This window comes from Boleophthalmus pectinirostris, unplaced genomic scaffold (assembly GCF_026225935.1).
Source record: "Boleophthalmus pectinirostris isolate CB_2022bp ecotype Guang Dong unplaced genomic scaffold, ASM2622593v1 HiC_scaffold_1, whole genome shotgun sequence".
Lineage (NCBI taxonomy): Eukaryota > Metazoa > Chordata > Actinopteri > Gobiiformes > Gobiidae > Boleophthalmus > Boleophthalmus pectinirostris.
Genome location: NW_026570970.1, coordinates 11,490,034 through 11,618,716, shown reverse-complemented (window position 1 = coordinate 11,618,716; position 128,683 = coordinate 11,490,034). Strand labels below are relative to the sequence as shown.

At 38.4% G+C, this 128,683-nt stretch overlaps 3 protein-coding genes across 3 annotated transcripts; all 3 read left to right on the top strand.

Moving 5' to 3' along the window:
• Positions 1 to 7,588: 7,588 nt before the first annotated feature.
• On the top strand, positions 7,589 to 54,774 carry scn1laa (sodium channel, voltage-gated, type I-like, alpha). Its single transcript, XM_055151168.1, has 26 exons — positions 7,589 to 7,852; positions 9,454 to 9,572; positions 10,909 to 10,998; positions 11,909 to 12,037; positions 13,719 to 13,810; positions 13,887 to 14,087; positions 17,064 to 17,127; positions 17,196 to 17,337; positions 25,319 to 25,525; positions 27,269 to 27,535; positions 29,107 to 29,478; positions 30,317 to 30,437; positions 31,649 to 31,887; positions 32,112 to 32,273; positions 33,769 to 34,125; positions 35,791 to 36,258; positions 42,219 to 42,354; positions 42,446 to 42,600; positions 43,009 to 43,182; positions 43,326 to 43,448; positions 44,545 to 44,817; positions 47,499 to 47,552; positions 47,620 to 47,757; positions 49,017 to 49,121; positions 49,971 to 50,241; positions 53,600 to 54,774. The coding sequence occupies exons 1-26, from the start codon at positions 7,589 to 7,591 to the stop codon at positions 54,772 to 54,774; spliced, it is 5,898 nt and encodes a 1,965-aa protein (XP_055007143.1).
• A 4,659-nt stretch (positions 54,775 to 59,433) lies between these two features.
• Positions 59,434 to 80,104, top strand: ttc21b (tetratricopeptide repeat domain 21B). The gene is made up of 28 exons (XM_020928962.2): positions 59,434 to 59,551; positions 60,397 to 60,507; positions 60,587 to 60,753; positions 60,841 to 60,963; positions 61,545 to 61,702; positions 62,222 to 62,306; positions 62,389 to 62,487; positions 62,722 to 62,914; positions 63,232 to 63,329; positions 63,405 to 63,605; positions 63,927 to 64,056; positions 64,132 to 64,289; positions 64,798 to 65,022; positions 65,820 to 66,058; positions 66,934 to 67,006; positions 67,316 to 67,426; positions 67,513 to 67,651; positions 69,242 to 69,348; positions 71,634 to 71,822; positions 73,770 to 73,880; positions 73,964 to 74,045; positions 74,888 to 75,038; positions 75,120 to 75,281; positions 76,961 to 77,156; positions 77,711 to 77,935; positions 79,444 to 79,564; positions 79,649 to 79,716; positions 79,787 to 80,104. Exons 1-28 carry the CDS (start codon positions 59,545 to 59,547, stop codon positions 79,862 to 79,864), a joined length of 3,807 nt encoding a protein of 1,268 aa, XP_020784621.2. The 5' UTR covers positions 59,434 to 59,544; the 3' UTR covers positions 79,865 to 80,104.
• Positions 80,105 to 82,446: 2,342 nt separating this feature from the next.
• Positions 82,447 to 125,853, top strand: galnt3 (UDP-N-acetyl-alpha-D-galactosamine:polypeptide N-acetylgalactosaminyltransferase 3 (GalNAc-T3)). The gene is given in 12 exon segments (XM_020928929.2): positions 82,447 to 82,651; positions 85,754 to 85,905; positions 85,908 to 86,295; positions 93,538 to 93,710; positions 101,916 to 102,065; positions 106,074 to 106,308; positions 108,693 to 108,810; positions 112,015 to 112,215; positions 116,057 to 116,188; positions 116,785 to 116,886; positions 120,440 to 120,595; positions 124,759 to 125,853. Coding segments are annotated over 11 exon segments (1,878 nt in total). The 5' UTR covers positions 82,447 to 82,651; positions 85,754 to 85,796; the 3' UTR covers positions 124,873 to 125,853.
• Positions 125,854 to 128,683: the final 2,830 nt, after the last annotated feature.

Here is a 128,683-nt window from a genome sequence, read left to right as displayed (position 1 = left end):
CTTATGTGCATTATCAGTGCCGGGAAGTGTCTGAATACATGTACTGAGAATATGTATACTGAGAATAAGTAGTACTTTTGGGTACACTGCTTTGTCCTTTGGTGGTATTCAAAATATTTGCGCTTTTCTAAAACCAAAGGAATACACTGCAGTACTTGCTTTCACAATTTACCCGACAAACTGCACATTAGGGCTGCTCGATTATGGAAAAAAAATCATTATCACGATTATTTTTTAGTTACACGATTCATTAATTCTGCATTTCTCTCTTTAAAAAAACACCTTGTTATTGATAATTTACACAAAATGTTCAAATTGAAAATAAATTCAGGCTACAAATCTGTATCTTAGAACATGAAATAAATAAAAAATACACTTTGAACATGAAATAAGGCACAGAAAAACATAAATGTATCCAAAATAAACTATGTATCCAGCTGTTCTACAATCTCTATATTAAAAAATTAAATAAATACACTTATTTATATAAAAAAACATCCCAAAATAAACTTTGTTAAGTTTTAATCATTTCAACTTGATTATATGAGTTTGGAGATTTGACACACAAATCGAAATCACAATTAAAACTCAATTAATTGCACAGCTTTACTGCGCATTATCAGTGACAAAAATACAAAACAGAGCTTATAGTGAGTGCATGTGTGATTTTTCCTTCACCAATTAGTGATAGAAAATGCCTAACAAACAGTGAAACAAATATAAAACTGTTTTTAATACCATGTTGCATCTTTACACTATAATTAATTGCAACTTTGCTTGACAGTATTTTAAGTATTCAGATATATTTGGTACTCTGATGGGCCCATGTATCAGAATATGTTACAAAATATGAATAATTTTAATGCAGGTATTCAGTAATCTGTAAATTTTCTTCCCATCACTGGTTATGGTTGAAAGGAATATTAGATGTATTAGGGTAAACACATAATACTAATACTACTACTCTAAAAAAGTTTAGATGCTTGGTCCTGATACAGTGCTTTATAACATTTATAACTGTCTTTAAATCATCAAAAATACAGATTTCACTTAAGAAAAATCCTGAACAAGTAAAAAACATCAGGCTCCGATACTTTAAAAAACACATTGCTGGTGCTGGTGCTGAACACGCAGGAAAGGAACCAAACTGTAGAGACAAAACAAATTGATTCATCGCAGTTTAAAATAATAATTGAATAAAGGTTAACTCTCTCACACATATGAATTTATATATTAACCTGTCATGTGCTGAGAGAAAAAACTTTCATGAGCAGTAATTACATCAAAATGACAGTATTTTTTGTTTACATTTTCAGTTTTTGATTTTAAAAGTATGTTTATTTTGTCTTTAAATATACTTTATCAAGATGACTTCAAGATGCATTACTTTAACTTGATCTGGATGAAATTCAATACAAATTACATATTTTTTTCACAGTGTAAACTATTTAGCGATTAATCAAAAGAATAATAGCTGGTTTATTTTTAGAATGATTGTTATTTACAGCTTTTGTATCCAGCCTTTCACTGGACAGAGGCAAAAGTACAAATAAATGCCTTCATGTTTTTACAATAGAGATGCCACAAGTTTGTTTTTCTTTTTTGTGAGGATAAAGGGTCTAGGAAATATTTTCTCTGCTACAAAAGATTATTGTGTAATAACATCCATTAATTGTTATGGTCAATTTCCCCATGATCAAAGTTAACTTCATAAAACTATATTATAATTCCAATATTTATTTTCTATGTACTTGATTATTGTGCACACGTCTATTTAAAGCTCCCATATTACGCTATTTTCCGATTTATAATGTTGTTTCCTCGTCACAAACAGACCTGGAGTTGTGTTTTGTTTCATTCACACATGTTTAACACACAACACTCTGTTCCAGTTTGTGATGTGGTGTCATGTGGTAATACAGGAAGTGCTCCACTGTGTTTTTAAACTCCACACACCTTCACTAGAATCATTTGGATCATTTTAACCCTGGAATTGCCAAATCTCTAGTGAATAAGATCTAAAAGGAGCTGTTAACTTAACCCTGTGGCATCATTTTTTGTAAAATACCTTTAAAGAAAGACCAACTTTAAGCACAGTTATTATCAATAGCCAGTGTTGGGAGTAATGCATTATAAAAGTAATGTATTACAGTAATGCGTTGATTTTTGCTGTAACGCAGTAATGTAAGGCATTACAGGGGAAAAAATTTTAATATTTTACTCGGTACAAATGTGAGTAACGCGCGTTACAATGCTTTTTTAACCTGGATTGAAGTGGTGGGTTTTTCTTCATAGAAATTCGCTAAAATCAGCAGCGGTGAAACGCCGGGGACGCGGCCGGATAGACCTTCAGTTAACCGCGGGCGAAAGGACCGACCCAGAACTCTACGCTGTTTAGACCTGGTTTAGACCTGGGTCAATTCTTGTTTAGACCTGGTTTAGACCTGGGTCAATTCTTGTTTAGACCTGGTTTACAGTCGTCCCTCGCTCTAGCGCGGTTCACTTTTCGCGGTCTCGCTGTTTTGCTGATTTTTTATTTTTTATTTTTTTGTGCAATTTTGCATGCCTTTTGTTTTTACAGTGTATGAACACGTATTGCGTTCCTCCTGCTGCGTCCTGATTGGCTGAGGGACTCCTGTCTCCTCTACAGTACAGAATGTGCTCAGCTGCCAAATTTAAATACATGTTCAATCTGTATCAGTGTGCTTCTGAAGTGCTGTATGTCTGCAAGTTTTCTCTCCGACAAAATCCACAACGTCGACGAAACGTTCTGCACTGACAAAGTCTCCTGCGCTCACACCCAAAAGGCAGAGGAAGATGCAACCATCACACAAAAAGTTGGACTTCTGGACATGTTGAAGGAAGGTAGAAGTTACGCGCTGTAGCAGAGTTTTGCACCGGGTCTTGTACCCGCAAATATTTGCTGAAATCAGGACCGTGAGCCCGAGCAGCAGGGTCCATAAAGAGCAAATGGGGCGACAGCCGCTCTTACCTCCATGAGGTGCGGAGCAAAGCCGGTCCTTTCTCCTGCGGTCACCTTCGAGCCGGTCCCGACAGTGAGTCCTGTTTTAGTCCAAGTTCAGTTCTGGTTTAGTCCTCCTCTTCAGTCCTGGAATCAGTCTGAGGTTAGTCCTGTTATAGTCCTGGTTTAGTCCTGGTTCAGCTCTGGTTTAGTCCTGGTTTAGACGTTGTTTAGTCCTGGTTTAGTCCATATCCGACTCAAAAGTTCAGCTTTTTCGCAGTTATTTTGGTGACAGTAACTTAAAGTAATGCAATAGTAATGTAATGCCTTACATTTTAAATACATTAATATTGTAATGTAACGAATTACTTTGAAATGACAGTAATAAGTAATAAATAACACATTACAGTTTTAAAGTAACTTGCCCAACAGTGTCAATAGCAAAGTGTACGACCACCCCAGTGTATTTTGTTTTGTGTATGATGACATGACCCGCTCTTCTGTACTGTAATCCCAGGCTGTGTGAGGCCAGCGCCGCCGGCTGTTGACAAGCATGTTCCCCATTGATTTCTTATACGTCACTGTTCACAATATGGAAGTCCAGTCACAGTATTCAGATGTTATACTTTGTGCGTATTAGTCGCAGCTGAATATGAAAACGTCCCACTCTATAGGCCTGTGTTTCACGATTTCGCAAATTTCGATAATACTGACACCAAACTATAAAGCAGAATTATACACAGAAGTATTCTAAATGTAAGATACTGTTAAGTGTTGTTAAACTTACTCAACTTAAAGGCGCACTGTGCAACTTTTCTGGTAGAGGGCTGTTATTGCTTTGCCTGGAATGTTTCACAGTGTGGCATTAAACCTTTCTATCTTCACGGAGACCAAACCAGTTCAAGTTACAGGTCAGATCTGTGGAGAGACGACCCCGCTCACACTCAGAATGCCTGTTTTTCTTGGTATTTGTGAGCTATAAAATCACCTGTAATTGAATAAATTTTTATTTTATTATTTTATTTTTTTATTTATTCAATATTTTACCAGGTAAGTCAGTTGAGAACACCTTCTTATTTGCACTGACGACCTGGCCAAGAGGCAGTATAAAAAACAAACAGAAAACACTTACACATCAACCATAACATGAAACAGTGAACAGAGATATAAGACAGTGAAACATTTGCACATTAAAGATATAAAAGTGTTAAAAACATGTGCAATTATCCTGTAAAATACTCTGGATGGAGTTTTTAAAAATCAACAGAGGTAAAAACAAACTAAGTTTTAAAGTCTGTTGAAGGTTTTTCCAGTCACTTGCTACAGAAAACTGAAAATTTAAGGTTGATCTGTTTAATGCCATAATGTGGAACATTCTAAACCCGAATGATAACAATATAACAATAATAACAATAACATAACCATAAATTGAAAAATGATTCTTTCTTTTGTAATATACTGAAGGAAAGTCGATATAGTAATTATCATGACAAGCCTGCCACTAAAGAATACTAAGAGTCAGTGTCGATTACTTTATTTATTTATTTATTTATTTATTTAGTTGATTGGGACAGAGCATGTTCATGGACAAACATGACACAACATGAATGTAAACACTCCGGATTGTAGCCCAGAATACAAATATTCATTATATAACACTAGCAATAAATACACTAGACCCAAACACATCTGTTTCAATTCTGCCTGACAAAAAAAAAAAAAAAAAAGAACTAAAACTGAAAATTGCCTTTTAAACTTTGGATTCTGGGACAACAAGGAATCGTAAAAACAACATGAGACCATCACGTGTGCAAAATGTGGTGCAGATAAAACAAAATATGTAAATTTTAGGCTGTTTTTAGTAGGAAATCCTGTACCAATCTGGATCCCATGTGCCTTCCATGTGCCATTTGGCATCATGAGATTTTGTCAGAATTCCTCAGTCGTCCAGTAGGTTCCACAGGGGTCCATGGGCGCATACTAGTCTTTGTGCTCTTCTTGTTCTGATACAGCTCAAGATCTTAAAAATGTTTGTTCTATAACATTAGCAATAAATACACTAGACTCAAACACAACCCTTTCGAGTCCGCCTGACACAAAATATAAAATTAAAACTAAAAATTGCCTTTTAAACTATGGCTATATCTTCTGTGAAAACAAGGAATTGTATAAACAACATGAGGCCATCACTTGTGCAAAATGTGGTGCAGATAAAACAAAATATGTACATTTTAGACTCATTTTAGTTGGAAAAAGTTCAGGTGTCCTGTGCCAGTCAATTTTGTCAGAATCCCTCAATCATCCAGTAGTTTCCAAAGTGGTCCATTGGTGTTTTCTAGTCCATGTGCTCTGATACTTGTTCTGATACAGCTCAAGATCTTAAAACGATTCAGGGAAGGTTAATTTCTGTCTTGTGAATGTGACTTTTTTGCATATCGATACCTGCTCGAATCAGTCTGTAGTTTCGATACTAGTTTTAACATCGATTCGTGTCTGATTTTCGATACTTTTGACCACCTTGGTGCATAAGCAGGGAGAGTGCAGTGCAGTCTGTAGTCCATTCATATTTAATAGGCCATAGTTCAGGCTAACACATCCTCATAGCAGTCAGGCCTATTAGCAGGATAGATCTTTTCCACCCACAAAGGCTCTAGCTTCGAGGGGAAAAAATCAGTTTTGAAAGATGAACCAATAGGAAGGAGGATTTTTACCTGGAATACATCATTGTCATGTCAGTTTTTAATTTTATCTAAAGAAAGGGGGAAGTAATTGGATCTAATTTTGCCATAGCCGTCTGAAATTTATGTGCACAGCAGTCCTGGAGCTGGTTTCATTATCTCACCCACTTCCGGAGACTTCACCACCACACCCTCCTCTGGCCTCTCTCTTTGAATTAGCTCATTTGACAGTGAACAGGTCTTCTCACATTACAATGCTCTGTGCTTGATAAAAGACAAAGGCATGTATAGATTCGTGGAACTTGGAAATTATCTTAGAAAAACTCCTCAGATTATGAAACAACAATGAACAAATATTTAATTTATTTGTTTGGGTAATTTTGCTGTATGCATTTTATTGTTTTTATGAGAAATATCTAAAGAAAAAGAAATTATGAGAGAGCACATACTGAAGGGCCCATGTTATGCTATTTTTTTTTTCTTTTTTATCTTTGTTATAATGTTGTTTCCTCATCACAACAACAACAAACAAACCTGGAGTTGTGTTTTGTTTCATTCACAGGTGTTTAACCTGTTAAGCCCTAAGGAAAGGAAAAGTACTTATAAACTGAGGGTTTCCTCGTCCTGTACATGGCCCACATGGATGATCTTAGTGTCTAAGTGAAGCTAAGACTTAGTCAAGTGTTAAATAATGACATTATTTAACATTTGCAATAAATACACTACACTCAAACACAACCCTTTCAGTTCCACCTGACAAAAAATACAAAATTAAAGCTGAGAATTGCCTTTTAAACTTTGGCTGTACCTTCTGTGAGCAAAGAAATTGTAAAAACAACATGAAACCATCATTTGTATAAAATGTGGTGCAGCTAAAACAAAATATGTAAATTTTACTCTGTTTTTAGTAGGAAAAAGTGTGCCATTGTCATCATCAGATTTTGTCAGAATAAATAATTTATTGAGATAAAAGAAAATTTTGACACACAAAGACAGTAAATTAAACATTTTCAAACAATTAATGTCATAATTTGACCCACAGTAAAGCTGGTTTGAGTTGTGTAAATCAATTAAATAAAAATATATAAAAAGTTACATTATAATAATGTTAATGATCAAATTTTCCTTATTTCCATATTTCTGGGGCCACAGGGGCTGGGCGGGGCCATAAGATGAAAACAATATCAGAGTATCTCAAACTGTGGTCAATATTATTTATATACCTGATTTAAACAAAACAATGAGTTTTAAGTCTGGGGAAGCAACTTTCAATGGAATAACAGCAAAGGGGAAACATTTTTTTTAAAGTTATAATTAAATTTTGTGCCTATTTTGACTGTATATGTTGACTTCTGCACAGTGCACCTTTAATGCTCTTGGATGTGTTTAAATTGTGCCATGTGAGAGGAAAGAGTGCAGATGCTTCAGAACAGTATTATTCAAGTAGAAACATAAAGCAGTGGGCCAAGAAATTTGTCAAGTATTTGGTTAGAGGTGCACTATGTAACTTTCCGGTTGAAGGTCTGTCACCTGCTTGTTTCTATGGATACGTCATTGTTTTATAATATGATGTTAAGCAGCTCAAAGCAGCTTTTTAATAGCTCAAAAATACTTAGTAAAACATATTCTGACTGTGAGCAGAGTCCTATACCTTGCTTGATCTAATTTGGTCTCCATGAAGATAGAAAAGTTTAATGTCATACGGTGAAATATTCCAGACAAAGCAATAACATCTCCACCAGAAACGTTACCCAATGCACCTTTAAGTGTCATTGTGTCAGTCTATATTTTTATATTTTTAAGCTCTTCATTGGACTTGCACGACTTGAATTGCAATAAATAAATGTGTTGATGATGACAGGTCTAAAAGGTCTAATCATTTTGTTCTTCCACAGGGGATTCTCATGCTGGAGGTCAGCTGTCCACTCTGAAGGTGCAGGATGAAAAGATGGACCAGCTGCTTGTGCCACCAGGACCAGATAGCTTCCGCCCATTCACCCGGGAGTCCCTCAAAGCCATCGAGAACCGGATCGCCGAGGAGAGAGCCAAGAGGCCAAAGGGTGAGAAGAAGAAGGACGATGAGGAGAACCGCCTTGAGCCCAACAGGGACCTGGAGGCGGGGAAACCTCTGCCTATGCTCTATGGAGACACCCCCAAGGGCATGGTGTCCACTCCGCTGGAAGATCTGGACCCGTACTACAGCAATCAGAAAGTATGTTTGATCTTTTATCATATGTTTTGTGTCTTTCTTTTGTTTTTTGGTGCTGAAGCTACCCAAAACCAGACTTGTCAAACATTTCTGCACATTTAAAGCTCATGTATTATGCAAAAATTGACTTCAGTGAGATTTAAGTCATGTTATAATGTTGTTACTCCATCAGAAAAACACTTTGAATTCTGTTTCGTTTCATTCACACATGCTTGAGTAACCCTTTATTATTAGTCTATCCACATCTCCAAATCTCAAAATGCTCTGTTCCACCTTGTGATGTCACGAAGCTCTAGTTTTCAGCTACATTTTACCTTTTGTTCAGTAGAGATTGGCAATTCCATGACTGAAATCATCCAAATGATTCCAGTAAAGTTGTATGGAGTTTTCAGACTGTAGCCTGAAGTGACCCAAATCTGATTTTTTTTGGCCACTATGCGACCAATATCTGGATATGTGCTCCTAAAACCAATACATATCCAATCTTTTGACATGTGAGTTCCAATCCAATCCAGTTTATTTCTATGGCACATTTTACAAACAAACAGTTTCCAAAGTGCTGCACAAATACAGAATAATAACAACAATTAGATGATAAAATAAACTACTAAAATAATACTAGTCTTAAAATAATAAAACCAGTAAAATAAAATAAAACCAGCAAATTAAAATAAAAACTAAATCATAGAATAGAAATAAATAAACCAATAAATAAAATAAATCAATAAAAACACATAAAAATAAATAAAAAACACAGAGGACCACACAACTCGCGCGGTGTTAAAAGCCAGAGAATAAAAGTGGGTCTCAAGACTTGAGTCTGAACGGCCAGGTCACATTCATCCCACCAACACGTCAGGCTCGGAGTCTAGTCAATGGAGGGAAAGCGAGGTTAATGAGTTTATTACTATTTGGGGGGATTGTTGTATTCAGGCCAAACTGGAGGAGTCTTATCAGAACCAGGCGGTTTCTGAAAGGATTACCAAAGAAATGTCTGAGCGCGGCTACAGTCGGTCCTGGCTCCAATGTTAACGAAAAATAAAGAGCCTGCGAAACAAAAACAAGGAGGCTAAAAACTCAAACAAACGAAGCAGCCGTGGACGTTTAACCTGTCCATTTTACGAAGAACTGGACCGTATTTTGGGAGACAAGCCCAGCATTTAGGCAAACCGTAAACACTGAGCACTATCGCTGTATGTGTGGAACACTTTTGGGGCATTTAAAGTTCACACTGGAGATCACAAACAAGTTGCATTTAATTGGAAATATGAACGACCTCGCGAAAAAATCGGATTTCACCAAAAAATCCGAATTGAGCATTAAGCCCTGCAGTCTGAACGTAGCCTAAAAATCTTGTATTACACATGACATAACAAGGTAGAATAAAGTGTGTTTTGTTTGTGAAAATAACTCAGCTTATGTATGTTTTTGAAGAGGAAACAACATTATAACATCGATTAGAAAATAGAGTAATACAGGCCCTTTAATCTATTACGCAAAATAAATGGGTGCAGCTCCTTTTAGTTTCAATACACCATTCTTTTTTTGGGTCTCTCTCTGTCATTTTAAGCACTAACTTTGTAATTTCCTGTCTTTTATTTCAGACCTTTATGGTGTTAAACAAAGGAAAGGTAATTTTTCGCTTCAATGCCACTCCTGCCTTGTACCTGCTGAGCCCCTTTAACCCCCTCAGAAGAATATCGATCTGGATTTTAGTTCATTCATATCCTTTTTACAAGATACATACGTTATTTTGTTTTATCGAACTCTTGCTAAACAGTGTGTGTGTGATCGAGGCCTGTCACGATAATTACTATACAGACTTATCGTTCAATATAAACTAGATGGAGAGAAAGAGAATGGGAGGGCAGGGGAGAGAGGGGAATGAGGTATACCACGGCTACAAACTGAAATCACTCAACTATGAATCTGAAAAACTTGTCCACAGTCTGTAAACGTGTCAAATATCATGTTATTTCAGTGTTTTAAATGAATCTAGTCCCTGCATGCTACTCAGAGCAGTTGAGGATGTGGTTACCCGTTGCTACAGTGATGTCATGGCGATGGCCTCGGAGCAGTGATATAGAGCAGTGATTTGGTTGTGGCCGGAACTACTTGTGTGTTGTGCAATATTAGTGATCACATTATTTTGTTAATTTTTAATCTATGTTTGTGTATCTGTCTCTATCCAAATGAACAATAAATACTACTACTACTACTACTACAATAACTACTACTACTAATACTACTACTACTACTAGCAACTACTACTAGTACAACTACTACTGCACCTACTACTAACAACTACTACTTCTACAGCTACTACTACAGCAACTACAACTACTACTATTACTACAACAACTACTAATACAACTACAACTACTACTACTACTACTACCACTGCTACTACTACTACAGTACTACAAGTACTACTACCACTACTACAACTACTACTACTACTCCTACTACTATGACTACAACAACGCCAACAACTACTACTACTACAACTACAACTACTACTACTACAAGTACTACTACCACTACTACAACTACTACTACTACTCCTGCTACTACTACTACAACTACAACTACTACTACAGCAACTACTACTGCTACTACAACTCCAGCTACTACTACTACAACTACAACTACTATTACTACAAAAACAACTATTACTACTACGACTACAACTACTTTGGAGTGCATTATGTATCGTGGGTACATTTTCTTTGCAAAAGAGGGGAGATTTTTGTTATTTTAATTGTAATATGATCAGATCTGAGATGTCAAGTGTTAAGTAAGTCACTTCTAAGGCCAATTATTGCTTTATTCTGCTATTTATTTGTTGCAGCTCAAGCCTTTTATGATACTGTCTATTTAAAAATGGTTTACTGGGACAATCCTGCTTTATTTTAATTGAGTGAATGGTATAAATGTAGTCTCAATATTATCACTTATCTCAATATTTATCTGTATAGCAATATATCGTGCTTCGAAATATCTTATTGTGACAGGTCCAGTTCTATCTTTGTGATTTTTTTCCTTAACTCAGACTGCACATTGTTCAGCATTGTAATCATGTGCACTATCATCACCAACTGTGCATTTATGACCCTGAATAAGGTCCCGGAATGGGCCAAAAATGTAGAGTAAGTTTCTATTGAATTAATATGATAAAAATATATATATATAATGTTGGCTTTAAAGGTTCACTATGTATTTTCGTTGTCATGAATGCTCCACAATAATGTTTCCATCGAGACATACCTTACATGCATCTTTAAATAACTGTATTATGTCACAATTCCAATTATTTCATGTTGATCGAAAAGTTTGGGGTCCATGATGTACTTGTTTCTGTGGATATGCCGTTGCTCTGCCTGGAATGTTCCACAATATGACATTAAACAGCTCTACACTGCAAAAAACAATATCTAGCCAAGTTAAGATGACTTGAATTAAGAAAGTTTTATCTTGATTTGAGTAAATTTCACTTGACAAGTAAAATGATCTGCCAGTAGAACAAGACTTTTTGTACTTAAAATATGAAAATACATCTTGCTACACTTAAAAAAAAAAGAAAAATAACAACTTTTTGCACTTAAAATACGAAACAAAATCAAATGTTGCTTGAATTAAGAAAAACACACTTATTCCATTGGCAGATCATTTTAATTACTCAAGTTAAATCTGCTCAAATAAAGTCAAATGTTCTTAATTTAAGTCATTTTAACTTACCTAGATATTGTTTTTTTCCAGTGTACCTTACATTTTGTGGTTTTATCGCTCAAAAATACCTAGAATAACAGGCATTCTGACTGTGAGTGGGGTTGCCTCTCCACAGATCTGACCTGTTACTTGGTCTGGTTTGGTCTCCAAGATAGAAAAGTTTAATGCCATCTTGTGAAACATTCCAGGCAAAGCAATAACACATCTATGAAGAAAAAAATCATTTGACAGACGGAAGTTACACAATGCACCTTTAAAGCCAACATACTCTTGTAGTTGAGTGTATTTTTCAATATAAATGTTTTTATTATGTCCCTTGTACACATACAGGTACACATTTACTGCAATCTACACTTTTGAATCTCTGGTGAAGATTCTGGCTCGAGGATTCTGTATAGGAAAGTTTACATTCCTACGAGATCCATGGAACTGGCTGGACTTCTGTGTCATTGTCATGGCGTGAGTAGAACTTTGACTTTTGGAAAACAGCATTAAAAATATTTTCACAAACTAGCCCTTAAACCTTCAAAGCTCTAAAAGAATGAAATCTTGTGTGGTGAAGCAAGAGAAAAATGTGCCATCTTTGTCACAATCAGGCAAAATAAAACCCACAAAATCCCCCCATAGTCTAAAATTCTCCGCCATAATCTAAAAACAACCCATATAGGCATAATGAAATTATACTTTCTTTCTCATTATATTACCATAAACTTATTAAAGAGACCACACTGGCCAAAAATGACTTCTACATTTCAGAAAATTTACTCTTGTGAGCTTAAAGTCATGTTATAATGATGTAACCTCCTCAAAAACAGACCTGAAATTGTGTTTTGTTGAGTATTGTATTGTTATTGTATGAGTAATCCTTTATTATTAGTCTCTCTATATCTCCAAAGCTCAAAATGTCCCACTTTGTGATGTCATGTAGTGGTAGTTAACAGTGACCTTTTATATTTAGTTTAGTAGAGGTTGGAAATTCCAGGGCTGAAATTATCCAAATGATTCAAGTGGAGGTGTGTGGCGTTTAAAAACACAGTGGAGTCTTCGTGTATCACCACATGACATCACAAGGTGGAACTGAGTGTTTTCTGTTTGAGAAAAGAACTCAGCTAAAATATGCAGGGTTTGTGTGTTAAACATGTGAATGAAACAAAACACAACTCCAGGTCTGTTTTTGATAAGGAAACAACATTATAACACAGATCAGAAAATACTGTAACATGGGCCTTTTAAAGATTTAATATTGGCAGTGCGTGACATTTATACTTTTATATATACAGACATTAAAATTAAAATAATTTGTGCACCCATGATCTTTGGGAAACACTGCATAGGCTGAACCTGAATTTCTGTAGTTTTATTGAGTCACTAGTCTGGGATGGCTCTCACTGAAAACAAACAGAACCAATGATCAGAACGTTCAAACAAAAATGTGTTTATGCTGATTGGTGGGGGGTCTGTCACCTGCTTCTTTCTATGGATATGTCACTGCTTTGTTTGGAATGTTCCACAGTGTGACATTAAACAGCTCTACTTTACATTTATTCAATTACAAGTGGTTTTATAGCTCAAATATACCTAAAAAACAAAACAAAACAGGCATTCTGAGTTGGGTCACCTCTCCACAGATCTGACCTGTAACTTGGTTTGGTTTGGTCTCCATGATGCTAGAAAGATTTAATGCCATACTGTGAAACATTCCGGACAAAGTAATAACAACTCCATGAAGAAAAGCATTTGACAGGCCTTCCACCAGAAAAGTTTTTTGTTTTGTTTTTCGGGTTTTGAGATCTCCAAGGGTAAATGTTAGTTTTTCATTATTATAATTGAAAAACATCATAAAAAATATTCTAAAAAATGTATATAGATTTTCTCTCAATTCTTTGGATTATATTTTTCAATAATGAACAGACCAATGAATATTTACCCCCGTAGATCTCAGCAAAAAAAAGGAAAAAGCACAGAAAACTTCAGCTTTTTTATCTTTGTATTTGAGATTGATCCCTACACTGAAGAGCACCAAAAGGACAATTTTTAACAATCTCTACACATCCAAAGAAGCACTCCATCCCCCTAAAGTTTTACATCATTTGTCATGTTTTGTTTGCCATACAATATAAATAATAAAACTCTTTTTCAGTTATGTTACAGAGTTCGCAAAATTAGGAAACTTCTCAGCACTTCGCACATTCAGGGTGTTGAGAGCTTTCAAAGCAATTTCAGTAATTCCAGGTAAGCCTTTTTTTATTCATACAACAGTTTTGTACAATGGTTCTTTTTCATTGAATGTTATATTTGTGATCCCCAGGACTAAAAACCATTGTGGGTGCCTTGTTCCAGTCCGTAAAGAGACTGTCAGATGTGATGATTCTCACTGTGTTCTGCCTCAGTGTCTTTGCGTTGATTGGCTTACAGCTGTTCAGAGGAAACCTGAAGCAAAAGTGCATCATCACTCCGCCCAACGGAACCATCGGCTCACCGGAGTGGGCCAACTACTCCAGCAACACAAGTGAGAAAAATATCAAAATGCTTTTTGTGTTTTTGTGTTTATTTGTTTTATTTTATTTTATTTTTTTTGTGTGTCTTTGTTTGTTTTATGTTTTTTTATTTGTTTGTTTTTTGTATCTTTGTTTTTTATTTATTTGTTAGTTTGTTTTATTTATTTATTTTTTTGTATCTTTGTTTGTTTTATGTTTTTTTATTTGTTTATTTTTTGTAGCTTTGTTTTTTATTTATTTGTTAGTTAGTTTCTCTGTTTGTTTTTTTTTGTATCTTTGGTTGTTTTTGTTTGTTTTATTTTTTGTGTCTTTGTTGTTTTTAAAAAAAAAAAACTTTTTATTTAATTGTATCTTTGTTTTTTTGTTTGTGTTTTTATTTGTTTATTTGTTTTATTTTTTGTATCTTTGTTACACAGTGCACCTTTAATATTTAAAGGTGCACTGTGTAACTTTTCTGATGAACGGGGTTGCCTCCACACAGATCTGACCTGTAACTCGGTCTGGTTTGGTCTCCATGAAGCTAGAAAGGTTTAATAGCATACTGTGAAACATTCCAGGTGAAGCAATAACATCTCCATGGAGAAAAGCATTTGACGGCCCCTCCACAATGCACCTTTAATAATATTCTGTTCAAAGTTCACCTTTTCAACTCATACCAAATGATACAGAATTGACAAAATGACTAAAATAAGAACTGACTAATGCAAGAAACACATTTCAAAACATGCAAAACTACAGTGTTAGCAGTTTTTATATTTCAAAAGTTGTAGTCTTTGCTGATTGAAGATTTCAATCGCAATTAATCTTGTAGTCCTACTTACTACACTCACACTTCCTGGTTTGGTGCTTGTCTGATACTGCTTTAGTCCTTATGTAGATTTCCTGTTTTTTAATCCCAATTTGCATGTGTTGTGTCGGTGCCAGATTTGTACTTGGATTTGCTCAAAAAAGCAATTCCAATCAAACTCCAGATCACTTAAACACACTCTTTTCTGATCTATGTTATAATGTTGTTTCTTCATCACAAACAGACCTGGAGTTATGCTGTGTTATTTTCATTCACACATGTTTAACACATAAATCCGGCATGTTAAGAATGAGTTCTTCTCTCAAACAGAAAACACTGCTGCACCTTGTGATGTCGTGGTGATAAAGGAAGTGCTCCACTGTGTTTTTAAACCCCATACACCTTCACTTGAATCATTTGGATAATTTCAAGTAATGTCATTGTCCATTTCTACGAGGGCTCACTATCATTAAGAACTAGTCGATTCGAAACATACCTCGATACACAGGCCACAATACGATACATAGCTTTCAATTTTATACGATATATTTAAAATCGATTTTATACGGTAATATAAAACAATCCATCCTCAAAATTGTGAAAATGTCAAATGTGTTGCATAAATGAGTTTCCATCCTCTGAACAAGCAACAAAACTGTAGCGCTGTAACAAAATACTTTGGTAAAATGTACAAAAAAATATACAAAAAATGGCCTGTGGAGTCGCCTCTCCACAGATCTGACCTGTAACTTCACTTGCATCACTTGCTTAAATGGATATGTTTAATGCTGTGCTGTAGAAAATTCTAGACGAAACGAAGACATCTCCATGGAAACAAGCAAAAAGCAGAAAGTTACACAAAATTTGGTAAAATGTACCAAAAAATAAATAAAAAAATGGCAGTCCATGATATCAATACTGTATCATCACATTAAACAAAACGATATATCGATATTTAGATATTTTTGCACATCCTTAATCTCTACTGAACTAAAGATAAACGGAGCTGTAACAATGAAAACTTCCCAGGTGGAACAGAGCATTTTGAGTTTTGGAGATGTAGACAGTAGGGATGGGCATTCGATGAAATTTTCTTAATCGATCGTCGGAAGAATTAACGATCGATTATCGATTAGTCATTAAGGTTTTTATATTAAAATGATCATCATTATTATTACTATCTGCACTACTAATCTGCATATATAAATTAAACTTTACGACATATAAACCGTAACGACTCTAGAGCCACATCAATCCGTTTGACATTATAATGTGTTTAATTCAGTTTTGCGCAACTCTCACAAAAACGAAACTTAAAACCACATCGCTAATTTGCATAAACTCAGTGAAGATAAAACTACAGCTCTTGTGTCGCTGATGCGGTCAACTTCTGTCGGATTAAAAGACATGATTCAGTGGAATACAGGTTAGTGTGACCATATTTGCGTTTGTCAAAACCAGGACACCGTACGGGGGGTGGGGAGGTTGGGACTCGTGATCGACATTGCGCGACTCTCACCTGGTAAAAGCTTTTTCCCAATGGAAACTGAAACATATGTTCCTGTTTTGTACACTGTGCACATGGACTCACACTTGTTCCGAACGTAACGGAAAGCGTGGAATTTCTTGTTACAAATCATCGTTAAATACACATTTGTGCTTCGGTACGCTGCAGACTGACCGAATGTTTGTGTCTCGCTCCTTCTGAGTGCAGAGAGACACATGTACAGACCCCCATTTGGTCACGCTACACACAGCAACCTACATTCGGTTTGTCGATTAAAATTAACGTAATCGATGAAATTCTTAATGATCAATTATCGATTAATCATGCCCATCCCTAGTAGACAGACTAAACCAGGTTCACTCAAACATGTGTAAATAAAACAAAACACAACTCTGGGTATGTTTTTGATGACTGAGATGATGTCAGATGGCAGGCAAGAGCCAGATTTCCCTATTGATTACATTGTACTTTGCCAAGAAACATCCAAAAAATAAACTCAGAAATGTTGAACCTGGTATTTTCAATTAGTGAGTAAACCGTAGAACCCACTGCATTACAATATAATTTTGCATTTTAACAATTTAAATTTTAGCTGCCCCCATCTATATTAATTTATATTGACTTAAAGAATGCTCTTGTGAACATCTTGTGAAAACCACCAACTCTAATGTCTAAATGTCTTCTCTCCTCCAGGTAATTATTACTATCTCCCTGAAAAAAAAGACCCTTTGCTGTGCGGAAATGGCAGTGATGCAGGGTAAGTAATCGCTACATCATGCTCAGGTTTAATGTTCCCAGATTGAATGTCCACTCCGTGTGATGCAGGCACTGTCCGGAGGGGTACACCTGCCACCAGGTGGGCAACAATCCAGACTACGGCTACACCAGCTTCGACAACTTTGGATGGGCCTTCCTCGCCTTGTTCAGGCTCATGACACAAGATTGCTGGGAGAACCTTTATCAGCAGGTACGGGGCTTAAAGGTGCACTGTGTATCTTTTGAGGTAGGGAGATACTTTTGCCTTGCCTGTAATGTTCCACACTATGGCATTAAACTCATATAAGATGCATTTATTCAATTTCGGGTGTTTTTTATTGTTCAAGTACTTTTAAAATATTCTTACTGGGAGTGGGGTCACTTTTTCACAGATCTCACCTGTAAATTGGCATCTCTTGATTGTTTCTATGGAGAATGAAAAGTTTAATGTCATACTCTAGAGCCCTGCACTCGCGGGACCCGACACAAAACAGTGAGGCGCGGGGCACATTTTGAAAGCTCATTGCGGACGTGGGCAGTCCCGCAAACTAAATATGAGTGTCAAGTAAAATATACAAATGATTAATGTTTGCCTATCATACGTCATTTGTGCTGGATAATTTATTTGGCATTAATAAAAACATTTTAAGCAGCCTAAACTTGCAGATAAGGTCTAATCTCACGCACATTTTAGACAATTCCTTTCCTCTTCTTCGTTTTTGATGGAGTTTGATGGAGGATTTGCAGGCGGGAGTGGGACAAAATATCGCAGATGCAGGCGGAAGCGGGAAGGAAAATTACAATTCTTTGCAGGCGGGAGTGGGACTGAAAATTCTGTCCTGCACAGACCTCTACCTTACTATGCAATATTGGAGGTAAAGCAATAGAATCCCCATGGAGAGAAGTAACTGGAGGGCACTCTACCAGAAAAGATACACAATGCATCTTTAACTGCGGCTTTTACTGATTTTGGGTGGGCAATATGGACAAAGACTTCGGATCTTGTTTTTAAGACTTTTTTTAGCTTTATGTTGAAGTTGCTTTTTAGCTTCCAGTGTTGGAAAGTAACTGAATACATGTACAGAGAAAACATATTCCTTATACAGATTTTGAGTTAGTGTATTCCAGTACAGTCACAGATGTAGTGGGTGTGGTACACAGGGGTACGCCGTCCACCCACTTCTCCCAACATGAGATATAAAAAAATAACAAATATAAAATAGCTACAACTTAAATGTCAAACCGGAGATACTGGCAATGGTGAAAAAACCTGCATAGGCTCATGATATCTGCAGTACTGTCCTATAGTGACCTGAAAGACCAGGACTGATACTAGGACTGAATCAGGAGGACTAAACCAGGACTAAAACAGGACTAAACTAGGTCTAAAACAGGAATATACCAGAACTGAACCAGGACTGAGTGTCTGGGACGGGCCCGGAAGTGCTCTCGCGTAGACCACTGGGTGACTGCAGGACAAAAGGACCGGCACAGATTAGTCCTGGTTTAGACATGGTTTAGTCCTGGTTTAGTCCTGGTTCAGTCCTGGTTCAGTCCTGGTTTAGTCCTGGTTTAGTCCTGTTTTAGTCCTGTTTTTAGTCCTGCTTTTAGTCCTGGTTTAGTCCTGTTTTAGTCCTGTTTTTAATCCTGCTTTTAGTCCTGGTTTAGTCCTGTTTTAGTCCTGCTTTTAGTCCTGTTTTAGTCCTGGTTTAGTCCTGTTTTAGTCCTGCTTTTAGTCTTGGTTTTAGTCCTGTTTTAGTCCTGCTTTTTGTCCTGCTTTTAGTCCTGTTTTAGTCCTGGTTTAGTCCTGTTTTAGTCCTGGTTTAGTTCTGGTTTAGTCCTAGTTCATATGTTGTGGCCTATAATCATTTTGAGTGAAAAAACATCAAATATTACAGATTTTTACTGGGCTGCCACCTTTACGTTTCTTTGGTGGGGACGGGATTCATCACATCAATGATGTCACGAATCACGTAGCCCCACTACACCACTGAGTACAGTTACGTACTCATTTGGTGGTATTTAGAGTACAGTTACTTTTCTAAATTCAAAGGAATACATGGAGGTACTTGATCTCACAATTTAGGCTTCATACTACACATAACTAGTGTAAAAAATATGAAAACAGCATTCTTATGAGTGCTTGTGTGATTAACAAACAGTAAAACAAATATAAAGCTGTTGTCAATCTGATATTGCATTCTCATTGTCAGCATAGTCGCCTCTCCACAGATCTGACCTGTAACTTGGCCTTGTGGCATCACTTGTTTGCTTCTTTGGAAATGGATATGTTTAATGCCGTGCTATAGAAAAATCCAGACAAAACAAAAACATCTCCATTGAAACAAGCAAGAAGAAGAAAGTTACACATTTAAAGTTGCACCTTTAATGAATGGTGATTTTAAAGAGTTGGGTTTTCGGGGCTTAAATGGTCGTGAATCTTGCATCTTTACACTATAATTTAAATGCAACTCAATGTGAAAGTATTCTAAGTATTCCGAATACAATACTCTGATTGGACCATGTAACAAAATACATTACAAAACACATTTTAATGCAGGTATTCATTATTCTGTAAACATGGATTTGCAAAGTATTCTTCCCGTCGATAGCAGCTCAGTGTTGCATTTAAAAGGCATCTAAAGCTATGTGCTTCTTTTGAGAGTCAACCCCGTGTCGCCCATTCACTCTGAACAATGAGACTGAAAGAACAGGAGTGTGAGTACAGAGATAAACAGAAAAACTCTGGGTTGCATGACTATCCCTGCAGACTGGCTGCTCCTTACAGAGGGAGACCTAAATGTGATATAATAATGATACATTTGCCCACCATTACTTGTTTAGTGTACAAGATATTATTTTAACCTCTTCATGCTTATAATTTAGGGTGTCCAGGCATTCCTATTTACTCCAGACTAGGGATGGGCATGATTAGTCGATTAATCGATAATTGATCATCAAGAATTTCATCGGTTACGTTCATTTTAATCGACAAACCGAATCTAGGTTGCTGTGCGTTGCGTGACCAAACGGGGTCCGTACATGTAGTTCTCTGCACTCAGAAGGAGCGAGACACAAACAGTTGGTCAGCCTGCAAGTGCCGAAGCACAAATACGTATTTAACGATGACTTGTACAAGAAATTCCACACTTTCCGTTGTGTTCGGGACAAGTGTGAGGCCATGTGCACAGTGTACAAAGCAGCACATATGTTTCGGTGTCCAGTGGGAAAAAGTTTTGCCAGGTGAGAGTCGCGTAATGTCGATGACGAGTCCCAACCTCCCTCCCCCCGTACGGTGTCCTGGTTTTGACAAACGCAAATATGGTCACACTAGCCTGTATTCCACTGAGTCGTGTCACATCAGTGCACAAGAGCAGTTTTTTTTTTCTTTGCTTAATTTTTGCAAATGAGCCATGCGGTTTTAAGTTTCGTTTCTGTGAGAGCTGCGCAAAGCTGCATTAAACACATTATAATCTCTAACGGGCTGATGTGGCTCTAGAGTGGTTACGGTTTATATGTCATAAAGTTGAGTTTATTTATGCAGATTAGTAGTGCAGATAGTAATAATAATGATGATAAATGTTAGTATAAAAAACGTTAATGATTAATTGATAATCAATCGTTAACAATTGATTAAGAAAATGTAATCGAATGCCCATCCCTACTCCAGACAGTCCCCATTTTGACTCTCATGTCTCCTGGTCCTGCAGATTTATACAAAACCTCTGATATGTCCCAGTTTTATACAAGAAATTACCCTATTTTTTGACAAATCTGAAGTAAAGTGGAGCATATATTGTCATTTGCTGTGCCAAAATACAGATATGATATACGAATAAGTTATGAATGGACCGAGTGTGTAATAATATTCTTAATTATGTGTGTTGTTTACAATTTTATTATTAGTTTTTGATTTTGAAAAGCTGCTTACCCTATTATAATCAGAGAAATATCTCTTGAATCTGTTGGATTTCTACTGTTCCATCAGTCAAACATTTCTCGTTACTGTCTCAGATGACAACTTGACAACTTAACATTTATCAAACTGAATTAATTGCTCTTCGTGATAAAGTGACATGTTTGGATATCTGTGAATGACTCTTACCGGGCTGGTCATGGAGCAGTATGTATTCTCGTATGAATAAATAAAGAGGCTGCTACAGGGTGGGGCTGCGTCAAGCCATCCTCCCTCACAGAAGAGAGAGCAATAATGAAAAGTTATAGGACACGGTGTTCAAACAGGCCAGTGCGCAAACAGCAGCTCCTATATTTCCATGTGGGACAAAGATGATATGAGTAAACAGTATATGAATGGGCCACAGCTCCGTGAATGAGTGTCTAATAAAAAACGGGCTGGATCATTATGTGGTGAGCAAACAAAGAAACAATGAAGCAAGGACAGAACTGGAATTAAAAATCTCACAGTTGATTACATTTAAACTGGATGACGAATTAATGCACTTCCACCTTTTGCACTTTTTATTTTGTAGGTTGAAAAAAATATTTATTTACTATTTTATTAAAATGTTCTTTTTGGCATTGGATTAGTATTTCAGTTCAAGTTATTATGTAGGTAAGCTTTAAACAACGAGGAGCCATGTGTTATGCAGTTATAACGTGGACTTGTTCTGGTGTCATGGTGTTCCTTTGCAAAGTGCGTTAAAAGTACAGAACACACAGCTTCAAATTGTTTGATATGCTTATACCACAGCTACAAACTGAAATGTCTCACCTGTGAATCTGAAAAGCCTGTTCACTGTCAGGCAGGACTAAACCAGGACTGATCCCAGGACTGAACCAGGACTAAAACGGGACTAAAACAGCACTATACAGAACTGAACCAGAACTTAGTGTCGTGATGGGCCTGGAGGTGCACCAGATCGTCAGGTGACTGCAGGAGAAAGGACAGCCGTTCCCCGATTACGCTTTTGCAGGCACCCTGCTCCACGGGCTCAGGGTTCTCTCTCTCGCTTTCAAGTCCAAGACTAGTCCTGGTTTAGTCCTGGTTCAGTCCTGTTTCAGTTCTGGTTTAGACCTGGTTTAGACCTGGTTTAGTTTTGGTTTAGTCCTGGTTTAGATCTGGTTTAGTCCTAGTTTAGACCTGGTTTATTCCTGGTTTAGTCCTGGTCTAGTTCTGGTTCATGTGTTGTAGCCTATGATTTATGTTCTGTAGGTGATTATGAATGACGTTAATGTTAATAACATGGTTCATTAAAAAAAAAAACATTAAATATTACAGATTTTTACTGGGCTGGCGCATATATGCTTGTACTGAAAATTAGGTTTCTTTTTTTTGTTAATAAACATAAAATCTATATCAGTGATTCTTAACCATAGGGCCGAGGCCCAAAGTAGGGCCTGGACCACCTCCTTGGGGGCCCCACAATCAGTACAATATAATGCATTTAATATGAGATAGGGCCCCAAGTTACTTTGTTTGGAAAAGGTTGGGCCCCAAGACTGAAAAGGTTAAGAATCCCTGATCTATATGACACCTGTGTGTATTTTGCCATGTCGAGTATATGGCTTTTGGGTGGCGTGGATGGGGGATATCACATCGATGACGTCACAAATCGCATATCCTCACTTAAAAAATTCCCACTACACCACTGTCAAAAACTGATTTTAAAATGTCATTGCTGATTACATTTAAACAGGCTGATGACAGATTAATGCTTTTCTACATTTTTTACTTTTTATTAGTTAGAAAAAAAAGCACATACAGATTTGAGATAACTCTTAAACTCTTAACTCTTCTTGTTTGTTTTTTTCTTTCTACTTTCTACATTTAGATACACACAGAAGACATGAAATATATGAAGTAAGATATATGGAATTATTTAGTAAAGAAAAACCTAAATAAAACTAAATATTTTTCAACAAAGGAAAAGGTGAGTAATTTGAGAAATTTAGTATAAAATATATTTCTAAAAAATAGTAGTTGTTTTCTATTTGCTACATAATTACATCTTCTGTTTGTATACCAAATGTAGAAAGTAGTAAATATATAGACCAAAACATTAAATGAGTGGGTGCTCTAAACTTTTGGCTGTTTTATTGGGTTTGGGAGAGTTAAATAAACAAAGGATTTCATAATGTGTTATAATTGTAATTTTAATTATTATTTGTTTATTATTAAAATTATAAATCTCTTGGCTGTCATAATCCCTTACATTAATTTATTAGATTACTTTATTCTCTGCCATGTTCCACCAAGAGAAATCACCATATAAAACAACACAGCCAATCCAATGGACCTGTGGGATGGAAAAATAAACTTGGGATGGTGCAAATAATCTTGTTTATTATGGCGATAAAAACACAGTAATTACTTGTGGTAGATTTTGTATAATCGTGATAATTGGCAACAGAAATAATCACGTCAAGTAGTATTGACAAGTATTTGAGTTCAAGCTATTATAAAAGCACATACAGACTTGAGATAACTCAAGTTAAAGTCAAAAGTTTGGACTCACCCTCTCATTCAATGTTTTTTGATACATACAGAATAGACTGATATTTACAGGCTGATTTTGGCCAAGAACATCTCATAAGATTTGAGTTTTTATTCATACAAAGCTGTTCATTAGTGCTGTAAAGGATAAATAACGGTTATATAACACTATTGGATAGCTGCGTGTATAATATATTGAAATATTGATATATCGTAACATCTCATTCAGGGCTCTCCAACCTGTGGCTCGGGAGCTTCCAGTAGATCTCCACCCCCTTCCAAGGAGCTCGCCAAAGGATTTCTGAATAATAATATTTAGCTGAATAAGTAACATTTGATTAATTTAATGCCTTTTACCATTGTACATGTGTCATTACCTAAACAAATGACAATTTATGTCTGTTGACAGGGATGAGATTAGTGAAAAATGCGGACACCAGGGACATTTCTTGTATAAAACTGGGAAAAATCACTGGATAAATTTGCAGGGACAGGGGACACAGGACTCAAACCTGGGACTGTCCCGAGTAAATAGGGACATTTGGTCACACTAACCTAACTACTTCATCTAAGGTTTGCTGTGGCTCTGTTATATACTAAATTTCTTATGAATGCTAAAACTAGTCACTCTCTGGCATTTTTGTTTTGTAAAGGTAACTCACCGGATGATCTAATTTAATGGTATAGTGGGCTGCTGTTTCAGTATATTGCTAAGAGTTTTTTTTTTTACTTATATATTTATTTTTTTTATATATTTTACTAAATTACTTTGTGATAGAGCTACAGTTGTGTTGCTTGGTTGGAGAAAGGAAACTTATTTATGCAGTACATTTGACATGTTCACTGTTTTGATGAGTAAAATGGTATTTGTCATATTAACTTTGCACAATCTAGACTTACTTAAAGACTTTTAGTATCACAGCCATGATTTAACCTTTGTTTTTTACAGTGCAAAAAAACAAAATCTAGAAGTCAGTTTCACTTGACAAGTAAAATGATCTGCCAGTAGAATAAGACTTTTTGTACTTAAAATACGAAAATACATCTTGCTACACTTAAAATGCGAAAAACAACAACTTTTTGTACTTAAAATAAGAAACAAAATCAAATGTTGCTTGAATTAAGAAAAACACACTTGTTCCATTGGTAGATCATTTTACTCAAGTTGAATCTACTCAAATAAAGTAAAATGTTACTTAGATATTGTTTTTTTGTCCAGTGTACTGAACCGTATAAAATCGAAAAATCTATTGTATCGTATTGTGGCCTGTGTATCGAGGTATGAATCGAATTGGCAACTTCTTAATGATACACAGCCCTACTATTGGATCTCTTGTGCAATAATTAACTGTATTTTAAGGAAACAAGTCATGTCCTTACACTGGCAGCGGGTAATATCGAGTATCGGCAGATACATAATGACAAAGTATCGATTGGTATCGGTATCAGAACTGAAACTAGATAGGTGCATCCCTAATTGAATCACCAAAAAAAATTTTCTCTTTTAGATCAGTGTTGTTTTCACTTATAACAAATTACTTTTCTGTATTAGTTGTTTAAACAGGGACATTATTGACAATATTAAAATTATAATTCAATATGTATTTGTTTATTTTTCTTTCAGCTATTTGAATACTGTGATAATTATGACACAGAATTTCAATACTGTCCCATTCTGATCAGAAACTTCTTTGCCAAATGACAGAAAATTAACCTTTATGTATTTGTGTTTTTCCAGACTTTGAGAGCTGCGGGGAAAACCTACATGGTGTTCTTTGTGCTGGTGATCTTCCTGGGCTCCTTCTACCTGATTAACCTGATTCTGGCTGTGGTGGCCATGGCCTACGAGGAGCAGAGCCAGGCCACCATAAACGAGGCCATCGAGAAAGAGGAGAAGTTCCAGGCCATGCTGGAGCAGATGAAAAAGCAACAAGAAGAGAGTGAGGTATCAAATCTTTCAACATTTATAAACATATGTACATGCACTAGTACTCAGTAATAGGGATGTAACAATTTCCAAATCTCACGGTACAGTATTGTCATGATATGCAGCTCACAGTACGATATTTATTGCGATATTTTGAAGAGGCTAATATAATTGTAGATAGGACACTTTTTTAGCTTTTAAAATACCTTGACAAGATCTTGGTGTGAATTATTTCTGTCATAATCCCAAGAATTAAAGTAAAAAAAATAGTTTCTTCATGTTGTTTGCACGGAAATTAATCATGGGATATGTAGTTCCCGATGTTTATAAGCTGTTGCTACTATAAAACCATGCATTTAAGCAAATAAACTTGTAATTCGATATGACTGTGAGACTCTTGATGATACAATATCACAATATTTCGGTTATTGTCCCTACTCAGTTACTTGGAGACATATTATGCGCTTATATCATGAATGGTTTTCCTTCATTGTTAGCTCACTTGCTTACATTTTATTCTACATTCAATGCTGTTTTACTTTGGTTTATTTTGTTCTGTGCTTAATAAAAGAAAATAAAACACATAAATGTTATGTATTACCTAATGAGCAGGTCCCTCCTACTTTCTGTTTGAATATATGAGGGTCTCGTTGTTAGCTGGAGACTGATCCATGTCACACGTTTTTTGTGTGTGTTATTGTAAGTCCATGTATCATTCGTTCATTCATTTTTCAAAATAAAGCCAAAAATAAGAAAAGGAAAAAGCAACTGTTTTGTCATTATTTGTCTCCAAAACCAGAATGAAAAAACAGATAACGATTAGTTTTTTCAGTTTTTGATTTTGTGTTTAAAATGAATAATGGAAAAAACGGATAATGGTCGTTTCCCTTTTCCATGACTTAAACTGCGATGTTGGACATTTGCACCGCATATGAACTAAAGCAGGCCTAAACCAGGCCTAAGCCAGGCCTAACCGGTCTCAGCCCTGGTATGTTCCTGGTCTGTTCCTGGTCTCAGTCCCGCTCTGGTCCCATTCTGGTCCCAGTCTCAGTCTCGGTCTGGTCCCAGTCTCAATCCTGGTCTGGTCCTGGTCCCTGGCTCAGTCCCAGTATCAGTCCCAGTTTGGTCCCAGTCTCGGTCCTGGTCTGGTCCCGGTCTCAGTGCCGGTCTCAGTCCTGGTCTCAGTCCTGGTCTGGTCCCGGTCTCAGTCCTGTCACCCGACAGTCTACAGGGGTGCACCTCCAAGCCCTTCCCGACACTCAATACTGGTTCAGTCCTGGTTCAGTCCAGGTTTAGTCCTGGTTTAGACCTTTAAGTATCGCAGTTTAAGTCATGGAAATGGGAAACAGCTATTATACGTTTTTTTCCTATATTAATTTAAACACACAAATGAACAAATCGTTATCTGTTTTTTTCATTTTGGTTTTGGAGACAAATAATGATGAAAATAGTTGTTTTTTCATTTTCTTATGTTTGATTTTATTTTGAGAAATGAATGAACGAATGATACACAGATCATTGTAAAGTGTGTGGTCTTGGCTGGCTAAGCAATGAAATCTGCTGCTTGATACGGTGAAATTTTGCAACGGGAGGGGGAAAGCAACATTAGTTTTAATCTGGAACTCAATTAACCTGTTTCTACTATTAAGTATTTTAGATAATTATTGCAGTTTACAGTGAAGTTGATCAGTTGCAGAGCCTTGTTGAATGTCTTGTGGAACAATCAATAGAAATGTTTGTTTGTTTTTGTGCACGTCCCAGGCAGCAGCAGCAGCCGCAGCCGAGAATGGAGAGAGCGGTGAGAAGCTCAGTGTGAGAGAGAGCTCCTCAGACGCCTCCAAACTCAGCTCCAAAAGTGCCAAAGAACGACGCAACAGGAGGTGGAAAAGGAAAGAGGAGGAGGGCAAAGGGACGGACGAGAAGATCCCCAAGTCTGAGTCCCAAAATAGTCTGAGGAAAATGTGCTGCCACTTCTCTGAAGGAGACAACCTGCTGACCTATGAACGCAAGTGCTCCTCTGCTCACCAGGTACGACACTGTTGGGCAAGTTACTTCAAAACTGTAATGTGTTATTTAATATTTGTTACTGTCATTTCAAAGTAATTTGTTACATTACAATATTACTGCATTTAAAATATAAGATATTACATGAGTACTGCATTACTTTTAAGTTATTCTCATCAAAATAACTGTGCGAAGATGCTGAAATTTTGCACCGTATATGGACTGAACCAGGACTAAACCAGTACCAAACCAGGACTAATCTTGGACTAGGACTTGGAAACTAGGACTGCCCCTGAGAGAACCCCAAGCCCATGGAACAGGGCATCCGCAAAGCGCGATCGGGCGTCGGCTGCGATGAGCCCCGTGCAGGACTGAACCAGGACTAAAACGGGTCTAAACCAGGACTAAACCACATCTAAACCAGAACTGAACCAGGACTAAACCAGAACTGAACTAGGACTAAACCAGTTCTAAACTAGGACTAAACCAGTACCAAACCAGAACTAATCTTGGACTAGGACTTAGAAAGTAGGACCACCCCAAGCCTGTGGACAGGGTATTTGCAAAGCACCGGTCCTTTAGCCCGTGGTTACCCGATGGTCTACACAGGCACACCTCCGGGTCTGTCCCGACACTCAGAACCATAACGATGGCGTTTCACCGCTGCTGATATCGCAGTGATTTTTTCGAATTTGTATGAAGAAAAGTGAAAAACCCACCACTTAAATCCAAGTTAAAAATGCACAGTGATACGCGTTACTGACATTTGTACCGAGTAAAATATTACTTTTTTTCCCCCTGTAATGCCACATTACTTCATTACATTAAAAAGCAAAGCATTACAGTAACTCGTTACTTTTATAACGTGCTGCTCCCAACACTGGGTATCACACTGGCTTATCTTTCATGACAATTTTTCATATATTCAAACTGCCCTAAACCACATTGCGTTGGACCTAAGAATTTAATCCCTTTTTGTGTGTGTGTGTGGCTTGAAAATATTTTCGGACTTTGAAAATTTGCAAGTCATATTGTATTTGCCCAATTTGTAAAACTGGTGGACTAAAGAAATTCCTGTGGCAGTAAAATGTTAGTGACAGACTTCTGGTGTAAACTGGAAGAGTAGTTTTGTTATGCCTTAATTTTTTCAGACATTTGCCATTGATGATTAACTTAATGAATAAAAAAATGATCGTCTTTCCTTTAAAGAAGCACTGTGTAACTTTTCTGGTAGAGGTTTCACCGCTTGTTTCCATGGAGCTTGTACGTGACACAGAACAGCAGGTGTTGTCGCTGGGCCAAGTTACAGGTCAGATCTGTGGTGAAACAAACATGGTTACAGTAATAATGCGTGTTTTTTGGAACAAACAAGCACTTTTTTCGCAATTGTTGAATAATCAAGATAGATAAGTGGTAATGTCATAAATTGGAACATTCCAGGTAAACGAAAAGTAGGTGGGGGACTATCAGAAAAGTTACATAGTGCTCTTACCTACCACTGTCACTTTTTCTTCCCTAATGTCCATTTTTCTCTGTGGTCTTGTCTCCTTGTGTATATCTGTGTCCATCCACTCAAGCCTATCTCTCTCTCTCAGTCCTTTCTGAGTTTTCGCGGACCGCTCTTCTCATCGCGTCATAACAGCAGAAATAGCATGTACAGCGTGCAGAGCCATGTGCTGGACAATGGCTCTGAGAACGAATTCGCGGATGATGAGCACAGCATTTTTGAGGACGCCCTGAGTATGAGGGGCTCAGTGTTTCTCCCACAAAGACGAGAGCGTCAGAGCAGCAGTATCAGCCAGTGCAGCTACTGTCCACATATCTTTCTCCCTCCCAACGACATCAAACTCACCTCAATGGGCTGCAACGGCCTAGTCACTCGTGTGGGTGGAGACTCCCTCCCACCCTCGCCTTTGGATTTACTCATGTCTTCATTGACAGCGTACGACGCTCCCCCTGGTGGCAACGTAAGGAAGTGTCTGGCCGATCCATACTGGGTGTTCTGTGTTCATTATCGCTTCTTTTCTTTTGCTGGATTTCACGTGGTTGTGCAGTGTCCAGTGTCTTGTGAGGTTTTATTGAGTTTTAGATACCACCATAGTCTGGCCAGTCACTCTCAGCTTTGTCCATTAATGAAACAGTTGGTTTGGTTGGGAGAGTACAAAATGATGAACATACATGACATTTCTATTCTATTCAACACTGTAAGCAAGGTGGGTGAATTGTCTTGCCCAAGGACACAACAACAGTGTACACCGCTGCCCCACTGTAGCATTTGGTATTCCCAATGTTTCTATCCAGGCCCAAACATATGTATTCTCAGGGAGATTTGGCTATTTTGAGTTTGAATTTTATTTCAGAAATAATTTTCTCACAGTAATACATACGCCCACAAATATGAATTCATTTAAAGACTAGGCCCCTAATCTTTTAAACTGTAAACCTCCAGGTAACTTAAGTTTTTTCACACACATGCTGTACATTTAATTCAATGTTTATAAAACTATAATGGCTGGCCAGACCAAAACTTTGTCATTTTTTGCCATAAATCTTGGTTTTCCACTGCAGCTCACCATTGTCTCACCTGTGTGCACTGTATGTGCTTGTTGTTGTTTGTCAAATTCATAATATTATAAGTTATGTCACACAGTTGTGAAGTAAATAACATATACCTCAACATAACATCATGCCATTATGACATGGGGTTAATTGCCTTTATGCTAAAAAGCTGATTGGACATTTTCATGATGTTCTTTATGACTGTACAAATTATTCCAGCTCTAATGGAGTCTTCTTTCCCTTCAGCCTGACACAGCTGATACAGAAGTGGGAGGAGAACAGTGTCCACACATGGACCTCCTCAACGGGGTTCAGACCAGAGACCGGACCTGCAGTGTGGCCAGTGTCATCACAAGCACAATAGAAGGTCTGTATCAAAAATCATATTATAGGCTGTGTTTACATGACGGGAGAGTGATTGTTTTTACAAAAAATATCCAAACTTATGAATTAGGGGTGTAACGATATCCAAGTCTCACAATACGATATTGTCACAGTATAGACCTCACGGTATGATATTTATTGCGATATCGTGGGAAAGCTCATGATACGGTTGGGAGGCTCACGATATTACAATATTATACATAATAACAAGACTGATATAAAATGCTTTGACCAGTCATTTGGTACATTTATTGTCATATTTCAGGGATGTAACTATATCCAAATCTCTCAGTACGATATTATCACGATATGCATCTCACAGTACTATATTTATTGTGATAATTTGAAGAGGCTGATAATTGAAGATGGGACAACGTTTGCTTTTAAAATACCTTGACAAGATTTTGGTGTGATTATTTCCATCATAATTCCAAGAATTCAAGTAAAAACCATATCTCTTCCTGTTGTCTGCACTGAAATGAATCATGGGATATGTAGTTCCTGATGTTTATTAGTTGTTGCTACTGTAAAATCATGCATTTAAGCAAAGAAACGTAATTTCGATATCACAATATTTTGGTGGTTGTTACATCCCTAGTATGAAATAAATATTATATCCTTATTCATCAGAGACTGGCTCCACAAACTTGGAAAAAATATTAAAGGTGCACTACTTAACATTTAGGTTCAGAGACTGTCACCTGTGTGTTTCTATGGAAATGCCATTGCTCTGCCTGGAATGTTCCATAGTATGACATTAAACAGCTCTTCCTTACATTTATTCAATTACAGGTGGTTTTATAGCTCAAAAATACCTAGAAAAACAGGCATTCTGACTGTAATTGGGGTCACCTCTCCACAGATCTGACCTGTAGCTTGGTCTGGTTTGGTCTCCATGAAGATAGAAAGGTTTAATACCATACTGGGAAACAATTATAGACAAAGCAGTAACATCTCCATGGAGAAGCATCTGACGGATCCTCCACCATAAAAGTTACACAATGCAACATTTTTTCCCCATGTATTTCAGCAAAATCTGTCTTGCCCCAGCACATATATATTGTATATGCAGTTGGTGTTGGCATTAACCATAAACCAAGACAAGATCATATCGTAATGTCATGTGAACGCACCCTGTTATCCATCAAAGGTTCTGTAGTATTAAATATACCTATTCATGTTTTTTTGTTTCAGAACTGGAGGAATCGAGGCAGAAGTGTCCTCCCTGCTGGTCCCATTTTGCACAGTCTTTTCTCATCTGGGAGTGCTGCCCAATTTGGCTAAAGATCAAGAAGGTAGTTCATCTGATCGTCATGGATCCTTTCACAGACCTGGCCATCACTGTCTGTATCGTCCTCAACACCCTGTTTATGGCCATGGAGCACTACCCCATGTCTAAAAGCTTCAACACTGTCCTGACTGTGGGCAATTATGTGAGTAGATTCAGTATTGTGTATATAATAGATAAGATCCTGTTTTATGCAAAATTGACTCTTGTAAGCTCTAAGCCATGTTAAAATATTCTTACCTCATCAAAAACACAACTCCAGTTATGTTATGTACATTATAACAGATCAGAAAATAGTGTAATATGGGCCCGTTAATGGTTTGATTTTTTAAAATGAATAATGAATAATAATACCATATGTTTTTGTAGGTGTTCACGAGCATCTTCACAGCTGAGATGGTTCTCAAAATTATCGCACTAGACCCATACTTTTATTTTCAACAAGGATGGAACATTTTTGACGGGGTTATTGTCACCTTGAGTTTGTTGGAGCTTGGACTTGGGATAAGTATCTTGAGAGCTTTCCGACTGGTAAGATATCAACCAAAGTTTAGATGTATTTATTTGTTTATCTGATTTTATTCTTTCATTTATTGCTGAAAAGTGAAACTGAAACAAAAAAAAATCCAAATACATTGCTATAACAATCCAGATTTCATTTTTTTTAAGTAAGCAATAGGCACCATTAATTCAGAGATGCTAAAGGTCTTACATTAATAGGGGTGTGCATTGCCTTGAATACAATCACAACAAAAATATTAAATAAAATATAGCAAAAATTATGATGCCAAAATTGGGAACTGGATTGCACAATTTATTTATTATTAAGAATGTCAAAATCTCATTTTGTCTCATTCTCATAGATCCAATCTCAATCCAAACTCAAAAGCTTTAAAGCTGCCTGCAATCTGTGACTGGAATTTGAACGCTGAAATTATGATTATTAATAACTAAGGGTGGAACGAGATTTCATTTCCACAAGACAATTCGTGACACGAGATTGGGTCTACGAGAGTGAGACAAGTGAGATTTTGACATTATTCAGACTAGTTTAGACTTGTGCAATTCATTTCCCAATTTTAAACTCACCATTTTTGATTTACTTTATTTAATATTTCAGCTGTCATTGTATTTCTGCTTTTTGGGACTACACACTCTCAAAAAATGTACTTTAGTTTTTTAATCCAAACGTAAAAACATCTCACAATCTCACAAGATAATTTTTAGTATGTGTGCACAACCTTGTGGCAATTTTGTCTCTAGAGATCTTGTGGCACAAGATTTTCTCCCATCCCTACTAATAACTCATGTGATAGTGTTTACTTATTCATATAAAACAAAAAATGCACACCGCAGATCTTATAGAAGTGCAGATGCTAGGAACAGCAGTTTAAAAGTAAAAAAAAAATGCATTTCACACTCAGATGGCAGATGTTCAAAACCTTTTTTATGGTAACACTGTAGTTACACCTTAATTAACCTTAATACAGCAAGAATAGAGACTTAAATCAAAATAAACTAACAATTTATTAAGAATTATTCTATATGATTCAGGCTCTCTAACCGCTTAAAGAAGGGTAAGAGTTTGGGGGTAGTTAGTAAACCTGAATCATTTTTTAAAATGTACTCGTTATAAATTAAGACTTTCTTCATACTTTATTAAGGTATGAATAAGTGTAATTATTGTAGTGTTACCTTTTTATTTTTAGATAAATGTTTCAACAAAAAGCCTTAATCCAATCATTTTATTTTTACTTTGGACCACAGTACACAAAATAGTTTCTAACCCAGGTCCTCATATTCCCCCACACTGAAAAGCACTTCCCGGGTTGCTTCCTGTTTTAAGCTCTGGTCAGGGATTATTACACGTGTGAATGTGAGAAGAGCATTATAACAAACGTTCCAAGCATAGATTTTGCAGGATATTTTAAGAATCCAAAGAATACACTGACATCAGCTTTCCAATTCAGGCTGTGAATCAAGATGTATGTGCATTTTAACACCTATCTCCTCCATCTTTTCACAGTTGCGAGTTTTTAAACTGGCTAAATCGTGGCCCACTCTCAACGCTCTCATCAAAATCATTGCAAACTCATTTGGAGCCTTGGGCAACCTGACTCTGGTGCTGGCCATTATCGTGTTTATCTTTGCGGTGGTGGGGATGCAGTTGTTTGGGAAGAGTTATAAAGACTGTGTGTGTAAGATCTCCAGTGACTGCACTCTGCCCCGATGGCACATGAACGACTTCTTCCACTCGTTCCTGATCGTTTTCCGGGTTCTGTGTGGGGAGTGGATAGAGACCATGTGGGACTGCATGGAGGTGGCGGGTCAGCACATGTGCATCATCGTCTACATGATGGTGATGGTCATCGGGAATCTCGTGGTAAGACGTTATCTTCAAATTATGAAATTGTGTCACGAAATGATGTGACTTATGAAAAAGGAGGCAGAAATGAGTGTCGCAAAGTTTATTAAGTTTACTAGAGCAGGTTTTGTGTTTTAGCTGCTTGTCACTATCAGTGCAGGAGTTAGCAATTCGGAGGCCCTGAGTGAACTTGAGTTTGGGGCCCTCACTATAATGCACAGTTTTGGCGGGGGATTTTTTTGTTTTTTTGCATTTCTTGAATATGTATTATCTGTTTTTTCCCATTGTTCATGAGACATGCACATCTTTATTTGAATTAGGGTTGATTGGAAACTTTTCTTATTAGTTTGGTCACCTACTAGATAACCAGCGCTGAAAGTAGTTTTTTTTTTTTGCTAGTACAATAAAATTTTTATTTACATCCATTGCATCATTACATATGATAATGATTATTATAATGCTATGATTATGTTAAAAGGGTCAAGCTCACTCGCCCATTCTAACGTGAAAAGGGGGAACTCTTTGACAGTTAAAATACATTTAACAATCAGATTTTATTTTGAAGGTGTTTTTATGTTTAAAAGTAAACTACTTTCATTTGTCACACTGAGAGAAAATCAAATTGCTCTTGGCCATTAGTTGCACTGAGGGCAATTGGTTGGGGCCCCTCCAGGTTTGGGGCCCTAGGCAGCCGCCTACTGTTGCCTAATGGTAGCACTGCTTCTGGTCACCACAGAGATTATTGTTTCATCTAAAATGCTACACAGTATGCCTTTAAACATATTATTCCATCACTTCCATACACATGTGGCCATTTTAGGCAACACAACACCATCTCCATTATACAATTCAATACGATATATTTCAAATCAGTTACATATGGTTCAATAAAAATAAAGGCTTATAACACTAAAAGTGTTTGTTTAACCACTTTTTGTGCAATGTTAATGTGAAACACACTCATTTTACTCATCAAAACAGTGAAAATGTCAAATGTGTTGCATAAATGAGTTTCCTTCCTCTGAACAAACAACAAAACTGTAGCTCTGTATTAAAATAATTTTGTAAAATATACCAAAAAATACTTTTGGCGATATATCGATACAGCAGCCCACAATATTGATACTGTGTCATCACATTAAAGATGCGATATATTGACATTTCAATATTTTTGCACACCTCTAATCTCTATAGAGACAAGCTGGTAGCAGACCCTACACTGTTACACAGTGTATTGTTAAATAAAAGTAAAATTAATTATTTTTATATATTCTATCTCATCTCAACACTTTATTAAGTTTTGGCACACTGGATTTCACTAAATGAAGGTCAGGTGCAGTTTGGGGTTCCAAAAGAATTCCTCTATACAAGTCCAAAAAGTCAATGCGTTCTGTCACAGTTGCTTTGGAGCACTGTATGTGGTCTGTTATTGCGTAAACCCATGTGAACTTGTGCTGTGTTGGTCAAATACCCACTGCAGAGCACTGTGTGACAGGCAGTCTGATGAAGTATGTGGCTATAAGTGACAAAAACGTTTAGTAGACATTTTACCTTTTTAATTAATTATTAAATTGTAGTACTCCTCTGGCTGCTCTAACCACTTCTGCTCAATTGTCAAGTCTTTGTGTATATAATCTTTATTGATCATGCATCTGTCACTGAGTTCTATCTTTTTTCTGATAGGTCCTAAACCTGTTCCTGGCTCTGCTGCTGAGCTCCTTCAGTGCTGATAACCTCGCCGCCACAGAGGAGGACACCGACAACAACCTCCAGATTGCCATCGCGCGCATCCACAGCGCCGTCACCTATGTGAAGTCTCTGCTCCACAGCCTGTGCACCTGTCAGGGCAACAAGAAGAAAAGAGAGGAGGAGAAGTCTCTAGAAGATCTCCCCAAAGGTCTGGGGCCAAACGGAGTCCCCAACCACACCATCAAAGACTTCTCCAAGAGTGGAAACGGGGAGGTGACAGGAGTGGACAAGGAGGGGGACAAGTACATCGTGTGCAGCAGAAGTGACGACTCCATCATGTCCTTCATAAATAACCCCAGTCTGACTGTGAGCGTGCCCATCGCCGCCGGAGAGTCCGACTTTGAGAACCAAATCACAGATGAGTTCACCAGCTCCTCCACGGACTTAGCAGGCTATCATATGGTGAGATGCCACACGTGTATAGAAATGTTTTACAATAATTACTATATTGACTTATCATTCATTATATGAAAGCTGCAGACGAAGGAATAACATCTCCATGGAGAAAAGTATTTGGGTCCTCCATCAGAAAAGTTACATGGTGCATCTTTATTAGTAGAGTCTTGCGATATATACAGTCTTTGCTAAAAACATAGTTACACCCCAACTCATTAACAAAGTAGTAAAGTACGGTACTTAAGTAAAAACTGTAGGTATCTGTACTTTTCAAAATGGATACTTTTTACTTTATGTTTTCTTCAATATTTTGGGGGGGTCAGTGTTTATCGTGTACATTTTCTTTGCACCACTGGGAAATTTTGGGTTATTTTTTGGTATAGGAAAAAATTTAGGCTGTAAAAAACAAGCTTCTATGATTCATTATAGATGCTAAATAATTTGCATTTCATTGCAGCTTTTTAACGATTTTGTAGATTTAGAATAGTAAGTGTCGTTTTCACACCGCTAGTTCGATTATTTGGTCCGCACCAGGCAATAAAATTGTTATTATGTAGGAAATACTCTCCAGTGTGGTCCGCGTTCACACCGGCAAACGAACCAAAACTGGTTCGATTGACGTGTCTCTGTTTCCCTGGTAAAACAGCGATACCTCCAGTTATCAACACCGATGTTCCTGTTAATACCGCGGGCCGTCCTCATCTCAAATTATCACCATGAACTCATAAAACAGCAACATGTAGAACTTTGTACAAACTCACCGCATCAGCCCAGAGCTCGGGTAACAGCAGCAGCCAACAGTGCTCAAAGTAGCGCGCAGCTCCTCAGGACGGGGCTGGGGTCTGGTCCTTGGTCTTCTGTTACAAGCGCGTTGGTCAGATGGTCCGGAGGCTCTGTCCTCCATGTGCTGGTTCCAAACGGTGGCGAGCAAGACCAGTGCTTGATGGACTGAGTCCGAGCGGGTACGTTCAGTCGTCTGCGCGCTGTTTCCGTGCGGGAAAAGCAAGAATGCGCTGTGGACTACAGGTCCGGGCGCTGCTCTGGTTCTCCGCACTCAAGAACCGCGGCTGGTTCCGAGGTGGTACAGCATCCGGACAGAAGCGTGAGTCCAGTTTGGTTTGTTATATGTTGTTCTGAGCGTCCGTCCTCCGTGCATTTGGTTCTTCCCGGGGAAAGCGCTTCCTCAGGTCGAGGCTCCCCGCTCCAGCTCCTCTGAGCCCGGCCTGAACCGGAGCTGCCCCCGCTGGTTCGGGACTCTGGTTTGGATCTAGTCCGACTGTATTTCTCACACTAGGCTAAAAACAGGGACTTTTTTAAGTTGTATCAATTGAATGGGCGATTGCCTATTGCCATGAAATTATTTGGTTAATTAAAGCCTAAAATAACAAATGTTGGTTGCTGTGTGATCACGGGGAACACCGGGTCGTCTCTGTGCGTGTAGGTCCCGAACAGGGGTGCGCACCCCCAATTTTGACTCACTCTGGAGCCACACGTTCGCACACTGGTTCTTGCTCTGATCTTCGTGTGTTACATTCTCTGTATTGGCCATTGTTGGTAAAATAATTCGAAAATGAATCGCGGCTGCGTCTGGACAACAATCTGTTACTGCGCTGGAGTCGTACAGCGTCATTTCAGGCAGAGGACACGTGTCCCTCCCATGATGCATTTCGAATAGTCCGTTTGTCCATACTGTCTATGGTTTGGACCTGGGTTCGCGTTCACACCAGAGGAACCGCACCAAAGTTGGTCATTTGGTGCGGATTCAAGCGAACCGAGACCACCTCTTTTTTGCGGTCTCGGTCCGCTTGATTTGGTTCGGGTCCGAGTCCGATTGACGCTTTCACACCAACGCAAACGAACCGAACTAACCACTTTTGGTTCGAATGGACCGTTTGGTGCGCACCAAATACTGTCGGTGTGAAAACACCCTAAGAAGTTGCCGATACGATACATACCTTGATACATAGGCAACGATATGATACATATCTCAATACAGTGCACTTTCAGTTCAATACGATATATTTCAAATCAATTTGATAAGGTTCAGTTAAAAATAAAGGCTAAATCATGGCTGTGATACTAAAAGTCTTTGTTAAGCCACTTTTTGTGCAAAGTGAAAATGAAACACAAACATTTTATTCCTCAAAACAGTGAAAATGTCAATTGTGTTGCATAAACAAATTTCTTTCCCCTGGACAAGCAACAAAACTGTAGTGCTGTAACAAAATAATTTTGTAAAATATACCAAAAAAATACTCTCTGCGATATATCGATTCAGAAGCCCACGATAACGATACTGTGTCATCACATTAAACAATACAATATTTCAATATTTTTGCATACCCCTAGTGATAGTGGTATAAATTAGTTGCAGTATTATCGTTTATCATCTATATTTACTTCAGCCTGATAGTAACTATTTGAAATACATAGATTTTCGTAGTTGATGTGTTTAAGTCAAGTTTTTTTGGTCATTTAGAAGCAGTGTAATGCAAAAATGTGACAGCGTGCACAGTGCGAGCATCATAATGTGGAACTCGCACTTAAAAGTGCACTATGTAACTTTTAGGTTGGGGAGGGGTCCGTCACCTGCTTATTTCTATGCATATGTCATTGCTCTGCCTGGAATGTTCCACAATATGACATTAAACAGCTCTACCTTACATTTATTCAATTACAGGTGCTTTTATAGCTCAAAAATACCTTGAAAAACATGCATTCTTGTTACGGCGCAACAATGGAGGGACCCAAAAAATGGACTTCAGACCGGTTCACAAAATGAAAAAAGGAGAATTTATTTTACAATGAGCAGAATGTGGGCTGAAGCAGGGCTTTGAGCAGGGCAGGAGCAGAGCTTGGAGCAGGGCAGAGGCAGAGCAGAAGCAGGGCTGGAGCAGGGCTGGAGACGGCAGGGATCACTGAAGGGCAGAGAACGCAGGTAAGTAAAATGTTTAGGCAAAAGGCAAGTAGCAAAAACATAGAATCGAGGAGCCAAGAGGTTCACCGTGTGTAGGTAGGAAACCATCTGGCGGAGTCTCGCAGGTGAGCAGGTCTCAAGTAGTTGGCTCTTGATTGCAGGTGAGGCGAATCAGAGGACCAGGAGACTCCGCCTCCACACACACACACACACACACACCGGGGGAGGGAGGAGAGCACCAGCCATGACACATTCTGACTGTAAGCGGGGTCTCCTGTCCAGAGATCGGACCTGTAATTTGGTCTAGTTTGGTCTCCATGTTGATAGAAAGGTTTAATACCATACAGTGAAACATTCCAGACAAAGCAATAACATCTCCACGGACCCTCTGCCAGAAAAGTTACACAATGCACCCTTAGGTTTTATAACAGAGGCATGAGTCTATTGATTCTATTGTCTCCATGTTTATAATTGGATTAGATGCACTAAAAATATAGATCCTGCTTTGTGCATCAAACCAAATTGTGATCGTGCAATATTGTTACACCACTATGCTTAAGACTAGTTTATCTCTAGTTTCCTCCATTTTAGCTTTAAGTAATGTTTTAATGTTTATTAGATTGGGGTGAGTTTGAGTGCTGGTCCTTGCTATTAATGTTACAAGTTGTCAGATTAAAGCACTTAGCCCAAAGTTCAGGCCACTATGGCTTTTGTGTTATATCCCCCAATCTGTTCATGAGAAGCCATATAAACAGGAAAACTATCAATGGGACAATTACATTATGTCTGAGTGCTGCTGCTGTATCCTTTTAACGGGCTCACACAGACTGAGGGATGTAACAATAACCGAAATATCGTGATGTCAGATGGTCAAAGGTCTCACCACAATGGGGCTGAACGATCTATCGCTTTGGACCAAAAATCGCAATCTCAGACAACACGATTTCGAGAGCGTCAAAGCCAAGTTTTTTTGCAATGCTCCTGGATTTATGGATCTGTGTCAAGGTCTACGCAGCACGAAGTAATTCACTGCCACAACGCGAGGAGGCGAGGATTTAAACCTGGTGTTCGTGTAAAGTTTAACATGAACCATCTCCAACGCAATAGAAGCACAGAACAGACTCACCATCATCAGCACATCCTCTGTCTTAGAAACAACGCTCATATTCCACTGAGTCGTGTTCCTTAGTACAACAGAAGCTGACCACATCAGCAGCACAAGGAGCAGCTGTTTTTTTCAGTGCTAATAGTTTATGCAAATTAGCCATGTGGTTTTAAGTTTTGTTTCTGTAAAATGTAAACTCATTGAAAGAAAGGAAAGCGGAGTACAGGAAATGTATGTAGAGCAGCGGTCGAGAGGACCAATCACAGCTCTTATTTTCTCCGACGCTTCCTCTGCTGTCCGTCATTAGAAAAAGGCAAAAATACTAGAAACATAACCTGGGCAAACAGTACATACCACTGAGGATAAACTGGTGCTAAAAAAAAACAAAAAACAGAGGGAACTACATAGACCATGATCCTTTGCTCCATTTCAGTGCAGACTACAAGAGATGTAACTATATGCTCTATTTACACTTACGCCATAAACCAGTAAGACATCTAGAAACTTCCGGTGTGTTTGATGCTTGAGTGTTGAGTGTTTTAGTATTGATTTTAAGATTGTACTGATCACTTTTAAAGCTCGTTTAGGTTTTGCACCAAGTTACATTTCAGAACTTTTAACCCCGTATGAGCCTCCCACAGCGTTAGATCCTCATTTATGTCCCTGTGGTTCTTCCAATGTCCAGACTCCGGACGAAGGGCGATGGAGCCTTTTCAGTCCGGGCACCTCGGCTTTGGAACGACCTGCCTGAGGAGATAAGACTCGCACCATCAGTATCATCTTTCAAATCACTTCTTAAAACCCATTTTTATCGGTTGGCCTTTCTGAACTGATTTTAGCTTGATTTATTTCTTATTTATTTTTGTTCTATCTTTTTATTTCTTTCTTTTTATTTATTTATTATAAATATATGTATTATAAATAATTATTTATTTGTTATATTTTATTTATTATAACTTATATAATAACAGACTACATTATGAAGAACTGTTCTAAGCACTTTTAAATCTTAGTTCTTGGGTTAAGTCTTGTCAAGCCAGTTTAAGAGGAAAAAGTAGCATATTCAGTTTTGTTAGCCTCCACAAAATATTGTAATAAATATCATGGCGTGAGATGCATGTCGTGAAAAAATACCCAGAGATTTGGATATCATTACGTCCCTACACAGACCTCAAAGAGAAGCACTAATTTTCACTTATTGGATAAATATTTAAATAAATCAAACTTTTACTTTTTCTGTCTAGATTTAAATTTTGGATTTAGAAATGTGAAACGGAGCATACAGTCTTAGTTAGAGGAGGTTGAAATTGTAAGTGTTTGGCAGTAACATGCTTCTATCATTATGAGCACTGCATTAGTGGCTCCCAGGACAGACAAGTGCTCTCACATTCTCCAGGAAAGACATTCAGGCTGTGCTCATCTGTGGCTATTAGGAGACACACCCTGCAGAAAGCTCCACAACAACTTGGACTAGAGCGGACACAGCGGACGCTTTCACTGCATTATTCTTCTGAAATCTATTGTGTATTGTTTATTTTGTTTACAGTGTTAGTAAAATACATGATAAATACTAGTGTATGTAACAACAATGATCACAGTTTAAATATTTAAGGTCCTCTGAAGTTTTGCCTGGTTGTAAAAAGTGATTATCAGAAAGCTGGAGCCTAGAGGAATAGATTTTTGTTAGTTTGTTAGTAGTTATTGTGAATCTTCTTCTTTTTTAGACTTTTTTGTAAACTACTCACAGAAATGAAATTGTTTTGCATTTCTGTTGTATTGTAGAGAGCCACCTTGTCCAAAATCTCAAAGTTGTACAAGATTACCTGTTGTGTATCTGTATAAATACCATCTTCTTTTAGCTTTGCCATTGAACATCATTTTTGTGGCATGAAACCTTTATTAGATAGTATTTAACTGTTTGAATGTGTATTGATTGTTTTTCAGAATGTGGAAGATGAAGATGGTGAAGTCAGTTCCTCTGAGGGGAGCACAGTGGACAATGGTTCAGCTGGAGACAGAGGAGAGTCCATTGACTTTGAACTGGAGGAGTTTATGGATCCAGACCCATGCTTTAATGAATGTAATTACACATGATACTCACACAATAAACTCTTTATATATTCATTTAAGACATAAGTAATAATTAAGAGCTTTGTTTGTGTGTTGAGCAGGTCTGGTTCAGAAGTTCAAGTGCTGCCAGGTGAATGTGGAGTTGGGCTGGTGTAAGATGTGGTGGACTCTGAGGAAAACCTGTTTCCGGATCGTGGAGCACACCTGGTTTGAGAGCTTCATCATCCTGATGATCCTCCTCAGCAGCGGAGCTCTGGTATATTATATTCACTAGCAAAGACCTGGCCGGCAGATAGATGCGATGACTGGGGGGAGACTCAGGGTGGGGACTCCGTCTCACAATCCAAAATAGTTACCCAGCTGATTTGAAACCCTCCCTCCTTAAAGATGATGTCTTCAGACAGAAGGATGGACAAAAGACACAGGTGGGAGGGAGGGGGTCAAGAGAGCTGACACAGTCGGTGATGTCGAGATGGCCAGATAAATGGGGGTAGTTGAAGGCGTGGTTGAGATAAGCCGTGGTTGGCTGGAGAGAAAGTTGGGGCCTGGTCCAGCTCCTGAATCTCAGTTACTCATCTTAACTCCACTTATAGCATTATATGCTTTTAATGATAGTTTGATAGTGTTCTGATATGTTTAAGTCACTGATCATATTGTCTCCCAGGCTTTTGAGGATGTCTACATTGAGAAGAGGAAGACCATTAAAACTATTCTGGAGTTCACTGACAAGATCTTCACATACATCTTTATCCTGGAGATGCTGCTCAAGTGGACTGCTTATGGATTTGTCAAGTACTTCACAAACGCCTGGTGCTGGCTGGACTTCCTCATAGTGGATGTGAGGAGATTTACATAGATTTGGGAAGGGGGCATATTTACACACAAAGAGTATATATAAAACCATAAGTAAAACAGCATTATAAATAAAACAGCATTTTAAATAAGTTTATCTTTGTTGTTGTTGTTTTTTTTTTGCTGTAGGTGTCTCTGGTCAGTCTGGTGGCCAATGCCATGGGCTATTCTGAGCTGGGTGCCATTAAGTCTCTGAGGACTCTTCGAGCTCTGAGGCCCCTGAGGGCCCTGTCGCGCTTTGAGGGCATGCGGGTAAGAGACACTTTACATCCACACTCCTCTCTCTAACGCTCTCTCACACAAACCCTGATCTGAGCCCACAGCTATAAGAACACGACTGTGTTGCATGTAGGAGGCATTCCTTCTTTTCCCTCTTCCTCTTTGTCCAGCTCTTTTGTTTCCACGTGCTACAACACATAAGCAGAAAAGGGGCTGTACCATAGTGGTCAGTCACATGTCTGCTAATTGATCTTTATTACATCCTCTCCAGAGGTTAGAGGTTGTTACTGCTGATGTATCTGATAGTTTGATGGCCAGGCCCCGTACATATGAGTATGTATGAGTAAAGATAGATGCATTACCTTGGTATTGTACGATATGATTTCAAACTTATGACATCAATTTTCATAAGTTTTTAGGCATGTAAATGTTTTATTTTACCCATCCATTGATACCGATTGCAACCACGTTCAAGACAGAAAAGTATATTTATCAGATAAACAGCATGGGGTCTAGATTTGTACATTTAAAAAAAATGACAGAAATCAAATTCTGGTCTAAACTGGTCTAACCTTATGTAAGCATTAGGGAGGATCTGTCTGCAGATTAAATCAATGCAGCATGTATTGATTCGCTTTTTCATATTGTGGTCTACACATTCATGGCACTAACACAGTGGTGGATTATTCTCATTCAAAAGAAGCAGTGAGGTTTATTTTATACATGCTGAGTATGTACGAAAACTATTCCAGCCTCTACATAACAGGAAACTACATTTTTGTTCTGTTTGGATTTCTTCTCCGTTCTTTAACATGACTTATTTATGTTTTTGTTTACAGTAAGCACATTTTGTTGAGTCCTCCTGCCTCTACAAGGTGTTTTATCATTTCTGTTTTTACATATAATATAGATGTCTAAATGCACCACCCATAACAGAGTAAAATTATGTACAAGTCTTTTCCCTGTCCCCATTCATTCCTCATTTTCACCACACACCTGTCAGTGTCCTTTAATCTTTTGTATGTCGGTTTGCTGAACATTCATTTGTGTGTTTTCCTGATTTTTACCGTTTATATTTTTCGGTTCTTAGCGTCTTGCATAGAGTAAAAGAAGATCTGTGTCTGTGCAGGTGGTGGTCAATGCTTTGCTGGGGGCCATTCCTTCCATCTTCAACGTGCTGCTGGTGTGTCTGATCTTCTGGCTCATCTTCAGCATCATGGGGGTGAACCTGTTGGCGGGGAAGTACTACTACTGCGTGAACCAGACCACAGACAAACCCTTCCTGTACACTGAGGTCAACAATGAAACCGAATGTCGCAGTATGGGGAATGCATCACGCTGGAAACTTTCGAAAATTAACTTTGACAACGTTGGATTGGGATACCTCGCACTGTTGCAAGTGGTGAGTTTCTGTTTATTTCATTACGCAGGAAAAAAAACATGTAGTTAGAAGCAGGTTTTATGTGTTAAATGGAAATTCATTTCAGAGGTTCAGGAAAGTAAAATATTCATAATTTAACCTTTGTATTAATTAATCACTATGAGGAAGTATTTTTTTGTCATATAGTCTCATTGTACTAGCAAGTTTATTTACTTTAATACTACTACTACTACTCCTATTACTACTACTAATAATAATAATACCAGTTTTATAGTGCTTTTTAGGCAAACTCAAAGATGTTTTACTCTACATAGAATTCCATTGATTAAAAAAAAAAAAAGTGAATACACATTTATTTTGAGATATTATCATAGTCTGACATTCTCCTAAACTATTTTCTGTATGAGCAGTTTCAGCTTGATTTTAGTGAACTAACCTTTTAAGTTTGTCTTTTGCCAGGTTATGTAAATCTCCAAATAAGACTAAACACATTTTTGAGAGATTTGTGCTCAGAGACCATGTAAAAGGACTAATCTGTGAAATGTAAAGTACTAGAGCCCGACCGATATATCGACTGGCCGATATTATCAGCCGATATGGGCACATAGAGACATATCGGCTATCGGCCGATATGCTTGCTGATATGGGCCGATATTTCACGTGGGCATGTTATACCTCATAATAAAGCTTAGACTCTCTACATTATGTTCATTTAATCCAATTTACAGACAGATAAATGTCCTAATATGTGGCTCCGCATCAGTATTTATCTGCGGTGTAATTTGTCTGTGTCAGTACTGTCCCTGAACACACCCCCAGAGTGACGTCACTTCACTCACGTGTTCTTGTTTACACCCGCAGCGGTGCGCAACACTGAGATTATTTTCTTTTTACGGACAATCGGTTTGAGTCTGGATTAAAAGGACATTTATTATTGCAGACTTGTGATGTGAGGAGGAGCCTGTGTGAGCGGTGAGTGTTGGAATACATGGACTTTGAAGCTAGTTTTGGCTATTTGTTATTAGCGATTAGCTGCTGTAGCTCCCGCACATAAACAGTCTGTTTTCTATTGGTCTATTGTAAAGTGACTATATTGGCCGTATATTTACTACTGGACCAGCATTGATATGTAAATGAGCTGTGAATAGACGTGTGAATGATCCACATTTATGCATATAATTAATTACCGCGGCGCGCACGTTTTTACGGCTAAAGGCTAATAGCGGTAGTTTATTTACTAGCTAGGAGTTATGGGTCGGTCGCGATCGAAGCGGCTCTTAGATCCGGCTCTTTGAAGTGAACGACAGGAGCCTGCTTCTTATTGGGAGCCGTGTTTTCTCTTTTTCTCACTTTTTCTCTTCAAGCCGCTTGTAGACCCATAGTTTGACAGCAGCAGCGGCTGAAAACGAAACTTTCAGAAATATGCGTGTGCATAGGATAAAAAAGTGCATATTTGGCTGCAGTTGAGCATAAAATGAATAAACCAGGACTAATCTTGGGCTCGAGTGAAGGAGAGGGATAGAAACCGAGTCCCGACACTCTGGTTCTGGTTTAGTCCTCTTTTACACATGGTTTAAATCTGTTTTTGTCCTGGTTTAGTCCTTTTTCAGTCCTGGTTTAGTCCTGCTTGCAACAAAACAATCTCAAGAGTCGCTTGGGAGCCGAAAGAGCCAGCTGCTTTAGTGAGCCGAGCCAAAAGAGCCGGTTCTCCAAAAAAAAAACTAGAATACCCATCACTAGTATATAGAATGTGATGCAAAAATGCCATTAGGCCAATCTACTGTATGTAAATATGATGTAAAGAGTCAGAATAACAATAAATGTTGCCTAAATAAACCCAATTTAGAATCCACCAGAGCCAAACTTAAGTTTTTTAAACAATTCAAGATTTACAGTGAATTTTTACATCACTAAATATATCGGTGATTATATCGGCTATCGGCAGCTCCAACTACATCATATCGGTTTCATATCGGCCACAACAAAATCCATATCGGTCGGGCTCTATAAAGTACTAAAATATATCACACTACATGTCAAAAGTTTTAGAACACCCAAATTTTTTCCAGTTATTTATTGCAATTCAAGTTGTGCAAGTCCAATGAAGAACTTGAAATGGTACAAAGGTAAAAACTGAACAGACAGAGAGACAAAAAAAGATACAAAACACAAGTTCAAGCTCTGCCAAAACTACCTCAGGAAAAAAGAACAAGATGGTAAACTTGAAAACATGGAGTGCTTTGGGATGAACTGGACAGAAGAGTGAAAACCAAGAAACCTAAAAGTGTCACACATTTATGGGAACTTCTGCAACAAACTTGGGAAGAACTTTCTGAAGAATATTTGATTTCTATTGTAAAAAGAATGTGCCACGAGTGTGTTCAGCTGTTATATCTGCCAAAGGTGGACACTTTCATGAACGTTTTGGTTAACAGTAAACAGTAAAAAGCTTGAAGAAGTGTGGTGTTCTAAAACTTTTGACCTGTAGTGTATATATAATAATTATGCCTTATTTGACATCAATTTTTTACTAATTTTGCTACTTATTTAGAATTTATTATACCATTTGTCTTTGTTATTATAATATGCCGTGAGCTACTGTGTCCTTGTTGATCTTTTTTGTTTGTCTAAGTCTAAAAATGATTGTATAAAATGTATATTATGTATGTATTAATACATTTTAATTATTTTGTGTTTTACAGGCAACGTTTAAGGGTTGGATGCCCATAATGTACGCTGCAGTTGATTCTCGGAAGGTATTTCACACTGTTACATAATATTTGTCTAATCCATGTTTGTGTAACGTTGTGTTCTGTTCTCCAGCAAGGGGAACAGCCGAAGTATGAGGAGAACCTGAAGATGTACCTGTATTTTGTTGTCTTCATCATTTGTGGGGCCTTCTTCACCCTCAACCTGTTCATCGGTGTGATCATAGACAATTTCAACCAACAGAAGAAAAAGATACGTATCCACACTGCGTCAGAGTTGAATTTAATACTAGGGATGTAACAATATCCAAAATATTTACTGCAATATGTTGCTTAGGATAACTAAAACTGAATTAGCTATTTTTCCTCTTAAAATGCCTCGACAAGACAACCCAAAGTGCTTAGACCAATTATTTCTTCATGTAGTCTGCGCTGAAATGGAGCAAAGGATCATGGTCAATGTACCATATTTTCCCGACTATAAGTCGCTCCAGAGTATAAGTCACACCAGCCAAAAAATGTGCAATGAAGAAGAAAAATATATATATAAGTCGCACCGGACTATACATCACACTTTTTGGGGAAATGCATTTCTCAAATCAGAGACCAGGAACCGACATTTCATCTTTAAACTCAAGTTACAGTAAAAACAATAGAACAGAGAACAACAGGCTGAATAGGTGTTAATATGTAAACGTAACATATTAACAGTTATTCAGATAATTATAGGATAAACAAAATAACATAAGTTTACCAAACTCACAATCTCACACCAAATCACTAAATCCATTGAATTCTTCATCCTCTGTGTCACTTCTGCGTGACAAAAACCATAGATCCATGAAGTAAACGGAGCGCCACTTCCTTTTCTGCGTAGCTGTCGTCAGACTCAGCATCAGTTCCAGTTAGAATCATTTTGGCCTTTCTGAATCATGACAGGATGGTTTTGGTTGTTACTGAAGTCCAGGCTTTGCCAATTCATCCATTGACTTCAGGAAAGTTGCACGGTGCACCCGCCCGGCTCCCGTGAAGCTGTGTTCTCCATCCCTGCTTTCCACCAATCCCTCACAAGTTTCTCTCTTACTCCAAACTTTCTTTCTGCTGCTTGATTACTGTTTTTGGCTGCATATTTCAGAGGGTGAAATGACAGTGGTACAGGAGTAATAGTAGTACTAGATACTGACACATAAGCCTAGAGCGCCCTCTCGCGGCTCTCAGTCTGAAAATTTTAATAAATAAGTCGCACTGGAGTATAAGTTGCAGGACCACCCAAACCATAAAAAAGTGTGACTTGTAGTCCGAAAAATACGGTAGTCCCCTCTGTCTTTATCCATTACATCCATCACCATAACTATTCATTTAAGCGTTAAGAGTCTTATAATTCGATATATTGTGATGGTCCACGACATTGCTGAGACCTTTGACGATATGATATCACAATATTTCGGTTATTCTTACATCCCTATTATATACTTACAATACAATTATTGTAAAATATTGTTCTGTCTGCACTTTGGAGGTCAGGACATTTTTATGACTGAAGAACAGAAAAAATATTACAACGCTATGAAAAAGCTGGGCTCAAAGAAACCACAAAAACCCATTCCAAGGCCATCGGTAAGCCACCTAAAAGTTATGAATTTAAAGATGCACTGTGTTACATTTCTGCTGTGAGGTCTGCCACCTGCTTGTCTCCATGGAGATGTTGTTGCTTTGCCTCTGCTTTAGAAAGCTCCACTATACACCGTTAGCTGAAAATATCTAGCATTTATTTAATTATAGGTGTTCTTGCTCAAAAATACCTTGACAAACATGCATCAAATTACTGTGAGCGGGGTCGCTTCTCCACAGATCCGACCTGGTGGTGTCACATGCTTGTCTCAATGGGAACAGATAAATTTAATGTCATACTGTGGACTAGTGCTCCCCAATTATGGAAAAAATAATTATCACAATTATTCAAATGATTATTTTTTAGTTACACAATGCATTTATTCAGCATTTCTCTCACTTTTTTATTGAAAATTTACGCAAAACTTTCAAACTGAAAATAAATATGGGCTACAACTATGTAACTTAGAGCAGTTTTGCGATTCATATCACATAAAATGAATAAAATACACTTTGAACATGAAATAAGGCATAGAAAAAAAAATAAATGTATCCAAAATAAATTATATATCCACCTGTTCTACAATCTCTATATTTTAAAAAAATATATAGATATACTTCTTTGTATAAAAATATCCCAAAATAAACTTTGTTAAGCTTTAAATTATTTCATCTCGATTATATGAGTTTGGAAACTGTTTGACACACAAATCAAAATCGTGATCAAAATTCAATTAATTGCACAACCTTAATGTAGAGCAAAAACATCTCCATGGAAACAAGCAAAACAACTAGAAATTTTCCATAGCACATTTTTGAGTAGCCTGCTATATAAATGTTTTCTTATTTCCCCAGAACAAATTCCAAGGATACATCTTTGACCTAACAACAAACCAAGCTTTCGATATTGCTGTCATGGTTCTGATCTGGCTCAATATGGTGGCCATGATGGTGGAGACAGCAGAACAATCCAAGAAGAAGACCGAGGTTCTCCAAGTGATCAATGGCATCTTCATCTGTATCTTCACCGGGGAGTGTCTGCTCAAGATGATCGCCCTGCGCCAGTACTACTTCACCAATGGATGGAATGTTTTTGACTTCATCGTGGTTATCTTGTCCATCATTGGTAAGACTGCTGGCATTCTTTCTAAGAGGTTTGGGTGTTAAAGGTTTTATATTACACAAAATTGACTATTGTGAGCTGTAAGCCATGTTATAATGTTGTTACCTCATCAAAAGCAGACCTGGAGTTGTGTTTTGTTTAATTAATTTAGTCTGTCTACATCTTAAAAGCTCAAAACGCTCTGGTCAACCTTGTGATGTCATGTAGTGGTAGTTTTCACTGCTCCACTTAAACCAGGGGTGTCCAAACTTTTTTCATCAAGGGCCGCATGTAAACACAGATGAAGCAGAGGGCCGATCGAGGGCTGTAGACTGATGCACAATACAGTGAATAATTGAAATATGTGCATGTTTAACACGTTAGAATGAGCCCTCAGTCTTTATTCATGCTAAGATCCTCAAAATCACACACTAAATATTCAATATTAGCTTTATAAGGCAGATTTTCAAAAAACTTGCAGTAAAAAAATATTTCTTAAATTGATGCAAGGTAATTTGGGCCAATTCACTTGGAAGTCTGAGGGCCAAGAAAAATTTGTCTGAGGGCCGCATTTGGCCCCCGGGCTATAGTTTGGACATGCCTGGCTTAAACAGTGAGAGATACAGGACTACATTTATACCATATTCCATACAACTGTGTAACAACTCAACCTTATGCAACAGATAATACTCCCTACAACTTACCCTTATGCAACAGATAACCACATGTCCTGCCAATCATCATTTAATTTTTGCACTGCTTTCCTTATGACCTCTTATATATAGCTGAGATAGTTTTATTACTTATTTTCTATACTATTTTGACTTATGCATATACATTTATACAGTTAAGCCTTATCTGTCTAGAACTATAGTGTTTGTTTTATATTTTTACTCTTTGTTATATATTGTGATGTGTGAGCTACTGTGTCTAAGTAATTTCCCTTGTGGACTGATAAAGTTTGTTTAAGTTTTCAAGTTACAGCTACATGTATGGGGCCCTTTTTGCATTACCACATGACATCACTAGGTGGAGCAGCGTGTTTCTGTTTGCATGAAGTACTCATAAAAGTGAAAAAATACATAGCACACTCAGATGGCCGATGTCCAAAAGCTTTTTTTATTTTTTATTTTTAAATAACGTTTTGGAAAAAAAAAAAAAAAAACTTCTTTAGATAATTTTTCTTGCTTTGGACTACAGTATAGGATGAGTGAGTGAAGTACTCAGCCTAAATATGCAGGGTTTGTGTTAAACATGTGTGAATAGAGTTAGACTTAAACTTAGACAAACTTTATTGATCCACAAGGGAAATTACTTGGACAGCTCACACATCACAATATGATATAATAATTATGTTACATAAGGGTGAGTTGTTGTACAGTTGTAGGGAGTATTATCTGTTACATAAGGGTGAGTTGTTGTACAGTTGTAGGGAGTATTATCTGTTACATAAGGGTGAGTTGTTGTACAGTTGTAGGGAGTATTATTTGTTACATAAGGGTGAGTTGTTGTACAGTTGTAGGGAGTATTATATGTTACGTAAGGGTGAGTTGTTGTACAGTTGTAGGGAGTATTATATGTTACGTAAGGGTGAGCTGTTGTACAGTTGTAGGGAGTATTATTTGTTACATAAGGATGAGTTGTTGTACAGTTGTAGGGAGTATTATATGTTACGTAAGGGTGAGTTGTTGCACAGTTGTAGGGAGTATTATTTGTTACATAAGGGTGAGTTGTTGTATAGTTGTAGGGAGTATTATTTGTTACATAAGGGTGAGTTGTTGTACAGTTGTAGGGAGTATTATCTGTTACATAAGGGTGAGTTGTTGTACAGTTGTAGGGAGTATTATCTGTTACATAAGGGTGAGTTGTTGTACAGTTGTAGGGAGTATTATTTGTTACATAAGGGTGAGTTGTTGTACAGTTGTAGGGAGTATTATCTGTTACATAAGGGTGAGTTTGTTACAGTTGTAGGGAGTATTATCTGTTACATAAGGGTGAGTTGTTGTACAGTTGTAGGGAGTATTATCTGTTACATAAGGGTGAGTTGTTGTACAGTTGTAGGGAGTATTATTTGTTACATAAGGGTGAGTTGTTGTACAGTTTTAGGGAGTATTATTTCTGTTACATAAGGGTGAGTTGTACAGTTGTTAGGGAGTATTATCTGCTACATAAGTGAGTTATTGTACAGTTGTAGGGAGTATTATCTGTTACATAAGGGTGAGTTGTTGTACAGTTGTAGGGAGTATATTTGTTACATAAGGGTGAGTTGTTGTGTACAGTTGTAGGGAGTATTATATGTTACATAAGGGTGAGTTGTTGTACAGTTGTAGGGAGTATTAATGTTACGTAAGGGTGAGCTGTTGTACAGTTGTAGGGAGTATTATTTGTTACATAAGGATGAGTTGTTGTACAGTTGTAGGGAGTATTATATGTTACGTAAGGGTGAGTTGTTGCACAGTTGTAGGGAGTATTATTTGTTACATAAGGGTGAGTTGTTGTATAGTTGTAGGGAGTATTATATGTTACATAAGGGTGAGTTGTACAGTTGTAGGAAGTATTATTTGTTACATAAGGGTGAGTTGTTGTACAGTTGTAGGGAGTATTATATGTTACGTAAGGGTGAGTTGTTGCACAGTTGTAGGGAGTATTATTTGTTACATAAGGGTGAGTTGTTGTATAGTTGTAGGGAGTATTATTTGTTACATAAGGGTGAGTTATTGTATAGTTGCAGGGAGTGTTATCTGTTACATAAGGGTGAGTTGTTGTACAGTTGTAGGGAGTATTATTTGTTACATAAGGGTGAGTTGTTGTACAGTTGTAGGGAGTATTATTTGTTACATAAGGGTGAGTTGTTGTATAGTTTTAGGGAGTATTATTTCTTACATAAGGGTGAGTTGTACAGTTGTAGGGAGTATTATCTGCTACATAAGTGAGTTATTGTACAGTTGTAGGGAGTATTATCTGTTACATAAGGGTGAGTTGTTGTATAGTTGTAGGAAGTATTATTTCTTACATAAGGGTGAGTTGTACAGTTGTAGGGAGTACTATCTGCTACATAAGTGAGTTATTGTACAGTTGTAGGGAGTATTATCTGTTACATAAGGGTGAGTTGTTGTACAGTTGTAGGGAGTATTATTTGTTACATAAGGGTGAGTTGTTGTATAGTTGTAGGGAGTATTATTTCTTACATAAGGGTGAGTTGTACAGTTGTAGGGAGTACTATCTGCTACATAAGTGAGTTATTGTACAGTTGTAGGGAGTATTATCTGTTGCATAAGGGTGAGTTGTTGTACTGTTGTAGCAAACAACATTATAACATGGATCAGAAAATAGCGTAATATGGTCCATTGACTGGTACTAAAGATGATGTTTTCTTCTTTAGGGATGTTCCTGTCAGAGCTGATTCAGAAATACTTTGTGTCGCCCACGTTGTTCCGAGTGATCCGTCTGGCTCGAATTGGCCGGATCCTGCGTCTCATCAAGAGCGCCAAGGGAATCCGCACGCTTCTCTTCGCCTTGATGATGTCGCTCCCTGCCTTGTTCAACATTGGCCTCTTGCTCTTCCTGGTCATGTTCATCTACGCCATCTTCGGCATGTCCAACTTCGCATACGTCAAAAAAGAAGGAGGGATCGATGACCTTTTTAACTTTGAGACATTTGGCAACAGCATGCTTTGCTTATTCCAGATCACCACATCGGCTGGCTGGGACGGTTTACTAGACCCAATACTCAATAAAAACGAAGAGGACTGCGATCCACTTGCAGAGAATCCTGGAAGTCAGGTGAAAGGAAACTGTGGAAGTCCTTCAGTGGGAATTGCCTTCTTTGTCAGCTACATTATCATCTGCTTCCTGATTGTGGTGAACATGTACATAGCCGTGATCTTGGAGAACTTTGGCGTGGCTACGGAGGAGAGCGCTGAACCGCTGAACGAGGATGACTTCGAGATGTTTTATGAAGTCTGGGAGAAGTTCGATTCTAACGCAACACAGTTTATGGAGTACAACAAACTGTCAGACTTTGCTGATGCCTTGGCGTCCCCTTTGCGCATCCCCAAACCCAACAAATTAGAGCTGATGGCGATGGATTTACCAATGGTGAGCGGTGAGCGCATCCACTGCTTAGACATCCTCTTCGCGTTCACTAAAAGAGTGTTGGGAGAAGGGGGAGAGATGGACATGTTGAGAGGGCAAATGGAAGAGCGTTTTATGACTTCCAATCCTTCCAAAGTGTCTTACGAGCCGATTACAACAACTCTGAGACGCAAACTGGAAGATTCCTCTGCTTCAGTTATCCAGAGAGCCTACAGACACTACGTACAGAGACAGCTGGAGGACATGCCAGAGAGAGACAATGGACAAGACGAAACTGTCACGGATCCCGACACTAATCACACTACGGACAAAACAACGGTGAATCCGGAGAAAAATGGCATTGCACCAACTTCCCCTTCTCTAACTTCTCCAACGTCTGGGAATTGCGCAAACGTAGACGGGAATAAATACGATAAAGACAATAGCGAGAAGGAGGTGACGTCCAAAGAGGATGACACTTAAATGAATGCAACTTAAAAAAAAAAACTTTGGCAAAAATGTTTACAGCCTTTAAAAGCACCATACAGGACTCTTTTTGCCAAATGGACGCTTGAACCAAAACAAAAAACTGATAGACTGTTTTGGCTGTTTGCGAAACCTTGGAGAGCCTCTGTTATATCAATTATTACTGTATTATTTGATTCATTTTTTTATATTTTTTTTACACTAAAGGTTCCTCTGGTTGCTTTTTGTTGAGCTGGTGAGCACACTACAGGACCTGCATGAACCTCACTATGCATGTCCTACTGTTTTCTATGGGTCCATAACGCTAGAGTTAGAACGGAAGGAAGTACTGTCCAATCAGATGACCCGTACGTTTATGTTAGCGAGCTCTTCAAAAGTTTAACCTTATATACAGCTTCAGACATTGGTTTAAGGTGCTGTACCTGATTTTAAAAACATGAAAAACAGAACTAGTTCATTTTTTAAAAGCTTGCAGTGGTCCAAAGTTATTGCTTATTACCTTGATTTTGAAATTGAAATTAAACTTTGCTCATATAGACAGAATAAAATCAGGTACAGGTCCTTTAAGTGATCTTACCACTAACCTTGTTTTGGTAAGATATCAACAAAATATCAGTTCCAAATTGAGCTGTAATGAACCTTTCCCTACAGACAAACCTGTGCTTCCTTTGGCAAAAAAGAAATTCAATTTGTCAACAAAGTTTATTTTGTTGAATACATTTCGCAGCTCATCCACACTGCTTCTTCAGTTCTGGTCAGAATGCTGGTGGACACTTTCTTATATCTGCCTGAAGGAAGGAATGCTGGCAGACACTTCCTTATATCTGCCTGAAGGAAGGAGGTAACTACGCTGAAACTACTCTGAAATTAATACACCTTGTTTACAGTTTCTGTTAGTTAGCTAGGCCTATTGAACTGCACTGACTTTGGGGTCATATTAGCATAACCATTCAGGGTCATAAGGGGAGCTTTCACACCTCTGGGCCTAACCTACCTCCAGCTATTGTTCTCTTGTTTGTTTTGGTTTAAGTTTGAGGATGGAGTTGTAAATAGGAGATAAATGGTGTCTGAGTCCCTCATTTCTGTTTAGAGAAGGATTCTCTGTCTTAACAAAAATAGCTTCTTTAACTCCCCTTTCAAACCAATTCTTTTCTCTAGCTAAGATCTGAACCTCATTATTCTCAAAGGAGTGGCCTGAGGCTTTTAGGTGGAGATGTATGGTAGACTGAGGTCCTGTGTTGCTCTCTTGTCTGTGTTTGTACATCCTTTTGTGAAGTGGCATCCTCAAACCTAAGTCAAAACCAACAAGAGAACAATAGCTAGAGCCAGGTCAGGTCCAGAGAAGTGAAAGAACCCATTATGGACATGAATGGCAATTATGCTAATAGGACCCCACGCTCAGTACGGTTCAATAGCCCTAACTAACTAACAGAAACTGTAAACAAGATGTGTTAGTTTCAGAGTAGTTTCACTATAGTTACCTCCTTCCTTCAGGCAGATATAAGAAGTGTCCACCAGCATCTGACCAGAACTGAAGAAGCAGCTTGGATGAGCTGCGAAACGTATTCGACCAAATAAACTTTGTCCAGGTTATACATTTAATTTCTCCTTTGCCAAGGATTCTACCTGGACGACTGAGGGATTTTTCACACTGTGCTTCCTTTGTTCATGTATGTGACTCCAGTACACTGGCTAACTCCTCACACTGCTGTACTGTGCTGGTCCCTGGTTGTAGAGGACAGACTGGTGTAAAGTGTGGCCAGTGCTACAGACAGTACCTCACTCTTATCATGTCATATATCTGAGATGTGACTGAAGGCTCCGGATGCTGCTCTCTGTTTACATTTCTTCAGTTCTGGATTTGGTTTGGCTCATTCTTCTCATGTTTGGAGTCTGCTGATGTGTTTCCATACTACGGCCCAGTTTATGTGATGTCAAGCATGTCATGGTTTAGAACGTTGAGACTTTAACATAAAACTGAATGCTTGGATGACATCATTCACATGGGAAATGCTTTCAGTCTATGCATGCAGGACTCTGTAATAACACATTTCAATGGAAGTCAGAAGAATAAAGATGTCGTTAATAACCAAGTATACTAGTGGTATACCAATCTTAATAACTGAAAAATTACAACTTTGGTTGAATTAGAAATCCACTGTGGTGGTTTCTGTGAACGCTTAGTGGTTTCCTAAATAGGTTTAAAGGCAGTGGACTATTTAAATTATTAAGTAGAGTCCAAATGTGACAGCCCAGGTTTAGACAGATGATTTAAGGGATAAGGGAGGGTAGGAGAGGGCTTGGAGTTTCACAGGGAATACTCTGCATGGAGGCATAATAATACAGTGTTGTGGTCTATTTGGAGTGGGGCTTTTCCAGTCGTGTCGAGAAGCAAAGGGGAGAAAAAAATTCAGTCCGAAATCTGAGAATGCTGCCCATAACTGCTGTAATTGTATTTGCTGAAGATGGCGAGAAAATCCCATTACAGGTAGTGGTGAGTTCCACCTTCCTCGTGTCTAATAGACCTACACACTAACAATGAGTCCAGACATGAGCACAAACACATCACATGTTACACACTCTACTCACTGCAAATGCAGTCAGATAAAGTGCTAGTTCACCAATGTAGCTTATCTAAGGACCATTTTAGCAACAGATGGCATTAAGGTGAACATTTCTTTGTTAAACTATTTTTCTGCTGTTCAACGTATAGCCGATGGAAAGAGGAATAGAGGAATGAGAGAGTTCATTAGTCAGAGTATAGCTCTTTGATCAATAATGGTCGGTACAAACCGCAATGGATACAGCCATTACAACACTAGAGCCGAGCATCCCAGAGGGTACATATTCCACAATCTTTGCTCTAATAGGTTTTCAACATGCCTTCTTTGTAAGTGCTACAACACATGCAGTATTCATCACTCTTGGAGGAGATGATAATACCAAAATTCATTCTTCAGGTTCACTGAAAATGCCTTTTGTATTTTGTATGTATTTTTATTGCTTTTCATTCAGAAAGCGACAATGACTTTTATTAATTACAATATGATTAACCTTTAGGCCTTCTAATAGGCTTTAAAACTGTGAGCTCACAGCAGACATTTCCCATGGCTGCACATGCCCAGAGCTCAATAGGAACCTGATTTACTCTTCCATTGATGGCTGCTGCACAGTAATGATTATGTGCCACAGTTGGTGCTTAATAGTATCTGACGAGCTGTGGAAAGGTCTCTCATGGAACAGTGGGACTCGTGCTCCAAGCTGCACACACCAGCACCTCTGTGGACAGTAGACACATTAGGCTTCATGTTTAATAGTCAATGCGTTCTTACATAAGAGCCAGCCTGCGACCCCAGCCTGCCCCTCCCCCTGACCTCCCCATGTCACAGAACCAGGGCCATGTGTATTGACTGCAATTGACCCTTTGCATGAATATATTTGTTGAATTGAACATAATAACATAGATGGCAGCATGTATAAACCTCTCCTTTCCATCCATGTGTAGTCAAGTGTTGCATAGATTTTTCCACAACATTATAGACCTACCTGTAAAGCGTACATTTGAAAAGTAGATAAAGACTATACCAGCAGCAGGGCAAGCCTAGAAAGAGCTTTAATCTTGGTTCTGCAAATGAAATCCAAACCTCAGTTCATCATTTTCATATATTCAAAGTAGGCTGGTAACATTGGTTTGCAGCTTTATTTAGACGATTTCTTTTTTTATTTTTGTGTTTTGGTATATATGTAATTGTTTTATTTATCTTGGTAGGACTAGACAAGTTCATTATTAGGCAATTTATTGTTTTGATATATTGTCAAAAACATATAATTGGCATAGTTTATAGGCATTACATTGCATCTCCAGATCAAATATGTCGTCCTGTTGGTAATTTATTTAAAACTAGATTCCAGATGTTTTCTATCATAATTTTATTTGATAAATAACCATATTTATAATTTAATAGTGAAGAGCTCGTTGAACACATAAATTCTGAACTGTGGTCTGAGTGCGCCCTCTAGAGACGCTAACGGGAAACTACAACTAAATGGATAAATAAATCCTCATATTTGCCTGCAAGGCGGAATCTTTCTATTTTACGTAGTAATAACAGCGCAAGATAACTGATAACTGAGTTAATGTGTTATTGTGATAATTTGATTAGATGTTATCTCTTTAAAACTAATTGTGTTGGATGGTAATATGCCTCATAAGGGAAACTCATGAGAAAATTATACGCGGTGGTTACCAAGTTACCAGGCAACGCTACGGAGCAGCAAGATGGCGAGGAGTTCACCGCAAAAACAGCATTCTTCTTCTGAATAAACACCCTGTAAACAGAACACGAGAGCTTTTCAAGCATTGTTTTTGGAATTATCTAATGAAAAAGAATCCTTTGATCCAACATGGAGGAAGAAGAGACAACACTGGTAAACTAGCATGTTTGCTAACGACGCACCAATGAAGTTAGCTCTGGTCTTTTCTTTAGCCTGCAGCTGCAAGGACTGACTTAACGTTATGTTGTTTTTGCCCATGCTATAAATTTTTCTTTTTCTAACTTTTTAGTATAGTTTAATCGGTGATACTGACACTGCTGTCGGCAGGAAACCCGAAACGTCGTCTAACATTTTCTTTCTTTCCCCTTTATAGTCTTAATTCGACATTACAGCTATGAAAAATACTTCAATCACGCTGCAAACGCCGCGGCAGCAGCTCAGAGGAAATACGGTGATCCCATTTACACCTTCTTCTATGCATATGCTATTCTAATGCAAGGTAAGCATTCAACAAGTGTGAAGCATCCTACTTCTTATATTTCCAGATAAAAGTAAGCCCATATCATTCCCTGGTATAAAAGGTGCACTTTGTAACTTTCTCCATGGGGATACTATGGCTTTACGTGAAAGGCCTAAACTGTTTTATGTATGCATTTATTCAAATACATGTGATTTTATTGCTCAAAAACATGTATTCTTACTGTGAGTGGGGTCCCCTCTCCACAGACCTTACCTGTAAGTTGAAGCGCCACCTGTCTGTCCCCATGGATATGCCTTTAATCACTTTAATGTCAAACTGTGGAACATTCTAGTCAAAGCTGAAAGCTGACAGTTTTTTACAGTCATATGTTTAATCAGTACAAATATAATTGTATTATTGAAGAAATAATTCATCATCATCATCATCATCTTTATTCCGGACTCATGGTCCATTTAAAAAACAGACAAGGACAGTGACAATTCAAAACAATAAACATTCATGTTTTTAAAAGACAACCATACCACTGTCTCCACATGTTGGACTGATGCCTTATTGCACTGAATCTCAAATTTGTGAGTGGCATTATTATTTCATTGTCTGATTTGTTCAGTCTGCAGATAAAACTGTACATTAAAATTCTTCGTGCAGCTTGCAAAGTGTTCACTCGAGCAGTAACAAACATTTCAGTCATACTCCTCCATCGTGGCCTCCTCAAAAGCACCCATAACTCATAACCCATAATTCATCATATTTCTGATAATTGGATAATAACATCATGAAATAATCTTTATAATTAAATGTATCTTATAAAACTGCGCCCCAGTGTTTGTGAACTCAATTTAATCTAACAACAATTTTCCCAGATCAAATTCATGATGCTATGATAAAACTGGACACAATCCGAGACAGTGGGGATGTGTCTCTCTGTTCTCTCATGGCTCTTGTCTATGCTGAGAAAAAGAAGACTAACCCAGGTATTACAACATATGTAAAATCTTATAACTTGATATTTCACTAATGGTTTTCTAATGGTGAATATTCCTTTAATTACAGACCGAGAAGTCATTCAAGAACTGGACACCAAAGTGAAAGAAGATCGTAAAAGTGCCTCCCCTAAAAGCCTGTATTATGCTGGCATGTTCTTATGGCTGTTGGGCCGAAACGACAAAGCGCGGGAGTATGTTGAGAGGATGATCAAGATTTCTAATGGATCCAAAGAGGTCAGACTAATCACAGGAATAAAAATGAACTATTATACTTGCATATATTTTGCAAGTAATTGTAATATATTTTGTGTATTTTTGCAGGGGGTAATCCTAAAAGGGTGGATCGAACTGACGTCTGGAAGAGATGCATATGCTAGAAAGGCTGGGAAGTATTTTGATGAGGGACTGAAGGAGAAGCCAGATATTTTTGGGTTAATGGGAAAAGTAAGAATGTTTAATAAGCTAAACAACAATTAATTGAAAGAGATTAAATGAAGCCTTTTGTTATTGATTTTGGGATGTCAGTTCCTCAACTTGCATACAGAGGACACATTCAAGTTTTTATCATTCTCAGTATATGAACAGACCTTCCAAAATTCTCTCACTGAGCTGCATAAGCTGCACTAGCATTGAGTAATGACTGTCTATGGGTGCCAGGGTTTAGGATGTGAGGATTCAGATCAGAGAGAATCCTTTCAGGTTTAAACCAACTGGATTTAATAATGGAAACGGGCAGCCCTAAATAGAGGCTCATTCCCTTGTCGGATTGGATAAAACGCCAAATTATATCACAAACAAAGTGGTCATCATGTCCAATGTTTTTGTAAATGAGAATAAATTAATGTTATGATTGTTGTAAAAGCCATATTTGCTGAACATGTAAACCTTGAATCTGAGGATGCAGATTGGTCCTAAACACTACTGACCAAATTATAACATTTAGCTTCATATTTATGTGCATGGATAGGATATAACAGATATTATAGTGATTATAAAATATTAAAATTGTCTACATTGTATTGCAGGCACAGTACTACGAATACCGCCAGAACTACTCCGGAGCATTAGAGATGGTCAACCAAGTTATTGTCAGCTATCCAGCGTTCCTACCTGCACTAACCAAGAAGATGAAACTACTGCTAAGCCTACAGGACTGGGAGCAGACTGTTGATGCAGCACACCGGTAAACTTCCTAATTTGACTGTTTAGATTTAGTTCCACTTAAGAATTCCTTAGAAGTTTTTTTTTTTAAGAACTGAAAATTAAAGTTGCCCAAATATCTTGTAGCTTTTCAATGCATCACCATGGTTGTGCTAAGCCATGCTCAGCAAATCTAGCCAGCTAACACCAGAGCCTAGCAACTAATCTTTTGTTTATGTTAACTCACCCAGTATTATCCCACATCTAAACACCATCCAAACAAAAGCTTCTACAATTTAAGGATTCCCAGCTCCCAAGTTTCCTAAGCCTTCCTGAGACCGATTATTCCAGTTGTCCAAACACGGCAGTTGTTGGCCTGACCACACGAGGATTTTGAAATGTCAAAAGATAATTCATTTTGGTTGGTAATGTTATTAGACTAGAAGCTTAACGCACTAGTGCAGCTGTATTAAGGATTCCATTACTACCAATCAAAGAAATCCAAGCTTATTGAACAGTAACAAGATGGACTACTTTAACAGGAACCTGTGTCATGTTTCAGGCTTTTACAGCGGGATAAAAATAACCCAGAGGCGCTACGGATGCTGGCCTTACATTCTCTGTGCAGGGATGGGGATATTTCTGAGGTAAAATTGGTAAAAATCTTGAAAAACATTGTTCATATTGTTGAGAATTTGTAAATTTAATTTTCTGTGTTGCTGTGCTCAGTCTTTGAAGCTTCTGTCCAACCTCACCACCAGTCTGGATATTCTGGAGCCACGGAACTCTGAGCTCTTCTACAGGATGTCGCTCGCCTTTGCGCGGCTTGTAAGTGACTCAGTATTAGTTCAATGAGAACTTTTTTAAAGTTAGCATTACAATGTACATTTCATAAGCCATGGAGTATTTCATTCATTTGGCTGGTGGTTTTGGACATCTTTGGTCCAATTTTCTATATGAACAAATTTTCCCATATCCACTGACTTGATGTTACTTAACTAAAACTAAGTGAAATACATTCTAAGCATTCATCACTTAGTACTTTAACTTTGTCTGTTTCAGTGTGGGCGTAATGAAAAGGTGCTGGAGCACACGTTTAGGATGGTGGAGAAGGCCTTCTCTGTGGGCTCGGGAGATGCAGACTTTGCCACAGAGATGGGATACCAAATGTTACTCCAGGGAAAGACCAAGGAGGCCAGCAAGTGGTACAAGAACGCCATGAGTCTGGATGAGACCAGTGTGGCCGCTCTGACAGGTACCTCAACATGTTAAGGCTCAGGATCTTAAAGCTATCATCTGTAAATTTGTTTATTTTTGCCAGTAGATGGGCAGAACCTGCTCTCCTCTCTTCCCCCTCCCCTCACCTGTGCTCTCGTGCTCTTTGGTCTTCTTCAGGCCAAGGCTGACTAATAGACAACAGTAATGTAGATAGCATCTGTTGGTGATATGTGAGAATATAATAGAGGCAGGTCAGCTAATCTAATTACAGATGGTTATCCATAAAGCAGTGCAATGTGACTGAATTGAAATATTTCCTTTTAAAATAAATGTGCTTTTTGTTTTATACTATAGGTCTAATCCATTGCCAGCTTGTTGAGGGACACCTTCAGGATGCAGAGCAGCAGTTGGAATTTCTGACTGAGATTCAACAGTCCATCGGGAAAACAGGGGTAAATTCTTACTTGTGTATCTATTTCACCTCATGCAATTGAGTTAATCAAACACCCTCTTGTCCGCTCTTGTAGGAGCTGTTGTACCTGCGCGCTGTGCTAGCAGTGAAGAAACGGCGCCCCCCAGAGGAAGTGCTGTCTCTGCTGAACGAGGCTGTGGACACTCACCTGTCCACTCTGCAGGGCTTGCCTTTGGGCGTGGACTACTTTGAGAAGCTCAACCCTGATTTCCTCCTGGACATTGTCAAAGAGTATCTTGCACTGTGTCCTGCTAAGGTACTAACTATCAGTATCGATTTACTGACATATAGTTGGGCCATAGTTAGACAGTTTATACATATTTTTTTCCTTTCCTTAAAAATTTGACTAGATCACTTTTTCCCTTTACCTACATTCTGGGCCCATTTTTGTCCGTGAACATGACATTATGCAAGTTTATGCCATGTTTGGTTGATTAAATGGTTTCGCAATACGTGATTCCTTTATAAAGGGGCCAGCTTGTGTAAATAGTCCCAAATGCTGCAGTGTTTTTCATATCACGGTTGTCATACAGTTTTCAGCAGCAGACCTGTAAAAAGTGCTTTCTTGTTATTTCAGCCCCCTGCCCTCGGCCAGCCCCCCTGTCCTCAGCTGCAGCGCTGTGCCACTCTCCTGGACACTGTAGTGAAGATCGTGCCTGGGCTGCTCCAGGGACTCTACCTCATGGCCAAAGTCAAATATCAATCTGGTTAGTCCAACATACAAAACATACAGTATATTTGCCTTTCTGAGTTGAAACATGATATTTTCCACGTCTGCGTAGGAGACTTTGAGGCGGCTCAGAGCAGCCTGAGCCTCTGTTTGCAGCAGTGCCCGTCCTTCGCTGATGCTCATTTGCTGATGGCTCAAATTCACCTGGTGCAGGGGAACTCCACCTTGTCTTCACAATCTCTGGAACTCTGTTTAAGCCACAACTTTGAGGCAAGTTACAAAAACATGTCTTTACAAAATAAGTCCTGGAATTGGCTGCAGTTACAAGTGAGCATTTACAATTAGGGTATTCAAAAGTATGAAATCAGTCTCAGAATGATTTTGAGCACAGTATAAGTATAAGAGCACACAGGCTACTTTACACCCATGGACTACTGTGGAACTTACCTGGACCAGTGAGGGACAGATATAAGGCCACATGGTAATATAAAAGAAAGTATTGTGATTTAATGTTGAAAATCATCCTATTGTAGAAATTGTGTTGTTTATTATCATTATGGTATCAGAATCTATATCAAGACTTGAGTGTAGTCCCAAGTAACATTATTTTGTTTTTTTTTTGTTTTTTTTTCGTTTTTCTCATCATTCATTAACATGTTTGCCCCCCCACTACAACCATCTGAAGGTGGTACTGATAAGGCTCCTATTAGAAACATTTGTGCATTATGGTTAATTCTTTGGTTATGTCTTATATTCCATCTCTTCTCTTTGCCGTCAGATCAGAGAAAACCCTCTGTTCCACCTGATCAGGGCTCAAGCGCAGAAGAAGATGGGTGAGCTGACCGAGGCTATCCAGACCTTACAGATGGCCATGAGTCTTCCAGGGGTGCGGAGAATGGGCTCCTCCTCCAAATCCAGGAGCAAGAAGAGTGATCTGAGCACCGCTGACTGTGTCTCCGTGTTCCTGGAGTTAGCCGAGGCACTGTGGCTAAATGGTGAACAGGTACACATTATAATCACTTACATAGTACTAGTCAGCAAGGCATTTACTAACATTTGAAAGAGCCCACTAATCAAACTATAAAGTGAAGTGAAATTAATTGTTTTGAAAATTTGGTAAAAGTTGTTGTGGACATGTTTTAATGTGATTTGTTCCAGGGACTACAGCTGAAAAGTAGCCTCTGGTACATTTACAGAAATTCATGTGTTCTGTCCTTGTTAAATAAGCCAAATTAAATAAATATTCCAAAAATGAAACCCACAAAATGCTGAATGTCTCTCCCCTCTCCTCCCCATTTCATGCTATATCTTTTTTTATTTAAAAGAAGGACAGTGCCAGCTTTAGCAACAACCTACATCTCACTATGACTATATTCACTATTATATATCACTATTACTATAACTATCTAAATCATGATTAAACATACAAAATTAATTAACAGTATTTCTCATAAAATACAACAATACAGTGAAAATGACAACATCAAAACAACATTTGTAGGCATTACACGCATTGTATTGGTCATGGCCAATTATAACAATACAGTTTTAGAGGATTGTTTTTGTGCTTTCTCTCTCTGTGGTTTTGTTTTGTTATGTTTTTTGTTTTGTTTTTTGTCAGTGAAAAAAATTGACATACTGAAATATCCACACCCCAAATAATAATTAATGTATTAGTGAAGTGTATTATGTCTTACTCACTGATCCATTTCCTAATAAAAAGAGCTTTCCTTTCCTGAACAGCAGCCGAGAATTATCCTTTTCAGCCCTTGTGTTCTAATCTGGAGTGTTATGTTTCAGCACGAAGCAGCTAAAGTGATGCAGGATGCGATCATTTCCTTCTCGGGGACCCCAGAAGAGCTGCGTGTGACTATAGCCAACGCAGACCTGGCCCTGATGAGAGGAGACACGGAGCTGGCCCTGAGCATGCTGCGAAACATCACCCCAGAACAGCCCTACTACATCCAGGCCAAGGAGAAGATGGCTGACATCTATCTGAACCACAGGAGGGAGAAGAGGCTCTACGCTAGCTGCTACAGGTACAGGGGGTAAATGGAGAGGTCCCAAATTTCATGTTATTTAAGAAAGGGTATTGACTTTTGGAGCTTTTGACCATGTTAGAAAGTTCTCTCAGCAAAAGTGTTTAGTTTTTTTTTCATTGAGTGATCTTGTGATCTCCCCTGAGCACTATTCACTTTTCTTACAGTTAGCACTTGTACAAGACTGAGCCCACAAGCCTAAAACCAGGAAGCTCATGTTTTGTGCAGTGGTTTTAGTAACATCATAAAGTGAAAAAATTTATTCCGCTGTGGATGGATCCTTTTGATATGTCTCTCTGCCTACAGACATTAGTGAGAACTTTATCTAATTTGAGGCCACACATTGTTTTTTTGGAATTCATGCCCACAAATTACTTAATTCGTGGACACGGTTTACCAAAACATTCTCACGAATAAAGAAATTAATGGTTATGCGCTGTAAACCATCCCCATTTTCTAGTTTTAGCTAATTTGTGGCAACACTTTAGGTAAACCGTGTGTAGGAATTGAGTAATTTGTGGGTACCAGTTCCACTCTGTAGGAACGAAATATAAATTTTGACCCATATTATGATGCCCATTGTGATGTGATATTGCTCTGGAGGGGGGGAGTGAGACTAAAGTCAAAAATGAAACTGAAACGTATTAAACATGTTAATATGTTGTTTTTGACAATTGGCATTTTCTAAACAATAAAAGGCAATATGGTGATCTAAATATGTTATTTGTTAGCAGTTAATATCCCGTAGAACTAAAAGAGCCCATCTTTAAATAGACATCATGTTTTGTATTGTGTGTTATAAATACTGGCAAAATCTTCTATTCATTCACACTGTAGGATAATTATGAAATAATTTCATATATTTATATTTTTAGGGAACTTGTGGATAAGCTGCCCAGCCCCCACACATATCTCCTACTGGGTGATGCCTACATGAACATTCAAGAAGTAAGTGGGAAAAATCATTGCTTCTATTGCAAGATGAAAGAATAACTTGCCTAACTTTCTACATGACATCTATGCTACAAATCTTTAAAATGGCAAAATTTGAATACCTGTATCACCTAAATAAACTCTTGCAGGGTTAGTTGGATCTTTAATTTATTTATTTGTATTTATTGGAAACTGAAAACTAACCAAACTCTAATTTACATTGAATACATATAAAACATATAGTGACATCAAATCTGAATGATACTCCTTTATTTATTTTTAAGTTAAGTGAAATACTGTGCTACTAAAACCTCTCATCTCCAGCCAGAAAAGGCCATCGAGATCTACGAACAAGCTCTGAGGAGAAACCCCAAAGATGGAGCTCTGGCCAGTAAAATCGGCAAGGCTTTGGTCAAGACCCACAACTATCTGAAGGTTTGTCCTGCTGTTGTTTACAGGTCGAGGTCAGATAACTAGAATGATCACATGATGATAATGAAACAATGAAATCCTATACATAGGCTATAAACTATTATGAGGCTGCCCTGAAGAGCGGCCAGCAGAACTTTCTCCGCTACGACCTGGCTGAGCTGCTGATGAAGATGAAGCAGTACGAGCGCTGTGAGAAGGTGGTGCAGGAGGCTCTGGATCATGAACCAGGTACAAAAGATTGTGCTGCTTATTGTTTCCTTTTCACCTATTACAGATGTGGACACTTCATGTCTGCATTGTTTTGGTTCTGCAGACGATTATCCAATCAGAAAGCCAAACGAACCTCACACAAGTCTCTCCTTTGGGTTGCCAGTTTCAGTGCTGAAATCCAATTGGTTTAGACCCAGAAGGACCCATTCTGATCTGAATGGTCACTACCTAAACCACAGCGCCTGCAGCCGATCATGAATCAGTGCTAGTGCAGCCTATGCAGCTGAATGAGGAAATTCTAGATAATCTGTGCTTTTACATGAGGCATGGTCTATCCATATAATGAGAATGAGAAAAACCTGCAGGTAAAAAAAAACCTGGCATCTCAGGTTCAGTTGTAATTGTAATACGTTTAAAAAAAAAAAAACTATAAGAATGCATGCTACATACAGTTTCTTTACATTATGCTAAAAGCTATATGTTTTATAACTCATTTTAGTCAGTTGTGGCAGTTTGAGCACCTAAATGATCAGAAATTAATCGGTGAAAAATACAATGTATCCATTGGGTCTTTATGTCAGATTACGTAAAGCCTGCACGAGTGAAACAAAGCATTCAAACTGTTACTGATGTGAAAACAATTGTAATCACATCAATAAATGCACAAAGGTATCCAGCATAATACAGGGCCTGTTTGAAAAGCAGGTGGAGTCCTCCACGCACACGGATGTTTGGTGACTCATTGTAAAAACTAAACTGCCTTCCATGCAGGCTGCATTCACTGGAGATCTCTGATTGGATGATTCATTGTTGGATAGTATATTATGTACACAAACAATACAAGTTAGACGTACTTCTAAGGTTCTATATTACGCAATGTTGTTATACATGTCATAATATTGTTATCTCAAGGGCTGAAATCATCCAAATGACTTTAGTGAAGGCGTATGGAGTTTAAAAAGACAGTGGAGAGCTTCCTGTATTACCACATGACATTCCAAAGTGGAGTGTTTTCAGATTGAGAGATGAACTGTTTGTGATGAAGAAACAACATTATGACATAGATCAGAAAATGTTGTAATATGGGCCGTTTAATAACTAAAAAGCATACAGAAAAGTTATGACTTAATTAAACGGCTTTTGTAAATGACAAAGTATGTAGTTTTATAGCTATAACCTTCTAACCAGACTGTATTTTAGTGTTCATATTGCCACTCTAGTTTCACAAGACTACTCTCAAGCCTCCCCCATTTGTTTTTACTCTTATCCCTGTCAACCCTCTTTCTGTTTCTATTGACAAAACACTAGCTTTCTTTAACTAGAGATTAGCGCTGCCAATACTGACAATGTTCTGTGGAATAAAGAAACACATAAAGGTATAAGGAGCTGTTAACATTAAAACTAACTAATTTTAAAGCTTTAGAGATATAGACCAACATAAGGGTTACTCAAACAAGTGAATGAAACAAAACATCCAAAACTCAAGGTATGTTTTTGAGGAGGTAACAGCATTATAACATGTCTTAAAGCTCACAAGAATCCATGTTGTTTAATACTGGACCAATGAATGTCTTTTGTCTATTTGCTTTATTTTCTGTGTTTCCTTAGTGAATGATCTCGCCGGACTTTCAGACGACTGCCGCTACCTCGTCCTTTTGGCCAAGATTAAAAATAAAGTGGGAAAGAATGAAGACGCTTTGCTTTCACTGCAGAAGGTAAGACACTCCATTGCCCCATGCCTCATACACACATTGTAAACTAAATAAATACTGGACTAGTGACATGTGACCGGCTAATTTTGACAAAGTGGAAGGAACCTCACACTCTTACACTGACAATGTGGAAGCAGAGAAACATGGTCAACGCTGCAAGTGAGAAGATGTTGGGGAGGGTGGAAGTGAAAGAGGAAGTAGTGACTGAACAATGGGATAGCTTCTGTTTCAGCTATTTAAAGTTTAGGTCTTTATATGTGTGTGTGTGTGTGTGTGTGTATATATAATATATATATATATATTATATATATGTATGTATATATATATATATATGTATGTATGTATATATATTATATATGTGTGTGTGTGTGTGTATATATATATATATATATATGTATATGTATGTGTATATATATATATATATATATATATATATATATATATATATATGTACCTCCCTGTTTTGTTTTGTTTGCTTTTGTTATTATTATTATTTTTTTTTTCAGTTTAATTCAGCACTATACTATTTAACACCTCCTATTGGCCACCATCAATAAGGCTCTGAGTGAGTGAAAGCTGTTTTTAACCAATCACAGCGAAGTGTGAACTTTTTGAAGGTAATAATCAAAATCATAATGTGGCTACAAGAAAATTGTGGCATTTTTTTTAGGAGTTACTAAGCTTAAATCATTCTTAATAAAATTTTAGTTTCTTGTTTCTTTAAAGCCCTACCTTGTAACTTTTTAGCCAAATAATAGAATCAAAGCATGTTTCTTTTTTTTTTTTAAACACAACAAAAATGACTGTGAGTTGGCGTACATCTTCACAAACCTGGCTTTTATTTGGCCCGGAGGATGGTTTTACTTGGTTGTTTCCATGAAAACGTTCATTTGGTATTAATATTCTGCATTATTACATAAAATGTCTCTATCTTCATGGAGAATTTTACAAAGTTTTCATTTCTATTTTCATGGCATCATGTAGGTGAGTTGACACCTCTAGAACGTGATGTGATGTTGTTTTAAGGTTAATTTGGTGTAGTTGTTATATAAAGTTTTATACTATATAATATGTAAAGTGTTACAATAATAATAATAATATAAACTGTAAATAATAATAATAATAATAATAATACACTAGTTTAAAATAAGTAACTTCTTCTTGTATCTTCTAACTTATAAACTCTTACTTCTTCCCACTCCATTCTGAGTGTGTACTCAACCTGTACAGGCTGTTTTTATCTCTGTAGCACTTCTTTGTAGTTTGTTCTGCTCATGATGTTGCTTGAATAAGCTACACACTTTTTCTATACTTTATGACCATGGGAGTCTGGTCTCTCCATTTTCAAATGGGCATGACTGACAGGTGGATTAACGAGTCAGAGACACATACGGTCTGACCATATCAGGAAAAAAATGAAGGGAATCAGTGAGCGAAGCACTAAACTATGTTAATCTGAGGTGAGATAAATTTGTTTTTGTTTGTAAATGACGGGTGACCAATGAGCTCCTTCTTTGACTTGAGTCATGAGAAAAACAATCTGATTGCCTGATTATGTTTGTCCTGGCCTGAATTGCGACAGAGGGCGTGAGGACCAGACTGATGTCAATCTGTAGAAAAAATACAGACAGATCAATCTGGATTTACTGGGCACCCATGACATACACTACCAGTCAAGTTCAGACATACTTATTTATTTATGGTCCTTCTTTATTTACATGATTATTTACATTCCAGATTCTCACTGAAAAAATAAACTCAGAGTAACTCCACATGTTTTAAACGACCTCCCTTTGCTTTGATCACTCCTTTTCATCCTTGATATTCCTTGACCTTGATACAGCTCATGTGTAAAGTGAAAACCTTTTCAGAAGACTTCATCATAAAGCTCAAAGAGAGAAGGCCAAGGGTTTGTAGTGCTGTCGACAAAGCAAAGAGTGACTAATTTGAGCATTTGAATATAAAAATATATATTTAGTACATCATCTGATAAACACCACCAGTCAAAAGTTTGGACATACCACCACAGAAGACATGAAATATATGAAGTAATTATACTTTTTTTCTTTAATGGAGTACTTTAACTTTTTTGTTTACTGCATAATTCCATCATATTTGTGATGTCTTCCGTATGTATCTAAAATGTAGAAAGTAATAAAAATAAAGAAAAAAAAAACATTGAATGAGATGGTGCATCCGAACTTTTGACTGTAGTGTAGCTTGAGATAGAGATTATAAAGAATAAAATAATAGTAATGCATCCTAACCGTCCCCTTCCCTCTCTCCAGGCTCGTGACGTCCAGGCCAAAGTGCTGAAGCGCGTTCAGATGGAGCAGCCAGACGCCATCCCGGTGCAGAAACAGCTCGCCGCCGAGATCTGCTCCGAGATCGCCAAGTACTACAGCAGCCAGCGGGGCTACGAGCGCGCAGTCAAGTTCTACAAAGAGGCGCTTGTGTATTGTGAGACCGATCGCAAGGTCAGTGAAAGGGCCGCTCTCTGTCCTCCGCGCAGCTGTGCCTCTACACAACATTAAGTCCTGTGTTTATACTATACTGTGTGTGTACGTGTGTGTGTGTATGTGTGTGTGTGTGTGTGTGTGGGCAGAGATAGATTTGGGGAATGACTAATCCAGTACTAAAAGGTGCCCAAAAATATTGTCACATCTGAATAATGCGCTTGAATGGTTTTGTTTTGTAGGTGTTGCTATGAGTGGTTGATCTTTAGGGCTGCACAGTATTGAAACTTTGCACCTGACGTCATCAACCTTCCCTGGGGATGTGCCGTTAACTGTAGGCTCTGCTGTGTCTGATGCTTTATTAGACTTTAATCTGGGCTTTATTTTAAGAGAATCTGACCTGAAAGACTTTGTTTAATCGACAGTCAGGAATTTTGGACATAGGACCTTATTTCCTAGTGAGCCAGAGTGTTGGAGACGTGTCGAGACACTTTTTTAAATATTCCATCCAGTCCTTATAGTCGCAGAGGTCGCTGGTGCTAGACTAGTGCATGTCAATGGCCATACTTATCCTGCCATTAAAAACAGTCTTACCCACTCCACAAAACACACAAAGCAAAACTATTACTATGCCAGACTGTCGATGTAAATGTCTGTGTCGATAGAATAATTTTAGAAGTAAAAACAACCTTGCATTTGAAGGATTTATGTTTGAGCAGCAGCAGCGAGTTGTACTTCCTGGTAGAAAGGTTGGCAGCGGTGGACTAATATCACCGAGCACCTATCTTACCGGCAAAGTAAAATTCCTCTGCTGCTGAGAAAATAGTCCCTCAACATGCGACGATTCATGAGATGCAAGGTTAGTTTTATTTCAAACATTATTCTATCGACACAGACATTTACATCGACAGTCTGGTGTAATAATAGATTTTCTTAAGGTGTGGAGTGGGTAAGACTGTTTTTAGTGGCAGGATAACTATGGTCATTGCCTAGCACCAGTGACCTCTACAAAGACAAGGACTGGATGGAATATTTTAAAAAGTGTCTCCACACGTCTCCAACACTCTGACTCACTAGGAAATAAGGTCCTATGTCCAAAATTCCGGACTGTTCCTTTAAAGAGTAGTTAGAGCTACAACAGGTGAGCTGATTTGTGTCTTCTGCAACAAACAAACAAACTAGTCTGTCTCTTTATAGAAAAAATCTTGTTATAAATGCATGCATGTCTATGTTGGAATGTTCGAATTCCCATGGGGGAATTTGTGTCAAATTAAAGATCAGCTTAAACTTTAACAAAACCTCAGACAAAGCCTCAAACAAAGCAGAGCCTACAGTTCGCATTTTGATTATCTCAGGAAATGATTAATCATGTTACCTGGTAATTTACTGTCTTACTACTTCTTTATCAAAATACCATGAAATAATAATAATAATAATGCATCAGTTATATAGAGTGATTTTTTTGGACACTCAAAGACAATGGCAAAGGCAATGTGGGTGAAGTGCCTTGCCTAAGGACACAACGACAGTTTTTGCGACTGGCACCCCACTGAACCATAAAGTACAATCACATACCCATCTGTTTCCATCAGGAATGATTGTATTATTGTGTTAATTCCACTTTTATTACCATGTTGTTTTTGGATTATTATCATGTTAAGGTGCTGCAAAGTTTTATTATAAGAATTTTTTTATTTTATTGTATTGATTAAGATTTATTTCAATAAATAGTATAGGCCTAATGCATTTTCTGGTTAAATTCATGTTCTTACTTGAGAGACATTTTTAATTCTCTTGTTAATTAAAATGCCATCTCTACTTTTATTTCTTTTATTAACAGTTCCGTATACTTCATCAAAAGTTCATTACTACTAAATTATCTCCCCATATATTCTTCATCCTTTACTTCCTCCAAAAGGACCGTGATGTTTTTTCCATGCGAGTCTCTGAATGCTCCCTCTGTTGTAGGTGATGCTGGAGCTGGCTCGCTTGTACCTGACCCTGGACGAGGTGGAGGCGTGTCAGGAGCAGTGCAGTGTGATTTTGATGAACGACCAGTTCAATGAAGACGCAACCCTGGTACATCACGTCTATATGAGCTGTGATTCCGTCCAGCCGTGACCGAACCAAGTGACTCATTTGTGCTGTGACTCTGTCCGCAGATGATGGCCAACCTCATGTTCAGGAAGCAGGACTATGAGAAGGCCGTGTTTCATTATAGGCAACTTTTGGAGCGTAAGCCCGGTACGATTAAGTGTTTTTTAATGAAGAAAGCTGATAAGGCTGCAAAAATGTATATTAAAGACGCACTGGCTGTCTCATGGAAATTTTATTGCCTGGAATCTTCCACAGTATAGTATTGACTTGCCAAAAAATACTTCCAATATATTCCAGACAAAATGGCATAAGAATAGACAGTCTAGACTCTGGACTGTCTCACCTAAAACTTTACGTATTGCCCCTTTAATGGAATGAGTTGTTGCATTATTTGGAACCCAGAACTTAACCAGGACTAGACCAGCACTAGAGTAAACTGACCAAAATGGAGCTCGACAGTGACTGCCCACCACCCCAGTTCTGAAAGTTAAATTCTCATAAATTTTTCTTTTAGATATTCTGTGAAAAAAAGTCTATTAAAAGTTTGACAAATGGTGACTAATGAGCACAAGATCTAAAGTCCGGTTCAGCAGCTTAAAAAAAAAAAAGTGAAGTTATTCAAGCATTTTGCCGAATCTTGTGTTTCAAATGTGCTTTTTGAACCTGATTCTTTTTTTTTTCTTCTTTTTTTTGACAGTCTATGGGGAAAAATGAATGGAAAATTAACTTCCGGAACGGGAGCAGACATGTGGGTGGGTGGGACTGTTGCGCTCCAAAGAACCAAGCCAAGTATTGACTAAACTGAGCTCAAACCAAGTGAACGCGCCCATGTTACATAATTAATTAAATAATTGCAATAAAACAATTTAAAAATACGCACAAGATTGATTATAATCATATACTTCTCTCTTAGATCATTGCTTATAAATCCAAATTCTACTACTAATAGTTTTATAACAACTGGCCTCTCCATCTTTGTACTTTTTCAGATAACTACCTGGCTCTGTTCCACTTGGTAGACCTGTTGAGGCGAGCTGGTAAACTGGAGGAGATCCCCCGATTTCTGGAGCTGGCTGAAAAACACTCCCCAAGGACCAAGCTGGACCCGGGCTTCAACTACTGCAAAGGCCTGTACCTGTGGTGAGTCTGCTGGAGCCCGTGAGCCTGCTCCTCTGGTCACATCTGGCTCCCCGTTTAACGCTTCGAGTCACTGTGCTGCAGGTACACGGGCGAGTCTAATGACGCTCTGAGGCACTTCAATAAGGCGCGCAAGGACAGCGACTGGGGCCGGAACGCAGCCTACAACATGATCGAGATCTGCCTCAACCCTGACAACGACACCATGGGGGGAGAGGTGTTCGAGAACCTGGATGGAGAAATGGGGTAGGAGCAGCAAGTAAAGGTCCTATATTACACAAAATTGAGTCTTGTGAGCTTTAAGCCATGTTATAATGTTGTTACTTCTTTAAAAATATATCCAGGGTTGTGTTTTGTTTCATTCACACGTTTGAGTAACCTTATTATTACTCTGTCTGTGTCTCCAAAGCTCAAAATGCTCTGTTTCCAAGTTAACAACTCCCTTTACCTTTAGATCAGTAGAGGTTGGTAATTAAAGGGTTGAAATCATTTAAATGGTTCTAGTGAAGGTGTCTGGAGTTTAAAAATACACTTCCTGTATGGGTGTTTTCAGTTTGAATATATGCAAAATATGCAAAACACTACTTCAGGTATTGAATAGGAAACATCATTATAACATAAATCAGAAAATGGTGCAGTTATTTTTACACTTAACAGGCTCAATACTAGATTTTTAACATAAAACAATGTGTCTTTTATTTAAAATTATTTATCTTTTATTTAAAATGCTGATCAATTTTGGTCCATAAGTCAATGCCGTTTTATCCTTGATGACACTTTCTTATACTACATTTGAAATTCCCTGAAATTGACACTTTTTAGCCTAAAAATATACTAAAATAAAGCACTGAAAAACACAGAAAGAGCAGGCTTTCATTTCCACAAACCTGACTCTTATTTGGCCTCCTTCTGCTTGTTTCCATGGAGGTGTTGGTTCTTTGGCCATAATTTTCCACAGTTTGGCATGAAACTTCTCCATCTTCTTGGAGACTCTTCTGAATAGCTTTAACTTTCTATTTCCATGAACATTGTACAGTGTTGTTTTAAGTACAGTGTAACTGACAGTGGGTTGTATTTACATGATATTACAGGCTATCACACTAACTCAAATGTACTGTGTAATTAGATATGGTACTGTGTGTTCTTAAATACGCAGTGCACTCCATTCAGGTTTTATTATTGCAGGTTGTTAAACACAGAGTTAATTTAAAGGAGCATTGTGTAACTTTTCTGGTGGAGGGGCAGTCAGATGCTTTTCTCCACAGAGATGGTATTGCTTTGTCTGGAATTTTCCACAGTATGGTATTAAACTTTTCTGTTGTCATGGAGACCAAACCAGACCAAGTTACAGGTCAGATCTGTGGAGAGGGGCGGCAGTAGCTCAGTTGGTAGAGCATTCGTCCACTGATTTGAAGGTTGGCAGCTCTTGACATAAATATCATTGGTTGAGCGGTCAGATCCGCTGACCCACAGGTTGGCTGGTGTGGTTCCAGCTCCCACAGATGAATGCTGTCGTTGTGTCCTTGGGCAAAACACTTAACCCTTAATACACTGGTGCATGAATGTGTAAGTGAATGTGTGAGTGGTTCCTTGTTGTAAAGCGCTTTGGAGTGCTTTGAAGGTGGAAAAGTGCTATAGAAAAATGTGACCATTTACCAGAGGCAACTCCACTCACAGGTACTTTTGAGCTATAAAATCACCTGTAATTTAATAAATGAATAATCAACTTCATACTGTGGAACATTCCAGCCAGTGTAATGACATATCCATAGAAACAAGCAGGTGATTCACCCCAAACCAAAAAGTTACACAGTGCAGCCTTAAGGTAGTTACCGTTGAAGTATATAGTGTACTGCAAACAAACTTTACTTATATAACAGACATGCACAGTTTAGACTTTAATATTTGAATATGCATGTTTTTAGTAACTCCACAGAGAAGCAGGAGTCGGAGCAGCTGGCGGTGCGGACGGCGGAGAAGCTGCTGAAGGAGCTGAAGCCTCAGACTGCGGGAGGACAGCTGCAGCTCCGCATCCTGGAGAACTACTGTCTGTTAGCCACCAAACAGAAGGCCAGCGTGGAGAAGGCCCTCAACGTGTTTACAGAGATCGCAAACAATGAGGTGGGTCTGATACAAAGGGCACCGGCGTTCCACTGGTAAATATTGAAGTGACAGTAGTACAGTATGCAAAGGCTTCAGGAAGTTTTCACACGCTTCATTCAGTTTTATATATCAGAGAGGTCAGTTGGTGTATAGTGATTATTTTTTACACTAAGATGTTTATTATTATTATTATTATTATTATTATACATTTAAAATTTTAGGGACAAAAAATAGTTTAATTACTGTAAGTCCAAGATTTGAACCAGCTACTCTTTAATTATATGAAGGGTGAACATTTATTTTATGATTAGAAGAAATTGTGCATTTTATTGAAACATTATTTTGTATTTTTCTTTGCTGAAAATTTGATGGTTTTGATTTTTATTATTTTTATATTTAAGAAAATTCACACCATTTTTGAGAGCCAGTTTAAATTCTACATAGCTTAGTTATTCCATACCCATGAGACAAACATAAAAACTTAATAATTACCCTCACCAACTAGTAACTGATTTCACCTCTAGTTAAATTCCCCATATTGTATTAAATAGCCCTTCCCCTGTCTCATCCAGAAAGACCATGTGCCCGCTCTGCTCGCCATGGCAACAGCGTACATGATGCTCAAACAGACGCCGCGAGCCAGGACTCAGCTCAAACGAATCTCCAAGATGAGCTGGAACATGGAGGATGCAGACGAGTTTGAGAAGAGCTGGCTCCTTTTGGCCGATATCTACATCCACTCTGGGAAATACGACATGGCCACAGAGCTGCTCAAGAGATGCCTGAACCACAACAAGGTGAGACTCATCTCTGTAACACTGCTTAAAGATGCGCTATGTAACTTTTAGTTTGGGGATCTGTCACTTTCTTGTGTCTCTGGATATGTCATTGCTTTGAATGGTCCCACAATATGACATTAAAGAGTTCTACTTAACATTTATTCAATTACAGATGGTTTTATAACTCAAAAATACCTAGAAAAACAGACATTCTGACTGTGAGCGGGGTTGCTTCTCCACAGATCTGACCTGTAACTTGGCCTGGTTTGGTCTCCATGAAGCTAGAAAGTTTGAGAAACATTTCAGACAAAGCAATAACATATTCAAGGAGAAAAGCAGGTTGCGGACCCTCCACCAGAAAAATTACACGGTGCTGTTACAGTTTGTGATGTCATGAAGTGGTAATTTTCAAGTTAACTGCTCCCTTTTACCTAGCCTGATTCATCAGTTTCACTTCGTGGAAACTGTTTGACTTCACAGCATTAGGATTTGTTCGCTTGACGGTAGGCGGGTACTTTTTTATTTAACCAATCGCTGCTATTTAGTCATGCCGTATCCTGTGAGAAGAAGGGCAAAAATGTCTTTCCCCTTGACCAAACATTCTCTTTGTTCTGGCTTTAAATCCTCGATCTCAGGAATCGTTTCCAGCACAGAATGTATGTCTTCATCTACATCCACCTAGACCGTTTTATTTACTGTTGTGCTGTACCACAAAAGGGACCCAGACAGGTGCTTGAGTTTGACGTCATGGCTTTACAGCTCTTCACTGATTGGCCAATGTGCGGTCTACAACTTCCGGGGTTCTTGCGAATCGTCTAGTGTATTCCAATTCCTGACCTAGTCGCTGGAGAGAAATGAAACTGAGCGGAGGCACTAGCCTGGCTACCTTTTACCTTTTGGTCAGTAGAGATTGGCAATTCTAGGGCTGAAATTATCGAAATAATTCTAGTGAGGGTGTATGGAGTTTAAAAACACTATGGAGTACTTACTGTATTACCACATGACATCACAAATTGGAACAGAGTGTTTGCTGTTTGAGATAAGAATTCAGTCTAAATATGCAGGATTTGTGTGTTAAACATGTGTGAATGAAACAAAACACAACTCCAGGTCTGTTTGTGATGGGAAAACAATATTATAACATACATCAAAAAATTGTTTAATCTGAGCCCTTTAATCCCCCATTTTACCGTAAGTGCACGTACACATACATTTACGTTAGCGTACTGTTGAAACAAGAGTTACTCTGTAGCATAGATTTAGTGTGAGACGACTGCCAGACAGATTCTGGTGGTCATGACTCAACAGCTGGTCACGGGCTGATGAATATACTGTAGTCTCAGTATTTTAAGGGTTCCGCTTAATTCAAGAATAAATATTGTTCCAAGTTTGTGCAGTGGAGAGTGTCGAATATGTGTCATAAAGGTGATTGTAATTTTTGTGTGGGCCCAGTATAATGGATTCCTTCCCATGGTACTAATCATAACTACCTCTGACACTTTAGCTCTTGTGTATTTTATCTCCAGTCTTGCTGTAAGGCCTATGAATATCTGGGCTACATCATGGAAAAGGAGCAGTCGTTTTGCGATGCCGCGCTTAACTATGAACATGCGTGGAAATATGGAAATTGCACTAATCCAACTATTGGTATGCAAATCACATTTCAAAGCGAAATACAACACACGTATACACATGCCCACGGATACTATTTCAATTATTTTTTTCATTTAGGATACAAGCTGGCTTTCAATTACCTGAAAGCAAAGAGACACGTTGATGCAATAGATGTGTGTCATAAGGTAAGTTATTTTGGACCTGCCTCGGTAAAAAATTGAATAAAGCTGGTATAATCCTGCTGTTTTTTTCTAGGTTCTGGCTGCTCACCCAAATTACCCAAGAATAAGGAAGGACATTTTGGACAAAGCCAGAACTGCCCTCAGGCCTTAAGAGTGGGAAGTGAAAGGACGAGTCTGCTCCAATACAAATGTGTTCAAGACAAAATAATGTTATGTATATATATTTTTTGTTTTGTTTGATTTTGTGAGGCAACTCAATCCTTTTTGTGCATCTTTTTCATCCAGTTTGATCAATACTATTATAGACCTATTTTTATTTCTATACGTTTTATACTGTATGTAGCTTGAGTGCTTATATTTATTTATGTACAACTCAAAACAAAACAATAAATGTGCTTTTTTTTTAATGTTTGCTTTTTGGACAACAGTAATTTAATACATGTGAAATCCGCAATCTTTTAGTTTGAAGTAACTTTTTTTTTTTTACTTACTACTTTCTACAGTAGGCCTATATTAAATAAAAAAATTTAAAAAACTTAATATTGCGGCTATCCATGGGTTTCACAATGATGAAAGGTTGAGACGTTCCCACGGACATTAACAATTTAAACAATATTTTTTGAATGAAAAGAAGGGAAAAAAAACATCAAAGTGTTGCATTGTAATGGAAAAACACATTCTTCTTTGCTCTGTGAACTGTTACATTGCTGCACTGCCGGTACATTTTGTATCTGAACACAACCTTGACATTTGTCTCTATTCATGCGCTTCAACTTTCTGCAGTGCCATGAATATGTGGTGCTGTTTTGATGACAGCTGACCGCACAATATTTATTAGATTTTGTTTTGAATTGTTAATTACTATGGAAACAGTCTTGACCTTTAATTATAAATCTCCAATCGGGGAGCAGCCCACTTCATTCTGAATTAATTGCACTACAAAAATACCCAACACCATATAACAGGACATAAAAAAAAAAAAATACAAATACATAGTTGTTGTATTTTATCTTAAAGTTGTGTTGAGGAAAACAACCTTTTCCTCACATGTTTGTTAGTTTCTGCTTAGATAAAAATTACACTTGAAACAGAAATTAAGTCCAGATAATTTATTTATTCCAATATTGGAAAGTTACACTTGTACAAGGAGTCTGAGCTGACATTCCCAAGCAGAGACTCAGTGTTTACGCCAATACAATGACTTATACATGCAAACTATAGTGGGAGGACACTGTGGTTTAGACTTGGCGCCTCTTTGTTGGTGCACAGTCCAGTCAGACTCCATCCGGGGTGTTATCTGGCTATCGAGTCATGACATTATCCCTATCAGTAGTTCTTGTCCTATTTAGTTACTTTGCTATTACATAAATTGGAATATCATGCATTTGCCTTGACATAAATCTATGAGTCTCAAGCTGTGATCAGAGCCTTTATCTTCAAATGACCTTGGTACAATAAAGAACAATAAAAGAGATTACAAAATAGCTAAGCTTAATTATTTATCCTAACAGTTGCATTATGTAACTTTTCTGGTAGAGACAAGAGAATACTTATTTTTCAAGCTAAAAAAAAAAAAAAACTATAATTGAATAAATGCAAGATAGTTTCACGCCATTATACCATGGAGCATTTCCATGGAGACAAGTAGCTAAAAGGAAAGTTACAAAGTGCACCTTTAAAATCGTCTATGACCATGCAGAAAGTATAATAATCACCTGCTCGTCTCCATGGAGATGTAATCGTGTGGCAAGCATGTTCCGAAGTATGGCATATTCATCTCCATGGAAACAAGATAAGGATAGGGAGTTTGAAAAACGTGCCAGACAAACAGGTGGAAAAATGGGCATAATCCAACTTTGATGTATTACTTTTGCATTTATGTTTTATGCTTTATTACAGAATTATTATAAATTATAGCTCTTCAATTGTCCGATTTCTCTTTCATACATGAAGTTAAACCTGAGTTACTTTAAACTTTAAGAGAAATTTGTAATACTACTTAACAAATTTCTGGTTACTTTGGCCACTATCCATGTTGCTTTCTGAACCCTTTGCCACATAGACAAACACCAACACACCGGGCGGGGGGAAAGCACGACGCTGTGAACATTTTAATGGACACAATAAAAGTGGGATGCCCGCTGAGGGTAGGAAGTGTGTGCACTGGGGGAACAGACGCCGCTTCAAATGGCACCACCACCACCACTACCGAAGAGAGCCGCCCCTAGATGTGCCTAACCTTTCTGGACACTGACAATGGACACGAAATTGGAGGTATTAGTTTAGATTTCGGTGAGTTTTGCGTGTTTGTACTTGTGTTTTACGCATGAGATCCATTGGACGTGTCGAGTGTCTGTAAAGTGTTATAGTTTCGGAGAGATGTCATTGGTTTCAATGGAATACGCGCGCGTTCCTGCGTGATTTGTTACCCGGCAACTGCCCCAGTGAATGACTAGTTGAACCAATGCGATTAATGACATCCTTTGTGGGATAGAAGCACCTCCGCGGAGCAACTAGTCTGCTAATCCAGCCTGTGCAGAGACGTGGCCGTGCGTAAAAGTCCGCTCCCGCAGTTGAACCAAGCGAGAAGGATGTGACAGCGGTTGATGGTTTGACGTGACATAACTTTACTGTCCTGTTACTTTTCAGGTATGGACACGGCCACGCGGATCTCAGCTATGCGCATGCGCTTTACCATGTCTCCTCCCCAAGTCTACCTGAGAGCAGAGGAGCGCACCTGGATACAACGAGACGGAAGTTTGCTGGAGCCGCTGCTGCTGCTTTGAACAAATCTTTTTTCGTCCTGTTACGGAGGACAAGTCCAGTCAGGATTCGCAGAGAGAAGGCAGACCCCAGCCAGTCCGGAATGGGTGACCTCCTGTGGAATATACTACGACACTTTTACTAGTTTAGATCAGCAACAGTTGAGCGACTCATGGTACGTACTATAGATTTTTTTTTCCTGTGAAGGAATTGCAAGATCTCTTTAGTGTGGTCTGTGCATAAAGAGAGTGGACTATGGATGGTTTTATGGCACTTAACACTGACGTAACACTTTAACAACTTTGGTGTGGCAAATATGGCCTGGGTTTTAAAGGAATTGATTAGCTGTGTCGATAGAAATAAAACTACAAAGCACTTTTTTACCCCAAGACTCAAAATGTAAGGTTATGCTGTGATTATGTAACAGCACACAATCGCATACTCCCAATCTATAATGAATTATTAAAGCAATTACAATCCAAATTCTCCTCAATACTTACTATAAAAATGAACAAAATTGTGTTATTGCTTATGCTCAAGTAGTAAATGTAGATTTTAGGATTTATGCAGCCTATTTCTAAAGTTGTTACTTATTTTATTATTTACCATATTCCATAATGACAAAACCTGTGATTGAGAAGAAAGTTAACTATTTTGAAGAGGAAATATTAGATCTAAAATAGGCTATAACATGTGTAACCTTTCTGGTGGAATGTCATCTGCTTGTTTCTATGGATATGTCATTGCTCTGCCTGTTCCAAAGTGTTACACAGCAGCTCTACTTTACATTTATTCAATTACAGGTGGTTTTAAAAAATAAAATAGTGAGAAAAAACAGCATTCTGACTGAGCAGGGTCGCCTCTCCACAGATCTGACCTGTAACTTGGTCTGGTTTGGTCTCCATGCAGATAGAAAGGTTTAATATCATACTGTGAAACATTCCAGACAAAGCAAGAACATCTCCGTGGACAAAAGCATTAGACAGTTACACAATGGACCTTTAAAAGTTAATAAAAATACACTGAAAATCCAGAACTAAGTAACAAAATGTACCAGGATATCACCTTAATGTGATCAAAGGATTCAGTGTGCCTATCCATGTGTGAACTAAACTACTGCTACACTTTGACAGCTGGCCAACCCTGTTATCTGGTGGCTTTTGTAGTTAAGTATTTTTTTTTCCTTTTTGTTATTTTTCTTATTGTGTTGTAATAAGATTTGAGCTGTCCACGGTTGAATTATGAACTTCTGTGACTCATTATAGACACAAACTAACTACTAAAGTGTTTCATTCTGCGGTTTATTTATTGCAGTTTGTGTTTTTTAACCATATAATACATTTGGAATAGTATTTTGGTTATAATTCAGCTTTAAGATGATCAAATTAGTGCTTATATTTTCTTAAAGGGCCCATATGACACTATTTTATGATCTGTTATAATATTTCCTCATGAAATACAGACCTGGAGTTGTGTTTTGTTTCATTCACACATGTTTAACTCACAAACCCTGCATATTTATGTTGAGTTCTCAAAGGGAAAACACTCTATTCCACCTTGTGATGTCATGTGGTAATACAAGAAGTGCTTCACTATGTTTTTAAACTCCATGCACTTCACTAGAATCATTTGGATAATTTCCGCCCTCGAATTGTCAGTCTCTACAGAACAAAAAGTAAATGATTTTGTTTAACATTATAGCTACCACTACGTGACATCACAAGGTGGAAAAGAGCATTTTGGGCTTTGGAGATGTAGACCGGCTAATAATAAAGGATAACTCAAACATGTGTGAATGAAATAAAACACGTGACGGCAGAAAGGAAAATGCACGGAATGAGTTTGCTGGCGTTTGAGAGACACTTTAATCTGCCTATTCACTTATACATACCGTAATTATAATTGCACAAGGTCATAATCACATTGAGAGCTTTCACAACACGCCCTCTTTAAGTCGATTCAGCTTCTTAATTGACTAAGAATTTCTTTAGTTAACCATTGTTTTATTAATGCTATAAGTGACTTTGCAGCTGAAGTCATCAACGTTCTCACGCTAACTGAAGATATTACTTTGTCTGAAACTATGTTATTCAAGTTAGACTGTAATCTGAGCTTGGTTTCAACACTATCTGACCACAAAGGACTGATTTATCTGAACTACAACAGGTGAGCTCCTTCGTGCCTTTTTAGCCACTCTCACCTAAATAAATGAACGCTCGTATTGATCACAAGCTCCTGAAAAAGTGCTGTTTAAATCTGTTTTGTATTTCTTCAGATTATCTTAACTTTTTGTGGCAGTGCATCGCCATGGTAACTGCTGAACATTCCGCCAATAGACCTTTTTCACAACAGTCAGAAGTGGCACGATGTAGGATAAACGTCACTTACGTTAATGCTTTTTTATGGCAAAATATCTGTGGAAATGTCTCGCGTATTTTCCACCAGCTTCATAAATCTGCCCCATCACCAAATCTTCATCCAACAAGGTCGACAAAGGACATATTCTGTTCATGAAAAATTTATCCACAACTATCAAAGTAAGAAAGACGAAAACGTAAAGGCGAACAGCGACGAGCATTAGTGAACTACTCCTGAGCAAAAGTAACATTATGGTCATGAATAAAACATAAGTGACTTGTTAACTCAGACTGATTTTAGAATTAAAATTAAAAATCGATTTCATGATGTCGATATTAGCACAGATAGAGAGATTTGTGCAGTTTAAATGCTAGACTTGTAATCTGTGAATATTTGTAGCATTTAAACTGCACACAAATGTCTCTGTCTATGCCAATATCGACATCATGAAATCGATATTTAATTTTAATTGTAACATCAATCTAAGTTAACAAATTACTTCTGTTTTATTCATGACCGTGATGTTAGTTTTGCTCAGGAGTAGTTCACTAATGCGTCGTCGTTGTTCGCCTTTATGTTTTCGTCTTTCTTACCTTGATAGTTGTGGATAAATTCTTCATGGACAGAAAATGTTCTTTGTCGACCTTGTTGGATGAAGATTTGGTGATGGGGCAGATTTATGAAGATGGTGGAAAATACGCAAGACATTTCCACAGATATTTTGCCACAGAAAAGCATTAACCGGGAGTTACATTTACCCTACATTGTAGCACTTCCGGCTGTTGTGAAAAAGGTCTTTAGAGACACATGTAGAACACCTCCAAGTATCAATTATGCAGTGCCAAAAATTCCATGTATTATTTATGTTTATATTATGCCCTAGTTCTAACGCACTTTTTGTTTCATTCCTTCATTGTAGCTGACTCCCCACTCAAGTCCAGCCCCCTCTTCTCTCTTCCACCATGTCCTCCCTGCGCCGAATTCTGCGGAGACGACTGCACCCGCTCAAGCTGGCCCTCATCGCCTTCCTCTTCATCACCTTCGTCGTCTTCATCCAGTGGGAGGTCGGGGCCCGGGCAGCCAGGATGACCCTTGGCTACGAGACATGGCCGAGAAACGGGACTCCATGTTGGGGATGGTGATGGGAGCTGTCAATAACCTCCGGGTCGCGATGCCCAAAATGCAAATCAAAGCTCCGGTGAGACAGCAGCAGGAGGTGGAAGACAGCGGGTCGTGTCTGCCCGGGCATTACACCGCGTCCGAGCTCAGGCCTGCTCTGGAGCGCCCCCCGCAGAACCAACTTGCACCTGGAGCAGCGGGGAAAGCGTTCCACACAGATCACCTCAGCCCAGAGGATCAGAAGGAGAAGGAGAAGGGGGAGGAGAAGCACTGTTTTAATCTGTACGCCAGTGACAGGATCTCGCTGAGCAGGGACCTCGGAGCGGATACGAGGCCGCCAGAGTATGTGGAGTTTTGTGGCTGTTTCACACTAATCTATCCATGAGTCCAAAATGATGAAAAATTGTGATCCGTAGCCATTGCGATTAACAATTAGAATTCAAAATGTTAAATCTTTTGAATGGGAAGTTCTCAGAATATTGCTGAAACCTGAAATTCTGAAATTCATGAATAAGGCTGCATTCACGTGAATCATTTGGATAATTTCAGCCCTGGAATTGCCGGTCTCTACTGAATTAAAGGTAAAAGATAGCTGTTAACTTGGAAAACTACAATTTTGGGCTTTGGAGAAGCAGACAGAGTAATAAAGGATTACTCAAACAAGAGTGAATGAAACAAAATGCAACTCCAGGTGTGTTTTTGATGAGGCAACAACATTTTAACATAACCTAAAGCTCACAGGAGTTTAGGTTGTGTAATAGAGGCTCTTTAATTCTCACGTTACAGATTTGTTGGCCTATGGTTTATATTAGGGATGTAACAATAACTAAAATATCGTGATATCGTATCGTCAAAGTTCTCACAATAATATCTTGGACCATCACAATATATTGAATTACAAGTCTCTTTGCTTAAATGAAGAGTTATGATGCAGCAACAGATGGGAACTACATAGACCATGATCCTTTGCTCCATTTCAGTGCAGACTATGAGAAGAAATAACAGTTCTAAGCACTTTTAAGTTTTGGTTCTTTGGGTTAAGTCTTGTCAAGGCAGGTTAAGAGGAAAAAGTAGCATATTCACAGTTTTGTTAGCCTCCACAAAATATCGCAATAAATATCGTACCATGAGATGTATATCGTGAAAATATCGTACAGAGAGATTTGGATAATGTTGTGCCTAATTGTGACCCTCACCACCATATCATGAGCTTTCCCCCGATATCGCAATAAATGTCGTACTGTGAGATTCATACCGTGACGATATCGTATCGTGAAACTTGGATATCGTGACCCCCCTAGGTAATATCTCTAATATTAACAAAAATGGGCACCAAATTCAACGTGCAAGTGGTGCAATAATTCAATTAAAATGTGATTATTGAATTTGAAAGGAAATATGGTGAAATTGTAGAGCCAATCCCTAAGATTTAATCAGGTTCAACATTTGTGAAAGTTTCAATATTTCTTTTTATTTCGTCCAAAGATCAGTCCCTAGTCCTAATATAAAACTCTGCTCCAAACTTGCTCCTATAAATGCGAGCCTCACCTTGACTGGAGCTGACGCCCCAAACACACCTTTAGTCCACTTCTTTATACAGTCTGTGTGTACAACGCAACCCATAATGATAAATGAGTCTTGTGCCCAAAATAATATTACTTTTTTTTATTTTTTATCCTGTGTGCCTCAATTCAGTTAAAATTAAATGTTTATTGTAGAGCCAACAGACAGTGAATGAACCTGTCCTCTCTTTTATCATGGTGGCATTATTTACTTGGTATACAGTCATATATATTCAACAAATACGTGGTGGCAAAAGTGCCCTGGCCTGTTCTGAACTGACATAGATGTAGGATAGTAATTGTAATGTCAATCTGTACCACACCCTTATATAACAATTTTATTTGACTACAGTATAATAGATTGTAACTGGTATTTATTTTGTTATATTTATATTTAGATTGACTTAGATTAGTAGCACTTTGAGAGGCTTTGTCAATCACATTATTATTATTTATGGTATTACTGTTGCTATGTAGATATATTTATATGTATGACCAGTTTTTGTGTTTGTTCGTTATGTTTATCCTTTCTGCTTTTACACACCTTTAAAGGGACAGTGCGGAATTTTGGACATAGGGCCTAATTTCCTATTGAGCCAGAGTGTTGGAGCCGTGTGAAGACACTTTTTTAAATATTCCATCCAGTCCTTGTATTTGCAGAGGTCACTGGTGCTAGACTAGTGCATGTCAATGGCCATAGTTATCCTGCCGCTAAAAACGGTCTTACCCACTCCACAAAACACCTGAAGCAAATCTATTATTACGCCAGACTATCGATGTAAATGTTGTGTTGATAGAATAATTTTAGAAGTAAAACCAACCTTGCATTTGAAGGATTTATGTCTGAGCAGCAGCAGCGAGTTGTACTTCCCAACAGAAAGCTCGGCAGCGGCGGACTGATATCACCTAGTACCTATCTTACCAGCAAAGTAAAATTCTGCTGCTGCTGAAAAAATAGTCCCTCAACATGTGACGATTTATGCGATGCAAGGTTAGTTTTATTTCAGACATTATTTTGTAAACGCAGACATTTACATCGACAGTCTGGTGTAATAATAGATTTGTTTCAGGTGTTTTGTGGAGTAGGTAAGACTGTTTTTAGTGGCAGGAAAACTATGGCCATTGACATGCACTAGCCTAGCACCAGCGACCTCTGCAAATACAAGGACTGGATGGAATATTTTAAAAAGTGTCTCCACATGTCTCCAACACTCTGGCTCAGACTATCTCTTTAAAGATGTGTAGCAATCGATAATGTCGGTAACACAATAACACAAGGTTCTACATTACAGGAAATTCACTTTTGTGAGCTTTAAGTCATATTAGAATGTTGTTACCACCTCAAAAACATACCCAGAGTTGTGTTTTGTTTCATTCACACATTTGAGTTTTGTTTTTTTTTTTATAATCTGCCTTCAACTCCAAAGCTCAAAATGCTCTGTTCCACCTTGTGATGTCATGAAGCAGTAGTTTACAAGTTAACAGCTCCTTTTACCTTCAGTTCTTTTTTTTAAGTAATTTTTGGTGCAAGCTGCATAGTTATGAAACAGCAGTAAAAATACAATAAAAGTAAAATGACAATAAAGTTACAGAGTAGATGCAATCATACACATTGTCTCCAAATTTACTATTCAGAGTCTTGCCTACTGAGTATCCATAAAATCCTATAAAAGATAGTCATTCATTTGAAATATAGGCTTGATCTGACCTTTTTTTTTTTTTTTACCTTTAGTTCATTAGAGATTGGCAATTCCAGGGCTGAATTTATCTAAATTATTCTAGTGAAAATGTATGGAGTTTAAAAACACAGTGGCGCTTTTCGTGTATTACCACATGACATCACAAAGCAGAACAAACTGTTTTCTGTTTGAGAGCCTAAACATGCGTGAATAAAACAAAACACAACTCCGAGTACGGGGTTTGTTCGTGATGAGGAAACAGCATTATAACATGGCGTAATACGGGGCTCTTTAACATTTACACCGTGACATAACTACCCCCTCTAGTGGCGCTTATTATCTTATTTCATACCCAGTGGAGTTCAGACACAATCCAGATGAGTGGTAGATCTACAATTTAAACCTGATGTGCTACCCTCCGCGCTCCTTTAGGGTTCTTCTGTCCCCAAACTTGAGCGATGCATCATTCCTCCTCTTTGTTCAAGCACATCTGCCTGGTTTCTGCGGTTACTGGGGAAACAAGCCCACAATTGTTTGGCTAATCACGGCACATGCTTGTCCAAGTACATGTCACCGGACCCGCAGTGCAGGGCTTGATAGAAAGCATAGCTGCGTACTCGGTTGTATAAGAGGAGGCTGCGGTCATGTGACATCGCAACTTTACTGTATAGATTTTAATTTGAAGAGATCGAAGCCAAGAGTCCTATCATAGAATTTTTGGCTTTAAACTTTTTAAACAGTGAAAGTTCAGATGTTTACGGTGCAGATTAATGGTTAGAATCTCTGTAATTACCGGGTTTGTTCTCGTGAAACAAAAACTGACATAAAGTTAAATGTCTTCTCTAGTCACGTAAACAAACTAAGGTGAAATATTTTACTCGCTGTGATTTATTCAAATTACTTTAAAGGAGCAGTGTGTATCTTTTTGAGCGGAGGATTCGCCAGGTGCACGTCAGATGTTAGTGGTTTGCCTGGAATGTTTCACGGGATGGCATTTAACTTTTCTGTCTCCATGGAAACAAGTGGGTGACGGCACCAGGCCAAGTTAATCAATCAATTCAGTTCGCACGTCTCTGGTCGTGCACAATCTATAAATAATAAAAGAAAAAGAAAAACAGACGCCATACATTCAAACCTCAGTGCATCAGGGACACAATAGCAAATTCACTTTCCATTTAGAAGGTTTATGGCAGAAGGAATAAAAGATTTGGCGTAGTGTTTAGTCTTTTGTTGTGGGGTGACATATCGACTCCAGGAGGGCATTTGCACAAACTATGGCCTTAGTCTTTTGGAGCACCCGAAGTCTCCACACAGAGGCCAAATCCTCCATCTGAACACCGCTGATTTTGCCGCACACTTTCACTATCTGGTTCAGACTGTTCTCGTCCTTCAAAGATAATTCATAAAACCAACAAATAAAAAAAAAAGGTCAGCAAACTTTCAATAAAGGAATGATAAAAATAATTTAAAATGCTAGGAGACACATTAAAACAGCTGAGCCTCCGCATCAAGTGAACCCGCTGCTGTCCTCGTTTGATAATTTGCTCAAACGGAGTTCCCAAATACTTCTAGGAGTCCATCATTTCTACTACTTCCCCACGCATGGAGCTGGCTATTGGGCTGTGAACTTTTTTCCGGAACTTTTTACTCGTCACAAGTTAAAGCTCCTTTTACCTTTTAGTTCTGTACAGATCGGCAAGTCCACGGCTGAAAATATCCAAATGATTCTAGTGAAGGTGAAGAGTTTAAAAACACTGTGGTGCATTTCGTGTATTACCACTTTTCTGTCTCCATGGAAACAAGCGGCACTAGGCCAAGTTACTAGTCAGATCTGTGTAGAGGTGACCATGCTCTAAGAAATGTGCATGTTTTTGCCTGAATTTTTTTTTTTTTTAGCAAAGCAATTTTTTAAAATGTCTTTGAATGTACACGACCGTTCAAAAGTTTGGGGTCACTTAGAAATGTCCTTATTTTTGAAAGAAAAGCACAGTTTTTTTTCAATGAACATAACTTTAAACTAATCAGAAATACACTCTATATATTGCTAATGTGGTAAATGACTATTGTAGCTGCAAATGTCTGGTTTTTGGTCCAATATCTATATAGGTGTATAGAGGCCCATTTCCAAAAACTATCAATCCAATGTTCTAATGTACAATGTGTTTAAGCATTGTGTCAGAAGGCTAATGGATGATTAGAAAATTGTGCAATCATGTTAACACAGTTGAAAACAGTTTAGCTGGTTAGAGAAGCTATAAAACTGACCTTCCTTTGAGCAGGTTGAGTATCTGGAGTTATCACATTTGTGGGGTCGATTAAACGCTCAAAATGGCCAGAAAAAGAAAACTTTCATGTGAAACTCGACAGTCTATTCTTGTTCTTAGAAATGAATGAATTTCCCTGCAAGAAATTGCCAAGAAACTGAAGATTTCCTATAACTTTGTGTACTACTCCACCATGCTTGACAGACACCGTCTGTCAAGCATGGTGGGGGTAACGTGATGGTCTGGAGTTGCTTTGGTGCTGGTAAGGTTCAGGGTAAAAGGGATTTTGAATAAGGAAGGTTATCACTCCATTTTGCAATGCCATATCCTGTGTACAGTGCTTGATTGGAGCCAATTTCATCCTACAACAGGACAATGGCCCAAAGCCCACCTCCAAACTGTGCAAGAACTATTTAGAGAAGAAGCAGACAGCTGGTGTTCTATCTGTAATGGAGTGGCCAGCGCAGTCTCCAGATCTAAACCCCACTGAGCTGTTGTGGGAGCAGCTTGACCGTATGGTACGCAAGAAGTGCCCATCCAGCTAACCCAACTTGTGGGAGGGGCTTCTAGAAGCGTGGGGTGAAATTTCTCCAGATTACCTCAACAAATTAACAGCTAGAAGGCTAAAGGTCTGCAATACTGTAATTGCTGCAAATGGAGGATTCTGTGGCGAAAGCAAAGATTCAAGGAAAAAAAATATATAATTTCAAATATAAATCATTATTTCTAACCTTGTCAATGTCTTGACTATATTTTCTATTCATTTTACAACTCATGGTGGTAAATAAGTGTGACTTTTCATGGAAAACCCAAAATTGTCTGGGTGACCCCAAACTTTTGAACTGTAGTGTATGCAAGATAGAAAGTTTAATGCCATATTGTGGATCATTCCAGATAAATATATAACATCTCCATGGAGACAAGCTGGTGCTATTTTTTGATCTATATAATGTTGTTTTCACATAAAAAAAAATACCTGGAGTTGTGTTTTGTTTCATTCACACATGTTTAACGGACAAACCCTGTATATTTAGGCTGAGTTCTTCTCTCAAACGGAAAACACTCTCAGCACTGTTCCACCTTGTGATGTCATGTGGTACAGGAAGTGCTCTACTGCGTTTTTAAATTTCACACACCTTCACTAGAATCATTTGGATAATTTCAGCCCTAGAATTTACATTTTCTACTGAACTAAAAGGAGCTGCTAACTTAAAAACTACGTCTTCATGAGATCACGAGTTGGAACAGAATATTTTGAGCTTTGGAGATGTAGACATAATAATAATAAAGGGTTTCTCAAACATGTGTGAATGAAGCAAAACACAACTCTAGGTCTGTTTTTGATGAGGGAACACCATTCTAATAAGAGACAGTTTATAGGAATGTGACGATATCCAAATCTCACAGCACAATATTTATTGTGATATTTTGGAGAGGCTGATATAATTGTAGATTTGACACTTTTTTGCTGCTTTTAAAATGCCCTGACAAGATTTCGGTGTGAATTATTTCCATCATAATCCCAAGAATTCAAGTTAAAAACATATCTCTTCATGTCGATAGCGCTGAAATGAATCATGGGATATGTAGTTCTCTATGTTTATAAGCTGTTGCTACTTTAAAACCATGCATTTAAGCAAAGGAACTTGTAATTTCATATATGGTGACAGCCCACGATGTTATTGTTAGACTTTTGACGATACGATATCACGATATTTCGGTTATTGTTACATCCCTAGTAGACAGACTAATAATAAAGAGTTACTCAAACGTGTGAATGAAACAAAACACAACTCCAGGTTTGTTTTTGATGAGGAAACACCAGACCTTTTAAACATTTGTGGATTTTCAGTTTAGTAAACATATTTTCCTTATAATTAATTATGCTATCTTATGGCTTCAACATCTAGAACTTAACTTATTCAACTAAATTACGCTCCCTTTTATTTCCACCTTTTATTTCCAAGACCACCGAATCAGATACGCCACTTGGGATGCTGCGCGGATGTAATGACCCAACTGCCGTGCCACCTAGGACCCGCACGGCACAATCACCCCCTTGTTTCTCTCTTATTTCAGATGCATCGAGCAGACTTTCAAACGATGCCCTCCCTTACCCACCACCAGCGTTATCATCGTCTTCCACAATGAGGCCTGGAGCACCTTGTTAAGAACCGTCTACAGTGTCCTCCACACATCTCCAGCCATTCTACTCAAAGAGGTCATTCTGGTGGATGACGCCAGTGTGGACGGTAAGTAGGACTGGCCAGGACCACCTCACACTGTACTTAATATGGGGTCCGGTTTCAGTGCTTTGGGTGGGAAAGCAAAAGAGAGGCTGTGAAGTGGGTTAGGACACAGAGCCAGAGGAATACTAGCCGTGCTCTGAATAATTGCGACGGTTAAGGTGGAAAGAATTTTGTATTTGAGGAGAAGTGTTTGATCGTTTAATAGAAATGGGAGATTTTTGTTTAGAAATGTGGGAGCTAGAAATGTGATTGAAAGTTGAATCACTATAATTTTCTGTAATTTCAGGTTTACAAGATGCCATTATGTTAAATAGTTTAACTCGTTTATTACGGATGTCTATAAAAACACTTGTATAACCATTAAATAAAACATGATACAAAACCTAAATTTAAAAATCACTACACTCTCACCCTGAAGGTGCACCGTGTAACTCTTGCTTTGCCTAGAACTGACATGTCAAACTCAGGCCCGGGGGCCAAATTTGGCCCATGATATAATTATATTTGGCCCGCGAGATCATATCAAACATGTATTAGAGCTGGCTCGCCGGCTACAGATAGACGATAGAGACATTGTTTATTTAAAATTTTGTTGTTATTTTATATTATGCTTGTTCTGGATTCAATGTTTAAGCAAAATTATTATTAAAGATTTATTTTAATAAGAAAAGGTTTAACATTACATATCTCGAAAGAAGAGAAAACATGCAGATGTTGTTGAAATTTTTCAATAAATATTTAGTTTGGCCATGACTTAGTCCCTGTTTTTAATTTTGACCCTCTGAATTTGAGTTTGACACCCCTGGCCTAGAATGTTCCACAGTATGGCATTAAACTCTTTAATTATGGGTGTTCATATGGGCCAAATATACCTTGAAAAATACTGTGAGCGGGCTTTAATGCCATATTGTGGAATGTTCTAAGCAAAGCAGTAACACCTTTAAGATACTTTTAAGGGTGACATCACAAGGTGGAACAAAACATTTTGAGCTTTGGAGATGCAGACAAACTAATAATGAATGAATTCATTAATGATTCTTTAATAGTGCAATGAATGAAAATAAAAGTTCCAATCGTATCTTATTTATATGATTATCTTTTTTTTTCTACAAAAGGAGTATCTACATTTGATACTAGTTTTAGTATAAATTAATATCAGGATATTTATTTTTGTAGCAAGTTTAGGATATTTAACAGCTTTAAGAATTCTGTTACAATGCTGTTTCCTGAATTATGCCACGATTATTGTTTTGTTTCATTCTCACATTTTTTGAGTAATGTTCAGATTCAATTCTCTGCACAGGCCATTGAAACGCAGAAGTGCTCCAATATAGTTTTAAAAGCCACTCAGATCTGAAATAATGTTTTGTGGGGAAATTGACATCACCACTGCAACGAAGAAAAGTCATATTTTTTAATGTTTTACTCCCAAATGTTGTAAGTAGAGGCTGCCAAACTCAAAAGATACATAAATTTATCATAGCACAAAAGTTGTTAGTTAGAAAGAGTTCGAAAGGATGCAATAAGACATAATTCACACAATGAAAAAAGAAATTGGGTCCTCGAGAAAAGAAAAGATTCTGACCTTATCTACAATGTAATATAGGAGCTTTGCGTTTAAATCAAATTAAACACTCCACAGTCCTCACATTTTTAACAGGAAAACGCACAAAAAAACGTAACTGAACATTAATCTGCTGTGTTCTTTTTGTCAAATATTGTCATTGCCAACTGGAAGTGCTTTCCCCCCATAATTTATAACTGTCTAACAATGATTAACAGGGTAATTGGACGTCGTGTCAGGTCCAGGGAAAGACTGAAGTGTTACATTAATCAGAGTTTTGACTTGGGATGGAGAATTTGGGGCTTCTCAAAGTGCACATTACCGGTTTTCATGATTTTATACTTAACACTCGGCTTGATGGGATTGTGATTGTGGTAAAATTCATCTTAGTTTTACATGAGATAAGTGACAGCTTGTGGAAATAGTTGAAAAGATTAGGAAGTAGTTCTGAGTTCTAAAACGGAATACCTCTATTTATGTCACGGAAAATGTATGCACAAGGAAGGCCTTTTCCTAGAGTTTAAATATTGATTTAACTACCTAAAAGTGTTGTCATCTAGTTTCGTTTGTCTATTCATAGCTATTGTATCATTTCATTTTGACTCTAGTAGTGTTGTAGTCAAGACCGCAGTAATCAAGACCAAGACCTGTCCGAGACCACAGGGTCCCGAGACCAGGACGAGACCAAGACCTCTGAGGGTCGAGACCAAGACAAGACCGAGTTTGTTGAAGGTTGAGGTCAAGATAAGACTGAGACCATGGCCCATTAAGACCAAATCGAGACCATCTTTGTAATTTTTGACATTTATTTGCATTAACAGCTATTTTGGCACATTTATATCAGTGTTTTTATAAATCTATCTCCATTTTATCACTTGTCGAATGTCAGACCTTGAGACTGAGACAAGACCGAGGCGCCTTCAAGACTGAGACAAGACTGAGTTCACGCGCCTTCAAGACCGAGACAAGACTGAGTCATAACACCTTCAAGACTAAGACAAGACCGAGTCCAAGCGCCTTCAACACAGAGTCAAGACCGAGTCCAATCGTCTTCAAGACCGAGACAAGACCGAGTCCAATCGCCTTCAAGACCGAGACAAGACCGAGTCCAAGCTCCTTCAAGACCGAGACAAGACCGAGTCCAAGCTCCTTCAAGACCGAGACAAGACCGAGTCCAAGCTCCTTCAAGACCGAGACAAGATTGAGTCCAAGCTCCTTCAAGACCGAGACAAGATTGAGTCCAAGCTCCTTCAAGACCGAGACAATCACCAAGTTCAAGCGCCTTCAAGACCGAGACAAGACCGAGTCCAAGCGCATTCAAGACCAAGATTAGACCGAGCCCAAACGTGGTTGAGTCCGAGATGAGACCAAGATCGCAAAAAAAAGTCTACAGGCCATTCTCAAGACTAAGACCGGTCTCGAGTACTACAACACTAGGCTCTTGTTTACATTATGGTTATGGATTAGTTTCTGCCAATGTCGTGTTTATTGCCTGCATCTAACCAGGAAGCAGAATTATAAACTTCACCAAATTTTTTTAAAAAGCAGAATAAAGTTATTCCTCATGTTCCTTTTGCATTCAGAGCATCCGACTTACACATCACATATTTTGCCATTTTCTGATCTGTTATAATGTTATTTCCTCATCAGAAACAGACCTGGAGTTGTGTTTTGTTTCATTTAATTAATTTAACGCACAAACCCTGCATGTTTAGGCTGTGGTTTTTGGACTCCACACACCTTCATTAGAATCATTTGGATGATTTCAGCCCTGGAATTGCCGATCTCTACTGCACAAAAGGTAAAATGTAACTTGAAAACTACCGCTTCATGACATCGCATCAGAACGTTTTGAGCTTTGGGATGTAGACCAACTGCAGCATTACTCAAACTCAAAATGTGTGAATGAAACAAAACGCAACTCCAGTTATGCTTCCGATGACGTAGCAGCATTATAACATGACTTAACGCTCACTCACGAGAGTCCATTTTGCGTAATACCTTTCTGGGTGGGAAAGTGAACAGGAAGCTGGCGGAATCCTAGCTGTTCCTCGGAGCAGGATCACTTTAGTTAATGTAAACAGGTGTGGCATCTCCGAGCAGAGAGAGGCTATAGGAGACGCTGCCTCATCTCCTCTGGCGCTGAACGCATGGATAACTTCCCCATTGTCTCCAAAGCTGCAGACAATTGCCCCTCTCCGCTTCAGCTATTGTTTATTTAATTCAGGATGATATGTTTATAAGAGGCATATGCAAAACCCACTGCTTTGAGTTGTGTTGTTGTTCTTTCACTAATCCAAAACATACCAGGAGCAGTTTTTTGTTTCGTATTGATTTTCGGTATCCTTTTTCTCCCCAAAAACATGCATCCTTACTGTGAGCGGGCTCGCCTCTCCACAGATCTGACTAGGCCTGTCACGTTTTGTTCAATACACAACAACTGGAACAATTGATAATTTCATTTTTTGACTATATGATAAGATTTAAGCGATAAAATGTTGAATTAGTAACTGCTTTGACTCATTACAGATGCAAACTTACTACAAAACTATCTCATTGTGTTGTTTATTTATTGCAGCTCATTGTTTTTTTTTTAAATACTGTAGATTTATAATAGTTTCTGTGATTTAAATCTTTACTTCAGTAATATTTCCAGCTTCAAGATTTCTTATCGTGACAGGCCTAGATCTGACAAATAACTTGATCTACTTTTCTCCGTGGATAGATGCGTTTAATGCTATACTGTGGCACTTTTTAAGCACTGCAGTATCTTTCAACTCTATATTTTTATGCAAATTTGAATGGACCTTTTGACTTTTAACCATTTTTCACCCATCAGAAACACACCTGGGATTTCAGTGGCAAAGGAGAAAAATGAGTTTGTCGACTTGACGAAAGTTTGTTAGGTCGAATATGCAGCTCATCCAAGCTTCTTCTTCAGTTCTGGTCAGAATGCTGGTGGACATTTCCTTATATCTGTCTGCAGGGAGGAACTAACTACTCTGAAACTAACACACCTACTTGTTTACAGTTTCTGTTAGTTAGCTAGGCCTATTGAACTGCAGTAAGTGTGGGGTCGTATTAGCATAATCATTCAGGGCCATAATGGAGCTTTCACACCTCTGGATCTGACCTGGCTACAGCTATTGTTCTCTTGTTTGTTTTGATTTAGGTTTGAGGATGGAGTTGTAAATAGGCCTCTGTTGCTGTTCAAAGATGGATTGTCTTTCTTAACAAAATGTCTTCTTTAAATCCCCTCTCAAACCAAATCTTTTCTCTGACTAAGATCTGAACCTCACTATTCTTAAAGGAGTGGCCAGTGGCTTTTAAGTGGAGATGTACGGCAGACTGAGGTCCACTGCTGCTGTCTCGTCTGTGTTGGTACATCCTCTTGTGAATTATTATTTGGTTAATCAAAAATTAGGATTATTAAGATCACAATATAATCACCACAAAAAAATATTGATAAGTTTAGAAGCAAAATTAAGTCATTTCAGTTCAAACTCTAGTCCAAAAAGTATTAAACCTAAATGTAAGTCTGTTTATGTCAGATTAACTTTTTAAAGGTCCTATGCATATTACTCTAAATTGACTCTTGTGAGCTTTAAGTCATGTTATAATGTTTTTACCTCATCAAAAACAGACATAGAGTTGTTTTTTGTTTCATTCACATGTTTGAGTAACCATTTATTATTGTCTGTCTATATTTCCAAAGCTCAGAATGCTCTTTTCCACCTTGTGATGTCATGAAGCAACTACCTTTTACCTTTTGTTCAGTAGAGATTGGCAATCCCAGGTCTGAAATTAACCAAATGATTCTAGTGAAGGCGTGTGGAGTTTACAGAGTGTTTTCAGTTTGAGAGAATAATTCTGTGTCAATAAAACAAACCACAACTCCGGGTATGTTTTTAATGAGGAAACAACATTAAAACAGATCAGAAAATACTGTAATGTGGGCCCTTTAACTCAGAAAATTTTATATTGCAGTCTCTTTTAGGAGGAAGAAAACTAAGGGTTTCTCTGTTTTCTGTGGTTTCAATAATTGGGATTTAAAGTTTGACATAATAATCATAACACTAACATTTGATATCTTTATTGCGACATCCCTACCGGGAGTTGTGTTTCGTTTGCGCACATTGTACTATTCCAGCATAATATTTAGTCTGTTTCCTTCTCCACAAATCAAATTACTTGCCTCCTACTGGTGTTTACGGGCTGAAGGTTTGGACTTTTGATTCGAAAAGATGCAATAGTTATTTATTGTCAATAGCCATGGCAACAGTGTCAATTTTTCATCACTCTGAAATCCATGGATAAGTCATGATGTTGTAAACCATGAATCACCTTTTCATCATCCTTTAGTCTTTTAATATTGTTTTTAGCTTCATTATAAGCAGTTCTTGAGGTCAAAATATATACACTAACGGTCAAAAGTTTTAAAATACCACACTTTTTCCAGTTTTTTTTTACTGTTTACTGTTGACCAAAACGTATTCTAAACTTTTGATTCATGAAAGTGTCCACCTTTGGCAGATATAACAGCTGAACACACTCGTGGCTCGTTCGTTTTACAATAGAAATCAAATATTCTTCAGAAAGTTCTTCCCAAGTCTGTTGTAGAAGTTCCCATAAATGTATGACACTTGTAGGTTTCTTGGCTTTCACTCTTCTGTCCAGTTCATCCCAAAACCAGCTCGATGGAGTTTAAGTCTGGAGACTGTGCTGGACACTCCATGTTTTCAAGTTTACCATCTTGTTCTTTTTTCCTGAGGTATTTTGGCAGAGCTTGGATTTGTGTTTTGTTATCTTTTATCTTTTTTTTTAACCATTTCAAGCTCTTCACTGAACTTGCACGACTTGAAGTGCAATAAATAACTGGAAAAATTTGGGTGTTCTAAAACTTTTGACTGGTAGTGTATGCCTGAATCTAATTATAAAGTGTATGAAGTGTTTCTTTTGTCCAATAATCAGGAAGTACACGTTAACATGCTAGTTTTTTAAGTTACTTTTTAATCTATTTTTATACCAAGGGCAGTGCATATTGACTAACAGCACGATTGCATAATATACCAGAGCTGACCAAGAGGCTCGTTTTCATCTGCATTCCTTTGCCAGATGTACAGAAGGCACCCAAGAAAGAGAGATCACAATAAGATGAAACGATCAAATGGTTGTTGTTAACTTCACTGTGATGGCAAAATTTCACTTTGGTCTTTTGAAAGTTGTGAAAAGCACTTATAAACTGAATAATTAGGATGTAGGGAATGCATAAGGTGAGGGAGGAATACGTTTGGACCACTGAAAACTGTTTAAAAGTGAACTGATTCTGAACTAGACAAAAGTCAAAGTCGAGCACAGTGACTTATAAAGGTGCACTGTGTAACTTTACTGGTGGAACGTCCGTTAAATACTTTTTATATTCATGGAGATGTTATTGCTTTGTCTGCAATTTTTCGCAGTATGGCATTAAACCTTTCTATCTCTATGTAAACCAAACCAGATGAAGTTACAGGTCAGATCTGTGGAAAGGTGGCCCCACTCACTGTCAGAATGTCCAATTTTTCTAGGTATTTTTTAGCTATAAAACCACCTGTAATTGAATAAATGTAAGGTAAAGCTATTTTTTTTAATGTTTCATTTATTCAAGCTTTTTCAAAATATAAAAGACTCCACTCAATATCATTTCATTTCTCACCAGCGACTAGATCAGGAATCAGAATACAATAGACGGTTTGCAAGAACCCCGGAAGTTGTAGACCGCGCACCGACCAATCATTGAAGAGCTGCGAAGCCATGATTGTGTCCCTTTTGTGTACAGTAGAACAGTAAACAAAGCTGTCGAGGTGGATGTAGACGAAGCCATACAAAGAGAATGTTTGGTGAATTTTATCAAGGGGAAAGACGTTATTGCCCTTCTTCCTATGGGATTTGTGAAAAGCTTAATACACCTAGTTAGCCCTGTTACTGGCGCATTACATACATCATGACCAAATAGCACTGACTGGTTAAAAAAAAGTACCAGCCTACCGTCAAGCGAACAAATTCTAATGCTGTGAGGTCAGACAGTTTCCACGAAGTGAAACCAGCTGATGAATCGAGTTAACTGCACTCACTGTCAGAATGTAAATTTTTTTGTTATAAAACCACCTGTAGTTGAATAAATGTACGGTAAAGCTATTTAATGTCATACTGTGGAACATTCCAGGCAGAGCAGTGACATCTCCATAGAACATTGAAAAAAAAAAAAAAAAAACGAAATCTAGTCAAGTTAAGATGACTTGAATTAAGAAAGTTTTATAATGTTTTGAGTAAATTTCACTTGACAAGTAAAATTATCTGCCAGTGGAATAAGACTTTTTATATTTAAAATATGAAAATACATCTTGCTACACTTAAAATAAGAAAAACAACAACTTTTTTAACTTAAAATAAGAAACACAACTGAATGCTGCTTGAATTAAGAAAAACACTCTTGTTCAATTGGTAGATGATTTTACTTGTCAAGTTGAATCTACTCAAATAAAGTAAAATGTTCATTAAGTCAGTTTGTTTTTTTCCACTGAAACAAGTAGATGACGGACCCCCAACCTAAAAGTTCCGCAGTACACCTTTAAACGTGGCTTCTTTTTGTTTTGTATTTGCAGAGATGTTAAAAGAACCTCTGGACGAGTATCTGAAGCAGCTGAACATCGTGCGGGTGGTGAGGCAGAAGGAGAGAAAGGGCCTGATCACCGCTCGACTCCTGGGAGCCTCGGTTGCCACGGGAGACACGCTCACCTTTCTAGACGCTCACTGTAAGTCTGTGTACACAAGAAAGCTTATGTTAACTGACGCACCCCTATATACACACAAACTAAAGACGCTGGCTGTTTTACCTTTGAGTTGAGGAACCATAAATGTCATGTATTCTAAACAGGTGTGACTGAGAGTGACCTTTTTGTACTTATTGGACTGGATCTGGTCTTTATTCATTGATTCTGAGCCAGGGATATGGGAGGCCCTTCCTGTCACAACACTGAAGACAATTTAAGGATGCACTGTGTGACTTTCCTGTGCTGCTTGCTTGTCTGTTATTGTTTTGCGTAAAATGTTCCTTACTATACCATTTAAACATATCTATCTTCTTGCATTTACTTTTTTTGTAGCTTTATTTTTAATGCTTTTTAGAAACCATTTCAAAACATACAAAAAACTGTATAAATCAAAACAATGTAACAAAAGTCTGGAGTTACAGAGATGTAACAATAACCAAAATATCGTGACATCGTATCGTCAAAAGTCTCACAATATTATCGTGGACTGTCACAAAATATAGAATTATAAGTCTCGCTGCTTAAATTAAGAGTTATGGTGTAGAAAAAGCTAAGAAATAAAGAGGGAACTACATAGACCATGATCCTTTGCTCCATTTCAGCGCAGACTACATGAAGAAATAACAGTTCTAAGCACTTTCAAGTCTTAGTTCTTCAGATTAAAGGTTGTATAGAGGATTTTCCAAGGAACGAGAAATCCAGCGACTGTTTGTCCTTTTTCAAATGTTGCGCATGCGTGAAACCACCCCCCCTCCCCTACAGCTCCCTACGTAGAAACGCCTCCTCCCGCCTCCTCTTTACGCCAGAAACAGGTTTGTTTACAGCCGGTGCGCTGCACATGACTTGTAAACAACTAACTACAGTGTTGGTTAGGCAAGACGGAGAAGTGAGGAGCAGGGAGAAGAGCGGAACGGGGAGTGAGGAGAGGGGAGAGGAGAGGGGAGCGGTGCGCGGAGATTCCGTGCCCGGAGAAGTGAGGAGCAGGGGGAAGAGCGGAACGGGCAGCGGGGAGAGGAGCAGGAAAGGGGTGCAGAGAAGGTTGCGCGGAGATTCCGTGCGAATGAACTAGCTACAACACGCAGCAGCAAGCGGACTCTTTCTTTGCCTTGAAAATTACGTTTTCAGACATAGGATATCGCTTTCGTGTCCTGAAAAACGTTTATCTAGCTCTTGGAAATAAAGTACATTTTCATAATAAGCAGAAGTGACCTGTCCAGGAGTAATTTGGCGACCAATGCGTCAGTCTTTAGTCCCTGCGTCTGCTTCAGTCGCGCCCTCGCTGGAATGAATCTTCAAGAATCACCTTAGTTTGGCTTCGCTGCTTTTCCCCTTGTCTTCTTCTTTCAGCGACCTCAAAAACGGACTTTCTTTTGCGGCTAACTGCTCCTGGATTCTTGTCGCCATTGCAACAAACTTTGTGCGAACTGCGAGGAAGATATAGGTCAAAAAAAGCCGCTAAGAACTGTTGCGTCGGTGGAGTAAACAGCGTCTGTGCGTCTTGCGTCTGTGGACTGCGTGACAGGCGTACGTAAACCACGTACCGGCGGCGCGCAGGCAAGTCAGTTACGCTAGAAACGTAGGGAGATTGATTGACAGCCTGTCAGCTAACAGATAACGAGGCAGTGTCGTTATCTATTGGCAAATGTTTAGCTGGCCCCACCACGTCCAGAGTTTATGAATTTTTATTCTCTTTTTTTTGGTCATCATAATTACAAGGCTACTGCACCTCTATAATCTATCATTGACAACTTGAAACAAAAAAAATCCTCCATACAACCTTTAAGTGTTGTCAAAGCATTTTAAGATGAAAAAGTAGAATATTCACGGTTTTGTTCAACATTTCACTGTTATTGTGCAGCAACAGCTAAAACAAAAACAGAGAGAACTACATAGACCATTATCCTATGGTGTTGTCAGTGCCAATTTAACATTAATAACACTTTTAAATCTTAATTCTTCATATTATAACTCACTACTCATGTTCTTTTTAACAGTATTGTAGATTTAGAATAAAGTAAATCTTTACTTCAGCAATATTTCCAGCTTTAAGATTTCTTATCGTGACAGGCCTACATCTGACGAGTAACTCGATCTGCTTTTCTCCATGGATAAATACGTTTAATGCTGTACTGTGGCACTTTTTAAGCAATGGAGTACCTTTCAATTGTATATTTTTATGCAAAATTGAATGGACGTTTTGACTTTTAACCAATTTCCCCCATCAGAAACAAAATTATGATTATTAAGTTCACGGTATAATCATCACAAAAAATACTGATGACTTCAGAAGCAAAATTAAGTCAGTTTAGTTCAAGCTCTAGTCCAAAAACTTAAACCGATATAAGTCTGTTTATGTCAGATTAACTTTTTAAAGGTTCTACATTACTCTAAATTGACTCTTGTGAGCTTTAAGTCATGTTATAATGTTGTTACCTCATCAAAAACAGACCTAGAGTTGTTTTTTGCTTCATTCACACAATTGAGTAACACTTTATTATTAGTCTGTCTATGTCGGAAAAGCTCAAAATGCTCTGTTCCACCTTGTGATGTCATGAAGCAACTACCTTTTACCTTTTGTTCAGTAGAGATTGGCAATTCCAGGGCTGGGTTATACAAACAAACCAACATTTTCAACAACATTTTCAGTCACTCTCTCATTTTTTTATTGAAAATCGCCTAAACACCTAAACAGGATGATGAATTTCTCACACAGGCTTCTGAAAATGTGTTGTTTACATTTATTTTGTTTTATATTTATTTTTTCTTAAGTTTTCGGACAATCTATAACAATTTTTTGGCTATGTTTTCTAATGTATGTCTTGTGTCACCATGGTAACAGATGAATATTCTGCCAGACACATACATGCAGAACACCCCATGCGTGAATAAACCTTGTAAACACACGTTCTTTCTGTGAGCAGCTTCTCTCTCCGCTCCACAGATCTGACTTGCAGCTTAGTCTTCTGCCACTGCCTGCTCGTCCCCGTGGAGATAACTAACTTTAATGCTCTGTTTCGGAACATTCTCGGCAAAGCATTAGCCCAGTCTCCACCAAATTACAACTAACGGTCCATTAATCTGAATAAACTTTGGTCTTTTTATTGGTAGTTTTCCTTAAAGAATGAAAATTAGTTCACTGCTTTCCCACATAATCGGTACGACTTGAATAATTTATTACACTGTGGTGAGCCCTCAAAGACTCGGGCCATCCAAAAGAAACCTTCACATTTTAACAGATTGCACTTTAAAATATGTCTCCTCATGCATTTGTCACAGACCAGCATGATAAATGAGCGGGGGAGTATTCAGCACATTGTGAGAACTAAAATCACTACACACACCTAAGTCCTTTATTATTAGATCAAGAGCATGATTAAAAGTTCAGACATGGGATAAAACAGATTAAGGGTGAGGGTTAGGTTAAGGTTAGGCAAGTGTTTGTAGTCATTTGTAGTTATTTGCACATAAAAACCACAAATTTCTCCAGAAAAATTGTCAGCATAATTTTATTTAAAGGTCTGATATTGTGCAAAACTGAGTCATGTGAGCATTTTGTTGTGTTATAATGTTGTTTCTTCATCAAAAACAGACCTGGAGTTGTACATACAGGAAGTTCTCCACAAGTTCTCCACTTCACTACAATGTTTTAGATCACTTCAGCTCTGGAATTTTCAATATCTATTAATCAAAAAGTAAAATTTTGTGTGAAACTTAATGTGAAAACTGTTGCTTCATGACATCACAAGGTGGGATAGAGCGTTTTGAGCGTCTGACTAAAAATAATGGATTACTCGGACATGTATGAACAGAACAAAACACAACTCCAGGTATGTTTTTGTTGAGGTGGCAACATTTTGACATGGCCTAAAGCTCACAAGATTACATTTTACGAAATATAGGATTAGGTTAGGTCTCTAAAAATGGATTTAAGTCAATGTAATCTCTCGACTAAGCATGGAAAACCTAACGCGTGTGTCTGTGTTTGTGCAGGTGAATGTTTCCACGGCTGGCTGGAGCCTCTGTTGGCCCGGATAGCGCAGAACTCCACAGCGGTCGTTTCTCCCGACATCACCACCATAGACCTGAACACGTTTGAGTTCGTGAAGCCGTCTCCGTACGGACAGAACCACAACAGGGGCAACTTCGACTGGAGCCTGTCCTTCGGCTGGGAGAGTCTGCCCGAGCACGAGAAGAACAGGAGAAAAGATGAAACATATCCCATCAGGTGACGGAAGAATGTGCCTGTGTAATCTGTACAGCTGCAGGTCTCACTGTTCATTTGAATCTTGAATCAGTGATGCCACACGTGCACCAATGATGTTCAGTGTTGGGAAGGTTACTTTTATAATGTAATCCCCTACAGATTACAGATTACACACCCCAAAATGTAGTTTGTAACGTAATCCATTAAAGTACTTAAAGTGAGTAACGTAATATGATTACTTTGGATTACTTGATATTGTCATGTTTTTTTAAATGACATGAATGTAGTAACCACATCCTGAAAATTCTTGTTTGTTGTCTTCAAATTGTCTGAGCCCAAGTCTCCATGAATAAGCAACTGTTTGCTGTAGAGAAACAAAGACCACGATATCTTAATATAAGAGGTTTTGTCTGTTAAAAGACAATAACAAGATAAGCCTTTCCTTAATATTAAAAAATATTATTGATAGAGAAATTATTTTTTATATGAGATCACCTTAAATTATGTCAACCTACTGTTAGGTGTCATGTTGTTTAGACCTGGTTTAGTCCTGGTTTAGTCCTGATTTTTAGACCTGGTTTACTCCTGATTTTAGACCTGGTTTAGACCAGGTCTAGACCAGGTCTAGACCAGGTCTTTAGTTCTGGTTTAGTCGTGGTTTAGTCCTAGTTTAAACCTGGTTCAGTCCTGCTTTAGTCCTGGTTTAGTCCTGGTGTTAGTTCTGGTTTAGAGGCGCACAGGAGGAAGCGCGGTTTACGCGAGAAAACACGGTCCACACGCGGCGCATGTGAGCACGTCGATGTCCACGCAGTAACTATGGAAGGAGACGTGGTCCGCGCGTTCTCAGGTTGATGACGATGATGAAGGTGTTTGTGTGTGTTTGTGTGTATTTGTGTTTGTGTGTCCCCTCATGTCGCAGGCCATTATAGGACAGTGGTGCAGATATTATGAGTCTATGCAGGTTGTTTTCACCGGTGCCAGTAGCTCCGGTTTCACATTTAAGTTGTAGGCGATTTTATATTAGTTTTTTAGTTATATATATCTCACATCGGGAGAAAAATTTCCAAGACACAAATGCGTTTTTACCACTGCACTGCTGCTTCCACTGTGTGACTGACACCGCCAACTTTAACATGACGTTTACATCGCTCTTACTGTCGCGTTCTGTTTGGGTTTCCAGCAATGAGTGAAATTACCGAAATAAAAAAAGAAATAAATGGGATGTAGCACAAAATGTGAAAACAGGAAAATACCGCCTTGTAATCCACTTATTTCAGCAAAGTAACTGTAATCCAATTACCACTCATTGAAACAGTAACTGTAACCGAATACAGTTACTCATAATTTGTACTCTGATTACGTAACGGCGGTACATGTAATCCGTTACTCCCCAACACTGATGATGTTACACGTACACCGCCAATGATGTCACATGTGCACCAATGATGTTCACGTACAACACGTACACCGCCAGTGATGTCACACGTACACCGCCAGTGATGTCACACGTACACCGCCACTGATGTCACACGTACACCGCCATGATGTCACGTACACACACGTCACACACTGATGTCACGTACACCGCCAGTGTACACGTACACCGTGTCACACGTACACCGCCAGTGATGTCACACGTACACCGCCAGTGATGTCACACGTACACCGCCAGTGATGTTACACGTACACCGCCACTGATTCACACGTACACCGCCAGTGATGTACACGTACATTGCCAGTGATGTACACGTACACCGCCACTGATGTACACGTACATCGCCAGTGATGTCACACGTACACCATGTCACACGTACATCGCCAGTGATGTCACACGTACATCTCCACTGATGTCACACGTACACCGCCACTGATGTCACACGTACACCGCCAGTGATGTCACACGTACATCGCCAGTGATGTCACACGTACATCGCCAGTGATGTCACACGTACATCGCCAGTGATGTCACACGTACACCGCCACTGATGTCACACGTACACCGCCAGTGATGTCACACGTACACCGCCAGTGATGTCACACGTACACCGCCACTGATGTCACACGTACACCGCCAGTGATGTCACACGTACACCGCCAGTGATGTCACACGTACATCTCCACTGATGTCACACGTACACCGCCAGTGATGTTGTCACACGTACACCGCCAGTGATGTCATGCTCACACTAGAAATGTCACACGTACACCGCCAGTGATGTCACACGGACGCCGCCACTGATGTCATACACGCGCCAGAGATGTCACACATACACTGCCAATGATGTCATGCACTTTTTAATCTCAAGAGCTGCTTATACAGTATATCTGATCTGATAACTGAACATTGATTTTTGTCACTATTGCCTGGTCCTAATTCAAAAGTGTGGATCTGTTGTGAATCTCAGGACTCCCACTTTTGCTGGAGGCCTCTTCTCCATCTCCAAAGATTATTTCTACCAAATCGGGAGTTACGACGAGCAAATGGAGATCTGGGGTGGAGAGAATATCGAGATGTCATTCAGGGTAAGCTGTTGTTCTCTACTACTACTACTACTACTACTACTACTACTACTACTACTACTACTACTACTACTACTACTACTGCTCCTACTACTACTACTGCTACTACTTTTACTACTACTAGTACTACTATTACTACTACTACTGCTACTACTACTGCTCCTACTGCTACTACTACTACTGCTACTACTACTGCTCCTCCTACTACTACTACTGCTCCTACTGCTACTACTACTACTGCTACTACTACTGCTCCTACTGCTACTACTACTGCTCCTACTACTGCTCCTACTGCTACTACTACTGCTCCTACTGCTACTACTACGACTGCTACTACTACGACTGCTACTACTACTACTGCTACTACTACTACTGCTACTACTACTGCTCCTACTGTCACTACTACTACTACTGCTACTACTGCTCCTACTGCTCCTACTACTACTACTACTCTACTGCTACTACTACTACTGCTACTACTACTACTACTGCTACTACTACTACTGCTACTACTACTGCTACTACTACTACTGCTACTACTACTACTACTGCTGCTACTACTACTACTACTGCTGCTACTACTACTACTACTACTACTACTACTACTACTACTACTGCTCCTACTGTTACTACTACTACTGCTACTACTACTGCTCCTACTGTTACTACTACTACTGCTACTACTGCTACTGCTACTACTGCTACTACTACTACTACTACTACTACTGCTACTACTACTACTACTACTACTACTGCTCCTACTACTACTACTGCTTCTACTACTACTGCTACTACTACAACTACTACTGCTCCTACTACTACTACTACTACTACTACTACTGCTCTACTACTACTGCTACTACTGCTACTACTACTACTACTGCTACTACTACTGTTCCCACTGCTACTACAACTGCTATTACTGCTATTACTACAACTCCTGCTAACTACTGCTACTACTACTACTGCTACTCCTATTACTGCTGCTACTACTACTTCTACTGTTTGTACTACTACTACTACTTCTACTACTACTACTACTGCTTGTATTACTACTGCTACTACTACTACTTCTACTACTACTACTACCACCACCTCTGCTTGTACTACTACTGCACTACTGCTTGTACTACTACTACTACTACTACTGCTACTCCTACTGCTGCTGCTACTACTACTACTACTACTACAACAACAACATATTTATAGCACAGAGTTGCTGTTTGCTTTTTCTAATATCTGAGAAAAAATATCTAGTTTCGTATCCAGTGCTGCCACTGCACTGTTACTATTGATTAGTGTTGTAAAATAAATTGTATTTCAGAGTAGAAGAGGAGAGATGTGATTTTTTTTTTTTTTACTATCAGTACAGGACCCAGCACCAAGAGACACAAACCCTCAAGACACTGTGATAGTTCTGTCCTTTCCTAGTCTAGTCTAGTACAGTCCAGTCTGCCTATGCTTCAATACATTTTTATTATTTTCCCTCCTTTTTTTCCAAAACAGAGTGATAGCTACAACTTGGGAATAGTTTTGTGGACTGGGTGTCATTATTTGCCGAGGACAAATTCTTATGGTTAGGTTACTTCATTTGCCGTTTGAAGTTAAAATTAGAAAAACATGTGTAAAAAGCTCGAAGTGCACCATGAGACATTCAATACAACCACACGAACAAACAACTCACAATCATTATAAACGACATATGACACTGTGAAATAAACACGATACGAAGATTAAGTAGCCAAAATATTAAGGTGAGACTTCAAAGTTCAAAGTTCAATAATAATATGGTTAATATGGATGAGTCTGCTGCAGTTTAACTTTATAACTTTACGAGAGGTGAGTAATAAAGTCCCCAAATTATTTGCCTCTGTCTCTGTTTTATTGGCCGATGGAATTACGGTGATTTTCTGTGGTTACGATATGAAAGAGCAGCTCAAAATCTCACTGACACCACACGCTTGAGCTCAGCGGAATAAAAGCTGCACACGGAGATCCAAAGTCCGGTCACGCCTTCCTGAAATCTGGGAGAAGCAGATTGGGGCTTAAATCCAGCAACAAATTATCCTGTAGTGTGTGTCGTGGGCTTTAGTTATTAAATATTACCACTCGCTTTAGTTTCGCAACTTTCAGAGCGATGACAGAACAGAGTAAAGTTAACAGCAAACTAGCATGCTAATCACGCACTTCCTGATCATCAGACACTGAATGAATGAAAATATATGTTGTGAAATTTTTATTTAGAATTTGAAACATATTGAAAAAGTAAACTTAAAAGTTCTGCAACTAAAATTCTGAATAAAAATAATTCAAACATCTTACGTCTTTCTGTAAGAAATCTTTTTTCAGATAAAAAAAATCTATCTATCTGCGGTACTAAGAGGTCCACTGCTGTGCATGTTGAGTCACCGCGATCACCGCATGTGGCCAACATGACCCGACCCAGAGTCCTGCACGGGACACACACCCCCCGGACCCGTTAATATTCCACCTCTTTGCGGACACCTGCTCCGTGTGCTCGTGCTAGGGGCTCTCTCTATTAAGTCCATGGGTACTTGACCTGGTCCAGGACTCTGACCTGAGCTGCCACAGTGAGAGCTGGAGAGATGCAGCAGCACTTGTTTCAAAGCCAAATGTTACTTCTCCCACACTACACACGCTATATCCACACGACAACCAAGGTACATGTTCATCTGCGCAACAAGCGCATCATCGGAGAGAGTTTTCAGAGCTGCTTGAAATATTATAACTCCAGGGGATGTGGGGTGGGGGTGCGATATCATTGCATATCCCGGTGCTGAACCACTATACCGCACCGCAGGAGAACAGCCCTAGATGGAACAAATTATCTTTGGTACATTCGTGGCTCTGTTTAGGACTTTGATTTTCAACTAAAAGGTGAGAGTGACTAAAAATTGTAGTTCAAACAAAGTCAGGTCATTATGGTCATATTCTGTTAAAATAAATCTCAGATTAAAGTCTCACGAGCCTCAGAAAGAGCAGAGCCTACAGTTAGCATTGCACGCACAGGAAACGTTAATGACATCAGCTGCAAAGTATAAATTTTTACCTTATGATCTGCACTTTGAGTTTCTGCACATGTTTTTCCCATGTGTTTAACTACAAATGGCAAACAAACTAACCAAACCTAACCTTACACAACACATTATATAAAACATCTTTATAACATTTGTTTTTGTTTGGCAGGTGTGGCAGTGTGGAGGTCAGCTGGAGATCATCCCCTGTTCTGTGGTGGGGCATGTGTTTCGCACGAAGAGCCCTCACACTTTCCCCAAAGGGACTCAGGTCATCGCCCGCAACCAGGTCCGCCTCGCCGAAGTCTGGATGGATGGATACAAAGAAATTTTCTACCGACGCAACCAGCAAGCGGCGCAAATGGCCAAAACCGTGAGTGTGCTCTACACTCAGAACATACACTGAAAACTAGAGCTGAATGATTCTGGATAAAATATCTGACTCACAAGGACTGAGATCGTGATTAGATTTGTAATAGATCTTTTTCACAATGGCCTGGAAGTGCCGCGATGTAGGGTGCACATCACTTACGTTAATGGTTTTCTACGGCAAAATATCTGTGTAAATGTCTCACATATTTTCCACCAGCTTCATAAATCTGCCCCATCACCAAATCTTCATCCAACAAGGTCGACAAATTCTGTCCATGAAGAATTTATCCACAAGTATCAAGGTAAGAAAGACGAAAACTTAAAGGCGAACAACGACGAGCGTTAGTGAACTACTCCTGAGCAAAACTAACATAATGGTCATGAATAAAACATAAATAACTTGTTAACTCAGACTGATTCTACAATTAAAATAAAAAATCAATTTCATGATGTCGATATTGGCAAAGACAGAGAGATTTGTGCAGTTTAAATGTGAGACATGTAATCTGTGAACATCTGTCTATGCCAATATCTACATCATGAAACCGAATTTTAATTTTTACTCTAGAATCAGTTTGAGTTAACAAGTTACTTACTAATGAATTACTTATTACTTATGTTTTATTCATGACCATAACATCAGTTTTGCTCAGGAGTAGTTCACTAATGCGTCGTCCTTGTTCGCCTTTACGTTTTTGTCTTTCTTACCTTTATAGTTGTGGATAAATTCTTCATGGACAGAATATGTCCTTGAAGATTTGGTGATGGGGCAGATTTATGAAGCTGGTGGAAAGACATTTCGCGAGACATTTCCACAGATATTTTGCAGTAGAAAAACATTAACCAGAAGTAAAGTTTACCCTATATCGCGGCACTTCTGGCCGTTGTGAAAAAGGTCTATTTATATTTTAAAGGTCCTATATTAGACAGAATTTACTTTTGTGTGCTTTCAGCCAGAATGTGTAATCCCTCAGTCGTCCAGGAACCATAGCAAAAGAGAAATTAAATTCTGTCAACTGAATTAAAGTTTTTGATTGACGACGTTTCGCAGCTCATCCAATCTGCTTCTTCAGTTCTGGTCAGATCACTGGTGGACACTGCCTTATTTGGAGAGGGCTTCACAAACTCAAAGGTGTTCAGGTCTGTGATGGTAATGTCAGGAGACACATCCGCTGTGGAGTTTTGCGCTATCCCGGCCAACAGAGGCTCCAGCCACCTGCACACACACGCACACACAACTTTCAACAATAAACCATGCGAGTAGAACATTATTTAATTCAGATTATCAAGCGTTTCGTTTTTAACCTCACTTGCTACACAGTACATGAAGTTCTAGTGTAATAGTTTCTCCAGAACAAACAGGACTCGCTCTCTGCTCCAACGCTCCACTGCAGCTATTAGTCCTGCAGGCTCTTAAATGGTTAAAGAGGAAGAGGAGGAGCAGGTCCCATGGGTGCCATAAAAGGGTGCTCCCTCAGGCCTGTACCTCGTTCACACACACGCGCTGCTGTCTGTGAGCTAATGTGGCCCCCAGCCGCATCATTACTGTAAGTGCTCGTCCTAATAAGGGCGTGGAGTGGACAGGAAACCTTTAGAACTGCACAGGGACAAGTCACTGCTGCTCTGATTTATTCAGACGAGATGTGGCCATTACATCTACAGCTACAGTACAGTTTAATGACATTCTTTTTGCAGCCCTGTAATACATGCATCACGAATTTTGGACTTCCGGTCACTGCGCAATGCATACTGGGAAGGATTTTCCGAGAATGTGAGCATCAAACTGCCATGTTTGTTTTACCAGTGGGATGCGTCTATTGACAAAGCCAGTCTTTTCAAGTCTTCTGAACCATATCACTTTTGTTTCTGATTCTGATATTGTCATATTTTAGTTTTGGGATTTGGACATCGTAATTGTGTGGTTGTTGGATCCTAACAGCGGAAAACGGCTCGAGAAATGGGCTTCGGAACTCCATAAATGCAAAAGAGAATCAGATCTGTGTGACTGCAAACTGTTCAAACTGTTTCCCTTCCCAATGGAATTGAAAAATAATGAAAGGCGAAGGCGATGGGCAGTACTGATACACAAAAAGGACGAAAAAGGAAACTTTTGGCTGCCTAAGAAATCATCCTGAGTTTGCAGCGAACATTTTGTATGTGGAGCGCCATTAAAGCAAAATCCTGTTTGATAAGCGAGAGGCTCTTTCTTGTTCTTGTGGCTTTTACAGCAACATCCCGTCTTGGTCACTTTGCAGTGGAAGGTGTTTCTTGGCGAACAGCTGGTGCCTTTCGCTTTGGTGTTGACTTTTTAAATTCGTAATCAAGGTTGAGTGAGGGATCGGGATTTTGTTTTGATGGCGCTCCACATATAAAATGTTTGCTGCAAACTCCTTTTACCTTTTTCGTCCTTCCTGTGTATCAATCTTGCTATCGCCTTCCACTATTTTTCAGTTACGTTGGGAAGGGAAACAGTTTGAACGGAAGTTTGCAGTCACACAGATCTGATTCCCTTTTGCATTTATGAAGTTCGCAAACAAATTTCTTAAGCCGTTTTCCGCTGTTAGGACATCCAACAACCACACAATTACGCTGTCCAAATCCCAAAACTAAAACATGACAATATCAGAACCAGAAACAAAAGCGATACGTTTCAAAAGACTTGAAAGGATCTGCTTTGTCAATAGACGCATCCCAGTGGGAAATCAAACATGGCGGTTTGATGCTCATGTTTTTGGAAACTCCTTCCCAGTATGCATTGCGCAATGACCTGACATCCGAAATTCGTGATGCACGTATGGCATGATCACACCAGTGTAGAAGGTACACATGTGTAGCTGAAATATAATCTGTTCATATTTGTTATAGGTGTTATAGGCAGTAGATACACAGTACACTTTTGCTGAACTCATTCTCCTCGCTGCAGAGTGTTGGCCTTTAGTGAAGTGCTTCAGTCCATGAGCCCTCCACTGGCCACAGGGGGGTTAGTGTGCATAGATGTTTTTGCTGCTTTACCTATTTTCCATAAATTCACAATAATTCTTAAGGGTCCATAAATATTGACAGAATAATGCATTTGCTGTATAAGCTCAATGTATCACGTGATGCCCAGACCAAAATGCTTTTATAATCTACTACTACTACTACTACTACTACTACTACTACTACTACTACTACTACTACTACTACTACTACTACTTCTCGGACTTATATAGCACTTTTTTGGACACTCAGAGACTCTTGACAAACAAATAAGTAATAACAGTGTAGAAAACGGAGGAATCATGGAGGGAATGTCAGTTTGAAGTAGTTTACATTCTATCATTATTCAAATAGATAAAGTTTTTAGCTCTGGCTTAGTCCTGGTTTAGACCTGTTTTTATTTCTGGATTAGTTCTTGGTTTAGACCTGATTTAGACCTAATTTAGACCTTCTTTAGTCCTAATTTTAGACCTGGTTTTAGTTCTGGTTTTAGTTCTGGTTTTAGTTGGTTTAGACCTGATTTTAGTCCTGTTTTTAGTTCTGGTTTAGTTCTTGGTTTAGATCTTGAATTTAACTTTTGGATATTTCATGGCACTGTAATCAAAAGGGAAATCTCCCTTTTTGATCCCCGTGTCATCATTACACTCTGTAATATTTGTTTAATATCTGAAATGTGAGTCTTGTATTCATTTGTCAGTGAATTTCTCAGTGATTTGTCAATTCTTCTGGCTTAAAATGTGAACTTTGAACAGATTCCTCTTATAATTGCAGTTAGATATTTTCCCACATCATTCAGCATTAACATATCCACATTAAAATCTGTGTTAAACTTCTCAGTCCTTGATTATTTTCTGTGTCCTCAGGGTGCGTTCGGTGACATCTCTGAGCGCGTGGAGCTCCGTCAGAGGCTGCAGTGCAAGAACTTCTCCTGGTATCTTCAGAACGTTTTCCCCGAGGTCTTCATGCCCGACCTCCACCCTCTGCGCTTCGGCTCGGTACGTCACCAGCACAAGCCCGCGCCCGCCCACCACTGTTCATTTGTTCTGCTGAAATCATAGTTAGTCATAGTTTTTGTCATATTCTTGAGCGAGCCCCAAACCACACCATAAACAAACTCGACATCTAAGAACTAGGACCTAAGAACTTGTCAAAAGTACCGAAAATCAGATGCTCAAGACTAAAATTAGGAGCAAAACTAGATACTTATTTGAGTAAGTACTGATATGAAAAATGTTGAAAATCACTTTATATTGTCTAAATAAAGAGTATTTTTTATTATAATTGTGGTATCTGAATCAGTTTTGAGTTTGAGTATTTTCTGGTTGGCAAAAGCTGTTATGGATCTCGTCAACTAAATCAGCATGACAAATCCACAGACTAAAACTAAAACGCGTGGACTAAATCTCGACTAAAACTAAAAAATTGAACTTTCTTGTCAAGATTACCACTGCTGACCGCTGCTCCTCCAGCTCCTGCCCCAGACCACCACAGCCCTCTGGAGAGCCGAGGTGTTTGGACAGCTTGCAGTGGATGTTTTTCTTTTTTATTTTCAGTTTCCTCTCTTTTAAATGCCTCTGCCTGTTCTGTGTAGGTGAAAAACGTGGGGAAGGATATGTGCCTGGATGCCGGAGAGAACAACGAAGGAGGCAAACAGCTGATCATGTACCCCTGCCATGGACTCGGAGGAAACCAGGTTAGAAACGGTTAAAAGTTATGCCTAAACAATTTGAGAAAAAATTTATTATTGTGATTTTATTTTATATATTTTTTGACAAGAATTGCAACATATGTGCAAAAGAATCGACTACAAAATTAAAGAAATGGTCCTAGTTAGCCCACTACTAGTCACCACATTCCAAATAGGAAGTGTTCATGGGGGCGCTTCCGGCTCCAACAACGTTTCCAATTGACTTTACATTGAAAAATTTGCAGTGAGGCTTATTTTGGTCTTAAAATATGTCCGTATTAACCCACTCTGAATGATCCTGGTGTTTTTATTGTGCTAAATTGTCTGTAAATAAATTCCTGTTCCTAAAATGAAATTCGTTTTCAGATTCACAGCGTACGGGAGGAGACACGTCCTGGTTTTAGACCTGGTTTTAGACCTGGTTTAGACCTGGTTTAGACCTGGTTTTAATCCTGATTTTAATCCTGATTTTAGTCCTGGTTTTAGTTCTGGTTTTAGACCTGATTTTAGTTCTGGTTTAGTTCTGGTTTTAGTTCTGGTTTTAGTTCTGGTTTTAGACCTGGTTTAGACCTGGTTTTAGTCCTGATTTTAGTCCTGATTTTAGTTCTGGTTTTAGTTCTGGTTTAGTTCTGGTTTTAGTTCTGGTTTTAGACCTGGTTTAGACCTGCTTTTAATCCTGGTTTTAGTTTTGGTTTAGGTTCTAGTTTTAGACGTGGTTTTGACCTGGTTTAGACCTGATTTAGACCTGATTTTAGTCCTGATTTTAGTCCTGAGTTTAGTTCTGGTTTAGTTCTGGTTTTAGTTCTGGTTTTAGACCTGGTTTAGACCTGATTTTAATCCTGGTTTTAGTTTTGGTTTTAGTTTTGGTTTAGTTCTGGTTTTGACCTGGTTTAGACCTGATTTTAGTCCCATTTGTAGTTTTGGTTTTAGTTCTGGTTTAGTTCTGGTTTTAGACCTGATTTAGTCCTGGTTTTAGTTTTGGTTTAGAGACGGGGGAAACGTGGGAGGAGGCGCAGTCCACACGGCGTACGCGAGAAGACAAACGACCCACGGCCCAGGGGTTGGGGACCCTGGTCTATAGGCCTGACAAATAAATACAATATTTCAGAACATGTTACAGATCTAAACTACAGGGTTTGCAGTTTTTTATTCAGAATGAAACAAGAGATTTTGTTGTTTGTGGAGGAAATGATGGTACTTCATTAACTGCATCCTTTGTGATTTGCGAATTTCTTCTATTCAAACTGCGATTAATCCTCCAGCTCTAGTGGAAATTCACCTTATAATTCTTTTTTGGGATGATTATTATGAATTTATAGCCTAAATCTTGGCTCAAAACGCTGACAGACTTTTAAACAATTCTCGATTTTTAAGTCCGGTCTGTACAAGTCTAATTCTAAAGCGTTTAATTGCACAAGAATTAGGAAGTGCACTATTAGGATGCTAGTTGTTGTTAGCTTTAACCTCAAAGGACTGGCAAAACTCCGCTCTGGCCTCCGAAAGTTGAGAAAAGCCCTGTAAACTCATAACAGTGAATACTTAGGACGCTCTGAATGCATAAGGTAAGTGAGGAATACTACTACTATTACTTCTACTCGTGACTGGCCTTTAGTGCTAATAGTCCTACTGCGACCATAACTTTAAATAGTACAAAATGGTTAGGATCGTCTGAGGATTCCTGATTGGTTTAAACAGGCAGTTCCCACCATTTGTTCCTCTCGTCTTGTATAATGTAAACTTTGAGGTTGTCTAGACCACAGGAAATATTCAGTTGCACAGTGCTTCCTTTAGTGCTGTGTGATTTTCAGTACAAATCAAGAGTCTCAGCTTTAAGGGCTTTTCTGGGGTTTTGATGTCAGCTTGTATATAGGGTTACTTGGGAGTTGACAGTGCGTTTGTTGCTTTCTTGTGTGGCATTTTGAAAAAGCAGAGGCCTGATGTGACCTCTGTGTTGCCAACTTTCAATCAATCAATAAAGTATCTGTTTATCTATATTAATACTACAACAAATCACATAAAGAGGAAGTTCCAGGATAATATCATAACTAATACAAGACCCTATGCCAGCATTAAAGCGAGAGTAAGACACCTGCATCATTCCACAGAAAGAGAAAGTTAAAACCATACTTTGGAACACTCTCCATGGAAACAAGCAGACGGCCAAATGAGAGTCAGGTTTGTGGGATGCGAGCCCACTCACAGCTAGGACACATGTTTTTCATTGTTTTCAGTGCAATAAAAACATCCATAATAAAAAAAAGCTTTTATTTTAGTTAAGGCTGTATTGATTTGTGTGTCAAACGATCTCCAAGCTCATATAATCGAGATGAAACATTTATATGAGGCCATGTGCATTTAAAAGAGCTTAGTTTATTTTGGGATATTTTTTATATAAATATTTTTTATATATAGAGATTGTAGAACGGCTGGATATATAGTTTATTTTGGATAGATTTATGTTTTTCTATGCCTTATCTCATGTTCAAAGTATATTTTATTCATTTTATGTTTTATACATCGCATAACTGCTCTAAGGTACATATTTGTAGCCTATATTTATTTTGCATAAATTATCATAAATTATCAATAATAAAGTGTTTTGTTTTGGGTTTTTTTGAGAGAGAGAAATGCTGAATAAAGGCATCGTGTAACAAAAAAATAACCATTTGAATAATCATGAGTTCAGTATTGACCAAAATAATCATGATCATGATTTTTTTCATAATTGAGCAGCCCAAATTTTTGTTAAATCTGTTAAAAACAAAAAACAAAACAAAACAGAACAAAAAGTTACTTACTATGGCTTCAAATATTGTCTAAAAAGTAGAGGTGGGATGAGACACAATTTTCACACGACAAGACACACCACAAGATTAGGTCCACAAGAAGAGACAAGATGAGATTTTGACATAATTTGTAATACATTAGTAACAATAGTAGTGCAATCAATTTCACAATTTTGGCTTCACTATTTTTATTAATTTTATTTAATACTGATCATTGTACTATAGCTTCTCAAATTGTATAACTCATGAGCTCTTAACTTTTTTTTTTCGCCCAAGCCAAATGTAAATTTGGGAGGAAAAAAATCTCACAAGATAATTTTTCTCATCTTGTGGTAACTTTGTCTCGTGAGATCTCGTGGCATCCCTACTACAAAGTGTTTTTTTTTTGGTTTTTTTTTTCATTATTGTGGTATAAACTTCTATCAATTATCAAGCCTTGCCTCAGTGTCAAAATTTAAATTTTGTCAAAACGCTATATACTACAGCACTGCATTTTGTTGAATTTGCTGAACATATTGTGAAAATAACATTATCCTCTTTATAGACATATTAATATTCTTATTCCAAATTAAGCTGGTAGTGCTTCACCCGTCAATCTAAATGTCAGCAGTCCAATCCCGACAGTGAGACTGATGGAAATACAGGATTAAGGGATCAGTTCCACCCTTTTCCGCTCTTTTCTTTGGATTTTACTCAAACTCTAAATACATCAATCATCAGAATTTGTCCACCTGTAATTAATGTCCCTTTTGCTTGTGTCTTACTTACTGCAGTATTTCGAGTACTCCACCCACCGCGAGATCCGGCACAACATCCAGAAGGAGCTGTGTTTGCACGGGGCGGACGGGGTCACGTTGAAGCTGGAGGAGTGCCAGTATAAAGGCAGGGACAGCGCTGTGGGGCTGAAGCAGAAGTGGGAGCTCAAACAGGTCCACACTCTTATTCTGATTTGACAACAGAGATGCTACCAGTTAGAAGTTTCGACACACACTCTCATTTTCTACATTTTTGTACCACTTTCTATTTTGGATACAAACAGACCAAAAACAAAAGTTAGAACTCTACTTAATAAACAGTGAAGGAGAGGGTAAGTCCAACTTCTGATTGGTAGTGTGTATTCAATAGTAAAACATATTAGCTTGTTTGTTTTGTTCATTCATGTCACCACAACCACAACAAAACACAACAAAAAACATAACCACAACAATCACAACCACCGCCACAACTACAACAACAACCATCATGACCACAACAACCACCTCAACGACAACCACAACTACAACCACAACAATCATTTCAATAACAACAACCACAACTACAACCACAACAACTGTCACAATAACAACAACAGCAATAACAACCCCAACAACAACCATCACAATAACAACCGCAGCCACAACCACAACAAGCACCACCACAACAACCCACAACAAGCATCACCACAACAACACAACAACCACAACAAACCACAACAACAACACAACAACACAACAACCACAACAACCACAACAACCACAACAACTACAACAACCACAACAACCACAACAAGCACCACCACAACAACCACAACAACCACAACAAGCACCACCACAACAACCACAACAACCACAACAACTACAACAACCACAACAACCACAACAACCACAAACAACCACAACAACACAACAACCACAACAACACAACAACCACAACAACCACAACAAGCACCACCACAACAACCACAACAACCACAACAAGCACCACCACAACAACCACAACAACCACAACAACCACAACTACAACAACCACAACAACACAACAACACAACAACCACAACAAGCTCCACCACAACAACACAACAACCACAACAAGCACAACAACACACCACAACAACCACAACAACCACAACAACACAACAACCACAACAACCACAACAAACACACCAACAACAACACACAACCAACAACACAACAACCACAACAAGCACCACCACAATAACCACAACAACAACCACAACAAGCTCCACCACAAACAACCACAACAACTACACAACAAGCACAACAAGCACCACCACAACAACCACAACAACTGCAACAACTGCACAACAAGCACCACAAGCACAACAACTGCCACAACAGCCACAAGCACAACAAGCACAACAAGCACCACAACAAGCACCACCACAACAAGCACAACAAGCACAACAAACCACAACAAGCACCACCACAACAACCACCACAAGAACCGCAAAAAACACAACAATCACAACAACTGCAAAAAACCCACAACAACAACCACCACAATATCAACAACCACAACAACACCACCACCACAAAACCAACACAACAACAACAACATCATGATCCCAACAACCACTCCAACACACTTCAGTTATATAGTGCTATTCTAAACACTCAAAGACGCTGTACTAAGACTACAATGTTAAAAGTTCATATTTTGGGTGGGTAGAGAAGAAGTAATAAGTACTTTAAAAATAATATTACTCAAGCGGAAGAACAAAATAGTATTACAAGTAATTACTCATGTACGAGGAAAGAGGAAAAAGTACTACTTGGGTCCGTGGTAACAGTTAGGACGTAATATATTTGTATTTGATATCTGAGTTGTTGTTTTTTTTTTAATGTATTTTATTTATGTTAATGTACTTAGACTGACAGAATGAAATAAGAGATTCCAGGAGATAATTTTGAAAAAATACATCATTATGTGAAAGAGCAGTTCAAGAAACACAAACGTAATGTAAACCAAATACAAACAAATACTCAAGCAGAAGTAAAAGTAGAAAGTAAAAAGTAAAAGTAAAATTATGGTGTCTGAAAACATTACTTCAGCTCTAATGATGCCTCATGTCGGCCTCATGTTGACGATGCCCATTCTGCTCATGTATCTTTATCCCCCTCTACTGGCAGCTCTGGGAAACGCATCATCATCCAGTCTGATCCAATCCAATTCCTAAACTAAAAAGATGAAGTAATAACAAAAAGTGTGTTAGATTATTTTCAGCTATAGAGGTTGAAATACTATACTAGTTACAGGTTACAAAAAGTATTCAACAAATCCAACATAAAGCATATTAAAGCTCATTAAAGGTGCACTGTGTAACTTTTTGGTTGAGGGTCCATCACCTGCTTGTATCTATGGATATGTCATTGCTCTGCCTTGAATGTTCCACAGTATGGCATTACACTTATTTCTCTCTATGGAGACAACAGGTGACACCACAGGACCAAGTTACACGTCAGATCTGTGGAGAGGCGAGCCCACTCACAGTAAGAATGCATAGTTTCAGGTCAATAAAAAAACATGGATGGACACATTTAATGCCATACTGGGACATTCTAGACAAAACAATAATATCCCTATCCTTTGAAAATACTGGGATCTCTGCATTATTTAATTTTGTCAGTCTGATTACATTAAGTCAGAAATGAACTCAGATTTCAAATATATACCGTAATTTTCAGACTATAAGGCACACCGGATTATAAGGTGCATTAAGCGAAAGAAAACAGTCAGATAAGTTAAACTTTATTCAACTCATTCACAATAACTCTCAACATTATTCAGTTGTAACACATAAAATACAAAACAATACACTTTTTCAGTTAATTTTTCTTTCACAAATCCATCAAATTATTCATCTTCAGTGTTTGAGTTTAACAGTTGGGCGATTTCAGCATCAAGCCCGGATCCCACTCTTCATTGTCCGAGTCAGTTTCATTGCTGTTACTTAGCTGCTCACTGATGGTTCCGGCCTTCGTGAAAGCTCGGGCAACTCTGGAGACTGATACTACTTTAGCCCAGACGTTCACTATCCATTGGCAGTTAGTGGTGTAACTCGCCCAGCGTTTCCTTCCTGTCTTGGTGAATGTGTATTACTCTGCGAGGTTCCTGACTACGGTGGCTGTTAAGCTTCGACAATCCATCAAGCGGTTCAGCTTCGTAGTTTACCAAAGTCATACTAAAACATTTTGACAGATTTTTGAGCACCATGTACCACATAAAATCGGTTTGAGGTCAGTAAGCACAACCGGAATTAATACACAAGGCAGATAATAAGGAGCACTGTCAATTTTTGAGAAAATTAAAGGATTTTAAGTGTGCCTTTTAGTCCAAAAAATACGGTAATTATATTTTATGTCCAGACTGTTACTGAGTACTCAAGTAGTATTTTACCTCTAGTTTTCCAGTTTTGTACTTTTGCTTCAGTAATTTTTCACTTAAACAGGGTATCTCCGGGTTTGACTACCCCAAATTTAAGACTGCTTTAAGACCTTTTCAAGACCACTTAAATGAAAATTAAGACCAACATCACACCCCTTATGCGAACGAAAAACATCAGGTCTAATTCTAATAATGACCAACCAACTACAGTACTATATCTAGAATCTAAGGCTATGTTTATATGATGACCGGTCTGAACAGAAGACACAAAAGTGGTGTAGCATCTTCACTTTTTATTCCGTGTTTAGACGAGCGTTTTCGGGAGGAAATCTGCGTGCATACAGTGACGCAAAAGTGTGTGGAAATCGATCGAGTATGCATGTCAGGCGGCTCAGTGGTGATGTATGTGACGTAAACACGTATGCGACGTGAGCAGATCTGACCAGAGTTTTGCATCTTGGGCAGTGTAAACAGAACTTATTGTGTATTCATTGCCCAAAAAACCAAAGTATTGTTTGGGCATACTCCAAATTCGATGTTCATTCACTTTACCTTATTTCATGTTGTTTTTTTTTCCCTCCCTCCATTTAAGATTGCCCTGCAGCCCGGTTGAGTAAACAAAAAAATAGGCTAATAAAATTTAAGACCTTTGTGAAAAAAATGAGACTTGGACAACATAATTTAAGAACATGAAAGTGAAGACCTTTTTAAGACTTTTAAGACCTCACGGCTACCCTGTTAAAGTAACGTTACTCTTACTCAAGTACGAATTTTGGCTCCTCTATCCACCTCTGTTGGTTACACATGCTTGAATAAAACAAACTGGTTTATATGTTTCACTTTTGACCAGAAAAGTTACACAATACGCCTTCAAGTATCATATTAATTTGCTCATAAATAACCCATTATTTTGTTTTTGTCTCTACAGAATCAGCTGTTCTTCCTCCCCGGTCTGAACTCGTGTCTCAGTGCGCGACACGAGCACCCGTCACTGGCGCCTTGTAACCCTGATGACCGTTTCCAGCAGTGGCTATTCGTCTGAACCACCCGAACGAGAAAAAGCTGTTTTTTAATGCAGATTTTTGTTTTGTTTTTTAAAGATTGAAGACCACTCTTAACTTATTTTTATACATAGAGCGAAACTACTGGTGCATGGAGGACAGAAAATGGACTTTACTGAACTTTACCTGTTGTGCCTATGATGGTGTTTTGGATACAAGAAGATCAAAGTGGGTCCACAACCACATTTCCAATAGATCTGCGAAACTGGGCCGTACCTGACTAAAGAAAAGAGAGAAGAAAGAGGTCTGGGGTGGGCTCTGGGATTATATGGGCCGGTGTGATTGGTCCAACAGGTATCCGCAGTTTAAACTCCGCCCCTTCAGCCTGATGTTTGTACTCAGAAAAACCTGGCAGTCTTGTGTGATGTCACCAACTACTTGAAATTGCAGAGTAGCACAAACCTACATCGATCATTTTAACCATAAAGCTGCAAATTTACCTAGTTTACTCAAAATTTGCCAAAAAATGACTAGAAACCATAAATAATGCTTTTAAAAAAAACACAAGGGGATCTAGTTTTTAGTTCCACTTTTAATGTACAACCTGCTTTGAAGTTTTAAGTTTTAACAATTATGTCTCAAAATTATAATTATTATAATTTCCATACACCTACATTTGTACTGTAAACATTTCACCAAAGAAAGAAAATTTTATCATGTCTGAAATTATGTAAAATGTCCCCTTTAACATAGCAAAGTGCCTTTAGTCCCATTTTGTATTGTCAGAATAATTATGTTTATGGAGATTGAATGAAAAATATGTTTTGTTATCGAGTTTGGGTCCAATTTTATACAATAACTGTGCCAATGGAGTGCCTATATTAAGTCTACTGAAGGGGCCTTATTGCAATGCAGGGGGACGCCTCTGCTGTTTCCTGGTGCAGGCACTAGTGTTACGATGGATGTGGGAATGTTTGTTTTTGTTTGTGGTGTTTGGAAGTCTGTGAACATTAAAAGACGCTGGTTAGTGATGAATTTTGTTGGTGATGTTTCTTTTTGTAAATGCATTTTAAACAAACAAGGTTATGAATTATTTGCACTCCGAAATAGGCTTAATTTTAACTTTTGTTTTCTGACCACTGTGAAACAACAGTTTTACCACCCACAGTGAAGTTAAGTGTACATTTTGGTATTTGATTTAAAACAAATCACCCCTGGATATATATATACACACACTAGGAATCCATTTATTTTCTTCTGCTTATCCGGGGCCGGGTCGTGGGGGCAGCAGTCTAAGCAGAGACTCCCAGACTTCCTTCACCCCAGACACTTCCTCCAGCTCCTCCAAGGACACCCCAATGCTTTCCCAGGCCAGCCGAGACATAGTCCCTCCAGTGTGTTCTGAGTTTTCCCCTGGGCCTCCTCCCGGTGGGACATGCCCAGAACAGGCATCCAGGAAGCTTCCGGAACAGATGCTTAAGCCACCTCAGCTGACTCCTCTCGATGTGGAGGAGCAGCGGCTCTACTCTGAGCTCCTCTTGTGTGACTGAGCTCCTCACCTTATCTCTAAGGGAGCGCCCAGCCACCTTGCGAAGGAAAATCAATCTTGTCCTTTCAGTCATTACCCAAAGCTCATGACCAGAGGTGAGGGGAGGAAGTTAGATTGACCGGTAAATCGAGAGCACACTGTACACAGTATAAAGTTATTATTTTATTTATTTACTGTTCTAAAAATCGATTAAACCTAAAATTGATTTTTAAAAGTTTCAGTTTTTAAAAGTCCAATAGTAATATTTTTGTTTCAAGGACACAATAAACTTAGTTCTTCAGTCAAAGGTTCACTGTGTAAATTTTCTGGTGGAAGGTTTGGTGGAGACAAATTAATGGTCAGATCTATGGAGAAGCAAGCCTGTACATTGTAAGAACTTGTGTTTTTCCAGGTATTTTGAGCTCCAAAACACCTGCAGTTGAATAAATGCAAGGCAAATATGTTTAATGTCATACTGTGGAATATTCCATGCAAAAATACACCACCATGGAGACGAGCAAGTAGTGAACCCCCCACCTTAGTAGTTACTTAGTGCACCTTTAACTATCAAATAAAATGTGGTTGCATAAATGAAGTTCTGCAGTATAATCTTGTGGCCACCAGGGGGCGCACCGTGCTTTGAGTAGAGAAAAGCTGCAGGCTAATTCACACAAAGAGATCATCTCCGGTTTCTCTGATGTGGCTCATGAATGAGAATGAATCACACAAAACTCATTCAGAGCAAAGTTTTCATCCAATTTATTTCCAAAACATGGTAAAAATCAAACAATGGAGTCGACTCAAAACCGAACACTTAAAAAAACTGTACCATTGTGCAAAATGCGTTTCACAGAAGTCCAAATAGAAATACATAAATCAGGCACATGAAGCTTTTACAACTCACAACCAGCATAGAACGAAAGACAACTCGAAGATAGCGAAGCGTACAGACTTTTAGTAAACCACAATAAATACACGTCTGAATATATTAGTCCTCATAAATATTGGAAATGAACTGAACACTGATACTTGGATTCCTGCTTCTTCTTCTTCTTCTTCTGTATATTTGGCACAATCATCTGCACTGAGCTGTGTACATGCTGCCAAACGCCTGAGAGCACAGAGACTGAAACTGTCAAAATGATACCACCTTTCTCTTCTCTTTTCTATCCTGTCAGGTAGAAAATGTTATACAATCCTTCCAGATGTAAAAGCTAACGTTATTGCCCAATTAAGTGATCAAATCTGTGATAATGCTATTTACACATATTTGGTAGCGTTCCCTTTTCACTTCTTGACATCAGTAATGGCTTTTTAGGAGCATGTACGGTGGCCCTGGAGGGACAAGTCACAACAAAAATTACAAAACAACATTTTGCATAAACATCATTGCATTCCCTGCATTTTTATACATCTTAACCTGTTTTTATTCTGCTTTTTGCTATTTATTTTTGCTTCTAGAGGGAGCAGTACACTCAGGGTATTAATCGTTAACACATAAAATATTCATTATTGTTTTGAAAAATGCTATATTCACGGAAAACGACGTGTCAAAATGTGTAAAATTAGTTTCAGTTTTGTTTTTGATGCTCCAAACTCCCCTCCTCTTACTCCCCTGCAGAGTCCAATCACAACACAATGCACATCGAATCAGGTTTGTGAAGTTGTAGTGTATTTATCTGGATCATGCATCTGTGTAATTATGGAAGGAGGGTTCGAATAGGGCACTCGAGAGATCTAGTGCCGCTGCTCAATTTCATTTCTCTCCAGCGACTAGGTCAGGAATCAGAATACACTAGACGGTTTGCAAGAATCCTGGAAGTTGTAGACCGCGCACACCGGCCAATCAGAGAAGAGCTGTGAAGCCATGACGTCAAACTCAACCGTCTGTCTGGGTTCCTTTTTGTCGTACAGCACAACAGTAAACAAAGCGTCGAGATGGATGTAGACGAAGCCGTACTTTCTGTGTTGGCAACGATTCCCAAGATCGAGGATTCAAAGCCGGAACAAAGAAAATGTTTGGTGAATTTTATCAAGGGGAAAGACATTATCGCCCTTCTTCCTATGAGATTTGGTGCATTACATACGTCAAGACCAAATAGCAGCGATTGATTAAATGAAAAGTGCCAACGAATCCTAATGCTGCAAGGTCAGATAGTTTCCACGAAGTGAAACCGTCTCAAAAGTGTCAATTGTTAACACATGACATATTTAGATCACTATGTTACCTATTATTGTTTTGAAAAATGCTCTACTTGCGGAAAACACAAATCAAAATGTGTAAAATTTGTGTCAGTTTTGTTTTTGATGTTCCAAACTCCCCT

Bases quoted from the DNA above. Each gene is read 5' to 3' on its own strand.
- scn1laa (XM_055151168.1), top strand. From the start codon at position 7,589: ATGGACCAGCTGCTTGTGCCACCAGGACCAGATAGCTTCCGCCCATTC. The intron at 12,038-13,718 runs GTGAGTAGAACT...ACTCTTTTTCAG, and splicing joins TTCTGTGTCATTGTCATGGC to TTATGTTACAGAGTTCGCAA. The intron at 43,183-43,325 runs GTGAGGAGATTT...TTTTTGCTGTAG, and splicing joins TGGACTTCCTCATAGTGGAT to GTGTCTCTGGTCAGTCTGGT.
- ttc21b (XM_020928962.2), top strand. The intron at 63,330-63,404 runs GTAAATTCTTAC...CCGCTCTTGTAG, and splicing joins AGTCCATCGGGAAAACAGGG to GAGCTGTTGTACCTGCGCGC. The intron at 63,606-63,926 runs GTACTAACTATC...TTGTTATTTCAG, and splicing joins TTGCACTGTGTCCTGCTAAG to CCCCCTGCCCTCGGCCAGCC.